We start from the raw sequence: 143,857 nt of genomic DNA on the forward strand, positions 1-143,857 counted from the left end.
AGAGTTCGGCTTACACATAGATTAGATCGTCGGTCCTTGTGAAATATAAGATATGGTTCATAGTCTTAGATGGAACTAGACACACCATCAGTAGGACTGTAGTACAATGTTTAGCAGGTCTGTTTTGACTACAGGGAATGGTCTAGTTCTAATTCATTGTGCTAGTACACTTTGTGTGTATTGAACGGGACCGCATTGAGGTAATTGTCTTTATACTAACTTTATAAGACAATTGGAACCTTATGGTTATTATGAATGCTTATGCTTTTAATCCAAAAATAATTATTAGAGGTGTATATTTAATGCTGTTGACTTTGATTCATTAAAGAGTGAGATCTTTATACGGTCAATAGTCTCGGTGAGTTGGGTAGCAACATTATGTATATGACAACTATTAATTATTGATGGAATCCACGTCCCAGTAGGGATTGACAATACCCCTTGAGTAAGCTTATAAGTTTCGATTATGTCAAATCCTGCAGGTGGATATTTGTATCTGACATATCGAATAAGTTAAGCGGATAGTCTCAAGATAAGATGTTGATTAAGTGGGAGATTGTTAGTAATTTATTTTAATCAACGGTTATCTGTAATCTTAACGTGGGGAGATTAATAAGTATTTAATATCGTGGAGCTCATAATATAATTGAGATAAGGACGAGAGTGCAAGTATAATTCTGTAATGGGGTGAATTATAATTAGTGAAATAAGAAATAAAATCCTGGTGGGATTAGGTTTTCTTATTTACACTAGGAGCCCAGACTTATTACTCTTTAGGTCTCTATCGTAGCTCTATATATGCATGTTATGCTCTCTAGGTCAGATTGACGTTTTACTATTATTCAGTAAATAGAGGCAGGCTTAGAGAGAGAAAACAGATCACGAAAGAGTCCACACTCGGTTCGTGTTCTAGACGCGTGGGGAATATAGTAGAAGATCATAAGATACAGTTGAGCAGTATTCATGGCATACAGCAAGGTGTGCTGTAACAAGTTCAACCAGCGTTCGTGACGCAGGAGTTGTGGTAAAACCCTAATTCCACCTTGAAGGGTTTTGCGATTTTTGTTGTCTAATTTGTATGCATTATTACTGGGTTCTGGGAATCGTTTCCCATCACAGCTAACCCTACGTTCAACGTACAATGTTGTGCCTTATACAATATCTATATCTATTTGCCATCAAAGACGACTTCATTTTATGTTTCTCGACACAATCATTATTAGATTCCATGTCGTTTTCTTATGAGAGACTTTATGATAATCTCCGGCATTAATTTGGGTTGTCGAGCGTTGTTAGCTTGAGGTGTATGCTTAAAGTTGTTCGTAACCAACAAAGATACCAAAAAACGTTTGTTGGGTAGATGGCGCGACTCCAGTTTTCACCGCAACGACTAACACAATTCAAGTTGGTAAAAAATCTAGCAGGATAGCTATTACAAAAATTTGGCATTGATACAAGACACGTTGAAGAACATCCTACATTCCTACTTGATTTTTGCGTCCTACGTTTGTGTTTCCCATTTGATCTGTTAAATATGAGAGAATATATTTTATTGACTTCAATAATAACATGTACATAGGCTCTTGTATTTATACAAGAGTGGAATCCTAAAGCATGAAATCAAAATCAAATCATATACTATGGAAAGATAATCAAATCCTTGATCCTAATCAATTACAATCGATTTTATCAACTATAATCAATCACAATATTTTCATTATTCTAACATCCTCCCTCAAACTCAAGTAGGTCTACTTGAGTTTGAAAAAAAACCCAGAGAAACCAAGAACAAGCCAAGCCAAGCCAAGAGAAGCCAGGAGAGAGAAACAATCAGGAGAGCTAGGAGCCGAGAGAACAGCTAGGAAGAAAACCAAGAGAAACCAAGAAAAGCCGAAAAACAAAGAAGCCAGTATTCGAAAAGCCATGAGCATTGGTGGGTGAAGGCAACTAGAAAACGTGAAGGAGATTGACAAAGTAACTAAGTGCCCAGCGGACGACAACGAGGCTTAGGCCGTCCGCCAAGAGATCTACTTTAGCTTGAAAAAAGTAGAAATCAAGAGCACCGAAGCCAAAAAGAAACCAGGAACAATCACGAACAACCAAGCCAAGCCAAGCCATGAGAACCAGGAGAGCCAAAAGGACAGCCATAAGTGAGGACCAGGAGCAGCCACGCCAAGCCAAATTCAAGTAGGTCTACCAACTTGAGTTTGAAAGAAAAGAAATGAAGAATCCATGAATCAGAAAGCCACGAGCGCTAGTGGTGAAGAGGCACGGTGGGCAGAGTAAACTATGAGTGCCCGGTGGATGGCAGCAAGGCTTAGGCTGCCCGCCAAGAGCGAAAATTCCACGGGCCTTAGATCTTGTAGCTCTGATACCATGTTAAATATGAGAGAAGATATTTTATTGACTTCGATAATAACATGTACATAGGCTCTTGTATTTATACAAGAGTGGAATCCTAAAAACATGAAAACAAAATCAAATCTTATACTATGAAAAGATAATCAAATCATTGATTCTAATCAATTAAAATTGATTCTATCAACTATAATCAATCACAATATTTTCATTATGCTAACATGATTGATATACGCAACAATGCTTCTACCATTATATTTGTACAAAATTTGGGCATTAGAACTTGTTTCCAAACAATCTGAACAACAACGCGGAAGACAAGATGAGAGTTGAATCACCTCGCCCTGAAACATTCTCAGTCTCGCTTATCCTCAAAACCTTGTTAAAAATAATCTCTTGTTAATTTGTATTTTTGGGCTCTAGTGTTAGTTTATGTACATGGGCCATGTATGTTTGTATGTGAGTCAAGTTTTATTTTCTTGTATTTAGTTTTATTTTCATAGCTTTGCCAAGGGGACTCTCGTCTATAAATACTAGTTTCGAAGATGAAAAAAAGGTTCAGTACCACATAAGTCCAGCGCTTCAAACAACCTTAAACTTTCTAGCAAAGTTTAAACTATCTTTTACTTTTCATTGTATCGAGTACCTCGTACTCATTGGTCCTCGCACCAACTTTACTTTCCTTATACCTCGACTTTATTATTCCGATATAATAAAGTTCTTTTCACATTTGTTCTTTTTCTCACACGGTTGGAAAATTTAAGTCCACTTCGTTATGGCAAACCACGAACCTCTTTGTGGCCTCACCCTTTGAATCACACGCAATCGCTCTCAGTTACAAAGTCAGAAAGGGCATTCAGTCCTTCATGTTGGAGGCCAACAAGTCTTGGCACGCCAGTGCTCACACCGCACACGCCATTGATTTTTCGCTCACGTCTACGAGACGGAAAAGTGGAAACAGTTCGAAGTTTTCACCGACCACAAGAGTCTCAAGTATCTTTTCACTCAGAAGGAGTTGAACTTGAGGCAGCGCCGATGGATGGAATACTTGGAGGACTACAAGTTTACGCTCCAGTATCACCCTGGCAAGGCCAACGTGGTAGCTGACGCTCTGAGTCGAAAGGACAGAGCACAGAAAGTCAAGACTGCCATCAAAGAATGGGAGATGGTGGACACCCTGAACGAGTTCAACCTGCGACCATCATCAGAGAGCGGAAACGCACGACTGTACGCTCTAGTTGCGGAGCCAGCACTCCATCAGGAAATTTTGCTAGCCCAAACCTTCGAGCAGAATTGTGAGTTCGTCCGACATCGAATCCGAGAAGGAAAGGCGGTGCCAGGATGGACTATCGAGGAGAATAACAGCCTGAGATTCAAAGGGAAGGTATTCGTGCCTAATGTTGGAACCCTTCGAGAAGATGTACTCCGAGAAACTCACCATTCAAACTTCGCAGTTCACCCCGGCGGTACAAAGATGTATCATGACTTGCGGAGAACGTACTGGTGGGAAGGAATGAAGAAAGATGTAGCACGGTTTGTGTCTACCTGTTTGGTGTGTCAACAAGTCAAGGCTGAGCATCAGAAACCTGGAGGAGATCTTCAACCCTTACCAATACCGACCTGGAAGTGGGAGCACATCTCGATGGATTTCGTGACGGGACTGCCAAAATCTGCCAAGACCAACACAGCCATCTAGGTGATCGTAGATCGACTCACCAAGTCTGCACACTTTCTGCCTGTCAAAATGACAGAAAACGTGGAGCAACTAAGCATGTTGTACATTCGAGAAATCGTACGCCTCCATGGAGTACCAATCTCGATAGTCTCCGACAGGGACCCACGTTTTGTATCACACTTTTGGAAAGGATTGCAAAAAGCATTGGGAACAGACGTAAGGCTTAGCACGGCCTTTCACCCCCAAACCGACGGACAAACAGAGAGGACTATTCAGACCTTGGAAGATATGCTGAGAGCCTGCGCCTTGGATTTCTCTGGAAACTGGGAGCAGCATTTACCGTTGGTGGAGTTCGCCTACAACAACAGCTATCAAGCAAGCATTGGGATGGCACCATACGAAGCTCTATACGGTCGACCCTGCCGATCTCCAGTCTGCTGGACCGACACTGGGGAAACAGGATTGATTGGGCCTGACATAGTACGAGATACCACGGAAAAAGTCAAGACTATCAGACAGAGGATCCAGACCGCTCAAAGCCGACAGAAGAGTTATGCGGATAAGAGGAGCCGACCATTGACTTTTGCTGTGGGAGATCATGTGTTCTTGAAAATCAGACCAAGGAAAGGAGTCATCAGATTTGGGAAGAAGGGGAAGTTGTCTCCGCGCTTCATCGGACCATTTGACATCGTGGAGAAAATCGGGAAGGTTGCATACCGCCTCGCACTACCACCCCAGCTGGACCGAGTGCATAACGTGTTTCACGTTTCCATGCTTCGCAAGTATCTAGCATTACCCACCCATGTTCTCAATTGGGAAGATATCACCGTCGAGGAAGATGCGACATACGAAGAGGAACCGATAGAAATTCAAGACCGAAGCGAGAAGACTATCCGAAACAAGACCATTAAGTTGGTACGAGTTTTGTGGAAGCACCGAGGAGCTGGAGAAACCACATGGGAGAGGGAAGAAACCATGAAGATGAAATACCCTCATTTATTCGAATCCTAACGTACACCTAATTTCGAGGACGAAATTGTTTAAGGGGGATAGGTTGTAACAACTCCGATTTTTCGTGCAATAAAAATCTCGTTGTTATTGAAATTTCTTAATTTCTCGTTGATGTTCTTATTTGATTTTCTTGTGGTTTGTATTTAAGCAATCGATCGCCTTATCATCGTAATTCTCAACTAGAAACCCTAATCGCACTTTGGACCCTCGAGAATCGTTTCTCGACTACTTAGTCCGACCTAGCAAGCCTAGTTAGCTTCTAACCGGCTCGATGGAGTAACCAAACTAGAAAGTCACCTAGTTACGTTTCCCTAACCGAAGATGGACCATTTTGCCCATCTTGAACCTTTTGAACCTTTTGAACCCTAGACTAGTAATTGTTTAATTATTTTCTTTTATTATTTTGGTTTTATTCTTTACCCATTGGACGATAGATGTTAGGGGAATTATTATCCATTGGATAAAAGAAACCCATTTCTTTATATTAAAAGGATTTTGAAGGATTTTAGCAAAGTACTATGATTGACATTTATAATTATTTTGAAAAGTACTTTTCAAATTACTTTACTAATAAAAGTACCCAAGTAACCTTGGACCTTTGGATAATAACCATTAGGGTAATCTTTACCCATTGGACAAAAGCCTTTTCTTTATTTAATTGGTTAAGTACATATATATATAAACACATGGGATTTTACAAAAGGACATGTAGTCTTTCCAAAAACTTATTTTAGTATATAAAGTACCCGTACCTTATTATCCATTGGATAATAACCATTAGGGATTCTATTAACCATTGGGTAATAGGCTCATCTTTCAACCAAAGTACTTAACCCATTAAACTAATGTTTGTTAAGATTCCCGGGAGTACAAAAGTACATTATTATATTAATTAAAGTACGGTACTTTTTTGTATTGGTTTAAAGAGTGAATCTTGACCCTTAAAGACTAAATTACCCTTTTGTACAAAAGTACCTATTATTTATTTGTATTCTTTCATGTTAGTACATACATATATATACATATATAGTTAGTACATGAGAGAGAGAGAGGGAGAGAGAGGAGAGAGAGGCCGAGAGAGAGGAGAGGAGAGAGAGGCCGAGAGAGAGAGAGAGAGAGAGAGAGAGAGAGAGGGAGAGAGAGAGGAGGAAAGAGGAAGGAAGAAGAAGATGGATTTGATGTGTGACATTAGTCTTTCAAAGTACTTCAAATCTTTGGTGATTCCTTTCCTAGCCAAATCTTAACCCCATTAACCTCCATTGTACAAAACTCAATTGTTTAAGCCATGAATCTTGTACCAATGTCTCCTCCATGGCAACAAATCTTCCAAGAATCCCATCCAAGGACCAAAGTAGCCATGCAAGCCTACCATTTAGCCATTGATCTTCCAACCAAGCCTTAACTTCACCCATCAAGCTTTCAATCAAGCTTGACAAGTGAAAGAAATCAAATTTGTAGAGAGAGAGAGAGAGATTCGGTTGAGAGAGGGAGAGGAGAAGCCCTTGCCTATAAATAGAAGCTCATTCCAAGCTTAAACTCACACCTTCTCACTTTGCTCCAACTTCTCTCTAGAATTTCTTAGTGTTCTTGCTTTCAAAGTTCTTCTTTTCTTGTGTTTTTGAGTGTTCTTGAAAGAAACCACCAAACCACCTCCCAAAACCACCGTTAGATCTTTTAAAGTAGCTTAGTTAGTTAGAAAGTTGTTTCTAGGAAGAGAAAAGATCAACTCTCTTCCTTTCGAAGCAAACCGACGCCGTTACGCCGCCGAAATCCAAAACCGACGACCGAATCTTCTTAGCCAACTACTACCGCCAAGAAGCAAGGTAGAATATTCTTATCGTCCACCCCAAATATAGTGTAGAAACTTCTTATCTCTATTCCTAAGTATAAATTAGTTTTGTATCATAACCCTAAAATAAGTTCATTTGAAAGTAACTTTGATCATTAAAGATAAGGTTATCTTTGTTTAAAGATGCATAAGATGCATGATGTTGTTATTGTGATTCAAGCATGTTGTGTGGTCAAGAGTTGAATAATATTGTTGTATTCATTTTGGAAATTTATAAATGCTTGTTATATGGAAAGTCCTACACCACGGAGTCTATGTATGTAACGTGACACGAAAACCAAGAGAATAGAGACATGGCACCTAGGGTGTGTTAACGAAGATAAAAATGTGTATCCGAGGGAAGAAATATTTTGAAACTACATAATGACCGGTTTTGGGTGCATTATGTGAGTGGTGTGTGTGTGTGCCAATGGGAACCCGGCGCGGCGGAACCATTGTGAGGATACTCGGGAAACCGGCGCGGCGGAACCGAGGTTGGGTGTGTGCTTGGTTATCCGCGGTACGGAGCCAATGCGGTTGTGTGCCAATGGGAACCCGGCGCGGCGGAACCATTGTGAGGATACTCGGGAACCCGGCGCGGCGGAACCGAGGTTGGGTGAGTTAAAAAGGAGTTTTTGGGTAAAAAGGAAAGTGAAGTAATAACATGGTCTACGATGAGTCTTAGTAATGAACACAACGTTAGACAAGTAAGGATTGTGGATCTGAATACTTGTATGGACTATATGCATCATCTAAGTGGAAATTGTTGTTATTATGTTCCTCGTTCATAAGTTAAGGGTTAGAGGGTTTGGATAGTTCTATTGAGCTTTTTGGCTCACGGTGTTGCCTTTTTGGTGACCCTGGCATATTATACCGGTGGCGACGCGGGTATAATATGTCAGATCTCATAGATGAGCAGGGCAAGCTTTACACCTTGGAAGCCTTCGGAGCCGAGGAGCTAGCTGTGATGGAAGAACAAGCGGAGCTGTAGTTAGGAGCCTTAGTTTCCTTCCGTTTGTAATAAAAGTACTCCTCTTTCATGTTTTGTTGTAATAAAAGAGCCAGACTCAGTTTTTATTTCAATAAAATGTTTTATTTAACGTACCCAAAATTCGGGGCGTTACACGTTACTACTTTTTCAATCTATTAATTTATGAAAAGCATAATTAAGTACGGAGTGTTGCTATTTTTAGTAATTTTTTGAGTTTTAATGTATTTACTTTGTTATGCATGGTAATTTTACTTTTTCTCTCACATATATGATCGCTCTTGTGTAGTAAAACTCCTGCCTCCTGTGCCTGTACATACTAAATTACTAATGCATGCTGGGGACTTCCTAGTTTTAACCATACCTTATCATGGACCTTTGGCAGGTAAGCATGTCCTGGTTTACCATTGTCTCTACATGGATGGAAGGATATATAAGAAGTACTCATGGTCTTTAGATGGTTATGATGATAAGTTTCTATCATCATGCTTCGCTTTGTATGTATATGGTGAATTTCCTGGTTGGTTTTGCTTAGTTGTCAGCTTAACTCTAAATGAATTAGTTTTGGTGTTCATGGAACTGAAAAACTTTGACCAGCATGCGTTAAGCTGAACCAATAAATCTTACTTACCCATTTTATGTTTTTAATAAACAATTACTAATTAGCTGATGACATCAACAAGACAAAAAGATTTTCTTATTGCAACAAGCAAATCAAACGAACTCTAAACTATAGATTTTCTCTCTTCTCAATGTGTATGATAGGTCTCAGCTAAGTATAGTATTCAAGAATGGAGTTTTATTGCTATTTCAGAGAGGAAATTACAGGAAGAGAAATTGAGAAAGGAAGAGGAGAATTACAGAAGAGAGAGAGAGAACAGAAGCAACTGATTTCGCACACCTTCTACTTACGTGATACAACAGATATAACCCCCCACCACTCCCATTCTCAGCCTAACAAACTTAGTTGGAAAACAGAATTATAAAAAAATTACACTTTGTCTCCCTACACTATCAGATCTTGCACTTATAACCTCCATGCTTATCATTACCCTCTCCTTCAAAGCAACCTTGTCCTCAAGGTTGAAAATTTGGAAATGTAACGCCCCTGAATTTTGGTCAGTAAAAATTTCGTTAAATATTTGAATTTTATTTAAATTACTTATTTTCTCTTTGAGTGGCTATATGATTTCTTGATTTTCGTCGTAGTTAGATTTTTGTCTCGACTAGAAACCCTACTTGACCAATCGAATTAGATTCCAACCGACTACTTGGAGGAACCGAGCAACCAACTCACCTAGTTACTAGATGAACCTTTCGAAACTTTTGAACCTTTTGCTTTTACCCATTGGTCCATAATGGTTAGGGTAATTTTTATCCATTGGACAATAGGCTTTCCTTTAAAATATTTTGATAAGTACAAGGATATAGTATTTTAATGGGTTTATAAACACATGTGCAAAGTACATTTATTCTTTGTTTATTGGGGATTCTCCCACCCCTCCATTATCCATTGGTTAATAACCACAAGGGTAATTTTTGTCCATTGGATAATAGAAACCCAATTCTTTATATTAAAAGGGTTTAATGAAAGATTTGAACAAAGTACCATTATAGGCTTTTATAAATTTCTTTAAAGTACTTTTTGATTATTTTATTATAAAAAGTACCCTAGTAACTATTGTCCATTGGACAATGATTGTTAGGGTAATCTTTACCCATTGGACAAAAGCTTTTCCTTTATTATATTTGGCTAAGTACATATATATAAACACATGGGTAAATTTCAAAAGGACATGTAGTCTTTTAAAAAGACTTAAATTATGATTTAAAGTACTCGTACCTTATTATCCATTGGACGATAACCGTTAAGGGAATTATTATCCATTGGGTAATAGAGTTATTCTTTCAACAAGTACATGGGTTCATTAAAATAATATTTTCTTAAACCCCATGTGATGAAAGTACACATTATTTTATTATTAAAGTACTTAGTAGCCTTAATAGCCTTTTAAGCCTAATATTCTCCTAAGTACTTTGTTATTATTTTATATTGGGGTTTTGTACCCAATTGGATTAATTTAATGGGGAGTGGATCTTTCTAGAGTACATTAGTACACATGTGCTTATTTATTTGGAAATCTTAGCCCTTAAGTTTCTTTGATCAAAAGTACCAAAAGTACCTTTTGTTTATTATTATCTTGTACTTTCTTATTCTTTCTTACTTGTGTGTGTGTGTATATATATATATATATATATATATATATATATATATATATATATATATATGTAGTACTAGGAGAGAGAGAGAGAGATGCCAAGAGAGAGAGAGAGAGAGGTGCCGAGAGAGAGGAGGGAGAAAGGAGAGAGAGAGAAAGGAGGAAAGTGAGAGGAAGATTGGTTGATCTTCCATTGTCCTTTCAAGTCCATGGGTGAATCTTTCTCCTAACCAAACATAACTCTCCATTGTACATCTTTCAATTGTTTAGTACCCAAATCTTGTACCATTGTCTCCTTGTTTCCAACAAATCTTCCAAAGATCAAATCCAAGGACTAACCTAGCCTTGTAAGCTACCTTATTAGGCCTAAGACTATTTTGCCTAATGACAACCTATGATGGGCCATTATCCTAGCCTTTATTAGCCTAAGATTTGACTACAAGCTAGACCTAAGTTATAATTACCTAGAAAGGCTAAAGATCTTAGTTGGTTTCATAGCCTTACACCTAAGATTTGGCCTAAGATTGGAGAAAGGGCTATGACTTGGTTGAAAAGTTGATTTGATGACTTAATGGAACAAATCCATGGGAGATATAGAGAGAGAGAGGGCCGGCCTTAGAGAGGGGGAGAGAGCCAAGAGTTTTGCCTATAAATAGCACCCCATGCTTCTCATTCAACTCACACCTTCACCTAGCAACTTCTCTCTCTAGAAAAATTGTGTTCTTTCTTTGTTCTTTCTTTTGTTTTTCATGTTCTTGAGTTCTTCAAGAAACTCAACCTAAGCCGCCACTAAACCACCACCCGACCACCCTTCGATCCATAAAGTAGAGTAGTGTTAGTCTAGAAGAAGTTTCGAGAGAAACCATTCTCTTTCGAAGCTCCCGAAGGCATACCGTAGGAAGTTACTCCGTCTGATAGCCGACGTACTTTCCGTAGCCGACTACCGCCAAGAAGTAAGGTAGGAATCCTAGTCCATCAACTCTATGTGTTGTATAAAAATCGTATGTTGGAGAATAGAACGTCATTTAGAAGTAACTTTGATCATCCTTTCTTAAGTATATAAGGTTATCTATTGACTGTCAGTATATAAGCTTATCTGTTGATTGTTAGTAATATAAGGTTATCTGTTGTCTGTCAGTATATAAGGTTATCTGTTGACTATTAAGATTATCTGTCATGAGTATATAAGGTTATCTGTCACCTATAATGTTAGAATTGCATGAAGTACTTGAAAGGTGTTTTCTTGAAATAATGAAAAGGATGGGGAGTATGTTGAACTCGTCAACTTATGATTTGAGCATGCTAGATAATATAAAGTTGGATGATCTTGTTAGTTTCAAGATTTCATTGGATGTTGTATGATTGTTTATGTGGAAAGTCCTACCGCGGAGTCTTGCATGAAAACGAAACACTAAAATCGAGAAAGGTAGAAACATGACACCTAGGGTGTGGTTTATGAAAAGACATATTTTGAAAAGGGTGAAATGTTTTGGAAACCGCAATGTGGCCGGGCGTGGTAGACCATTGTGTGGTGTGTGTTTTGTGTGTGTTCCAATGGGAATCCGAAAAAAGCAGAACCATTGTGAGGTTGTGTGTGTTCCAATGGGAATCCGGGAAAAGCGGAACCATTGTGAGGTTGTGTGTGTTCCAATGGAGATCCGGAATAGCGGAACCATTGTGAGGTTGTGTGCGTTCCCATGGGAACTCGGACCGGCAGAACCATGGTGAGGTATGGCTTGGTTATCCGCGGAGAGGAGCCAATGCAATTGTGTGCCAATGGGAACCCGGCGCGGCGGAACCATTGTGAGGATACTCGGGAGACCGGCGCGGCGGAACCGAGGTTGGGTGTGTTAAAAACAAATTTTGGTTTGAAAGGAAATGTTTTGGAAACCGCAATGTGGCCGGACGTGGTAGCCCATTGTGTGGAGTGTGTTTTGTGTGTGTTCCAATGGGATCCGGGAAAAACGGAACCATTGTGAGGTTGGGTGTGTAGCTTGGTTATCCGCGGTACGGAGCCAATGCAAAATTGTGTGAGTTAAACAAATGATTTTTGAAAGATGAATTGGTATGTGAAAATGTTGACACGGTCTACGATGAGTCGCGTAGGAGAAACCCGAAAATCTTGGACACCAACGATAGATGATTAATGAATGTGGATGTGTCAATGATTAACTGCGTATATATGTATCATGTGGAAATCGATGTGTTATTATTTCCTGTTGTTTTAAGTTATGGGTTAGTGGGTAAGGATTTATCTATTGAGCTTTCGTAGCTCACGGTGTTGCCTTTTTGGTGACCCTGACATATTATATCGGTGGCGACGCTGGTATAATGTGTCAGACTTTGTAGATGATCAGGGTAAGCAGATCACCTTGGAGGCTTTTGGAGCTAAGGAGCTGGCTAGGATGGAGGAGCAGGAGGAGCTGTAGTTAGGAACCCTAGAATTCCCTCCTTTTGTGTAAATATTGAACTCTTGTGAAAGTTTTGTTGTAATAAAAGCCAGACTCTAATTTGAGGTTTTCAATAAAATTGTCTTTTAACGTACCCAAAATTCGGGGCGTTACAGGAAACCTCTGATGCAACTCATACCAACTCTCCCAAGTGGCGTCTTCTGGAATAGAATTTGTCCACTGAACTAGAACCATGGTATAAGGTCTATTGTTGCGTTTAACAAGCTTCCTTTCCAAAATAGCCAGTGGTTCTAACTGCAACCGACCTTCGTCATCAGTTAGGGGTAACACCGTTTGTACCACAGCCCTAAAACCCAACTTCTTTTTAAGTAAAGACACATGGAACACTGGATGAATCCTTGAAGAAGGTGGAAGGTCTAGTCTGTAAGCCACTGCCCCAACTCTTTATATCACTTGGTAAGGACCAAAATACTTGGGAGCCAACTTGGCATTTTGTCGGAAAGCTACAGAGACCTGTCTGAAAGGCTGCAATCTGAGATACACCCAATCACCTACTTCAAACACCCGTTCAGTTCTGTGAGAATCAGCTATCTGTTTCATTCAGTGTTGAGATGAATTGAGATGTTCTTTAAGCAATTTCAGCACTGTTTCCTTATCCTTTAAGAGAACATCAGCCGCAGTTATTGTAGTACCACCAGGGGTGTAGTGTCTGTAATCTAGGGGTGACTGACCATATAAAGTCTCATAAGGGGTAATACCAGTTGATATGTGGAAAGTGGTGTTGTACCACCACTCAGCAAGGGGTAACCAAAGAGCCCAAACTTTTGGTCTATCCCCAGTCAAGCATCTCAAATAATTATCTAGACATCTGTTCACAACCTCAGTCTGGCCATCAGATTGGGGATGATATGAAGTACTTAGATTCAGAGAGGTTCCTTGTAAATGAAATAACTCTTGCCAAAAGGTGCTGGTGAATATTGTATCCCTGTCTGATACGATAGACCTTTGCATGCCATGCAGCTTGAAAACATTATCCAAGAAAGCTTGGGCAACTTTAGTCGCAGTATAAGGATGAGTCAAAGGGATAAAATGAGCATACTTACTTAATCTATCCACTACCACAAAGATGACACTTTTCTGAGTAGAAACTGGTAGGCCTTTAATGAAATCCATTGAAATGTCACTCCATAACCTGTCAGGAATAGGCAGGGGTTGAAGCAAGCCAGGTGATATGACTGTCTCATATTTGTTCCTTTGGCATGCGTCACATTCTGCAACGAATTTAAGTACTGCCCTCTTCATACCCTTCCAGTAGAAAGCTTGTTTAAGCCTGTAGTAAGATCTTTCTCCTCCGGAGTGGCCTCCAGTAGGACTAGCATGGTGCTCTTGGATCAACTTGAGCCTGAATTGGTCATCTTTGCCCACCACCAGCCATGGCTTATAATACAGCATCTGGTGTTGCCACACGAAATGGGGATGGCTGGATGGATCTTGTTGCAAATCTGTGATGATGGTTTGAAAGGCAGGATCATTTTCCCAGCTTAATTGTAATTCCTTTACCCAATTGCAAAGCACTACAGTTAAAGCTGTAAAACTGCCCTTGTTTTCTGAAATGGGATCAATGTTCTCCACCATTCTAGACAAGGCATCAGCCACAACATTGATTTGCCACTCCTGTAGACTATCTCATAGTCAAATCCCATCAACTTTGGAAGCCATTTTTGCTGCATTGGGGTACTAATCCTCTGATCCAATAAAAACTTCAAGCTTTGATGATCAGTTTTGATGCAAAAATGTCTTCCCAAGAGATAGTGCCTCCATTTATTAACAGCCAAGACTACTGCTAAAAATTCCTTCTCATAAGTTGATAACCTTAGAGTTTTTTGACATAAAGCAGTGCTGAAAAAGGCCACTGGTTTGCCCTATTGCATTAATACAGCCCCAACTCCCTTACCTGAAGCATCACTTTCAAGGACAAAAGGTTTAGTGTAGTCTAGTAAGGCCAGAACAGGGGTTGTGGTCATAACCCTTTTCAATTGCAAAAAAGCTTGTTCTGCTTCCTCACTCCATCTAAAAGCATCCTTCTTTAATAAAGCACTCAAGGGTTGGCATATCTTCCCATAATCCCTTATAAATCTCCTGTAATAACCTATGAGACCAATGAAACCTCTTAAGGCCTTAAGAGATTGAGGTCTAGGCCAGCTCACATGCTCTGAATCTTGGAAGGATCTGCTGCCACTCCATTTTCATCAATGACATGTCTCAAAATATTCCACCCTTTGTTGTCCAAAAGCACATTTGGACATCTTGGCATACAATTCATGTTCCCTTAGTTTAGCGAGGACTATGGAAATGTGTTGCAAGTGGTCTGCCCAATTCTTACTATAAATGAGTATATCATCAAAGAAAACTAGTACAAATTTCCTAAGGAATAGCCTGAACACATCATTCATCAAACTTTGAAATGTAGATGGTGCATTTGTCAAACCAAAGGGCATGACTAGAAACTCATAATGGCCTTCATGTGTCCTAAAAGCAGTTTTTTCTATGTCTTTGGGGTTCATCCTTATTTGATGGTAGCCAGACCTTAGGTCCAACTTAGAGAAAAACTTTGCCCCATGCAATTCATCCAACAACTCATCGATGATTGGAATGGGGTATTTGTCTTTTACAGTCTCTTTATTTAATGCCCTGTAGTCTATGCACATCCTCCAAGAATTATCTTTTTTTCGTACCAACAACAAAGGTGAAGAATATGGTGAAAAACTATGCCTTATCACTTCAGCCTCCATCATTTCCCTTACTATTTTCTCAATGTCATTCTTCTGAATGTAAGGATACCTGTAAGGCCTAATACTGGGTGGTTGTGTGCCAGGAAAGAGGGGTATTTGGTGATCATGAACTCTGACAGGTGGTAGGCTTTTAGGTTCACTAAAAACATCTTCATAATTTTGTAAAAGCATAGAAATTTCAGGATTTACTTGTAATTGTTCTGATGACTCAGCTTGAATGCTACACATTTATGCCATAACACCCTGTGGATTTCTTCTAAGTAACTGTTCCATGGCCTTAGCATCTACCAACTAAACTGCTGGTACTTCTCCCCCTTTTAACGTATGTTTTGCCCCCAAAACAGTGAAATCCATCTTCAAGTTGTGTGGACAACCATTGCACCCCTAATACCATATCACATCCTCCCAAAGGTAACAGCCTCATGTCAATAGTGAATTCCACTCCTTGCATAGTCCATTTGAAATCTTTCACCATTGCTTTACTAAAAATTTTAGTACGATCTGCCACAACTACAGTTAAAGGATTGGTGCTCTGTAATTCCACTCCTGTTGTTTTGGCTATTGTTGGGTCCAAGAAATTATGTCTGCTACCAGAATCAATCAGTATGTGCAGCAGTTTTTTCTTTATTTGACCAATAATCCTCATGGTCTTGTACGACTGAATACCAGATAAGGCATGTAGGGAAATCTGGAATTCTTCTTGATTATCCCCTTGGAGCAACTCTTGTTGTGTATCCTTAAAGATCTCTTCCTCCTCTTCTGCCTCCAACATGAATATTTTCTTTTTCTTGCACACATGCCCTCTGAAGTATTTCTCATCACAGCAAAAACATAACCCTTTAGCCCTTCTGTCATCGAAATCTCGCTGAGTCATTTTTCGAATTGATGTTCCTGTTTCTGGCATCTTGGGGCTTGTTTCAGTGATTCTTGGTGCTGGTGTGAAGGGTGGTATGTATGGCTTTGTTATAACCCTATTCTTCTTATTCAAAGCTTCAAAAGTATCCTCCTGTAATCTTGCTAGACCCATTGCTTCAGATATGGATTTTGGCCTAAACATTTGTTTGCCACCCCTAATTTCTTCTTTTAAACCACTTACAAAACAACTGATGAAAAATTCTTCTGATAGTCCAGAGGTCTTATTGGCTAGTTCTTCAAACTTTTCTTGAAACAGTTTCACAGATTCCCACTGCTTCAATTTGGTTAATTGCCCTACAGCATCTTCATAAACAGTTTCCCCAAATCTAAGTGACAAGGCCTTAGAAAATTCCCCCCAGGTCTGTAAGGTATGCGATTTTTCAAACCATCGGAACCAATGTATTGCTTTGTCATCCAAATGTAATGAGGCTAGTCGTATCTTCAGTGTTTCATCTATGGCGTTGAAGTCAAGAATTTCTCGCATTTATACAACCAAGCTTCAGGTTCATTACCAAAAAATTTTGGAAACTCTAATTTGGGTTGGAAGGGCCTAAAGATCCCATAGGTCTGATGGGGAAATTGATTCTAGACATGGGGGTTGGATAATAATGGAGGATTCTAGGGATGAACTAGTACCTTTTCCGCGATCTGAGTATACTTGAGGCTCAACATCGTAACCAATTCTTTGATCCCCTCCATTGTTTCCGCGGTTTTGTTGTTGGAGTCTATGAGATGATTCATAGTTGCTGCGTGTTTCTCGTTGGTTTCCGTGAGTAGACGAATGGAATCAGTAGTTGCGTCTAACAATTTCTTGATTGTCTCATCCAATCGTTTGAGTTCTTGAGATCTGGTATGGTCTGCCATTGGAAAGCCTACCCACAGTCGGAGGAGACGGGCTCTGATACCACTGATAGGTCTCGGCTAAGTATAGTATTCAAGAATGGAGTTTTATTGCTATTTCAGAGAGGAAATTACAGGAAAAGAAATTGAGAAAGGAATAGGAGAATTACAGAAGAGAGAGAGAGAGAACAGAAGCAACTGATTTCGCACACCTTCTACTTACGTGATACAGCAGATATAACCCCCCACCACTCCCATTCTCAGCCTAACAAACTTAGCTGGAAAACAGAATTACAAAAGAATTACACTTTGTCTCCCTACACTATCAGATCTTGCACTTATAACCTCCATGCTTATCAGTGTAGTTGTATAGCGTATCTCTTGATACCTTCTTAGAATGTCAACCATAGCTATATAGCATATCCTCTGATACCTTATTAGAAGGTCAACCTACTTTGAACGAATCTAAATATACATGTGCATCACGTCATCCCACGTCTAGTAATTAATAAGCAAGTTGCTATAGTTCGTTTTATAGTTTTATTTTTGGGAGAATTTTTGGGAGGTTCACTCTAACATGTTTCTAACCCTACTAGTCCACTTCTTTAGTTCCTAAGCCCTCTAGTCTACTAGCCTAATAAAATAATTCATATGACAAAAATACCCATCCTATAAAACCACTCATAAAAAGAGAAACCCTATAAATATTTCTAGATCTGGAGCGTTTCCCCCCCCCCCGCCTTCTCTCTCTCTCTCTCTCTCTCTCTCTCTCTCTCTCTCTCTCTCTCGTTCCCTTTCTTGCCGCCGTCCAATAAATTTGATCGAAAACTTTGGGGGGTTTTTTTAGGGGTCCTCGGAACTGCCCCGTATACACATACGGGGCGGTTCCGGGGACCCGTAAGAAAACCCCCCAAAGTTTCAAATCAAATTTTGATGATTTGAGCCCCCTAATGTAAATAGAACGTGACTTTAAGGGTATCCGCGAGAAATCAGCTAAAAAAAATGATCGGAAAGGGCTTCATCCGAACAGTTTTTTATTGAATTTTACTAAACGGTTCAATAAAAAACAGCTCAAATCAAGCCATTCCCAAATATTTTTTTTGCCAATTTTTCGCGGGCTCCCTTAAAATCATGTTCTGAACACATTGAGCGGCTCGAATCATCAAAATTTGATCAGAAACTATGAGATTAAGATTTGGGAGGGGGGCGGTTCAAAAGAACCTCTAAACCCCCCTCCCAAATCTTAATCTCATAGTTTCCAATCAAATTTTGATGTTCTGAGCTACTTAATGTGTTCAGAACGTAATTTTAAGGGTGCCCGCGAGAAATTAGCAAAAAATATGACAGGCAAATGCTTGTTTTGCATAGTTTTATATTGAACAATTCATCAAATCTGAGCTAAAAATTGCTCAGATTAAACCCTTCCCGGTCACACACACACACACACACACACACACACACATATATATATACATATGTGTGTGTATGTGTGTGTGTATATATATCCGGACGGTTCCGAGTATATATATCAGGACGGTTCTAGGGACTCCTATAAAAACACCACAAAGTTTTAGATCAAATTTTGATGATCTGAACCGTTCAATATGCTTAAAACGTGTTTTTAAGAGGATAAAGAGCATCATACAGCTTAGACTTTTCCGATCTGCTGATCTTCCCAAGGGGGAAGTGAAGAGAGCGACAAGATCTTTGTTGGTACGCTCTCAAGATAATAAAAGATGGAGAATAAAGGTAATAGTTCCGGTGGGGAAATAATCAATTTCTACGTATGCCCTTATTCGATAGGGGCGATACCAAGACTGCCCTAATTCCTCTTCCTGTTGGGTTCATGGCGCCGTCAAGGTAGAACATACACGGCTTCGGTTCTTTCTTATCCGCAATAAATCAATTCAAAATATGACCTGAAAGTACTTGATCCAAACAGTTTTTCATAAATGTCTATATATACTCATTGCATCTTTTCATATGAGGTTGAGATGTTTAGATTTTTTTTAGGTGTCCTCTAAACTGTTCCTATAATATATATATATATATATATATATATATATATATATATATATATATATATATATATATATATATAAGTTTACTAGTATGAATTACGTCAAACAAAAAGGACCAGATCAAATCGGTAAATGCTTTTTTTGAACAGGTCAAATAGGTGAAGGCAGCTTATCAGAGTCTAATTGGACCATCATATATATATATATATATATATATATATATATATATATATATATATATATATATATAAATCTTCAAGTAAGGACCTTAAAATGAGGACCTTATATGTGGATCTCCCTATTTCACACCTTTCCCGATAGGATTTCGATGTTCAAGCCGCTCAATATGTTCAGAACGTGATTTTAAGGATACCCGCGAGAAATCGGCAAAAAAAATGACCGGGAAGGGCTTGATTTGAGCAGTTTTTATTTGAACCGTTCAATAAAAAACAAACAAAAACTGTTTGGATGAAGCACTTTCTGGTCTTTTTTTTTGCTGATTCCTCGCAGGTACCCTTAAAATTACATTCTGAACACATTGAGCGGCTCAGATCATCGAAATTCGATCGGGAAAGGGAGGTCCGCATTTTATTAAAATGAGGTGGTCCTTATAAGAAGGGAACTAATATATATATATATATATATATATATATATATATATATGGGGCCGGATCCTCCCACACAAAATTTAACACAAAAGTTGACACTCCATCTCAGCCATTAAAATCGAGGGCTAAGATTAAAACTTAAACACCCCCTCTCTCTCCTCCCTCTAACGTCGTTCCTTTTCCTGGTTAAAGAAAATAACATCGTTCTCCCTTCTCCTCAACCTCTCACGCCTGTTCTCTCTCTCTCTCTCTCTCTCTCTCTCTCTCTCTCACACCTTTTCATCTTCGTCAAGCCGCACTGCCACTGCCGTACGACGACTCCCTCGCATAATCAACCCAAAAGCTCCACTCCAGTACATTCAACAGGTATTCTTAAACATCCGTGTACATAAATCTCTCTCTCTCTCTCTCTCTCTCTCTCTCTCTCTCTGTGTGTACATGTACAGTTTATGTGCATAGCACTGTAACAGAGATGAATAGTTCCAGCCGAGTAAAGATATTTGATTTATGCGTAGGGTTTAAATGATTGGGTCTTGGATTTTTGTTGGGGGTTTAAACAATTTTGGGTTTTGCATCAAACACATTGCCATGCATGCCGGTCTTCGTTCACATTGATTTTTTCGAACATTAGGACTACTTGACGTAGCTCCCCTGTTTCCAACTCTTATTTATCCTAAACCCCTAAAAAAAACACGAGTTCTGCACAGAAAGCATTGGTTTGATTAGCACTATTATATAATGAATTGGTTTGATTCGGTGTGATTTATGAGTTTTCATTGTTTTTTCAATCAATGATTCATTGCATAGAAATCAATAATCTAATTTATTGACATAAGCTATAGTTTATTGGGATTACATTGCATTGTTATCAATAATCTAGTTAGCGAATCAAAAAAAAATCTAGTTTATTGGGAGTACATTCAAAAAGTTAATTGGGATTACATAGAAAGCAATAATGTATACCTCTGGGGTGTCTTAGTTTGAATTATTTTTTTAAGTTTTTACCCTATATGTGTTGTATATTGAATAATTTGTTTTGGGCTGAAATTTCACTATAATAATTGTTTGTCCCTTGTCAAGGGTGAGCAATGGAAGAACATTTTGATTTAGATGATTTCGAAGTAGAAGATTTGCAGGCTCCAAATAACGATGTGGAAGTGTTAGAATTGCCATCAAGTGAGATGTCTTTTGCGACAATTGATGAAGCACGAAAGTATTATGAAGATTATGGTCGACAAAATGATTTTTGGATTTGTACTCGAACTTCATCCAAAGGACAAAATCGGTCAAATGAAGTGACTAGTATGCTATTTGTTTGCGCAAAAGAAGGCAAATATTGTGCCAGGCCAAAGAACGATGGTGTCGTGGAGGGGGATGATAAGAGAGAGGAAGATGAGGAAGTGAGAACGAAGAAAAGATTTAGAAATCGTTCAACTGTTAGATGTGATTGCAAGGCCCATTTGCGGATTAGATATGACAAATGGAGTAGCAAGTGGAAAGTAACAGTTTTCAATGACACTCACAATCACCAGTTAGTGACTCCATCTAAGAGGATGAAAATGAGGTCAAATCGATACATGCCCAAACCAATTAAGGATTTGACCAAAGTATTTCAAAAAGAAAATTTGGAAGTTTCTAAAGTTGCTTCAATTTTCTATGGCGAATACATGGGCTTTGATAATAGAGACTGCTACAATCACTTGAGGAATGTGAGGCATAAAGAGCTAGATGGCGGGGATGCACAATCAGTCCTCACCTACTTCAAGAACAAACAAGCACAGAATCCACAATTTTTCTATGCAATTCAATGTGATGAAAGTGGGAGAGCAGTGAATTTTTTTTGGGTGGACTCTCGATCTCGCATGGCGTACCAATATTTTGGGGATGTAGTCACATTTGACACAACATATCGAACCAACAAATATGATATGCCTTTCGCACCATTTACTGGAGTAAACCACCACATGCAGTCAATACAGTTTGGATGCGCACTTTTACAGGACGAGACTGAGGTAACATTTATATGGTTGTTTCAAACATGGCTTGAAGCTATGGGAGGACGTCCTCCAACTTCTATCATCACGGACCAAGACTTGGCAATGAAAGGAGCGATTGCCCAAGTCTTTTCTAATACCCGTCATCGTCTATGCCTTTGGCACATTAAGAAGAAATTTGTTGAGAAGTTGTCACAAGTGTACTATAAGAAATCAAAATTCAAGAAAGATGTGAAAAAATGTATTTGGTTGACATATAAGAAAGAGGATTTTGAAGAGAGATGGATGGCATTGATGAAGGAAAATGGGTTAGAACATAATGAATGGCTTCTTCATGGGTACCCGTTTACAATCGTGGGACATTCTTTGCCGGTATGAATACTACTGGACGTAGTGAGGGTGTCAATTCATTTTTTGATGTTTTTGTTACTTCCACAACAAATCTTAAAGAATTTGTTGTCAAGTATGACCAAGCCTTGAAAAGGATTGTGAAAAGGGAAAGTGATGAAGATTTAAAGTCTGAGCATAAGTTTCGAATTGTGAAGGACAATGAATTTTTGTTGAAGCATGCGGCAAAAGTTTATACTAGAAACATCTTCAACAAGTTCAAGGATGAAATTAGTGAAGCCTTTAATTACAAAGTTGAAGAGATGACAAATGCCGATGGATTTCAATCGTTCGTGGTGAAGTCCAAAGTTAATGAACTTCAAAAGTTCACCGTGACATTGGATTCGCAAACCTACGAAGGTATGTGTGAATGTCAATACTTTGAGTTTGTTGGTATATTGTGCAGACACATTTTGAAAGTGTTTGTCCGACTTGACATTGATGCAATACCGGATCATTTTATTCTTCCACGATGGAGGCAAAAGGCCAACAAATTTAGGATAATAGATTCTGAAGGTTTGGTGCATGACGATGGGAAAGAAGAATCCGAGGCGTTAAGACTTAGTCATATGTGTCAAGAATCTACCAAATTGGCTTGTTTGGCTGCCCCATCATATGAGAGTTACAAAATTTACATTGAAGCTATGAATGATCTATCCGAGAAGCTCCTAAAAATTTCATCTTATGTGCCTCCTCCAATCAATGTTTGCCATGAAAAGGATGATTTACATTCCACCGAGCGAACTCAAATATTGCTTTTGGATCCGAACATCTCGCAAACTAAGGGTAGGAAAAAAGATGTGAAGGGAAAAGATGCTACTATACACTCCGGAAGATTGAAAAGCGGTATAGAGTTGGGATTAAACAAGAAGAAAAGAAAGTGTAACTTGTGCGAAGGGATCGAACATGATAAGAGAACTTGTCCTGAGAATCCGATGAGTAAAGCTAACAAAGGTAAGTGAATTACAAATTTTTTTGTGTAAAATGTTCTTATTTACTTGTCATAAATATCCTTACTTATTCCTTACTCGTAATTTGCTTCCACAGCCTTAGAAACAGAAGCACAATCGTCTGATAGTGACCAAGAGATGATGTAATGAGAATATGGTAATCGAAAACTTGCTTAACCTTCTTGATGTTTTCGCTAATTATGTTCCATGCACAATCTTTACTTAATTAAAGTAACCTTGTGTTTTGTACAGGGCAAAGCATCTTGATGCCAAAGGATTGCTTTGAATGATCATGGAGTCTTTTTGGATATTTGCTCATGGAGTTTATGTACCTTTTTTTAATTTAATGATGGAAAACTCGATTTTTGGGAACTTTTGGATGTTATTTTTGTGTAGTAAGGGTGGACCAACGCTAGATCTATTTTGCCGAATCATGTTTTTGTTTGCATAGTTGACTTTGTTGTTAACGTACAGGATTGTTCAAGTTGAATTGTTTTTTTGAAGGGCTGTTATGCTTCCAAAAGTTGTGTATGTCCCTTGTTTGTAGTTGAATTGGAGTTTTTTTTTCAACTCATGGGATTATGTACTATGCTGTTGAATCATGAGTTTTTTTTTTTTGGCATATTTGAATTAGAGGTTACCTTTACAAAATCGTTTGCTATATATGTAACAGAATTGTTCAAGTTCAATTGTAGAATTGTTTGCCTAGGTTGGATCTCAACCATATGAAAAAATAGGGGAGGAGAGATGGTGTTCTTTGGAAAAAAGGTGGAGAGAGACAAGAATAATTCAACTCCAAAAGATGGGGAAGAGAGAAGCTGCAAATCTTGCAAATCTTCGCTTGGGAACACGAATAATGTTTGGATTCATTCACAATTCAAGTAGGCAATTGTCGAGCAAAAGTACAAATCATAAGAGACATACAAACTGTGCAAACTATAAATTGCGCGAATAAATGAAGCTACATAATTCAACTCCAAAAGCTCTATAACTCTCATTTTATTACATCATCAGTCAATCTAACAAAGCACACAATTGCAAAGTTAGATACAACACAAAAAAAAGATTTCAAAAGCTTGAACTAGCCTAGTTCAAGCTAGTTCAAGCACACAATTGCACTGATGATTGGTTCTTGCATGAGCTTTTATCACAATAGTATTGGTCAATCACAATGGGGAGTTGGACTTCAAAAACTTGAATGTATGAGAAAAGTACTCCTTGCACAGACCCTGACCCACCTTGCAAAAGTATATTAGAACTAGGTAAGAATATCGGGTTGAGTTAGTAAAAAAATGGCTTTTTTAGGCGAACTTCTATGATATAGTACAAACTCCATATCGTCTGAAAACTTAATTTTACTTGAGTCTTTTTAGCGATTTCTATTGGTGAACAATTGGTTGCTTAGATTTGAGACTTTTTTGGTACTATGAAATCTTATCTGTTATCTCAAATTCGTTTTCAATCAGATGAGTTCCAGATGGAATCTTTACCTACCATGTCTTTATCCTAACACCATTCATTGTGTTATGCATATTGATATCACGAACAGTAATGTTCGAGACACATGCCATACTCGCATCCTTTCCTAGCCCACCAATGTTGATTCCATGTCCGGATCCACAGTTCACATTGTGTATGTACATATTTGTGCATCCAGTTTGTATAAAAACACAGTCATCTCCTGCACAAAAGCATTAAAACTTGAGATCCTAGCATACCATTTACTTGATGCATTGACATTTTTTCTTTGCCTATGACTGTTATAAACTAGTTTTGTTGCGAGTTGTTAGCAGAAGAATACAAGGAGAAAAGGGAAGAAAGCATGTTCTTATTGTAGTGAAGACAAAAGAAAATTTTAATGACCGACAAAAAGAGAAATGTCTTCCTGTGAATCCTGTCTGTGGGGCACGTGGGTTCAAACCTAATCTCTCTCAAGGCTTGACGCGTGTCCGGCCGGCCACAACAAGCTTATACTGGACAAGGATTATATGACAGATGACTTGGTGTCATGTGTCTCAATATTAGTGGTTGAAAATTCAATTATGTGCTTGGTATATATGGTGGCTTTTAAAAGGATAAGTTTGGGGCATGATTTGGATGAATTTATCCCAGATGTCTTATCTCAATTTACCTAGGGCTCGTGTCAATTAAGCTAACAGTGACATTTATTGGACACTAGTTCATATCAGATAACCTTGATTTTGGACTCTAGAGATCTTTTCAAGAGGAGTAACAGAGATTAATGAAAAAACTAAATAGGGCTGGCTTAGTTGGCCAGAATTTTGGTGAGGCCAACGGTTCGAATTCTACCATAGGCAAGATTCCCTCCTCCATGCTACAGATAGCCTCCTGATGTACGAAAAAAGGGGTTTTTTACTAGTTCACTAATAGAGTACAATGCTTTCTATTCAAAACAGGACCCAAATTGGCATAAATTCCAAATTCTTTGCTTTGATCACAACATCCTTGCACACGATCTCATGCTGTATTGCTTTTAACTATTATGAGCATAGTGAATTTTGGTTATGAGGAATGCACAACATAGGAGAGCTGACGATAGTGGATATACAAACAGACGTGAATTCCCAGTCGGAATCCATCAAACTTATGTTTACCTAAATTAAGCTCCAGAAAGATAGATGGAACACATTCAGTTTCAAAAGAAAAAAATTAAGCAATGGTTCCATTTTTGCATCTGCATTTTCTGAAGACTAATTTTACTGTTGAACCAAAATAAGGAGACCTTAACACTTACAATGTCAAGAGCAAAATGGCAGAAAAAAGCGTAAGTACTCAAACACAAAAAGGCCAAAACCACAAAAGCATACTTCTTGTATGCAATAAGTTTGGCCAATGCAATATTTTCCTGGTTCATAAATCCAAAACATGACACATCAGTAAAGCTAATATGACCATTACAAGAAAACCCACCACATGAAATTTGGAAAAGACCCAAATAAGATTATACCTTGACAAGATGATTAATGTGTTCCTTCGCCGAGGAATCGGTCCGTGAGAGCTTTTTATCGGGAAAGGGGACTTGGGTTGTGGAATTAAGTTGGTTATATCTGATAGCCTATTCCTTACTACACTCCCAATCTCAAAAGAAGACCTCTTCGCCATTCTTTCCCCTTTCAGCATTATACCCAGTAGCCCAATAAAACCCTAAGTAAAACCCACAACCCAAACTGGGAAAATTGGCAAAAGAGGTTCAGATAGAAACCCTAGAAATATGGGGGAAAGAAAGCAATGTCTACAAAAGATATGGGGGTAGATACTTGTTTAGATTTAAAAGAAATTAAAAGGGTTACTCGGCTGGAACTATTCATCTCTGTTATAGTGCTATGCACATAAACTGTACATGTACAGAGAGAGAGAGAGAGAGAGAGAGAGTTATGTACACGGATGTTTAAGAATACTTGTTGAATGTACTGGAGTGGAGCTTTTGGGCTGATTATGTGAGGGAGTCGTCGTACGGCGGTGGCAGTGTGGCTTGACGAAGATGAAAAGGCGTGAGGGAGAGAGAGAGAGAAAGAACAGGCGTGAGGGGTTGAGGAGAAGGGAGAACGATGTTATTTTCTTTAACCAGGAGAAGGAACGACGTTAGAGAGAGGAGAGAGAGGGGGTGTTTAATTTTTAATCTCAGCCCTCGATTTTAATGGCTGAGATGGAGTGTCAACTTTTGTGTTAAATTTTGTGTGGGAGGATCCGGCCCCTAAATTTTCTCGATATCAGATCGAGAAAGGCGAGAAATGGGAGGTCCGCATATAAGGTCCTTATTTTAAGGTCCTTACTTGAAGATTTCTGTATATGAGTCCCCTTCTTATAAGGACTACCTTATTTTAATAAAATGCGGACCTCCCTTTTCCGATCGAATTTCGATGATCCAAGCCGCTCAATGTGTTCAAAATGTGATTTTAAGGGTACCCGCGAGAAATTAGCAAAAAAAAAGACAATGAAGGGCTTTATCCGAGCAGTTTTTGTTTGTTTTTTATCTAACGGTTCAAATAAAAACTGCTCAAATCAAGCCCTTCCCGGTCATTTGTTTTGCCAATTTCTCGCGAGTACCCTTAAAATCACGTTCTGATCACACTGAGCGGCTCGGATCATCGATATTAGATCGGGAAAGGCGAGAAATGGGAGGTCCGCATATAAGGTCCTTATTTTAAGGTCCTTACTTGAAGATATATATATATATATATATATATATATATATATATATATATATATATATATATTTCTTACCGTGCGGGACCCCTCATTGAATCCCGAGTGTATGTGTGTGTACACATATACACACACACTCGGGATTCAATGAGGGATCCCGCACAGCCTTACCGTGCGGGATCCCTTAGGAGATCCGGACTCTGTGTGTGTGTGTGTGTGTGTATATATATATATATATATATATATATATATATATATATATATATATATATATATATATATATATACAGAGGTTTTCTCCTAAGGACTACCGTAAGTTAAGCAAAAATGCGGACCTCCCTCCTAGCCGTTGGATCTAATCCAACGGCTGAGCTCTAAAAACCAAATTCGCGGGTTAAACAAGGGCACTGTTCACGGGTTATTTCAAAACGGGTTAAAGCACAAAACGGGTCCTCATTACTCATCACGCGAACAGAAAAAAAAGAGCGAGAAAGAGGGAGGCGATTGGCGATTCAGAACAACGAAGAACATAGAAGAAGAAGATCGATCAGATTCAGGGTCTCTCTCTCTCTCTCTCTCTCTCTCTCTCTCTCTCTCTCTCTCTCTCTCTCTCCCTTCTGTAGGGTTTCGGACTGAAGTTTGGGTTTCAAACCAACTGGGAACTAGAGTTAGGGATTTGAAATTGAACCCTTAATTCGAAATTAATTCGAACCAGTTGGGGTTTGTTGAGTTTTGGGATCAAATCTATGGTTTGGATTTGTATGTGCCCTTGTTTAGGCATTTTTTCCTCCTGATACAGAGCATCAAAACGAAACACCATGCCAATGGGATGGGATTGTAGCCGATAAAAAAGAAACAAATAGGGATGGGATTTTTTTATCCTTGGGAGACTTATACGGGTAATGTCCATACTATTATTTGATATTATTTAATCCATATATTCATCCTTTCTCTTTTCATTTTCGTTAATCCATATATTATCATCAAGTTTATCCCACAAATTTAAGCTTTTCTTCCTCCTTTTTTTTTTCCCTTACAGTAAATCTATTTAGGGATCACAGTTCCGAACACAAAACTAGTGACTTGACAAGAAGTCAACAGTTTTAAGCTGAATTTCATTCCATTTTTTGGACTAATCATATTCGTAAGTACTGTTGATTCGTTTTTTCTATTTTATTTATTGTTCTCTATCGTTTTGTAGGATGCAATCGTTGGATGATATACAACTATTGTCACCGTCACCATCTTTACTGGCTCAATCATCTATGAATCCGGTTCAATCATCTGCGAATTCTTCTGAGGTACTTATCAATCCTCAAGTTAAAGACGAATTCATACCGAAAATTAAACAGCAGTTTGCCAACATAGAGGAATTTGAGACGTTTTACAACGGTTATGCTAAACAAGCAGGATTTAGTATGCGAATCCATTGTACCAAGACTAATAAGAATGGTCAAATTACTAGGAGGGAGCTTGTTTGTTTCAAACAAGGGCGGAAACACCCAAGTATTGGGCCCGTAAAACGCAAACGGGGTATAATTAGAGAGGATTGTCACGCAAAAGTGACCGTTGTGAGAAGAGGTGAAGGATTTGAAGTCTCCCAATTTGTCGAGGGTCATAACCACCCTCTAACGACCCCAAGGAAGGTGCATTTGTTGCACTCTCATCGTAAAGTGACACATGCACAAAAGTCTTTAATGCAACAACTTGGAGATGCCAATGTACCACCCTCTCAACAGATGAGTATTTTGGAGTTGCAATGTGGAGGTCTTGAAAATGTTGGATTTACAAAACAAGATCTTTACAATGATAAAAGGAATAGGAGGAAATCAATAGATCGACATGACGGGAATATGATGTATGAGTATTTGCAAAGGGAAAAAGAAAAGAATCCTGGGTTTGCGTTTACATTCGAGACGGATGATGAGCAGAGGATGACCCATTGTTTTTGGGCCGATGCGAACTGTAGAAAGTCATACAAGTATTTTGGGGACGTGGTGGTGTTTGATAGTACCTACGACACAAATAAATATTCTTTGATCTTCGCACCTATAGTAGGGGTTAATCACCACGGGCAGACAACGCTTTTCGGGTGTGCATTCTTAAGTGATGAAACTTGTGAGTCGTTTGAGTGGTTTTTTAAAGAATGGTTGAAAGCGATGCCAGGAGGCCCGCCCAAAGTGATCATAACCGATCAGGATCCGGCAATGGCAAAAGCAATTGCTTCTACACTTCCAAATACGCATCACAAGTTATGCATTTGGCACATTCTTAATAAATTTTCTCAAAAACTAGGTGCACTATCATATATGCAACATTATGAGGAGTTCAAAAAATGTATATGGAATTCCGAGAACCCAGATGAGTTTGAAACAAGATGGTTAGACATCGTGCAAAAAGCAAACTTGTCTAGCAATGAATGGTTAAATGACATGTACGCAATCCGTGAGAGATGGATTCCTGCATATAGGAGACACATTTTCTCTGCCCACATGACTAGTAGTCAAAGAAGTGAAAGTGATCATGCATTCTTTAAGAGGTACGTGTCTAAGAATAATTCATTGTTGGAGTTTGTGACACGGTTTGATAGGGCACTTTCACATATACGGCATAATGAATTGGATTTAGATCATAAAGATGTCAATGAGAAGCCTGTGTTGAAAACCTCGTGGTTGATGGAAAAGAGAATGAGTGAATTGTATACGCGATCTATTTTTTATAAGTTCCAAGAGGAAATCCATCAGAAGGATGCTTATGTGTTTACGAAGACGGATGAGGATGAACATCGTTATTTGTGGAATGTTCAGAGGGCAGAAATGGAAGGTTCAAGATGTCGTGAGATTTCGGTAAATAAGTCATCAAACCATGTCAGCTGTAGTTGTAAGATGTTTGAATTCGATGGAATTCCATGTCGGCACATGCTAGCGTATTTTGCTAGAATGCAGATTATGGCACTGCCAGATCAGTACATCTTGCGAAGGTGGACTGTAGCAGCAAAAGCTAGCAGGGTTCTGGATGACTTGGGCGGGGAAAGGGGGAAAGAAATTTGTGGCAATTCAATGTTAATGAGGCGACAGCGTGTGTTCCAACTATTTTCGAATGTAGTTGATGACGCCGTATTAACTGAAGATGGAACACAAATGTTGGAAGAAGCTTTGGAATCAGTTACAAAAAGGGTTGCACTCATGAAAATTTCTCGCGAAGATGGCGAAGGGAGTGGTTTCCTTGTTCCTATCTCTCTTGGAAGCCAACTTAGGTATAAAGAACCACTTCCCGTCAGGGCAAAGGGTTGTGGTAAACGACTCAAGGGAGGAAAAGAGAAGGCTGTCAAGGCATTAAGGAAATGTCATGGTTGTGGGTTAACTGGCCAATCACATGACAAAAGAAACTGTCCAAAACTTCTCAACATGTACGTATATGCATCTAAGTATGTTCATGTATAATTTAAATCCTATTGCTACACAAAGTTTAAATTCTCAACATGATGTCTTTTTTCTTAGGTCTTCGCAAGATGTGAGGTTGAATGATGAGGACGACGATGAGGACGACGATGAGGACGACACTGATAATGAGTGAAAATTGTAAGTGTTTGTACTTGTTATTATTAATTGTTTAAATTTTTATTGTTACAAGTGTTTGCAATATTTTTTCTTTCCTTAATTCATCTTATGATCTATTCGTGCTTCAAGGATGGAAAAATGACTCGTGAGAAGATGAGGTCGTGCGGAAATGACTGGATCAAGTGTTGAAAGTGCTCAATAAAAATAGAATGTGTTTTTTTTTTTTTTGTATTTTTCTGTTAGATATGGCTACTCATAGAGAGATTGTTTTGTCATCAAGTTGCTAATGTTGGTTGATATTGTATATTCTAAGTTGGAGCTCGTGTTTTTTTCCCCTGTTTAACTTGTTCTAAACCTGATGGCGGTAGGTGTTCTTTTTTCCTTCAGAAAATTGGATTGCAATATTATCCTCTTGTTACCAGATGGTTTGGACCATGTTGCTATTTGGAGTTATGTAATGTAAGGACTATGCTCTTTATCCTGCGCTTTCTTGTACTGATGTATCAGTATGTCCCTAGGTCAAAAAGAAATCTCCTGTTCTTCTCCCTTTGTTTTAGATGTAGTAGTATTTCCCAGAGAGAGTAGACTCATTTGTGATGATATTCTTTTTCTGGTGAACATGGAAGAATTTCAACAGCTTGTTCGTGACTTAACTTTATGATGATATTCTTTTTCTGCTCTTGGAATATCAATCCTTGGAAAGAAATGACATTTGCAGTAGAAAAAGTAAAAGAATTCATATACCAAATTGATAATTTGTCCATCAACCATAACATTAGCAATGAGAAATAACCAAGTTTTGCTCATTACAAGGTCACAAGGTCCATAGCATTAGAAATAACCAAGTTTTACTCATTACAAGGTTACAAGGTCCATCATCCTAAAGCTTAAAAAAAAAAATTGCTTGGAGATCATCCAGCTCCTCTTGAACCATATCTCTCTGCTCAAGTGCTATTTTCAATTGATGCGCAAGTGGTTGTTGGTCATGGGAACCATCGGACTCCTCGCTAGATGAACCTATTCAAATATCATACACAAAATGAAGACAAAAATGACATAATCAACAAAATGGTACTCATCAGTTAGATCTTATAATAGTCAAAGAACCTTACAAGAAAACAACAGCCATGACATTCTAATTTGCATTTGGGAGCCCAAAGCATCCACATTCTCTTTCCAACCTGACATTGCAAGATACTCATTGGAGATCCACATTCAACATTACAATGCACAAGTGCATTTGGATCGAAATGTGAGACAGCCACTTCACTAATGCTAATCTAACACCACCACTAAACACAAAAGATGCATCATTTTCCATAAACAAAAACCAGTTCAAAACGATAATTACCAAACCAAACAAAAAAAAAGACATTACTTTTTTTCTGGTTGGAAGTGATTTCTGACATTAGAAATACATTTCGAATCTCTGATTCCTGAGATTCCAGGCCTCCTCCACAAGGAAAGATAAAATTTTAGTTTTTTCCGGAAATGAAAAGTTCACTTTGCAGATTCCTAAATTATAGTACTGTAGTTGAATGAACGGGAATAACTAGGAAATTAAACTACTCCTACTACTATATTTGACTGGACGTAGTTGAATTCTCCGACTGATACGGCCATTCTCACATATTTTCATTCCCAAACATTTTTCCTTTGCCCAAAAAATATACTAACCGAAATTAGTAAGTAGAGATACCCAACCCAACCAGTCTGATTTTCATCATCAAATACAAAATAAATAAAACGATAAAATTGGAACTGCACAGCGGTTCAGTTTCTTACATCAATTGAGAATTCAATTACAAAAAAAACACCTTTTCAAAAAAAATTACAAAAAAAAAACCTAAACATGAAACGAAAATCAATAAGGACCAAATCAGCGCAGTTATTGAAACGGAAATCAATAAGAACAAAAAAACCTAAACATTACCCGTATAAGTCTCCCAAGGATAAAAAAATCCCATCCCAATTTTTTTCTTTTTTATCGGCAACAATCCCATCCCATTGGCATGGTGTTTCGTTTTGATGCGAGCAAAAAATGCCTAAACAAGGGCACATACAAATCCAAACCATAGATTTGATCCCAAAACTCAACAAACCCCAACTGGTTCGAATTAATTTCGAATTAAGGGTTCAATTTCAAATCCCTAACTCTAGTTCCCAGTTGGTTCGAAACCCTAACTTCAGTCCGAAACCCTACAGAAGGGAGGGAGAGAGAGAGAGAGAGAGAGAGAGAGAGAGAGAGAGAGAGAGACCTTGAATCTGATCGATCTTCTTCTTCTATGTTCTTCGTTGTTCTGAATCGCCAATCGCCTCCCTCTTTCTCGCTCTTTTTTTTCTGTCGCGTGATGAGTAATGAGGACCCGTTTTGTGTTTTAACCCGTTTTGAATAACCCGTGAACAGTGCCTTTTTTTAACCCGCGAATTTGGTTTTTAGAGCTCAGCCGTTGGATTAGATCCAACGGCTAGGAGGGAGGTCCGCATTTTTGCTTAACTTACGGTAGTCCTTAGGAGAAAACCTCCGTATATATATATATATAGAGGTTCAAGGGACACCTAAAAAAACACCTCAAATTTCAATCTCATAGTTTCCGATCAAATTTTTATGATCCGAACCGTTTAATGTGTGCAGAATGTGATTTTAAGGGTGCCCGGGAGAAATTAACAAAAAAAAATGACCGGAAAAGGCTTGATTTGAGCAGTTTTTATTTGAATCGTTCAATAAAAAACTGTTCAAAACTGTTCGGATCAAGCCCTTCCCGGTCATTTTTTTTGCTGATTTTTCACGGGTACTCTTAAAATCATGTTCTGATCACATTGAGCGGCTCGGATCATCAAAATTTGATCAGAAACTATGAGGTGTTTTTTTAGGTGTTTTTTTGGGTGTCCCCGGAACCGCCCCGATATATATATATGTATGTATATGTATGTATGTATGTATATCATAAGTTTAATAGTATGAATTACGTCAAACAAAAAGTACCAGATCAAATCGGTAAATGCTTTTTTTGAGCAGATCAAATAGGTTAAGGCAGCTTATCAGAGTCTAATTGGACCATCATATATAAATATCATAAGTTTACTAGTATGAATTACGTCAAACAAAAAGGACCAGATCAAATCGGTAAATGCTTTGTTTTAACAGATCAAATAGGTGAAGGCAGCTTATCAGAGTCTAATTGGACCATCATACTCCTATCTGTCATCTTGCTAGCTGCCAGCTCCATAGAGGCACGGATATAGGAACTTTCTAATTTCCGGGGGGAAAAAAAGGTCATATGTGAGGTCCATGCGTATAAGATGATAATATGCACATATTTTTGTGCATGGAATTACGTACGCTATTGGGTAACTATTTTTATGGATTCCCAACCATCAAGAGTCTATTATTTTATGGGACCGACAATAAGATATTTTAAATGGTTAAATGTTCGTTCATTGGATATATGTACTGACAACACGGAGATGGAAAGAAATTTTAGTTGGAATAAAAGCACTTCAGAGTTAATTGCAGTGTATCTTGAGTCTATAAAATACTAGATGGGGATTGGACTAGCGAATTAAGCTCACAATCTAAGATCATAGCCAATTTTTACGTTGCAATATTTTATTATCGATCGACACATAATTAATTACCTAGTATATATAATGCATGACACCCATCTAAAAGAAATGACACTGCTACATAATACTTTCTCCGTCCCAATTTGTTTGTCCATTTTAGGGAACTCAACTTTTTTAGGGAACATAATGATTACACCTACAAACATTTAACTTTTCAACATTTACCCTTTTAATTTTTTTTAAAAAGTAACTTTATTTGAAAAAAGCAAGGGCAAAAAGGACATTTAGTTCATTAAAAAGTCAAATGGACAAACATTTTGAAATATGAAAAAGTCAAAAAGTGGACAAACAAATCGGGACGGAAGGTGTACTATTTACTTGCAATCAAAAGATACTGGCACTGTCATGTGATAGCATTATTGTACGTAATAGTATCTGGACCAAATTTGCTTCAACAAATATTCGTAGAATATCCAGGAAATTTCGCCAACATTAGAAAACCTTATACATTGTTTATACGTTCGTATATTTTGCATGCATTGCCGCTTGTTTACTAGTTGGTATGGATATTAGAAAATAGCGGCCTCCCCTGGTACTAGACGGGTTAGAGTTTGACTTTTAAGCATATAAATGAAGCATGCATGCACCAAATGAGTGAGACTCAACCTTTAGACAGATCATATATATGATCTGGAGTAGTACTGGTGGGGCGGTTGCTGCTGTATTTGATCGATCCTATATAGAAAGAACAAATTAAGATGGAAAATGAAAAAGAGAATGAGCAGGAGACGATTAAAGAGAGAAAAGGGTCGTGGGCAAAGTTGCGATATGTGGACTCCCTCAACATGGAGGCTGGCAGAATTACTGTTTCTCAACCCCACAGGCACACCTCCCATGTTAGTTTCTATATATATATATATATATATATATATATATATATATATATATATATATATATATATATATATATATCGTCACACCGCACCACACCCAGACACCCTTTGTAGTTTTCGGTCAAAATTGTTTACTTTGACGATTTTTTTAAGGGAAATTTTTAAAAATGGTCCCTCTAGTTTGCACGAGTTCTCATTTTTGTCCCTCTACTATTAATTGTATCAATTTTGTCCCTGTAGTTTTCATTCCATCTCAATTTCGTCCTTCTCCCTGACGCTGTCCATGAAACAAACGGAATTGAAGGGCAAAATTATCATTTTCTCTCACAGAGGGACCAAATTGAAATTTTATGCAAACCAGAGGGATTATTTTTAAATTTTACATTTTACTTTCGTTTTTTGCAAATAAAATAAAAAAAGACCATAAGTAATGTATTTGACAACTGAATTATTTTTTATTGGGTAATCAAACTATATTGAAAATTTTATATTTCATTACACATTACAAAAATATTAGAAAATGCACAAATCAACCCCTTAGCTAATGTCTTTGTATCATGTTCTTATAATCTTCTTATTTTTTCACCCAATAAAAAAAATGTTTAAAATCCGTGTTTATTTATTATATAAGTGATCTTATGAGTAAGTCCCAAAATAAATACACTTATACCCATATTTTAATGTATTTGATCTCTTAATATTTAATGGTGTTTCATTGCTTAATTAAACACAAGATTTCTAAATACTACTTAACAACTTTTTCTTTTTAATCATGTGACAAAAAAAATAAAGATAGTGAAAATTCAATTGAAAAAAAAAATACAAGACCAAGACAATTATCATAAGGGTTGTTTTTCGAATTTTCTCATATTTTTTGTGATGTATATAATAAAAACTTTACAAAATTTCAACATATTTTTTATTATTCAATATAAAATGAGATGAGAAATATATTATATATGATGTATTTTAAATTTATTTACAAAAACAAAAGTAAAAAACAAAATTATAGAAATAGTCCCTCTAGTTTACATGAAATCTCAATTTAGTCCCTCTGTGAGGAGAAATGATAATTTTGTCCTCCAATTTCGTTTGTTTCATTAACGCCGTAAGCGAGAGGGACGAAATTGAGACAGAATGCAAATTATAGGACTAAAAGTAACACAATTGATACTAGAGGGACGAAAATGAAAATTCATGCAAACTAGAGAAACCATTTATAAAAATTTCCCTTTTTTTAAAGTATAAGATTCATCAGAAAAGTTAAGAAGTTTTCAAATGATGAAAATATAGCTTATGGTTATGTTGCTTATTTTAATTGAACTTCTACAAAAAAATATTAATTTTTTTACTTTTCAAATTTCTCTGCCCAAAGGAATAAAAAGGAAAACAATTTTGAAAAAATAAAAATATAACATTCGTTACGTTTCAGCTAAATTTGTGTTCTCCTCTCTCTCGCCCCTCTTTTTTGTAAAGTGATTTACCTTTCCTTCTTAATTGATTATTACAACTTCTAGCAAGAGCAGATGGGCTTGGTACAAATGGAGTCACTCCACCCGTTATTTTTTATTTCTAAACAACCAATTTTATATATTAGAGTCAAATTTTGTTATATGAACCCGACAAAAAATTCTTAAATTGCCTCAACTTATTTCAATATGAGTCAAAATAAAAAATTTCAAATGTTCTCCTCGCGAGTCGATAGTATTACAATAGAGACTATCAAACATCATTCTTAGTGTACGTATGAAAGGTCATCGGAGTCATGAATTATAAACCAATGTTAAATTTATCCATAGAGATCTACTTAAGGGTAGTGATTTTGCCACTCTCCTTTTTGTTAATACCACTCTCTTTTGTGTCTTAATTAGATGATTTGTTTTGTGAGAAAATGGGAGTGACATTAACAAAAAAGGGAGTGGCAAAATCAATTTTCCTACTTAATTGTTTGATTAACTTCTTAATTCAATCATTGTTTCCGATTAGCAAATAGGAAAAGTAAGTCATATGGCTCTAAATTGTTGAACCCATTAATGTCCATGTAAGTTAGAAGTTAGAAGGATCATGAATGAAAGATCGATGGAATAACTAATTAAATAATATTTTTAAATCGGAGAATAATTAATTAAAGATGAATCGAGGGGACTTAATTAACTACGTAAGTGGTGCAGGTACATTGGAAGGTAACATTGCGTTTAGCATTTCAGAGCCTAGGGATGATATATGGTGATGTAGGTACCTCCCCATTGTACGTGTTCTCCAGCACTTTTCCGGATGGGATTGACCACACCGACGACGTTTTGGGAGTGTTATCTCTCGTTATCTACACCATTATCCTTTTGCCCATGATCAAATATGTCTTTATAGTCCTTTCGGCTAATGATCACGGTGACGGTACGTGATCAATACCACCTAACTGCTCCCTCGTTACTAAATTAGTTATAGTGTGTGTATATATCATTTTTGTACACATGTTTATCCACTAACTTTATAAAATGGACATTTATTAAAGGATATCTCAAAACGGAATATCGAATTCTAAAATAAGGATGGACGGAGTAATTTTTTGAGGTTAACTATTAGTAGTAATGAATGTCAAAGTATAGTACCAACTCACTGTACGTAGTTGATTTTGAAAATAATAAATTCACGTTCTCTGATCGGTGGTAGTATATACGTCACTGATTTGTTTTTTATACCGATAAATATTAAGCAGTAATTGTATTCGTAGGGGGGACATTTGCGCTGTATTCGTTGATATGCCGGTATGCAAAGGTAAGCTTCATACCAAATCACCAGCCAGAGGATAGACAACTATCAAACTACAACCTAGACATACCATTCAACCATTTGAAAAGGGCTCAAAAGATCAAACACAAGCTCGAAAACAGCAGATCCGCACAACTCTCGCTCTTCCTTCTCGCCATTCTGGGAACTTCCATGGTCATTGGGGATGGGGTTCTTACTCCCTGCATCTCAGGTAATTAACTATTACTCTGACTTTAGACTAATTTTTTTTGGGATTGGTCAAGTGAAAGCATGACAATAAATGAGAAATTTTCTCTCAATCTCATAGGTTTTGATTCCACTGCCAGCCATTAATTTGTCCAACTGTTAGATTCATGGCACCGAGATTAATCAAGGCGTGTATACACAAGAAGAGACCCCATTAATTTGTCCAACTGTTAGATTCATGGCACCGAGATTAATCAAGGCGTGTATACACAAGAAGAGACCCCATTAATTTGTCCAACTGTTAGATTCATGGCACCAAGATTAATCGAGGCGTGTATACACAAGAACTGACCCGATTATCCAAGGAAAAAAAAAAGTCTTTTTCATGATGTTTATTTTCATTTTTATCTATTAAATTTGTTTTTTATTAAATAAATTTATGATCTGATTGGTTTCAACTAGAGAAGGACAGGTATAATATATATACACACACACACACACACAGAGTTCAGTTCACTAGAAAGGGTTTGATTTGAGTAGTTTTTTATTGAACATTAAACTGTTCAATAAAAAACTGTCCGAATGAAGCCATTCCCAGTCTTTCTTTTTTTTTTGCTGATTTCTCACAAGTACCATTAAAATCACGTTTTAATCACATTGAGCGGCTCGGATCATCGAAAATTGATCGGGAACAATGAGGTGCAAACCGTAACAAAATCCCTGACTGGTTATGTATATACGGTCAGGATCTATTCAGGGATCCCTGACCTAAGCTTAGGTCCGCACCTCTCCTTTCTTGATCAAATTTCGATGATTCGAGCCGCTCAATGTGTTCAAAAGTGATTTTAATGTAAAAAAATGCTCAAATCAAGCCATTTTCGGTCATTTTTTTTGCTAATTTCTCGTGGGTACCCTTTAAATCACGTTTTGAACATATTGAGTGACTCGAATCATCGAAATTCAATCAGGAACTGGGACATGCGAACGGTTTGGACGGTAAAAGGGTGTGGACTTGAACCATTGGGGGGGGGGGGGGGGGGGTGGCGGCGGTTCGCGGACAACCAATTAAACACTTAGAAAAACACCCAAAATCTCAATCGCATAGTTCCCAATCAAATTTTCACGATCCGAACCATTCAATATGTGCAGAATGTGATTTTAAGGATGCTCGCGAAAAATTAACAAAAAAAATGACAGGAAAGTGCTTGTTTTGAGCAGTTTTTAATTAAACTATTCATCAAATCTAAGCTAAAAACTGCTCAAATCAAGCCTTTTCCGGTCTTTTTTTTTTTGCTAATTTATCATGTGTACTCTTAAAATCACGTTCTAATCATATTGAGCGGCTCGGATTATTAAAATTTGATCGAAAACTATGAGGTATTTTTTTAGGTGTCTAATTAGTTGTCTCCAGATATATATATATATATACACACAGTCAGTCTTAAATGAGAGAGTCCTTATTTTAGTTAAAATGCGGACCTCCTAATTTCTCCCATTTTCCAATTGAATTTCGATGATCCGAGCCGCTCAATGTGTTCAGAACGGTCATTTTTTTTGCTGATATCTCGCGGGTACCCTTAAAATCACGTTTTGAACACATTGAGCGGCTCGGATCATCGAAATTCAATCAGAAAAGGGAGGTCTGCATTTTATTAAAATAAGGTGGTCCTTACGGGAGACGGACTCTGTATATATATATATATATATACAGTCCGGATCTCCTAAGGGATCCCGGACGGGCTTACCGTGTGGGACTCCCCTTTCCCGATCGAATTACGACGATCCGATCAGCTCAAAGTGATCAGAACGTGATTTTAACGGTACTTGCGAGAAATCAGCAAAAAAAATGATCGGAAAAGGCTTCATCCGAACAGTTGTTTATTGAACGGTTTAGTAAAAAACTGTTCGGATCAAGCCCTTCCCGATCACTTTTTCTGCCGATTTCTCGCGGGTACCCTTAAAATCATGTTCTGAACACTTTGAGCGGCTTGGATCGTTGCAATTCGATTGGGAAAGGGGAGTCCCGCACGGTAAGCCCGTGCGGGATCCCTCATTGGATCCCGAGTATGTGTGTGTGTGTATATATATATATATATATATATATATATATATATATATATATATATATATATATGAGCTTTCATTTGTGTACATCCACCACATGAGCTTTCTTTTGTGTGTGTGTGTGTGTGGCTACATTTCCTTGATCACCGTCCCCCTCATACAGTAACTCATCTTCAATATGAGCTTTCATTTGTGTACATCTACCGCATCCATGCTTTTGTGCAATGAAATCACCAACTTACCGTACCTCCTCTGAATCAAGATATCTTCGTAGTATCTCACAATACACACCCTCCAGTCGTGCAACTATCCATCTTAGGATGTTAAAAAACTTTCACACTATACTCTAAACTAGCTTGATTGAAGACCATTTACAAGGAATCTCCAAGCTGTCCCAAGTAGTCCTTACCCTCTTTTGGTAACTTTGAAGCTTATTTGAGCTCCACCATAACACAATTTTGAACATCTTGCAATATAGACAAACCGAGAGGCAAGTTTTGAGGGCAATGATCGAGTATCGGCTCTATAAAGTCCTTTAAAACCAGTGAGACATCGGAACCAATATCATTAATCCTTGGTAACACACACAATGCAACATAAATTCCATTCCATTCTTGTACTTGTTGGGATATCTTCCCAATGCAATAATCAAGGCTCATTCACAAGAATATCAAAACCCAACTTTTTTTTTTTTTTTTTGCGATTTTCACGTATGTCAATCATGTATCAAATAAAATAAGTCCGATGAACACGATTTTTGGTATGAATAAGGTTTCACCGAACTCTATAAAATGAATGGAGTCGATCATCAAAATGTGATCGGAAAATGACCAAAAAATGCGAAACAGACCGGATGGGATGCCAACCCCCTTTATATTCCCGGTAGACCTTTCTTGTTCTTCATTATTGCCATTAATGTGCTCAAGCTCTTCATTACCCTACTCTTCTTCAAACTTGTCCCATATATATTGGAACATCTTCAAAATCACTACAAGTCTCAAAGACAGAATCATCCTCCAAATCTTCGTGTGAGTGCTCATCAAAGATAGGAACATCATCATCATCATCACTATCCTCCTTTGAAAACTCATCAAACTCGAGAACGCTTTCCAAAAATTCTCCAAAATCTTCATTTGGAGACTCATCAAAGATGGGTAAATCTTCATACTCATCTTCAATCTCAAACACACAATCATCTCCAAGAACACCCTAAAGTTCTTCACTTGGATGGTCATCAAAGATTGGAACATTAGAATACTCATAATCATCATCACAACTTGGTTCTTTCATCTCATTGACAAAGAGAGCATCAAGAACAGGCTCACAAGCCTTTTCACCAACTTTCAATTCGATAAATGGTTCTCCAAGCTTGAAGCATTTGAATATTCCACTAGGTGACAAATTTCTAGCCTCCAAGGTGCCAATTAAAGATTGATTTTCAGTTAGGACAACCCCTAAAGACTTACTCTTGCCAAAACTAGTCAATGAATCGGCTTTGGGATGTTGATGGAATGGTAAGAATTCCTCTCCTTGAGCTTCTTCTTCATCTTACCCCATTCTCTAATCTTTTCTTTGCCTATCCTTTGTTGACTAACTTTGAGTTGTGTCCACCAATCCAAAGCTCTCCCTTTAAGGCAAGTAGATGCCAACTTAACCTTCTTTTCTTCGGTAACATAACAATATTCGAAAACACTCTCAATGGTGTTCAACCAACCAATAAACTGTAGTGGGATTCTGAAAAACTTGGGAAGTTCAGTGTCAACATTGTTCACCAATGTGTATTCAAATATAACCAAATTTTCTCCATGCCAATTGGAGCACCATAACAATTTTTCAATGGAATGGAATCGATTCTTTTGGTCAGATGTTGCAAACGTCGAACCCTTTCATACAAGATATCAACTTGTTCACTTAACTCTTTAATCTCATTTTGACATTTTCATACTCAAGGCCATCACCATTGTTCACCTCAAATCCTCTACCTGTACTTCCTCCACTACCTCCACTACCTCCATGGGCCATTACAACACAAACAATCACTCCAAAACAAGCAAATCAATCCCAAAGAACCTGAACCTAGTCAACTCAGTCACAAACTTAGTCAACTCAGTGATTTTAGACCCAAACTCAATCAACTCAGTACAATAACTGAGCCAACCCAACCAAAATATATTGATCAAATCCCAAATAACTTAGTACCAAACAGTCTAAAAACCGCAAGCAAACAACAAAAATGGACACTAAGTGTAAGAAACGAGACTAACCCTGACTTAATTCAACCCTAAACTCAATTTTGAGTGCCGAAAGAATATATTAAGGCCCTTACCATTGTTTCGAGTACAATCAAAGGCTGTACAAGCCTCAATCGAGTGACTCGAGCACTAAAGAGTGGCTAATCAACTATTACGAGTCCAATCGATGTCTATACGATCCTCAATCGAGTGATAGGAACACCGAAGAGGCACTTTATAGGTATGGGTCATTGTTCTGCTCTGAAATGGTAGAATCAAGTTCAAAAAATTCAGATTGAGTGTGAATATGGCTGGGTCTGAATTGAGCAGATCGAGCCTTGTTGAGTGCCATAATGGCTAGAAAAAGTATGTGTGAAGCTTCGAAAATGGAAAACGAGGGCAGATCTGGGTCGAAAAAGGGGATTCGAACACTATGTCGAGTGTGAGCAGTGCCGAAATGGGCAGATCTGTAGCCGAGATGGGCTTAGATGTCTGAAATAGCACGAATCAGCTTCGAAAATTATCGATTTATGAGTTTTAAGGGTCGAAATCAAGTTCTAGGGGGTTGAGCAGATCTGGAGAAAACGAGTGCATAAGGGCTCCGATGAGGTTTTCCGGTGCCGTTTCAAAGTTACGGCAAGATTTTTCGGCACGTTTAGGTTTTCAACAAGATTTTCGGAGAGATGAAGGGTTGAGATCAAGCCTAGAAGCTCTGATACCAAATGATGCAAACAAAATATCAAAAGAAATCAAATATTCAAAGAAAAGAGAAAAATCTCAATCAAGGAAATAAACCCCAATGGGTAGAAAGAGAAAATATTTCTTAATTAATATATTCAATATTTTAATAATCAAAAACTACCAAAATGAAAGACAATTTGTTGGGAATCAAGAGAGACAATTCACTCACAAACAAACTCTACTCTTTATTCATCTTAACACAAAATACAAATTACATTTAACTCTCACTCTCACTCACTCACAACTCACACACAAACACTTAATCTGGTGGGGAGAGACCCCCCTCAGAGGCTCCCTACATCTCTCTCTCTGCTCTCAGCTTTCTCTCTTTTCTCACTCTTTCCCACACATTATACATTCACACACATACAATACTTATACATAATTCACTCAATACTCAGCCACACACTCTTAACCATCACAATTAAACTCACCGAATAATGCAGCTAGACTTGGCCCATGTCCATTTCCTCTCTTGTCCCCTAACTCATAAGCACACCAACACGTCACACATACAAACAAACCTAAGCAAAGATTATCCTCTACAACATTCTCATCACAAATAGCCCGCTTCATATAATTAAGTTTATTTCCAACACAATTTACCTATTTATAGGCTTAAGATCCTAACAACACTAAGGACGCTAAAATAACACAACTACCCTTAATTCTACTGCGTCAGTAAGTACTTAAAAAAATAATATGTGAAATGAACTACTGAATTAAAATTTTTTACTTGTGCCTTCAGTGATTTGTTTTAGTTTGCGATAACTGGTAAATTTGTTTTCCCTTTTAGACTAGGGAAACACAATCATTTATACAACATGCATATATAGGTGACATTCTATCATTGGTGAGTAAATGATTTGCACAAGAAGGCATCCCTTGGGCTACGCACTATGATATTAAGAATCAAAGATTGTTAACCAGGTATGCATCGCCATGCGGGAATGCCAATGCATCATTGGGGACGGTGCCGTAGCCGATGGGTTCTTTTAATTAATGTCACATAGATAGTGACGCAACGGAGTTAACAAAGAGATTAGTTGCATACTAATCCGAATGAAATAAACAACTCGAATCCATTAGCAAACCTTGCGCACAAGGGAAAGAGAGAGAAACTCTGAATAGTATTGATAAAAATTGCATAATTGAATAGGTTACAGCCCTTTTTATAAGACCCTAACCTTAGAAATCCTACTAAAAAAGAAATTCTAAATCATGCCAAAACAAGCGGCATTAAATAAAAGATTTTTCTTATTTAATTCAAATAAAATCCTAATTCTTGTAGACTTAGAATCCTAATAACGGTAGAAAACAAAATCAAACCAAATACGGAAAGTTAATAATTCTAACCTAAACAAAAATATTCCTAGTCAAAATCTTATTCTAAAACAATAAAAATAAAATACAAAAACTCTCCATTTTTGTCCTACATCAATCTCCTTTTCTTCAAAAGAACTCATCCTCGAGTTCTCATTAGAAACTTTCCAGCTTCCATTCCAAAGAAATAGGTATTTGGAATACTTCAACCTCTCATTCGTCTTCTAAAAATCATTCAAAGGAAAGTGTTTATGCAATAATTTTTTTTTTCATGCTTCAACTTGTTGATAGTATCCACGAGATGGGAATTGAAAATCAAATCAAGCTTCTCAACACTAAGAAAATCAGCAATGCAAATTTTACGCTGTCTTTGTGGATTCTCTCGATATTTTCCATTTTAAAATTGGTTGGCACTCCTTTGTTAGAAAATCGATTTTTCACAACAAATATATTTTCTTGTAGTGTTACAGTCAACTACGTTGTGGGTGACTCATCAAGCCCAAATACACAAACCTCCGATGCAATAGTATTTTGTTCCTTCGCAGCCTCATCTGAAATAATTTCAATATTCTCTTGCACACAAGTATTGATGCCAATTTCATCTTGATCACAAACTTCAATTTTGCATTCCTCTTTTTCGCTAATATCAAGATCAACTTTCTCTTTATCGTCAGCTTCAATGTACCCATAATGACTGCATTTTACATCGACCTCCACTGTTTCTTCGATGTTAGGCACAACAAATATCACATTCTCTAGTTCAACTTGATCTCCTTCCTCTTTTGCGATCTCATATCCATCATAGCAATTAAGAAGTGTCGAACTTGAAGTTGGAAGAGCATGGCTAGTTTGTTGACTTTAAAAAATTGCTTGGTATTTACTCAAATAACTTGTAATTCTCTGTGAAAATATTGCAAATCAAAAGTTTATTGAAAGGAATGTTTTGACTCAAGCTTCCTTTGATACTCTTGATACAGCATTTGTCTATGATTTGATTGAAGAAATCTATCACTCATCAATCGTCTCATCCCGGGCCATGTCCTAATGGGTTGTTTATAGACTGCAATCGTTCCCACCACATAGAAGCATAGCCATGTTATTTACAAGCCACATATTTGACTTCCTTTTCTTTTGAAAATTTCCATATACTCAAGAAACTTGTAAACTTTACGAAACCAATAAATTAAATTCTCAGGATGGCAATACCGATTCAAACTAGGAATTATTGGTTGTACCTGAAAAGTTGAAAAGTCGTCATCTATGCTATAAACCCTTTAAACCTTGAATGTTGCTTCTTCGACTGATATCCATAATATTCCTTAAATAACTCGTCTTCAGATTCATCCTCACTATCAAGTTGGTAATATGAATATCCTCCAGAGATGTTTTGCTTAATAGGTTGGTTGTGGGCAAATCCCTCAACGCGGTTCCTATCAACTTTGTGTTTATAGGGGGTATTTATAGGGAAAACACCTCCATTAATGTTTTCCATTAATTGAAACCTTCCAGAAATGGAAAATAAGAGGTTGGCTGCAACTTTGACCAACGCACGCAGGTCGTGGAATCGTGCACGCAGGTCTAAATGATCACGCATGGGTCAACGGTCAAACTTTGACTATTGACCAACACCTGGCACTTTGACCTGCGTGCGCTGGTTCTCAACCAGCTCGTGCCAGTAGGGTTCTGGGAAGTTTATTGAGGTTTCAAAAACGCTCAAAGCTCAACACTTGACATTCTCGGGGTGTTCTTGATCCATTTCATCATCGGGAAATCAAATACAGAAAGTAAACTAATCTGGAAAGTCCAGATTGAGGTGTCTACAGTAGCCCCTCTTGACGGAACTTGGAGCACCATTGACTTGGTACAAGTAACGTCAAAGATTCTAGACACCCTGCGAAGGCTATCCAGAATAGAAGATACTAGCAAAGCAAACATATAAACTCAAGGAACCTGATTGATGGATTGAATTGGACGGGTGGGTCGTTGTTAAGGATGAAGGTGGACTTGGAAGAGTGAATCGTCGCTTGTTAACAGAGTTGGACAGAACAGGTTGTCGTTGTAGATTTAGACGAGACAGGCCGTCGGTTAATTGGACGGGACAGGCCATCGCTGCTGGGGATCAAACTATCCTCGGCACAAACAATTTCCAACAATCACGAGTAGGTCGTGTCAGGTAGGTTAAATTCCATCTGTTGGGAATAAAAGCCAATCTCCTAATCAAAAACCATCCAAAACAGAGCAATAAGGCTGCTGGAAGATGCGATAATGGTTTATATCGATGTGGAGCAGGACAGGCAGATGGTTTGTTGTGGACTGGTTGGACGGGCGGACCATCGTTGAATTGGACAGGACAGGCTGTCGTTGTAAATTGAATGGACGGAAGGACCGTCATTGAGTTTGGACAGGACAGGGTGTCGTTGTGGATTGAATGGACGGGTGGGCCATCATTGAGTTGGACAAGACAGACTGTTGTTGTGGATTAAATGGATGAGCGGCCTATCATTGAGTTGGATAGGACAAGCTATCGTTGTGGATTGACTGGACGGGTGAACCTTCATTGAGTTGGACAGGACAGGCTGTCGTTGTGGATTGAATGGACGGGCCGACCATCATTGAGTTGGACAGGACATGCTGACGTTGTGGATTGACTGGACGGGTGGACCATCATTGAGTTGGACAGGACAGACTGTCATTGTGGATTGACTGGACGGGCGGACCATCATTGAGTTGGATAGGACAGGTTGTCTCTGTGGATTGAATAGACGAGCAGACCATCATTGAGTTGGACAGGACAAGTTGTCATTGTGGATTGACTGGATGGGCAGACCATCATTGAGTTGGATAGGACAGGCTGTCGTTGTGGATTGAATGGACGGGCGGACTATCATTGAGTTGGACCGGACAGGTTGTCGTTGTGGATCATTGAGTTGGACAGGACAAGCTATCGTTATGGATTGAATGGACGAATGGACCGTCACTAAGTTGGGATGGACAGATCATCATTGAGGATGACACAAACCATCGTTGAATTAGGATGGACAGATCATTATTGAGGATGACACAGACCATCATTGAATTGGGATTGACAAACTATCGTTGTGGATTTGGATAGGACAGGTCGTCGTTGACGTAGACGGATGGATCATTCTTCTGGATGAACATGCCATCGTGGATTGGACAAGACCGGTTGTCATTGATTTAGACGGGTAGATAATTCTTCAGGATGAACTTGCCGTCATGGATTGGATTGTATTCTAATTCCCTAAAGTGTATTCCAGGTGCCAGCAAAGTAGAACAAAGAGGCTGTGTGCTTGACGCTTGCCATGGAGAAAGACATAAGGAAAGTGGGAGAGGCGTGCTTTGGCACTTGATAGACATTTCCTGCTTTCAACATTTTTTTTGGGTAATTCAGCTTAAAATAAAAAAGAGGATAACCGAATGTATAGCCTACAAGGGGCATTCCCCAGGAGGAAAAGAAAAATAAAAGAAAGAGAATGAGAAAGTGAAGATACCAGAGCCAAGTGGCTACAAAGAGCTAGGGTAAAATAAAGTGACCAATCCATGGTTTCTAATCCATCTACAAGATGAAGAAAAAACCAAGGGCAAAAGGAGCGTGAACTACAAAACCAACATGCCATAGGTCTTTACAAATCTTGGCTCTACAAAAAAACCAAAAAACCAACATGATGAGGCACTGGATACCACCCAGAACTTGGCTTCTCCAAATCCTTGTAACTGATGAGGTACTATATTGGGACTATATTTTGGACTGATCTAACAACCTCACAATGCAGTAATAAAACAACAGATGATAGTGATTGTAACGCCCCGAATTTTGGGTACGTTAAATAAAACATTTTTATTGAAAAATAAACTGAGTCAGGCTCTTTATTACAAACAAGCTTAAAAAGAAGTACTTTTATTACAAACGGAAGGGAACTAAGGTTCCTAACTACAGCTCCGCTTGTTCTTCCATCACAGCTAGCTCCTCAGCTCCGAAGGCCTCCAAGGTGTAAAGTTCACCATGTTCATCTATGAAGTCTGACATATTATACCGGTGTCGCCACCAATATAATAGGCCAGGGTCACCAAAAAGGCAACACCGTGAGCTTAAACGCTCAATAGAGTAATCCAAACCCTCTAACCCTTAACTTATGGACGAAAGATCATAATAATAACAATTCTACTAAGATCATGCATATAATCTCAACAAGTAAATCACATTCCTTACTCAACTAACGTTTTGTTCATTAGTTAGACTCATCGTAGACCATGTTTTTACTTCACTTTCCTTTTTACCAAAAACTCCTTTTTAACTCACTCAACCTCGGTTCCGCCGCGCCGGTCTCCCGAGTATCCTCACAATGGTTCCGCCGCGCCGGGTTCCCATTGGCATACAACCGCATTGGCTCCGTACCGCGGATCACCAAGCACACACCCAACCTCGGTTCCGCCGCGCCGGTCTCCCAAGTATCCTCACAATGGTTCCGCCGCGCCGGGTTCCCATTAGCATACACACACATAACTCACATAATGCACCCAAAACCGGTCATTATGTAGTTTCAAAAATATTTCCTCCCTCGGATACACACATTTTCATCTTCGTTAACACACCCTAGGTGCCATGTCTCTACTTTCTTGATTCTCGTGTCACGTTATCATGCAGAGACTTCGTGGTGTAGGACTTTTCCACATAACAAACATTTATAAATCTCAAAATGAATCCAACAAGATTATCCAACTTTAGACTACATAACATGCTTGAATCACAACAACGAACATCATGCATTTCATATGCTCTCAACAAAAGATAACCTTATCTACTTTAAACATAATGATCAAAGTTACTTTCTATTGAACTTATTTTAGAGTTATGATACAAAACTACTTTATATTTGGGATAGTAGGTAAGGATAACTACTGTTCTTCTTGGCGGTGGTCAGCTACAAAGATTCGGTCGTCGGTTTTGGATTTCGGCGGCGTAACGGCGTCGGTTTGCTTCGAAAGGAAAAGAGATGCACTTTCTTTTCCTAGAAACAACTTTCTAACTTAACTAAGCTACTTTAAAAGATCTAAAAGTGGTTTTGGAAGGTGGTTTAGTGGTTTCTCTCAAGAACACTCAAGAACATAAGAAAACAAGAACTTTGGAAGCAAGAACTCTTGAAATTTCTAGAGAGAAGTGAGAGCAATGGTTGAAGGTGTGAGTTTAAGCTTGGAATGGCTTGCTATTTATAGGCCAAGGCTCCTCCTCTCCCTCTCTCAACCGAATCTCTCTCTTTCTCTCTCTCTCTCTCTCTACATCTTTGATTTCTTTCACTTGTCAAGCTTGATTGAAAGCTTGATGGGTTAGGCCATGGGGCTATCTAGGCTTGCATGGCTAGTCTTAATACCTTGGATGGGATTTTTGGAAGATATGTTGGAAAGGAGGAGACATTGGTACAAGATTCTTGGTTTAAACAATTGAAAGTGGTACAAAGGAGGACAATGGTGGTAGATATGGAAGATATTCATCTTCCAAGTTTGAAAAGATGAAGAATATCAAAGTACAAGTCCCATCTTTCTTCTCCTTCCTTCTTCCTTCCTTCTCTCTCTCTCCCTCTCCCTCTTTCTCTCTCTCGGCCTCTCTCCTCTCTCTCTCCCTCACGGCTCTCTCTCTCTCCTCTCTCTCTCTCATGTACTAGCTATATACATATATATATGTATGCACTAATATGTAAGAACACAAATAAATAAAAGGGTACTTTTGTACTTTAAAAACTAAAAGGATTTAAGGTCAAGATTTACCCTTTAAACTAATATAAAGGTACGAGTACTTTAATTAATATAATAATGTACTTTTGTACTCTTGGGAATCTTAACAAAATATTAGTTTAATGGGTTAAGTACTTAGTTGAAAGATGAGCTTATTACCCAATGGATAATAAAATCCCTAACGGTTAATAACCAAAGGATAATAAGGTACGAGTACTTTAAATACTAAACTAAGTCTTTTAAAAGACTACATGTCCTTTTGAAATTTATACATGTGTTTATATATATGTACTTAGCCAAATATAATAAAGGAAAAGCTTTTGTCCAATGGGTAAAGATTACCCTAACGGTTATCGTCCAATGGACCATAGCTACTAGGGTACTTTTATTAGTAAAATAATCAAAAAGTACCTTTAAAGTAATTATAAAAGTTTATTTTTAAAAGATCATAGTACTTTGTTCAAATCTTTCAAAAATCCTTTTATTATAAAGAATTTGGTTTCTATTATCCAATGGATAATAGTTCCCCTAACATTTATCGTCCAAAGGATAAAGAATAAAACCAAAACAATAAAAGAAAAATAATTAAACAATTACTAGTCTAGGGTTTGAAAGGGTTCAAAAGGTTCAAGATGGGCAAAAAGGTCCATCTATGGTTAGGGAAAAGTAACTAGGTGACTTTCTAGTTTGGTTACTCCATCAAGCCGGTTAGAAGCTAACTAGGCTTGCTAAGTAGGGCTTGAAAGTCAAGAAACGATTCTTGAGGGCTAAAGTGTAATTAGGGTTTCTAGTCGAGGAGTAAGATGATAAGGCGATCGATTGCTTAAAGACCAATCGCTAATAATTAATATGAAAGCCATCGAGCAGTTAAGAGAAATTACGAAATTTCGAATAACAACGAGATTTTTATTGAATGAAAAATCGGAATTGTTACAAGTAACCTTGGGTGATTGCTCGATGGGCTATGGACCTGCCCCCAGCATGGCTTCCACATGTCCCCTCGTGAATCTAGTGGAGGAACTTTTGCACCATCTCAGGGTGCACGCAAAGCAAATAGGGACCTGTAAAAGACTTTCTATACAATTTTCCTTCTGGAGACAACCAAAACCTAGCAGATTTGATGAACTCTTCAGGGTGCAAAGCAATTTTCTTTATCTCAGGATCAATGCCAGGCATGTTTTTATGAGACCATACCAAGACATTGATGAACTCTTCGAGCCTGTCTGATCAGGCATAATGCTCCTCTGGGTACAACGTTGAACCAATTTGAACCATTCGGGGGTCTACCTCATTTTTCAAGTTTATTGAAACTACTTCTTCTTTTAATAGGCTGAGCATGACTTTTGTCATCCCTTTTGGCGAGGGAACACATTTCCTTGGGGATATTCCTATCGAAATCTATTCCCTTGTCGTCAGGCTCAACATAATTTATATAAAACCCAGCAAATTACTTAGAAGCAGGATAATACATATCATCAAAAAAAAAAAAAACCCTTAGGGTTGCCAAGTACAGCAGACTCAAATTCGACATGAAAGTTATGATGTGGAGGGCGAAGAGGCACAAACTCCGACTCAGAGCTAGACTTAGATGACTTGACAGACACTGTGTCAGACTTAGACTCAAAAGTGTCAATGCAAAATAGACGCGACTTGAAAATGCAACTTTTATAGTTACCCTTGGCTTTCTCATAGAGAGATGGGATCTAGAGGACGTCAGGCCCAAGCAACAGCACATCGTCTTCCTCAGTTTCTTCGACCAAACCTACTTGAGAGAACTCCTTGAACAGTAGCCCCAAGTTCTCATGATTTAAGGACCTCAGCCAGTCCATTTTCTCCTTTGATTGATTAAGCTTCCTCTTGAATTCCTCCTTTGCAAGCTCCTCTTCACTGTCAATCCAGGTGTCGGCAGTGAAGATCTTGATTGCCGACCCTACGACCATCATGTTAATCTCGGGTTCGGACGGGATGGATACGATTGGTTTTGGTTGATTTTCTAGGATAATATAATGCCTAGGATTGAATATGGTAGAGCTAGGGTGGCTTTGAGTAGAGGTAGGGTTAATTTGAGTGGAGCTTGGGTTGATTTAAGCGGCGATAAAAGATATCTGACCAACCAAAGGGTCAAACTTGTGTTGAGGCATGGAGTTGGAGATGACATTGGGTTTTGATGGGAGTGGGGCTGAAATGGTGCCATTGTCGATGAGATCTTGAACGGCATACTGAAGGCAATAGCAGGCATTGGTGGAATGGCCAGGCATTTGATGGTAGGTGCAGAAGTGGTTAGGGTTATGGCTGAAAGGGAGAACCTTTGGCAATGGAGTTAAGGTTAGAGGCCTGATGGAACCAACATCGAGAAGCTTCTCGTAAACTGAGGCCAAAGGTGCCAAGAACCTTGAGAAAGTCCTTGGCTGGCTCCAACGTCTGGATTGAGGGTTCAAGATGGAACCTTTGCTTGCGTTGCACTGCACAACACTGTGCCATCAATTGGATGCACTTTTTTGCCTTTGAGGCTGATTTCATTGCCATGCATGTCTTCCCTTTTGGGATTGCCTTTGGATAGGTAATCAGCATCCTCCTTTGGGTGGACTCTGGCCTTATGGAATTCGGCCAGGCTGTTGAACATGTCTTTCGTGCATAGCTTGATTCTGACCGCAGGAGTGTGGTAGGCTTATGGAGGTTCTTTGATTAGGCCCATATCCGGCTTTGACATGGCGGAGGTAAAAAGGTCAACCAACCCCTGAATCATAATTATTTGTTTGTCCATTTTCTGGTTCATTTCTAGTACAACCCTCTTTAACTTATCCAGCTCTGTTTGTACGCCATTTTGGATTGATGACCGAGGAGGGTGATATGATGGTGAAATAGCCCCGACAGACGGTCCCAAGTAGGATTGGTTCTGTCCTTTTGCACTTTCCTTCTCGATGAAATGACCTCAAACTAGACAGCAAAGTAATTGAAAGCTCAGCGGCACTACTGCAACAAGCTTTTGAAAGAATTTGAAGGAATGCAACGTTCACGTCGTCGTCGATGTCCTCCTAAACTCTACAACTAAAGATGAGTCTGTCAAATGATGTTCAAATGCTGCCAGAATCCTCAGAATTCTTTTCGAGGGTGTATCCTTGTTTGAGTCGACTAACACAAAGAGATGTCAAAATAGTCTAAGCCTTTGACTATTCCTTTTTCGAAGTTTCAACTTTGGATTTGGAACAACTCAATGTAGATGATGTGACACCTTAACCGGGGTGGCGTTAGCGACTTCGCGCTTAGCCGGGGTGGTGTAAGTATCACGGCATTCTCTCAGTTGTTCCTTGTTTTCTGTTTGAAACCTCGATCGGGCATTTAGACAAGGACTTAGAAAGTCTTGATTTCCCAAAGTCTCGTTGATCTAAGGACTTTTGAAATTTGATAACATGCACCATTGAGATGCACGACTCTTCATCAGGTCATGGCAGCGTCCTAATAAGCATAAGACAGACTCAAAAAAGAGACAACCTAGAAGCCACCCTAAACATGCTCCTACGCAAAAAAGAATGTATGTACAGTGCATGCGATAGGAAAAATAGTAACACGTAGACAGTATATGGGGGTTAGATGCAACTAATCTTACCCTGCGGGTACCTGTCTTAGTTTGGAGAGTTCTAGTGCTTCGTATATGCAAAGACCAGTTTTGGTTTAAGGGAGTTCCTCGGACTAAAGCCAAGATATACCTCCCGCTGCAACGCGTATTGCAGAGCAACAGTCGAACGGTAGAATGACTTATTATCGTCCAAGATTGTTAGGCATTCGAGGACCCCGAGTTCCAGTAAATTGTCCCGGTTACCCAAAACACCTCAATGCGGCTAGCCAACATCGATGCACATGAAAATGCTAAAAGATTGATTAATGGGATAGAATCGCAGTTTTTGCAAAGTGCCTTTTAAAATGTGACTCACTTTTATTAATCGATACTTGGAGAAAACTACTCAAGCGAGCAATCAGAAAAGTCCCAGTCCAGATTGGTCGGATACGAAGATCCTGCTAAATCACCATTCCGTTTTTCAGCAGTGCGAAGCTTACTGTTTTGACAAACTTTTGAAGGATTGTTCTCAAGTGTATTAGTTTCCAAGTATAGACTAATGAAATAAGTCCCCAATAGAGTCGCTACTGTAGGCACATGCCCCAAAAAATTGTATTCCGATGATGCAGGTGAGCCCTATTTTTTTAAAGCACAGGGAAATGCTCAATTCAGAGTTGCCACTTGGGTTTGAAGGTCCGCCACCCAAGAAACCAAACTTGAAACGTTTGCTATGTTGTTTGATTTTTGAAAAGGCGTAAACTGGTCCGTCGTCACCTTGATATCTGAGGTTAGAGAGCTAGATTACTAGAGGGGAAAGGTTTTAAGGCACCTCTCTCGACCAATCCAGAGATCGGTCTCTACTCAGACAATTTTGTAAATCATTTGCGCTTCTCTTTTCATTAATCAATTTGTAGCCAGTTAGGGCGGGGGAACAGTTTAAGGGGACTAAAATTGTAACACGATTTGTAGGATGTGATAGATGGCATGCTCGCTTATTGACCAGTTAGCACAGGATGAAAACAGACTTATGTGGGAATTTGAACAGAATGGAAGGCCGCTGTTTTGGAGTGACGTGCGCAAGAAGAAACCAATATGCATTGATCCAGTCACTGCATGCTGATCAAACATGCGCACGCTACTCCAAGACACATGCGTGCCAGTAAGTTCAAACCCACAGTTTTTATTCCTAACCCTCTGGGCTCTAGAAGGACCAGTGCACACCCAGGACAAACCATACAGTTTATAGATAGTTAATATACAGTTATAGGCAGTTTAAATGAGTTACAAAGCGACCAAATGAATAAAACACCCCATAAATAGTGTGGGGGTAAAAACAGAGGCCAAGGCCTAATTACCCATGCAAAGGCCAGCCACTAGTCAGAGATAGACCTGCGTGCGCGGGTCACCCACTGCGTCGCGCAAGTTTGATCCATCTAACCATTGCTTAGTTTTACATGATCTGGGCTCTGGGACATGACTAGAAAGACCCCCAGGGTATTCCATATGAACAGAAATGAGTATTGAAAAGGCAACTAGCAGTTTTAACATGGAAAAGCAATATATTGGTTTTTAAGCATGCTCACAATGATGAATAGACAAGAAATAAAACATAAAACATGGATCCTGACCCCACGTTGGATCTACGCGCTAGTCCAAAAATGGAACGCATGGGGTTTGAACCTGCATGTGTAGGTTCCAGACAGGTCCCAGTGCCCACGCAAGATCTGCGCACGCATCCACAACGCTGCGCGCGTGTACAAACGACCGGTGCACGCTAGTCTCTTATCCACACGGTTTTTGAAACCTGCCAGCCCCCCCACCACAAGGATCAAAACAGATAGCAGTACAAAGGTGTTATACCTTTGGTTGAGTTTGAATGGATGTTTGAGCTTTGATGTGTGAGGTTGAATGAGGTGTGTTGGATGGTTGTAACCTTTCTTTCTTTCTTTTTCTAACCCTTTGGAAGAAAGAGTGAGGGGAGTATTTATAGGGAAAACACCCTCCATTCACTACAAGAAAAATTGCATTGGGTGACGAATGAAAATTGTCACAAATTGCATGTTTTTCGTCACAAATAATATAGGTGACGAAAAAAAATTTGTCGACTAAAGGTTGTCGAGGATTCCTACCTGGTGACGAAATCTATTTTTCGTCACCTATAGTGCCTTTTGATGACGAAATAATTCGTCACCAAAAAGTGAATAATTGGTGACGAATTTTTTTCCCTCGCTTATTGTGCTGTTTAACGATGAAAAAATTCGTCACCGATGGTTTACATCGGTGACGAAAATTTTCGTCACCAATATAAGAAATCGGTGACGAAATTTTTCGTTGCAAAAGACGTTTTCATATGCGAAAAATATCCTTCTTTCTTGCTCCTAATGGGTTTCGAACCCGAGTCCCTTGAGTTTTTTGCATAAGCCCTGACCAACTGCACTACACACACTTTTCAATAAATGTTTGAAATATCTAATATATAACATATATGTTTAACATGAAAATATATTTCGAATGTAATTTTGAACCTTTAAACATTAAAATTAGTAATTTTGATAAACATGAAAGTTGTAGGCAATTGAGTTATTGTTCAAACCCAATTTGAATTATCTCAATCAGAGTTTTTAGTAAAGAGTAATGTCCAAAATATATTTATTGACAAAGCGCAATTCATAAATTTCGTCACGAAAGGTACCCATTTAACGACGAAATATATTTTTCGTCACTGAAAGCGTTAAAATGGTGACGAAATTATTTTTCATTACCAAATTTAAGCATTTGGTGACCAAAAAAATATTTCGTTACTAAATTAGTCTCATTTGGCGACAAAATATATATTTTGTCACCAAATGATTATTATTGGTGACGAAAAATAATTTCATCACCTTTTTTGAGCTTTCGGTGACGAAAAATGTATTTCGTCACCAAATGGGTACCCTTTGGTGACGAAAATATTTTTTTCGTTGCTAAACAAGTATAATTGGTGACGAAATTATTTTGTCATGGAAGTTGTTAAAATAGTGACGAATTTATTTTTTCGTCGCCAAATATACTCATTTAGTGATGAAATTAAATTTCGTTGTCACTTTTTCGTCACAAATTTTCATTTTTCTTGTAGTGATTAATGGAAGGTATTAATGGAAAGCATTCCATTAATGGAAACCTTCTAGAAACCTTCCATTAATGGAAACCCTCCAAAAATGGAAACCTTCTAGAAATGGAAAGTAAGAGGTCGGTTGCAACTTTGAGCAGCGCGCGCAGGTCGTGGAATCTCGCACGTAGGTCTAAATAGTCACGCGTGGGTCAACGGTCAAACTTTGACTATTGACCAACACCTGGCACTTTGACCCGTGCGCGCCAGTTCTCAACCAGCGCGTGCCAGTAGGGTTTTGAGAAGTTTATTGGGGTTTCAAAACACTCAAAGCTCAAACCCTCGACATTCTCGGGGTGTTCTTGATCCATTTTATCATCGGAGAATCAAATACTGAAAGTAAACTAATCTGGAAAGTCCAGATTGGGGTGTCTACAAGTATTACAAATTAAATTATTGCAATTAAAAAATAGGGAGAGTTTATGAAAGAAAAGATATACGGTGTCGAATCCACTCGACCCGTTATAACAATTTCTATGCAATGATAAAGGTTAATTATTCGAATCAATTTAGATATTGTTAGGATTCGCGGGCCCACACGATATTGCCAAAAGCTTTTTATGAATCACCAAATAGCATCAGGTATTGTCTTCTAGCACAAATCGTCTTATTATTACAACCCGTCTCTATGGCACAAATCGATCGTTTAATAGCACGACGCTTATTATAGCGTATAACTCATCGTACCCAAATCTCACAAAAAAATTAAGAACCATTGTTAAATGTGCATAAAACCTAGGAATTCATACACAAGACGTGATGGAAAGAATTAATATTGTAAATAAATCCTTGAAAGTCATACAACCACGATTTGAATAAAAACCTAAATCAGAAGATAAATAATGTCACTAGGAATTCGAGCTTCATATTTTCACCCTAGAAGAGGATCTAGCCAGCCATCGGGGTGGAAGGCATCGAAGTTCTCTACTTCAAATGAATGTGATTTTGTCCACGGCAAGGTCTGCAGCCGAAGTCAGTAGGTTAACGTTTCATTTTATGGGTATTGACGGCACTAATCACATAAAGGCCCCTTGGACTTCATGAAATAATGGACCGACCACTTAATTTTGAATCATTTTGCATTTTAACCCTAACTTCTTTAATTTTTTATTTTTATCCAATTCTCAGACAACAAGCTTGAGCAACCTAGCTTTAAACACAAAATAATAAAATAAATATCAATTAACAAGAATAAATGACTAATAAATGTAGTTTGGAGGGCCAAAATCTGTATATGTTGACACTTATCAGGTACATTGGCAAATCTGGCGCGTGTTATTGACTGCCCTCGTTACATACATTACCAATAAAATTGATAACTGATGCTAGCTACATCCTTTATTTTGCAGTCCTTTCTGCTGTTGGTGGGATCACGTCTTTGAGCACAGGTATACATAATAGAAAATAAAAATCAAGTCCTTTCTATTTGTTTCATTTCCTTTCTCGTTTCTTCACTACTACAAAATGGCATAAAGATCATGGTTCAAAAACTAAGAAGATCTTATTTTTTGTAAAAACCAAGGGAACTACGATGTAGTGAAGGCATAACAAGTTACACAAAAAAGAAACAAGAATGCTAGAAAATTATGGGAAACGAAACAATATCAACATTTTCGTGTTTGATTAGAAAGATGAGAAAAAAAAAAGAAATTAAAAATAATGTACAACTCATTTAATGCATATACGAAGTCCTTTTTTCGTTGCATTTTTTTTTTTTTTTGTGACTTTTATTGTTGCGACTTTATAACGGGAAAAAAAATTTAAACTTTTCCTACAATAGGTTTATAGTAAGCAAACACATGCAGGGAAACAAATGTTCTCTTCATTTTCTTTTCTTTCAATTTACTTTTTATCATTTTCATTATCTATTATCTTTTCTTTCTGATCAAATGAACCCTCAAGAATGTTTGTTACACTTTTATTTTGCGCAAAAAATCATCCAAATATGTTGAAACGAGAAAATTTACAACTAAAGCAACAGAAGAAAATACAAAATACAAAATAAAAAATAACCTGCATGAAATCGGCACTGGTATCAAACCCATCAGTCGCACTCCTGTGTCCTATTACATGCATTTAATTACTTCTTTCGTCTTATTTTTTCACCTTCTTCTTGTTATATAAAAGATGTGTATTACGAAACAGACAGAAAGAGAACAAAAGTCGGTAGTGTTTTTTCACCTTCTTGTCCTATTGTAGTGTTTCATTTTTTTCCCTTCTCTTTGAAAGTATTTGACAACTCCATAGATAGACCAAAGAGTGGAGAACCCCGTTTGCTCTAAATTTCAAAATGAGTGACACTTTAGAAATTTCAACATTTTAAGTTACTTTATCTCCTTAAAAAGATGAATTTCTCATAAATTAACGAACGAACAAACCAAGGGGCGGAGGGAGTAATTTTTCTCGATGATTATTAATCTTCCAAGTTCTTTATTTGCAGATGCCATTGTGGGAATTTCAGTCGCGATCCTGATCGGTCTATTTTGTGCTCAACGATTTGGTACAAACAAAGTGAGCTACTTGTTCGCTCCGATTATCGTCTTGTGGTTTTTAGTCATTGCTGTGATCGGAGTCTATGACCTTTTGAAGCACGATGTGGGTGTGCTACGTGCTTTTAATCCGAAGTACATAGTAGATTACTTCAAAAGAGATGGCAAGAAAGCATGGACATCTCTTGGTGGAGTTTTTCTGTGTATTACAGGTGAGGTGATCGGCCGTGAGTGGGTAGAACCCACTCATCCCTTCCGATAATTATCGGACATCCCTTCCGATAATTATGTTGACATTCACTTCGGTTTGTGGAACCCACACATCCAAGTAGCTAGGGCTGGTAAACAAACAAACAGCTTGAGTTCCAACTCGTATTAATTTGCTCGTTTAAAGTTTGTTTGAGGTTGGTTTGTGATCGACATATAATCAAACCAAGCTTGAACATATTTTTGAAGCACGTTTGAACCAAGCTCAAACAAACTACTGCTCGGCTCGTTCAACTTATGATGTTTAAAAATTCAAGCTACTCGAAATTGGTCGGTGATCTGCTCGATTACAGTTCGATTGAGATCGGTTTGTATAAACAAGATAAACTCAAACATATTTTTAAAGTTTGTCAAGTTTTCAGATCACCAAGTTACGACAATCCACTTGTTGGGTTTGTCGTGAATCTCGACTGTCAATTTCAATTCAGACTTTGAGCATTTTGTTGAAAGACTTAATGGGACCAAAGACTTGCTAATTTTCTTGCTTGTCTTTCAGCACGAAAAGGGTAATCGATCATGAGGGACTAATTTGCTTCTTCCTGAAACAGGGACAGAAGCCATGTTTGCCGATCTTGGGCACTTTAGTGTCCGTGCAATTCAAGTAAGTGTACGAGAGACCTGCGAACAAGTGTGTTTAGGCTCGATAAGCTGCTTCAAAGATTAATATTTTTTTTTGTCGTTCAAAAAAAAAAAATATAAGCTGCAATTATTAAACCTTAACTCTCTTAATACTGTATTTTTTTAATCAGCGACTTGAAGGATATTCAGTAGAGACACAATTAATTTTACAGCATTAGTTTCTTGTGTCATTACTTGTGTTTTATTAACTACTAATAATAGGTATTAAAGTCAAGTACCTAGTAACCAGAAAAAAATGGAGTAACAATAATTTCAAAGGGATGAATTTCCCAACTCTTGAGAATAATTTTTGTTTCCTTTTGAGTCCAGAGAAAAATAGGATTTGAAGACAATAATAAATTACAGTATATAGGATGCAGTTAACCCATTTTCGAATTCGGTTCTTTGCAAGAAATTGAGTATGAATAACCTCTTCATTCCGTATATGCACATATATAATTTATAAACATGTAAATAATTCATATGAGAACAAACCAATACGACCTAGGACTCTAGCCAGCAATGGACCAAGAAATTTATATGTGGCAGAAATTAGTTATAACAGTAAAATCTTTTTAACTAAACTTAACATGTATATTTGTAATTCATTACGACAATACATATTGATGACTATATGTATAACTTCACCTTATGATTAACAGAAATGAATATATTTGCACAAAACATGGGTGTGAAAGATCTAGATCTCTGAGAAATAGCCTGAGAAATATCAAAATAAAGAGAATTTAGAGTAATATGAATGGAATATTTATGTAGATTTTATGGTACAAATAAAATATATACAAATACTGAAGTAATTATACAATATCAAGTTGACAAAAGCAACATCGGCATGGTATTGTAACTTACCAACTACTATAAAAAATTAATACAACAATTAGTAAAGAGGGATGGTGCAGAACATAACCCAAGCGTTAAATTATGTTTCTAACGGGGGAACTGGATGCAGATTAGCTTCTCTGGAGTAGTGTTTCCAGCATTACTAGCTTCGTATTGCGGACAAGCTGCCTACCTTGTCAAATTCCCAGAAAATGTGGGTAATTCTTTCTACGCCTCCATCCCAGGCAAGTCAACTCTCAACACTAGTGAAGCAGTGCATGTATTATGCATTGTTGCTCATCCATTTTTCAGTTATACTAGCAAAAGGTTCTGGATGTCGTACTGGCAATCGATCGTACTATTTTTCTTTTTGGTACAATACATATCTATACTGGTGTAACTTCAGGTACTGTTCTGAATTTTGCGCTATAAATATTATGTTATCAAGTATGTGATTATACCTAAAAAGCTCAAAACATACTACGAACATGAAAATAAGTATATGTGAATATGAATCATGTCAATAAGAGACAAGGAAAATTATAGTAATATTTTTAGCCCAAATAATTATTAGGGCAAAGTCCGCTTTGACCCTTTGTTGTTATTGCCATGTGCGGATACCCCCCTCATGGTTCAAAACTGATCACATAACCTACCTGTGGTTTTGAAAATGTGCAGATAGACCCCCTGCCATTAGGCCTGTCAATGGACCGGATGTAATCCAGATCCGATCCGAAAAATCCGATCCGGATCCGGATCCGATAACGTCGATCCGATAATCCGATAATCCGAATCCGGTAATTCAATACAGATCCGGATCGGATCGGATTAAATCCGTTATCAATCCGAATCCGAACTTTATTTTTTAAAATTTTTTTAATTTTTTTTAAAAAAATAGTAATTTTTTTTTTGAAAAAAAAAATGTTTAAGAAGTTGTATTTTTATTTTTTTTAATTTTTTTCGGAAATTTTTTTTTTTTTGAAAAAAAAAAATTGTATATTTTTGAAAAATATATTTTTTTTTGGCTAAAATTTTTGAAGTAAAAAAAGTTTCCGGAGCGGATTCGGATTTTCGGATCGGATCCGGATTTTTCGAATTTTCGGATCCGGATTACCACTATCGGATTTGAGTCTTATCGGATCCGGATCGGATTTGGTCTTATCGGATCCAGATCTGTCGGATTCGGATCGGATCCGGTCCATTGACAGGCCTACCTGCCATCATGTTTTCCATCCATATTAACGGACACAACATTAAAAGACCGATATACCATCATCATGTTCATTGATTCTTCTTTTTTAAATCTAACCACACCATCCCCTATACCAAAAATTGAATCCAAACCGTTGATATTATAAATTTTAACGAGTAATAAATCTATGCCAAAATTCAAGTCAATCAAAAAATGAAAAGCTCATGGTTGAATCGATTTTGTTATGAAATTAAAATTTCAAATTTGAATTTACTAAAAATTAGATAATTGGGTTATTGATGCCTGATCGAGATATTTTTTTACAGAGATACTCTATTCTTTATTTAATACATTATGAACGCTCAGATTACATTCTAAAATCGTGTGAGATACACCTCTGTTAATATGGAATGAAAACATGACGACAGGAGGTCTATCCGCATATTTTCAAAATCATAGGTAGGTTATGTGGTCAGTTTTGAACCATGAGGGGAGTATCCACACACGGCGATAACCACAAGGGGTGAAAGTGGACTTTGCCCAAATTATTATGGAATCGCCTCCTATAAAAGCAAAAAAAAAAAGAAGACAAAACATATGGTACAACTGGTATGTACCATCTGATACTCTCCCAGTCCCGACTAATAGTAGTCGATTGTTCATAGTATGATCGGTATGGGCCGGTACTTGAACCGGAACGAAATTATTGAGTAAAGATACTAGTTTTGTGAACAAACGGTATGTACTGCCCGATCACTATGAAACTGTATCAAAACCTTGATACTAGCTAGCTACTATTGGTAGAAGGCAGCCCGGGCACAATGGTAAGGTTGTCCCCTATGTGACCTGGTGATGGTAACGTGTATGAGTCACTAAAACAGGCTATCCGCTTGTGAGGATATGGTTGCATACATCTCACCATTGCAGTAGCGAGAGTCCCGTGCACTTAGTGGCGGAGCCAGGATTGTTAATCCGGGTGGGCCGGCTTAGTAGACATATATTTTTTTCGGAACGTATACTTATTATATCATAAAGTTTTTATTTTTCAATATATTATATTTGTACATTGAATGATTCTAGCATAATGCAGTTAAAGTATACTAATCATTTTGTATTTTTTTTCCTTAGGTTACTTTAACTGTTATGTGCTTATTTTTTATTTATAAAAAAAATTGAGAAATGAGAATGTAAAAGAACCAATTTTTTATCAAATCAAACTAAAATAATTAAAATAATAAGTAGTTATCCACGAATAATTATCAATAATATTATATATAAATAAAAATTTTAAAACTTGGAAGCCTGGGGTACCGGGCCCCCGGGCCCCAACATAGCTCCACCACTGCTTGCACTAGGTCTACCTTTTTCCTAACTACAAGTTGTTACTCTTCGCAGGTCGAGTGTATTGGCCAACATTTGTTGTAGCCGTTGCTGCTGCCATTATCGCGAGCCAAGCATTGATATCGGGAGCGTTTTCAACTATCTCCCAGTCCTTGATTCTAGGTTGCTTCCCCAAGGTCAAAGTTATCCATACTTCAACAAAGCATGAGGGTCAAGTTTATATACCAGAGATCAACTACTTTCTTATGTTGGCATGTGTTATTATCACTGTTAGCTTCAAGACCACTGAAAAGCTTGGAAATGCCTATGGTATGATAGGAAACTTAATTTCAAAATTTGAATGTATTTTGTTTTTCTGTCCCGGCCCTTAGCATGTTCGTTTCGACAAAAAAACTAAGGCACCTTCATTACAGGGATTGCTGTGGTTGCTGTGATGCTCATAACAACATGCATGGTGACTCTCATCATGCTAGTTATATGGGAAACGCGAATACTGTGGATTGCTCTCTTCTTTGTGGTGTTTATTTCCATAGAGGGCCTTTATCTGTCAGCTGTCGTTTCGAAATTCATTGAAGGTGGTTATCTTCCGTTGGCCATTGCAACTGTTCTAATGATGATAATGGGGATATGGCAGTACGTACACAAACAAAGGTATATATTTGAGCTCAAGAACAAGGTTTCCAATGAATTCATTAGAGACTTGTCCCTCAACTCGGATATCAACCGAATTCCAGGAATCGGACTACTCTACTCTGAGCTTGTTCAAGGAGTTCCTCCGATATTCCCTCACTTCATTGCCAACATACCCTCTATCCATTCAGTTCTAGTGTTCGTCTCTTTGAAGCCCATTCCCATCAATAAAGTGGCAATGGAGGAGAGATTTTTGTTTCGGCATGTTGAACCAAGGGACTACCGCATGTTCCGTTGTGTGGTCAGGTATGGTTATAACGATGTAACCGAGGAACCCAAGGAGTTTGAGCAACATTTGGTCGATAACTTGAAAGAGTTTATCAGGCATGAACAATTCATTCAGGAAGTAGGACGGGTACCTGAACAGATAATTGAGCCTACAAACATCTCCCATTCAACTCTGTTGGGGAATGATGAAAAAGTAACTCGGTCCAGTTCATCCAAGGTTCATATTGAGGAACCAATACAACAACAGCAACACTCATCCCGCAGGTCATCAAGAGACATCCAGTCCTTCAACGTCGTCGCAACAAGGTCACCGAATTCTTCAAGCCGAATCATATCAGGACCCATCCAGGGAGCTGAAGAGGAGATGCAATTTGTGCAAAATGCGATGGACAAAGGTGTTGTTTATCTACTTGGAGAAATAGAAGTGATAGCAGAACCGAAATCATCCTTCTTCAAGAGGATTGTTGTCAACTACGCCTATAGTTTTTTGAGGAAGAACTTTAGACAAGGAGAGCATGTAATGGCAATACCACGGAGCAAACTTCTAAGGGTTGGGATGACATACGAGATATGACTTGACGTTTAACTCTTTGTTTTAAACTTTTAACAGTGTTATGACTCGTACTTAAATAAATATTTGCAATCAAATTAAGAAGACACTTTATGTTTTTCTGCGCGGAAATTTGTAACCTCCATTTTGTTTTGTTTCAAGAATCTCTATGACAAACTCCAGCATTGATTTGGGTGCTCCAGCTTTATTGCTTAGTGTGGAATGTTTGAATTTGTTCACAAATTAACGTGAAGAAGGAATAAGAAAACGTTTATTGGGCTGCTTATATATACGACTCTGATTTTCACCAAAACAAACTACTAAACACACTTGAAGTTGGTACAGAATATAGCCAGAAAGCTAGCTGTCATAAATAACTTGCATTACACAGAGACATTATGTTAAGAACTTTGTACTGGATTTTTGCATCCTTGTTCGGTATATCCCACGTGCTTTCTAATCACGACGGTGCTTGCATCACTATAGTTGTACTTGTACATGATTTAGGCATTAGAACCTGTTTCAAACAATTAGAACTTCTCAAAAAAAAAAATCATTTTGAAGAACAATGTCCAACCTATATAAAAAGAACCAGTTTTGGGTTGCCATTTTTTGCTCGATTTTTCCAATTGTACCCCTTGATTGTAGGAGCCGCAGTGTTGTCCAGTGTCTAATATGGTAATTTCGCGCGTTGTTGTGTTAGTGGGCCACGTGCCGTGATCCTGGTGCCTCCCGTGCGTTGTACGCAAAGATAGGACCAGTGGGGTCTAGTGGCGGCGGCCGCCACGACAAGAATTTTAGAAAACGCAGTTATTATATATATGTGAAAAAAAAAATTATCCCCAACTTATATAGTCTCACCACTACTAGATTTTTTTCCTTTTTTTTTATTATATACTAGTCATAAATCTTCTTCTTTTTTTCAAGAAAGGAGACCCAAAAAAGTATTCTAAAACTAAATTCAATGGGCCAAAGTGAAATAATATAAATGATGATGTGTAATTAAGAAAAAAAACTCCACATTAATTCTAACCCTAAAATAACTTAACCTAAAAAATTAAGGAAATTTAATTATAATGCCACTCCCAAAAGGGAGTGCGGTTATCAATTTGGGAAATCCATATAGGAATCTAGGGAGTAACATTATAATTTTGAGGTGTGGTATTATCTTTGTGCATATCGATGCTTTGGACTATCAATGAAGGAAGCATGATAATGTGCACATAAATTGAATTGGGTCTTTAGGTTTGCCTTCTCTGATGCCATTTGGCTTTGATTTGGGGGTATGGTTCCGTAGCAAAACACGTATAGTGGGCTACTGTTTAAGTGGTATTCTGAAATCAGCCACTTTGTACATATTGCCAAAAGTTAGGTCTGTCTCCAATCCTCCCCCGCTCATACCCCCAATGATTTGGGACTACATAGGTTCTGCTGTTGTTGTTGTTGGAGTGACATTATCGATGCCCAAAATTAAAATTAGTCTTTTTTCATACTCCATGTGCAAATAAAAAATATCATTTACTATAGTTTTTATTATGTTATTTTAATTTTTTCTAGAGCCAATGACTATAATATTGTAATGCATCTTTTTATTTTTTTTTAGTATACATTTCGCCACTGCTAAGGTAAAATCCTGGTTCCATCTCTAGTTGTACGTACAGGAATTTGGGCAATTGATTTGGGTGGCATCGTGTGCCTATTCACAGCGATGTACGTGGGTCATCCTCCAAGTACCGTTGATGAGTGTTAGGTGCTTGTGTTAGAGGAGAAGCATGTGAGCATCTAAGGCCATGGATGTGTATATCTCCTTGATAATTGTGTTTTCTAGCTTCTTCTGCATTTGCTTTCTCTCTCTGGGAGTTCTTCGTTTGCATATTCTAGGACCTTATTATGTATGCTTGGGTTTTGGACGCTTTTCTTTACCAGTAGCTATCGTCGTCTTTGTTTCTTCCCTATAGTCCGAAATAAACCCTCCGTTTTGTTTCTCTCTTCCTCATTCAATTGTGGTACTCTCTCTCTCTCTCTCTCTCTCTCTCTCTCTCTCTCTCTCTCTCTCTCTCTCTCTCTCTCTCTCTCTCTCTCTCTCTCTCTCTCAATGATAATACTATGTAGTTTGATGTGCTTTGGTTTGAATTTAGGGATAGTCGTCGAAAGGGACTCAGACATGTTGTCTCTCAGCAAAGAACTTGTGTGTTCCTGACAGGGACGGAGGTAGTTAGTGTGGGAGGTGGCACGTGCCACCCCCGTTTCAAAAAACCCCAAAAAAATTGCACATAATAAGGTGAAACAAAAAGACTTGAAGAACTCTGCTTAAAACTATTCGTGGTTAAGTTGGCAGTGTAGCTTATATTGAGACCCTGAATACCAGGGTTTGAATCCCCCAGTGACTTGTGGGTTTTTTTTCCTTCTCTCTCTCTCTCTCTCTCTCCTCTCTCTCTCTCTCTCTCTCTCTCTCTCTCTCCATTCTTACAAGCTTTGTAATTCTTTCGCATTAACGTGACCCATTTGGAAATAAAATTTTCCCAAAATCCATTTGAACACATTATCTTTTTAAAAACTAATGCGGTTCGACTAGGTATTTATAAGTATGAAAAACACAAATATTCTATACAAATACTATAAAAAAATGCAATTTAGAGAATGGTAGGTTTCGGATTAAGAAAAATTTATATCGTAATGTGCATTTGCATACCACAAGAGTTGAATCAAGCCTTTATTTATTTTTCAAAGAAGAAAAATCCATGACAAAACCTAATTATATGACTTCACACTTAATTTTTTTCTCCATATTTTTCTGCATAACATATAAATACATTTTCGTTGAACGGTGCCACCCCCACATGCGAATCTTGGTTTTGCCCCTGGTTCCCGATGTGTGGGTATTCATCATTCGTGATGTGCCTTGGTTAGATTGTGATAGGAACTTAACCCTTGTGTACCCAGAAATAGTTCTTGTACGATCTGGTTTACTGGGTTATATGTTTGGCGTCGCCGACTTGTGCGTTTTCTACATACCAAGTTCTTGACGTGTGCATTTTCTGCATTTATTTTTGTTTGGTGTTTAAATTGCACCTGTATGATTTGTAATATTGTTAGTGCTTTGTTATTTACGCTTTGATTGCAGTCAAAACATATTTGACTTTCATTTGCGATGTGCGTTGGTTAGATTGTGATAGCCACTCAATCCTTGTGTGGTGAAAAATAGTTCCTGTGGAATCTAGTTTACTGAACATATTTGGTATTGTTTTGCGGCTGGGTAGTTTACTCAAGCTTGGTTTTCATGGCCAGATTGCATGTTTGGGTGTTTGGATGTATAGTTTATGTCGTGAGCTTGATAAAATTAATGTCTTGTTGTAATTTTTGTATTTGGGCTAAAATATTATGTTTAGTTTTGGGCCATAAAATGTTAGTATGTAATTTGGTCATGTTTAAGTTGTTTTGTAGTTGGGTTAATTTGTGAAATGTGTAGGCCCAAGTAAGGTCCAATAGTCTTATAAGAGCTTGTAAAGAAGTCTCTAGACAAGTGAATGAAAAAAATCTCAGTGCTCCCATTCCCCTGCTTCCAGTTTCTACGTGTGTTCTTCCCGACCAAGTTACGGCAATTGTGTTCTTCCGTGGTTCACTAATTCTCTCCTAATCAAACAAAGATCTAAGCTAGTCTAAGCCAACATAGCTTGTGTGTACACACAAGTCCTGTAAGAATTTCCTTCCCTTTTTAGTTTATTTATGTCTATTGATGTGGAAATTATTGAAATTTTATGACTTGTTAATTCTGCATTTTCTTCACACAGTGCCATGGTTATTCATGTTCCATTTATCTGCTGGATTCATGTCAACCATGATTACCATTATAGCCCACATGGAGGGTTTTATTGCCTTGTCCCCGTTTGAGGTCGAAGGGTGATTGCAACTGTGATTACCATGATAGCCCACACGGAGGGTTTTATTACCTTGTCCCCGTTTGAGGTCGAAGGGTAATTGCAACTGTGGCAGAGCATCGTGCCACTAGTGACCTGAAATATAAAGATTATAGCAACTTTGGACATGATTATAAAGATATATTAGACCTTGGTGATAATTTGAGATGATCTTCGACAAGTAATTTGATTAGGTGGTTAGAAGCCCTTGTGCACAATTCGTTCATGCGCTATAATACTGTAGGTAAATGTTTCTAGCCAAATCCTCGACTATAATCAGATAGACCCATTATTCCACCCTTCCTGTAATTTATTTTTCCTCTACAATCTAATGTTTCTTGTCTTTTACTTTCTACAAAATGCTAACATATCAAACAATTAACGGCTAAATGAATCCCTGCCAATTTGCAAGCAAAACCGATGCCTAAAGTCATGAGAGAAGCAGGTAATCGCAATACCTTTGTCTCTTATCTGAAATCTACCCGTTCCTTTTCTAAGAAGGAAGTAAATTGGACACAATTCTTCATTTGTAGCATCTACTTCAATTTCCAGAACATGCGATTACGTTTCTGTCAAAATCGAAATTATAACCTATCCCCTCTCAGATTCGTAGCCTTCAAGAACAAATTCAATGGCCTCCATGAATCAGCTCTGTCCCTCCTGCCTTATGTTCCTCTCCAAACTCAGCAACAAGCATGTGCACGTCACGGGTGATCTCCCAGTGGCTTCTGTCATCCCAGCTGGGTTGTCTTGTTTGAGTCCCACGTTTTTCTAATTGTCCAACACTCTCAATTTGGCTCTCTATATCTTCAAGCTCTTCTGCATCGACGACTTGCGGTTTCAATCTCTCCATATCAAAGCTCGTCTTGGGCATCTCTGGGCTCATGGGTCGGCCCAGAGACATTGAAGCACTGACAATAAAAGATGAGTCACCCTTCACCTTTGCACGGAAGTTATTCTTGGATCTGGGTATCTTAGAGCAAAAGACCTCCTTAAAATTTTGGGCACATCCAATGTTATAAGGATTCCTCTTCCCATCATAGTGATAACGGAAATTTTCGTATGTTGTCTGCACTAACAATTGACAATGTAAAGGTGCAAAGGAACGAAGATTCAATTAAGCGCCATAATGGACAAAGAGATAATAGCAACCTGGTTAGTGAAAATTAAATGAAGGTGAAATGCAGTGAGACCTCCAACAAACCAAGAAGCTATGAATGTATACAGTATGAGAATTCCTGAAACCGGTGACTTCGCAAATGCCTTTCCGAGGCTGCAATGGTATGCTTCCATTATAATGCCGATATTGACCCAACAGAAGGCAAAAACATATAGGCAGAGGACAGTTGTTGAGAATACAAATGTGAAAAAGAACCGATAATTCCTCTGCAAATGGAAACAATTAACCTCTTAGCTTGAGGATAACAGGGAAAGAAAAGTAGTGGAAAAAGAATAAAGGTCCTCGACAGGCTTTAGGTCAAAGCAATGATTTTCGTAAGGCCACAAAATAGGATGACCAATTAATATTTTCCAATGGAAGAAACTTACTGGGATCGCGCGTCCGGCACCAAGTGTATAGATGTCTATAAATGGTGGGCAGGAACCCCACCTAATCATGATCAAGAAACCAAATTTCGTACTTTTCCACCAACAGAAAAAAAAAATTATTTTAAGAAACCAAAGCGAAACAACTATGATGCAGAAATTTCATTGTTTCCAACAAAACACACAGAAACAAACCAAAGCAGTGATTGTTTCGGGTTTTTCAGCAGTATTTGGAACATTCAACAGTGGTCAATTCTATTGTCCTTTTCGGCAGTATTTGGAACATTCAACAGTGGTCAGTTCTATTGTCCTTGATACTTTTATGTTTTTTTATTGGAAGATAGCAACCACAACTTTTTTTTCACTAAAGCATACTACTATAACTTTGTAAGTTAAAATGTTTTTTTTTTCTTGCAATGGAAAACCCCCTTCCCGTACTAGTCCTCCAAACTTTTTGTCAATGAGCTTCGTATATTCCGAAAATTCCTGTTCAATTATCTATTTAATCGTCAATATTGTATTAACAGTTGTCTTGATTTTAGAATTTTATCTCAAGCATTCTAATATTTTAAAAAGATCTTCAGAGAAAAATACAAAACCAAAAAAAAAAAAGATGTTCAAAACGGAAAGATAATTCTGACTTGTTATTACCTTCCCAATACATTGTCCCACCCACGGGCAATGATGATCAAAGCGCTCAACACAATTATTGCATATTGAGCAGTGGGAGCAACGTGGTGGCCGATATAGCATGCATGTTTGGCAATATTTAACCCTAACAACCATCCCATTTACAGTAACTTCTTTGGTAGGGGGTACAGCAGGACCACCACTCTGACTTCCAGCCCAGTCCGTGGAGATGCTAGACACATCATCATCTGCTTCTGGAGGATGTGGATTTCGAGGAAGAATGCCAGGATCTCGTCCAGAGATGAGGAAGAGAAGAATAATAATCTGCAATAAATAACAACTAATAGAGTCAACTGCATGTTTTGTCAGAACCGAGGTGTAGAGAAAATTGCAATCATATATTTCAAATGACCATTACTAGGATGGGTGCCTAAGTTGTAAAAAGGGCCACCCAATGCATGAGGCTCCCGCTACCCGTGACCATCAGGTCAGATCGGGGCAATTGTACCATTCCCCTAGGCCGCCCTTCATGCGTGTGTAAGGTATGAATTATGAATTGCTTCTGCAAGCTTAAAAAGATTAAAAACCTGCTTTTGATCCGAAAATCATATTTCCAAATCAACTTAAATTAAAAACTTAAGAAAGACAGGACATCATCAAACACTCAAACAACTAACCATCTTACTACAAGAATTTAGCAACGGGAGGTCCTGTAGAACGAGTTTATGGTAACTAGTCCACACACGCAACAACTAACCATCTTATTACAAGAATTGCCTTAATGTTTAGTTTTGGTTTTCAATTCTTAAGTTATGACAACTTTTGACTTGATGTATGTTCTTAAAATAAATATCTTCTATAATCCCTGCATTAAGATCTATCAAACAATTTTCCATTAACAAAATTTTTGCTTCGCCGTTCTAAAAAAAAATGATCTATCAAACAAGACCCATGTCGAAGAGAAACCCAAAAATTGGTTTAGTAGAGCCAAGTTTTGTGTGTCAAAGATGTCAAATCATCCAAAACAAAACTAACCAAAAATGAGTGAAAAGGAAAGGTCATTTGCTAGTTTCAGAGGTAATAATTAATTGATGTGTGACAAGCTTCAAGTCTCTAGCACTCCCGCACATGAGATCCTCAACTCCCACGTCTAGAGATAAACAATAGCCCATTCTATTGGGATGATAGTACAGGGCCCATCAGCTCAGAAAGAACCATTGTATTCTTTCATCACATTCGATGTAAACGCTATACCTTGACTTAGATTATATCATTTCATGGATTTATACGTAGAATTAAGAAAAGGGAGAAAAATAATCTAAACTGGCTATACCTAATAATCAGCCAACCAATTAGTCAAGATGGAATATACAAGAAACATTAAAAAGAGGAATCTTACACAAGTCATGAATACAGCAGATAAAACTACAATAAGACGGCCCAGGTGGTGTGGGAATTCATTAACAAGCCCTTGAGAAACAAAAGCACAAAACAATATTACTGGAGCCACAATTAAACCCATTGTAAGGAATAGTGATCTGAAATCCGGCCCAAATATAAGCCGGCCTCCAATGAAGAATCTCTGCAGGAAATACAGAACAGTGATGAGTGGTTTGGTCTTCATTTAGGAAAATATAAATTCACATTACAGTGAATACACAGGCCAAAACAATACAGAAAACGGTGTAATTGTAAGGTCTTTTACATACTAAAAGAGCAATTGGAGCTTAAACTTTCTAGGTAGCCAAACGGTGGTGGTCGTTGCTTCCACCCTTTACTGGCCTAACAACTTGTTGGACCCTAACAACATGGCTCAAAAGGCTTAAACCCAAGTTATTTGGTTTTAAGGAGTGGTCCTTGTATTTCGTTGAAACTTATTCCAACCCCCACTAACGTGGGACAAACATTGAGGTGCTACTTTCTCTCCTACTTCAATGCGCAACATCCTCATTGCGGCCACGGCCTGTCACCCTTCTCCCTATGGCCATGGTGTAGCACCTAGCTCACACAACTTAGAACGGGATTGTGCTCTGATGCCATTTGCAACGACTCACCCTTTACTGATTCAATAACTTCTTGAAGCCTAAGAACATAGCCCAAAATGCCGAAACCTAAGTTAGCTGGCAGAAAAGGATGGTCATCTTATTCTGTTGAAACTTCTTCTAACCCAACAACATGGGACCAACATTAAATATCAGATTGGTAATGGAGAAAGGACCTTCTTGTGGGGGGATAATTGGCACCCTTTTGGTCCCTTATATGATCGATTCAGGAATAGAGTGGTGCATAATGTTGGCAGATCTTTAAAGGCTAAGGTGGCTTCAATAGTTGAAAATGGGGCTTGGAGATGGCCCAGATTAAGAAACCCCCTTATTCACACCATCATCTCTCACATTCCTCAAAATTTGGTTCCACACCCTAAGATGGTGGATTCAGTAATTTGGGTGCCTCATCCTAAGGGTATTTTCACTATTAAGTTTGCTTTGGAAGCTATTCGGGAGAAATTCCCTATTCAGCCTCGGTTCAAGGTTATTTGGGGTAGTCATAATGTCCCTAGATGGTCTTTTGTACTTTGGTTGGCAGCTCTTCACAGACTGAGTACTAAGGATAGATTGAGAAACTGGGGTATGGCTGTGGATATGCCCTTTGCTGCCTCTACCAGGATGAGGAGGAATCACATCATCACTTGTTCTTTGATTGTTTGTATTCTACATGTGTTTGGCAGTACTTGGTGTCCAAGAATAGAGTGACTGGCATTCCTAATAATATGGGAGATGTCCTTGATTGGTTGCAGGGCAATGTATCTTGGGTTAGTTTCAGATTTGTTAGTTTGAAGTGTACATTGGCATCTACTGTTTATGGTCTTTGGTAGGAAAGAAACTCTCGTATTTTTTGTGCAAAGATGAAGGATCATACTCAGGTGGCAACAGATATAACCAATGGGATTCGTGCTTTCCTTAGCTCCAGAAGGAATGTAAAACAATCCTCGCAAAATCGGAGTATTTGTGAGATATGGGGCCTGCCTCACAGGATCATGCAATCTGTATAGTTTTGAAAAGTGTGTTCTTTGATTTTGTTTTCTTGTTTAGAGCTGCTTTGTATGGCTGCTTGTATTGTTGTTTCTTGTAAGGGGATTCTATCCCTCTTGGTTTGAGCCTAATAAAATTTTGTGCACTTATCAAAAAAACAAAAAAAAAAACATGGGACCAACATTGGGGTATTACAGAGCGAAAGAACAAAATGACGAGCAAAATAACAAAATGGCAATAAGATGTAGTAGGTTGGTGAAGAAGTTACATCTAACAAAACAGGCAAACAGAGTTAGTATAATCTAAACACGGAGAAGATTAAGAAAGGGGGAAAGAGGGGGTGGCATACATTGCTTCCTTTCCAGACTTGATAGAGTCGGGGAGAGGGGCCATAGGTGGTTTCGATGAAGATTCGGCTATTGGATTTGGAGAAGTGAGGAGGCGGGGGACCACCCTCGCACATCCTTTCCCTTCAAACCCAATTCAACAAATAAGATGGGTTTATTTTGATGCCCAGATTGATTAATGCGGTTTGGTACCCTCCCCTACACCACCCGTTTGATAAAGTGATCTGTTGAGGCAAAACATGAACATAGCACATAAAAATTCAGATCAGCGATCGAATACAAATGTTTCGTTAAGGAATTGACAGAGGTTTATTATCCAATTACTATGCTGATAATAATAAGAATAACAAAAAGTTGGTCCAAAAGGACAATTTGAACAATGCGGATTCTCAAACATCTGCATTGAGATAAAGCATACGTCCTCTTATACAATAGGGGCTTTGCATATAAAGGTTTTTTATTTTTTATTAAATAAGATGCAAATGCAAATGCTCATGTGAATTGAAAGCAAGGATTTCGAATTGGATTGATTCAAGCAGCAGAAACATATGGAGAAAGAGAAGAGAGAAAACCCTAATGTTTTCTTGGCGTATTTCTTTCTATGGGGGAAGAGAGAGGAGGATCTATCTCTCTTTCCCTGGTGCTGGGTGCTGATGCTGATACGTAAATCTTTCCCTTTCGTGTGATTTCTGAAATAGTCAAAATGGGTCACAGGGTTTCAGCCCCCGTTCGACGTCGGCAGGGGGGAACCGAATTTCGTTGAAAAAGTGCATGAGAGAGAGAGAGAGAGAGAGAGAGAGAGAGAGAGAGAGAGTTCCTCCACACAGCCAGAAGAACCTCTCTGCCTCGTTGCCAAATTCTCCGCTCGGATAGCCGCAATTTTTTCGAATCATCCTTAAAAATAGATTCCGGTCAAAAAAATAAAAAAATCCTTGAAAATAGCTTCCTTCCCCTCCAGGCCAGGCGGCACTACCCAGTTTCTTTGAAAGGTTTCAATTTCGAAAAGGTTCAAATAACTTCCCACGACTTGGTAAACTACCCATCAAAGGATAATTTCTCATTTGTTTTTTGGGTAAACTATAGTTAACCCCCTCTAACTCAGCCTCGCGTGCACTTTGCCCCTCTAACTTTTTTTTTGGCACTCAACCCCCTCTAACTAACTGAAATTCAAACGGTCATAACTTTAAACGGTCATAACTTCTTTTTCCGAAATCGAAAACATGCAACTTATATATCGATTTCGAGGTCTTGAAGTCATCTTTCTAATGACACCAAAATCACATCACGATTCAAAGCACACAGAAAGTTATGATCAAAAGAGTAAGGACTGGTAGACAGAAAGACCGTATTGATCATAACTTTCTGTGTGCTTTGAATCGTGATGTGATTTTGGTGTCATTATAAAGCTGACTTCAAGACCTCGAAATCGGTATATAATTTGCATGTTTTTGATTTCGGAAAAAGAAGTTATGACCGTTTGAAGTTATGACCGTTTGAATTTCAGTTAGTTAGAGGGGGTTGAGTGCCAAAAAAAAAAGTTAGAGGAGGCAAAGTGCACGCGATGCTTAGTTAGAAGGGGTTAACTATAGTTTACCCTTGTTTTTTTTCAGAGTTTGCGTTTTTGGTTTTTTTTCTCTCAGTAGGAGTCCAATAAAGTTTTCTTGCTTTTCACTTCAGACAATTAAGGCTCCGTTCGAAACATGTGGAAAATAAAATAAAATAAAATAAAATGGGAAAAAAATAAGAGGAAAAAAGAAGAGAAAATTTACTTTTCTCAAAACTTAAAATTGACTTCTTCTCTCTTTTTTTTCCAATCAAACAATATGAGAGAAATTTTTTTAATTTTCCTTTCTTTTTCTTTTCATTCATTAGAACAAGTTTACCAGCTCATGTAAACACCCAAAATTAGTTATTTTACCTATGCAAAGTGAAAAAAATCCTCATACAGCAGATTAGGTAAACAAAGGGGAAAATGCATCCAACTACAATAGATAGGTATATTTAACTAACAATTGTTCATGAGCAAAACCATTTAATACTATTATCTCTCAAACTTTCCCCCTCTCTCCTCTGTTCTTTTCTTGAAAAAGAAAAAGGCAAAAGAAAAAGAAATAGTATTTTTATTAGAGAATAGATAAAATAGATAATATTTGTGTAGTGTTAAAAGAGATGTGAGTAGATAAAATAAAAAAAATATATTGTTCACCAACATTTTTGGCTATGTACTGGTGTACATGCTCTTAAGTTCCAAATAGAGACCGATGGTCAAATTCCTACTCTTTAAATGTGGGAAAAACTATTCTCTGACCTAAATAGAAACTACTATGAGTAAAAAACTATAACTAATATTTAAACTACTGTAATGATCCACAAAGTGGAATGAATTTGTCCAACCAAAAGAGTGGTTTATAATCCTTTGGACAAAAATCCCCCCAAAGAAAGAACTCTACGTGGATAAAGATATCGAGACCAAAGTCCCTCACCTCCTGTCTAATATCGGTTTAATACAAAAAAGGGAAGAATTAAACCGGACTTTTCTCTCTTTCAAAGTGGACTGTACAAAGAAAATATAGAAAACAAAAACAAAACCCTCTAGAATTGACCGTGGGACAAATAACTTTGGGCAAATAGCCTCCGGAGTTGACTAGTATTCAAATGGAGAGAGAGAGAGAGAGAGAGAGGCAAGTACCCTTTTTTTTTTTTATACCAAAAAGTAGTTTTGCAATTGAACAACCGAAACAGATCTCAGAAGCTTTTCCAATTGAACAACCGAAACAGCACTGGACGGGACAAAAACAGAGTGAAGAAGTGCAAGTACAAAGGGCTTCGGCAGGCTTGGACGACGTACAGAACACTGGTTTGGAGTATGGGAACTGATCCAGAGTGTTTTTTTATTTTTGCCACAGCGATATACATCAGCGGGGGTTAGTGGAGGTGTTAGAATTAGCACGGAGAAACCAAAAGCTATTCATAGCCATAACCCCCTACAGGACCTGCCCCTGTGGGGCTCAAACCCAAAACCTTCTACAAAAGGGAGGTAATGATTGACCAACTGCACTAAGTAGTGGTTGTCAACTGATCCAGAGTTTGATAACTGAAAAAGTATGTACGTGGGTACGTGGCCATTGTATTTTATTGTCAACCAGCCGTTCCAGTTTCAAAAAAAAGAATTTTAGGAAAAAGAAGGTAATTTCAAGCTTAAAAATTATGTATTTACGCAAATAATTTTTCTACCAATATGGATCTTGTTTGATAGATTTCATTGAGATCTTTTATACGGTGCAAAAAAAATTAAAAAATTATTTTTTATTATTGTGGGGCTCCGATGAACGTGGCTCGCTTCCTCTGGAACTGCTGTTCGTCTGGATCTAACCTCATTCCCTTGAACCTAACCTGCACCACAAAGCACGACTAAAGACCACACCAGAGGAGCCCCGGAATGGGCCTCCGGCGTAAGGATGAGAATAGTGCAGAGAGAGGAAAGCAAAGGACTAGGGTTTTGAGGGTAGAAGACGATCTACCTTTAAGGGTGACTATCCCTTGGTATTTATAGAGGATTCTTGGCTTACTCTCGAAGTACATCTATGCGTCTGACACGCGTCGGCTAACGTCACCCGTGACATAGTGGATAAGGCGGTTAGTGTGAGCTGTCATTGGAGACATGGGCGAGCCCAGTTGCCTAGCTTCGGACCGAGCCTGAGCTTCAAGGGAGCATCGTGGGAGACATGGCGGAGCCTAGTTGCTTAGCTCTTGGCCGAGCCTGAGCTTCGAGGGAGCATCGTGGGAGATATGGCCGAGCCCAGTTGCTTAGCTCTGGGCCGAGCCTGAGCTTCGAGGGAGCATCGTGGGAGACATGGCCGAGCCTAGTTGCCTAGCTCTGGGCCGAGCCGAGATGGATCGTGGAGGGTAGCATCGTGGCCTTCCATCGAACGTAGTGACTGTGGCTGAACCAGAATATTCGGACCACTCCAATTTTCATTATATTTGAGTTTAAAAATTAAAGAAAAAAAACTTTTGAAAAAGGAATCCAAACTGGAATGGCTAATTAAGAGGAGTACACTGTAATTCCTTGTTCGTGTGTGGTGGAAGACAAAAATGAGAGTCAACTTCAAGGGGAAGTCCTCACCAAAAGAGCTCTTCCTTTATATACTTCTATTAGAATGGACGCTGGGGGGTTGCTGTCCCCGAATTCGGGCCCATTCCGGTCTCGCTCCGATGATCGGAAGCGTTCACTTCGTAGAGCTCGTCGAGTAGAATAACTATGCAAAAAATCAGCTTAATTGGATATCATTAAGTACCTGATCAGAACCCATATAACTCTCGGTCCATGGGTTACAGTGGATTTGATCCAGTATTTCGGATCTATTCTTTTCAAGATAAAAAGGTTTTGATCAGACACTTAATGACATCCAATTAAGCTGATTTTTTAGCATAATTGTTCTACTCGACGAGCTCTACGAAGTGAACGCTTCCGATCATCGGAGCGAGACTGAAATGGGCCCTGAATTCGGGGACAGCAGTGCCCTACTGTCCCCTTAGGGGCAGCAGCCCCCCAGCGTCCTATTAGAATAGATAAATCTATTTACAATGCCTTTTGTTGTTTGTTGTATTGGGGCTTGAGAGGACCGGGGGAGTGTGTTGGACCGGGGAGTGTGCTGCACAGCTACGTGTTGTGCGGCTGCTGATGCCGCCTTGCCGACATCGGCCCGACAATCGGAGATGTCCATTGCGTAGAGCTCGTCGAGTACTACAAGTGTAACTACGGAATCCATTCTTTTCGAATTTTATGTGTTCCGATGAGGCACTTAACGATATTTGATCGGGTTGATTTTTGGTACACTAGTAGTATTCGATGAGCTCTACGCAGTGGACGTCTCCGATCGTCGGACCGATGCCGGCAAGGTGGCGTCGGCAGCTGCACAGCACGTAGCTGTGCAACACACTCCCCGGTCCGGGCTTGAGAACCCAAGTGATCAATTGGGGCATCTAGTTCACTATGGGAGTTGACGAAACTGGAAAAAAGAAAGTTCATATCACTTGAGAACAAAGGACATAAGCACTTGAATTTGAAATTAATGTATGATGGGGCTGGAAAAGAAACCTACTATAGTGAAGTAATTAAAGACCTGCTATAAGCTTAAGCGAGTGAGTGAGGCTATCATTATAAGCGTAGGGCTTGTTTGGATGCGAAATAAGAATTAGAGATATTATTTATGCAAGATGGATAAAATAGTATGAGGTATTGATTAATAATGGATGACTCACATTGATGTGATATTTATAGAGGGAGGATTAAATAATAATCGGTTTGGATGAGGTATTAAAAATGACGGATAAAATGGAGGGATAAAGTTGTTTTATAATTGAAATGAAAGAGGAGGGGATATTATTTCGGCCTTATCCGGATAATACCCCAAAATCCACCCATAAATAATCCCCTTGCATGGGGGATTAGCGGGTATAAGAGAAGATGGGAGAAACCTAATACCCCTGTATTTTTTGGTTACCAAATAAGATGATAAACCTGGGCCCATGATTTTAGATGGGGGAAAACTAATACCTCTTCGCAATACCCCATCCAAACAAGCTCTTAGATATATCATGGGTGTATGATTTAGGTGTACGTGCTACCATTTATGTAATGTACATATATTGAACATGTATGTTACATGCTGTTCCAATTTTGTTAAAATGGAAGTTTTAGAAAAAGAAAATAATTTTAAACTCAAAAATTATGTGTTTACGCAAATAATTTTTCTCGCAATATGAATTTTGTTTGATAGATTTCATTAAAATATTTTAAACGGTACAAATAAATTAAAAATATTATTTTTATTTTTATTATATTTTAACTTGAAATTACCTTCGGAAAAATAAGATTTATAAAAAGAAAAGCGGAACGGCAGCGCTAATTGAGTTTTCTTATGTTAAATACTGAGTATTTAGTTTTGCCCGTGCATCTGCTAGTAATATATGTGCATTTAAAAGTACCAGACGTGAAGGAAGGAAGGACCTTTGCTTTTGGCTTTTTGGTCTGAAAATCGTACGAAAGTGGTCGTCTTTCTCTAGATATTCCTGGTGGTTTCAGGGCAAGGAAAATGGAGGGGTTGAATCAGACGCATCCTCATCCATACGTTCCTGTGGATTTGGATCTACCAGGTTTCGTACCAGGTTTCCTTCCACAGTCAACCATTCTCGGCGTTTTTGTCCTCGCTTCCCTCCTCGTCGTCTCCCTCGTCTGGTTCCTCTCTGGTACCTTTTCAATTTTCTGATTTTCCTAGAATTGATACTACAAATCAGTAATTTAGGATTTACAATTTGCTTCTCTTCTACCTCTACTACTATCGAGTGACTTAAAGCATGTTTTGTGGTCTTGTTATGTTTTGGTCTGCTAAAATCCGTACTGATTTTCTGTTAAATTATCACCTTACAAAAACAAGTCAAGTATTGAGTGCTGCCTAAACCGAATATTTGAAAGATCTTACAGCCCCACTTTGGATGCTGTGGATGGTGATAAAGTGTGAAAAAAGAAAAAAGAATCCTTTGTGAAATTGTGAGAAAATATGACAAACAATGACTTTGGTGTGTGAGAACCATCTTTATTGGTCCATTTTGTTTCTCAGCAAATCTCATCACTTTGCACAACCCTTTCTTTTCTCTCACTTTCTCACGATTCGAAGGGCCTCACGATTCAAAGGGCCTGTTGTTAGCAAGCATATTCCAAACGTGGGAAATAGCATGGTCAAGTACTTATAAGATCAAAAACCATGGAGGACGCACAAACCCACTTGTAAAGATAAAGCACTCACGAGATCGAGAAGGGAAGATCCTACCCATGAGCATTATGTATGGGATTTTCAACCAACTCTCTGACAATCTTCAAACACTTTACCATCTTCACTAGCCACGCTCAATCCAACACGAACACAACTAGGCGATTGCACCAAAACAATTACTATAACGTCATTTTTTGTTACATTCCATCTTGAGGTTTCTGGGCACAACCCTTATCTTGGCCTGGTTTGGTTTTCGCCTGAAGGTTGTCTAGCACCCATGGACTTCCTGTAATCCTCTTGAAATTAAAACCTTTTGAGCACTTCGTAAATTGAAAACAAAATCCTCTAATAAAGCATTTTTGTGTGTGAGCAAGCAGATGTTTAGCCATGTACTTTTTTAAGTGTGTAGTGGCCTTATCTTTATGATCTGAACAGCTGCATCATAGGATTTGAAATTAAAACGTAAGAAGCGTCGTGGAAATCAACCATATGCCATGAATTGCAAATGTCCTTATAATATTTAGCTTAAATTATTTCATTGGTTTCTTTGCGTTTGTTTTTTGGCTTGGTTTTCACTTGTATTAGGTCAATGCCGTTATCAAGCTGCTTAGTTTTTCTCTCTCTGTTTTTAGGAGCTTAAGATGAAAGTTAAGTCTGTTTGTTGAGGCCACCATGTAAGACACAATGTTATAAGGATATTGTTCGGACGCAAGCTGATCAATTTTCAGGGTATAAGAGTTCATTTTCGCTCATTTGGAACACCAAGCTTTTGTTTGTGGGGTAGTTTTCCCAACTGTTTAACCATCTGTGCAATCCCAAATAATTTATTGCAGTTTATGTCAACTGTCAAGTTTTTGATGTGTTTACGTCGGTGAAATCTTTCTTTTTAAGTTTATATTCTTATTTTTGTGGTTGCTTAAATTGGAGATTTAGGAATATGCGAAAAGGAATTTCTACGAGATTCTAATGAGAGGATCTTGTCTAGAACTTGCTATTTTGGTTTCTTCAAAATTTGAAGACCAATGGAATATCAAATCCCACTAAAGATGTGTCTCTATGTAATATTAGACTGGACGCTGTTTTTTGGTAATATTAGACTGGAAGCTGTTTTTTGGTAATATTAGACTGGAAGCTGTTTTTTGGTATTTTCTTTATAAATAGAACTTGGACCTTAAGCAATTCTACGTTTTTTATTGAGACTTAAGGCACTAAACCTGGGATGATAAGATAGCTGGCGAGCCTTGTGAGCTTCCCTGCACATGCAGAATGAGCTGCAGTTGCTGGCATTGTGGATATCCTTTTGACCCCTATGGTTACCAGTTCGGAGGTGACAAGGTCTTGTCTTTTCCACAAGGCAGTGGCCCTTGTACTACTTGTATGGACGGCCATAAAATTAGCAAGCAACTTGCCCTTGCCCATGATCCATGCCATCATTTATCAGAAGCTTCAGGTTGCAGGTTGCTTTACTGCATTTACCCTGCTTGTGGTAAGTGTTGGAACTGCGCAGAAGTGTGGTAATAGAGAAAGACATATTGTCCTTCTCCCATATGGTGGATTGTCACTCTTTCTTGGAACTTTTGACAAGTGATGATAATTTCTCTCTTAATACGGGGAAAATCCATGGTATCCCCCTTTCAGGTGTGACCCAAACATAACATGTTATGCCTTTTCATGGCGGACGCTATACCATTTTTGTGGTGAATGTTATGATGGGGACACCATAAAAATGTGATTTAGAAAATGTTGTGCCATTTTGGAAAATGTTATGCATGATATGGTGAAAATATCTTGTCTTCTTTTGGTAAATGTTTTTCCATTTTATAGCATTATTTTGTTACACTAGTTTGTGGTTTTTGTTACGCCATTCATGGTTTTTGTTACGCATTCTTATGGTTAATGTTATGCCTTCTTTCCGTGAAATCAAGGGCTGATTCGGTATCCCCCAGACAAGAGGGGGGATACCTTAGCATTCCCCCTTAATATGGTCTCCCTCTGTCCCAATTTAAATGTTCCCTATGGATTTCCGTGCATTTTCAAACCCAAAAAAAAAAAAATTTTCTATATATTATTTATTTTAATTTTCAAGAAAATAATGAGCACTTTAATTTGTTGTAAGAAAAAAAAAATAATATGTTGGAATATATATTTTTTGGGTTTGAAAATGCACAGAAATTCGTAGGGGACCTTTAAATTGGGATGGAGGGAGGGAGTCCTTTTTTTTATTGTTTCTCTCGGTGCTCATCTTTTCTTCAGTATGATGTATGATATTCTTGACATTTTTTTGATTTCATTATGTTTAGTTATTTTTATTTGAAATCTAATTTGTCTGCTAGCAACTAAGAAACTTATTGGACTTCGTTGAATGAAGTTAATACATTTTTCTTAACAAGGTCGGTTGCCAAAATTGCAAAAGATTGATAGATTGCTGATGTGCTGGTGGCTTTTCACGAGCCTGACCCACATGGTCCTTGAGGGTTATTTTGTTTTCTCTCCGGAATTTTACAAGGAAAAGACTCCCAACTACCTCGCAGAAGTTTGTAAGTTCTCACTGTTTTATCTGAACTTTTGGTCTACGCAGTCACTCTTTATAGTAATTGGGAGGACTTCAATTAGAACATTAAGGAAAGTTGATAGCGTTTCTGTTTCAAATTAAAATTGGTAGGGAAAGAATATAGCAAAGGTGATTCAAGATATGCGGCAAGGGAATCTGGAGTTGTTGCGATTGAAGGAATAACTGCTGTTCTAGAGGGTCCAGCTTCACTTCTGGCAGTGTAAGTTATAAATTTAGTACAGTTCTTATGAAGTTAGTACAGTTCTACAATCATGCCACGAGAATGAGATTCGTTCAGCTCTTGGTCACTCTGATTCTCCAATGTATAATCTTACTTGACCAGATTGTTCACTCCTTGCAGATATGCTATTGCCACAAAACAGCCATACAGCTACATTCTTCAAGTCGTCATTTCTCTGGGGCAGCTTTATGGAACTGCTGTGTATTTCATAACTTCTCTTCTTGATGGAGATCACTTTGCTGCAAGCATGGATTACTATTATGCCTATTACATCTTTGCAAACGGCTGGTGGGTTGTAATACCAACACTGATAGTTATAAGGTGCTGGAGGAAGATATGTGCAGCGTTCCCGATCCAAGAAAAGAGGAAGACCAAAACTCGCTGAGGAATCCGAAAAGCCCTTCGAATATGCTAATTTCATTTTCTTATTTCATAAGAAAAACAAATTGGGAAGATTTGGACGAACTCAGTTGCTTATCTAGTGTTGCTACATTAAGTTGTGGACTTCGTGTGATTTTTCCTGGTGTTACAATCCAGTGACATCAACTTTTGTTTGCAAGAACCTTTTTTCTCAGTTGATATTTATGTGTGAAATTGGTACGTGATTAATTCACCTATGCTGTTAAATAACAAATCTCTGATCTGCTACAACTTGTATGCTGTCCCACCCTGCAAAGAAAGCGGGTATATCCATTGCTCCTTTTTCAGTAGCTTTCTAGATTGTATTTCTTGCTAGAGCTAAGTTAGAACTTAGCCGCATCCCTTTGTGGAGTTGATCTTTGTAATAAAATGGCTAACATCACCCCATTATTGTCAAAGATGCGTAGAAAACCAATGCTCCTTGTTTACAGAATTTAGGAACAATTTTCTTCTTTGTCGCGTTAAGTCCGATGTTCAAACCATTGAACCAGATGCCTATCTTCCGTATCACACTGGTGTTTCTTCGTTTTAGGTTTTTGGTGGGTGAGGGTTATTGCAGTAGTTGCACGCTGTAATGATAGGAGATTGAAGAAATTGCCCATTGTGTGCGATAAAATATGCAAACAATTTTTTGTAATGCTTGCATGGGAAAGCCGATATTTGTGGTTGGACAGTGTTTCAGCTGTGTTAAATTTTGTGGGGTTCTTGATCTTTGGTTAGGTCACCTCTCGAGCGTTTGGTTAGGTAGGGTTAGAGCCTAGCATCTTCACCTAGCTTGCACAGGAAAGCATGGCCACACCGAAGGACTCCGGAATTGTCCTCCGCTCGTGGATGAGAAAAGTGTAGAGCAAGAAGGAATGTGCTAGGGTTTTGAGGTAGGAGATGACACATACCTCCTAGGGTTGGCCTCGCTTCCCTTTTATAGAGCATCCTTTCTTGCCCTTTAAGTTCGGTCATGTGCCCAGCAAGTGTCAGTGTAGACACCCCAATTTGAGCTTACCAAATTAGTTTACTTACGGTATTTGATTCCCCGATGATGAAATGGATCAAGAACACCCCGAGAATATTAGTGTGTTTGAGCTTCGAGCGTTTGAACCCCTTTTAAACCCTTAACCGAAAAAGCCTCAGCCAAAACCCTACCTGCATACACCGGTCCAAAACCAGCTTGCGCCGGTCCATTTGCCATGTTTTTGTCATCGGTTAGCTTTGATCGTTGACAGGGTAGGGCAAACTGACAGTTTGGACCTGAGTACGCAGATCAACTACCTACGTACGCTGGTCAAACTTGCTTTATTCAACATGCAGAAGCCATGATTAGGGGTCTACAGCACATGAAAACCTTCCAATCTGTCGGAAAAGCAGTCTTCGCCAGGGGGATGTCCCCCCACTCTCACACATCTCCCATCACCTAATGAGAGGGAAGCCTTTGGAGGGAAGCAAGGCCAGCCATTCTTGGCTTATTTACTTCCTCTCCCTCACTCCATTTCCTCCCATAAATACCCCTTCCATCCCTCTTCTAAAGGGTTACCCCCAAGTTTTAAGATTTGCACACTTGATCATCCTCCATTCAAACCCTCAACAAGCCACCTTGCCCTCTTGCTACAACCACTAAACAAGCTTCCAATCAAACACCATCAAACAACCCGCAAGTTCAAAGCTCAAACATCTCTCAAACCCAAAACCCAAAAACCAAAAACCAAAGTACAACACCTTTGTATTACATTCTGTTTTGATCCCTGAGGGAGGCTCTCTCTAGTTTTATTCAATCTAATCAATAAATCTGCGAGTTTATCTGCGGAGATGAAAGTTACCGAAATTCATGGTGATGCTCTGTTTAATGCGTGACAAAAAAGTTACGAAAAAAGCAGAGCCCACCTGATTTCTCTCTCTAGTTTTTATGCCAGTGTCCTACCATTCTGGCGGTGTTCCTTTCAAGATTCACTACTGCACTCTCAGTTTTGTTTCCCTGTCTTTGTACTGTTTCCATCGGTGTATTAATAATAGATTTTAAATTTAGTTGTTGTTCTTCACAGCTTTTTTGGGACCTTTTGGGGCTTTTTGAGTTTTTTTTTTTAATTTAAATTTTTTTCGCGTTTGTTAGTTTTGTGTTAAATTTCAGTCACATGCCATTTCCGATCGTTACCTGAACTTTTTGCATAAACTTGAGTAAAAGCTTCGCTGATATGAACACTTAAAAGAGCAAACTTAAATCTCTTGATTTTCATGGTTGACCCCAAGTTTGAGTTTGATGAATGCATTGAGAGTTTCAAGTGAACTTAACTCAAATACAGAAGTTGAGTATGGAAAAATAGGGTAAGGGCTAGAGATGCTATTCTGCTGATGTGTTCACAATTTTCCCAAGTTAAATTAGGAGGCGTTTTCACTAAAAAAAATTTGGACTACAAGTTATTGCATTTTGTTCACACTAACCGACAACTTCTTCCTCTATTTTTTCCCTCTATTTGTGCCTTCAACCCACTCATATACCATCTACAACTTATAGGTTATTGGAAATAAATTAACATTTTTGGACAGCAAAAAGTTGTCCATAACTTATTCATTAGCGGAAACGCTTTGTTCTTGAAATAACTGCATTTCGCACTTTGTATTTGGATCATAGTTTTGTGATTCCAAGATGTAAGTGTTCACAATTAATGAGTAATATTAGAAGATGAGAGAGTTTATAGATTCCAAGATGTAAGTGTTCACAATTAATGAGTAATATTAGAAGATGAGAGAGTTTATACATAAGCAAATCTTAGAGATTGCGCCCCTAAATTAGCCCGTAAACCTATCTTGAGATCAGCGGTACGTAAACGTGGAGTTACACAGTTACAGTTACGAGAATCTGGGTCTTGAGCTTTTTTTTGATCCGCTATTTGGGTCTTAACTTGGTCCTTAGCTTTGGGGCTCAATTGGTTTTTGGTTGGTCACATCAGTTATCTGCCAATTCTATAATGGATGGATGTTATGCTTTGGTCCTTCGTTTCTGCAGGAGGTGGATGATTTGATGATACAGAGATTTCTACGGGCTCGTGAGCTAGATATTGAAAAGGGCTCTAGCCTACTTCTGAAGTACCTAAACTGGAGGCGGGAATTCGTTCCAAACGGCTCCATATCTGCATCAGAAATTCCTAATAACCTCGCCCAAAACAAGCTGTTTGCGCAGGGGTAGATAAGATGGGGCGCCCCATAGTAGTGGCCTTTGGTGGCAGACATAAACCGTCACAGGGAAGTCTTGAAGAGCTCAAACGTATGTTGGTACTTTCCAATTACGTGTGATAGTTTTGAATCCTTTTAATCGCTTGTAATCCTTTTAATCACTTGTTATGTCTCAGTAAAAGCACGTTCATGGTTCCTTTTGATTCATTTACATTCGTGGCATTAGACAAAGGAATTGATATCCTTTGTTGTTCGAATGATGTCTACATAAAGCTAACTTGTTCTCTCGTTTTCTACAGGTTTTATGGTTTTTTGTCTTGATATGATATGTGCTAGGTAAAATCTCTAACAAGGAAATCTGATTTCTGAGGCTCATTTTCTCTTACATAGAGTATGAAAATTGTAAATGAAGGGCATCAACTTCTAGGCAAAAGCTTGTTATTGCATGTGATGTGGCAATATAATGGCTTGAGAATAGATGAAATGAAGATTTGTTACCTTGATACTCTTAATGTGTTTTGTCTTGAAAGTTTGCTACTTCAATTGAAGCTACTTTATTTCCCTAATTGCAAACCAGAAGTAAGTAATTCGTCATCATTTCCCATGTAACATGCTAAAGACATTCCATCTATGGCGAAATTTGGGACATTTGATCCGGTTATTAATCTTACTTGCCGTCCCCTTGATCTCTTTCAAAATGCCAAGAGGACAGGAAAAGTTCCTTTGCATTGGAGACTTTGAGGGATGGGGATACACTAGCAGTGACATTCGAGGATACTTGGCAGCTCTATCAATCTTACAGGTGAGGTTTACTTCTCAGGAAAGTGCTATTGTGTTTCAACCTAAGAAATTTACGAACTTCTCTTACTCACGAATGTGGCATGCCATAATGAAACATTAGTATCTGGTACGGGATCCCAAACGACAATATGACGGGGACAACAAAAGTTTCGAAGATTCGTCAAGCTTGACACAATTTCTTAGGAATACATGCCAGATTAACATACTAGTTCTGTGGCTTAGCCAAGTGAACAATCAGAAACTCTTTACTTGACTGCGCATGCCCACTCTTTTTCCTTTGAACTTTCTTCTTGCCGAGAATATTGCATCCAAGTATCTAGCTAGTGGAGAGTTAATGCAATGTCGTATCCATATATAGTTTTGCTCTAGAAATGGGTCAATTGGCAAAATAATCCAAATGGCTTTTTTTTTTTTTTTGTCCTTATTCAATTGGGGAATTTAATTAGCCATCTTTTTACTCTACTTATTTAGGTGCTCATCCTAATATGTTTAAATACTTATCTTTACATCCTCAAATTCAATTAAATCCTAAACTACCCTTTCTTTCTCCTAATTTTTCAAATCTCTCTCCCTCTTTTTTTTTTCCAGCAAATTGGTCTACAGTCCAGTTTGGACCAGCCCATTTGGATTCTAGCCCAGCTTCTTTTACCGTGCTGGACTTGGTCCATTATATTGTTTAATTTGAAGTCTAAGGTCTTTGAATTTACTATTTTAGCCTTTTGTATTTAAAACTGGGGCCAATTTACATTCCAATCGTGCGCTGTTTTTCAAATGGCGCGTTGAACGCTAGGGCTGGCGATCGTCTCTCTCTCTCTCTCTCTCTCTCGATCTCTCTGGATCTCTCTCTGGATCTCTCTCTCTTGATCTCTATCAGGTACGTCTCTCTCTCTCTCTCTCTCTCTCTCTCTCTCTCTCTCTCTCTCGTTGTTGATTTTTTTGCAAGTTATGGATTAGTTTCGAGTTTGTGCAATTTTGACTCTGTTTTGAGTTTGTGCGATTTGTAATTGTACTATTTTTTGGAGTTTTGCAAGCTATCATTGTTTGGTAATGCTGTTTGTTGATTTACTAGCACAATGATCATTTGTGTATTGGCATATTTGTATCTGTTAGTCTTTCTGTGTATCTGTCATGTTGTTTTTGTTCGTATGCTGTATTTGTATATGTATCTGTATCTATCAGCGTGATTTTGTTGGCATGTTTGTATCTGTTAGTCTCTCTGTGTTTCTACATGTTTTTGTTCTGTATCTGTCAGCATGTTCGTGTATCTGTGTCCCTTTGTCTCTCTGTTTTGTTTGGTATATGCGTTTATATTTGTCCTGTTATACCTTTGTTTTCTATTTGTTTTTGCAGAGTAGGATTACTCTATTTCAATGGCTTCTTCTGTTATATTGATGTGCAAATATGATGAAGTTATTCTAATTGTCATGGCTACAAGAGGTTTTGGTTTCAATGATCTGGTGGAAAGCATTCATAAAAAGTGGCAGAATTTGGGTAGTTTTGAGCTTTTTTATGCTGTCGCTGACCATCATAATTGCATTCTGGACAATGATGAAGACTTTTGTAACATGATTGCATTAGCTGCTGCGTTTGGTGTGACTTGTGTTGATGTATCTGTTGGGGTTATTTCTTCTTCTACCATTGAATGCGATAAAAGTTTGGGTGAATGTGTTAGGAGTTTTGAATATGGTGAGTGTAGTACTTTTCAAGGAGAGGAAGAAGATCCGCTTGATAAATTTTGTCCTCATCATGAGACAGTGCGTCTTTCAGCCGATTGGGTTAATTTGCTTAAGTGTGTTGGTCAAGAGTTCAGAGATGGTGTAGATGATTTTAAGGCTTGTTTGTCTAAATATGCCGTTGAAGTTGGTTTCAAGTATAAATATCTGAAAAATGACAGATTAAGAGTAACGGCCGAGTGCTGTAAGAAGCTAGATGGTTGTACATGATTTATTCACGCAACTTTAGAAAGATTGAATAATTTTTTTGTTATTAGGGAGTTTCACAAAGAGCACAATTGTCTTGGTACGTTTTTTAGTTCAAAAAATCCTCGGATGACCTCAAAAATTATTGCCAAAGAAATTGTTGATGAGGTTCGTTCGAAGCCATCTTACACACCGATAGAGTGTTTGAAACATTTTGAGGGACGATATGGTTGTTTGATTGGTTATTACCATGCATGGTTAGCAGTTGAGAAAGCAAATAAGGAGCTATTTGGTGATTTTCAATTATCTTTTGACAAACTCCGCTGGTATGCTGAGGAATTAAAGGAGAAAAACCCGGGGACTGTTATGGATGTGGAATATTGCAATGAAACTAATCGGTTTATAAGGTTTTTCCCGGCGTTTGATGCATGCATTAAAGGCTTCAACTATTGTCGTCCTATTTTGGCTGTTGATGGTACCTTTTTGAAGGGGAGATACAAAGGAACGCTTCTCTCAGCTATAGGAAAGGATGCCGATCAAGGTTAGTTACTATTTTTTGTTGCTTGTTGTATCTGTTAGTCTCTTGGTATCTCTGTCAGCATGTTCGTGTATCTGTTGACATGTTGGTTTTATTGGTATATCTGTGTATCTGTCTATTTGTTTTGGTATATCTGTTGTTGATGTTGTTGATAATGTATTTTGTTGTTTGCTTTTGTTGAAGGATTAGGTTTGGTTGGTATATCTGTCTCTTTGTTTTGGTATATCTGTTGTTCAAACAGTTGATAATCTTTTTTTTTTGTTGTTGCTGCTTGTTTTATCTCTTAGTCTCTTGGTATCTCTGTCAGCATGTTCGTGTATCTTTTGTTGATTTTGTTGTATCTCTTAGTCTTTTGACATATTGGTTTTGTTGATATATCTGTGTATCTGTCTTTTTGTTTGATATATCTGTTGTTGATACAGTTGATATTGTTTTTTGTTGTTGCCTTTTGTTGGAGTATGATTATTTCCTCTTGCTATCGGCGTTGTTGACTCTGAGACAGAGGCAAATTGGCAATGGTTTTTGGAAAAGCTGTCGACAGTTATTACGTGTTCTCGGCCTCTTACGTTCTTTACGGATCGTCACTCTGGTCTTGTAAAGTATGTGCCTACAGTTTTCCCAACTGGTTATCACTCTTACTGCTTACAGCATTTGAAGGGAAACCTTAGGGATAAGCTTTCAGGTCGACTCTCAAATGGGTTTAGGGAGAAAGTAGTCAATCTTTTCAATGATTGTGCACATGCTCCTACTGTGATAACTTTTGACAAGGCTCTTGAAGAGCTATGTACTGTTGGTGGAGCGAGTGCAAAGAATTTTGTTGAGTCATTTCCGCTTGAGAGATGGGCAAACGTGTACTTGAAGGTAGACGATATGGTGAAATGACTTCAAATGCAGCTGAGTCATTTAACAACCAGATTCTTAAATTCCGTCATTTGCCAATATGTGAGTTGGTTGATAAGGTAAGGGTGCTAATCATGGAGCAGATGTGTAACAGGAGACTACTATCAAACAAGTAGAGCAGCTATGTTTGTCCTGTAATGGAGAAAAAGTTGATTGACCGTTTCAATAAAGGTCGAACTTGGCATGTGGCAGCAGCAAACGATGATATTTTTGAGATTTTTTCTCAGCCAACTGTTGTGGTTGATCTTAAGAAGAGGACATGCACGTGCTGTCGTTGGCAACTTCATCTTTTTCCATGTGTGCATGCTGTTACAGTTATTCAAAAGACAGAAAAGCAAATGTACGATTATATTGATCCCTATTATACCATCGAGGCTTTCCAATTGTCGTATGAAGGTACTATAAACCCGGTCCCCACTCTTGGAGCTCCGGTGATCACGAAAGAATCTGCCATCATTCTTCCTCCTAAAACGAGGAGGCCACATGGGAGGCCAAAAGTTGGGAGAATCCGATCAAGGGGTGAGAAAGTAAGGCAAATGTTGTGCGGGAGGTGTGGGAAGTTAGGCAAACACAACAGAAGGACTTGCAAAGAGGCCGTTGATTGATGATTCTTTAATTGCTATTCTTACGTTTTCTAGATATACTTTGTAATTGACTTTCATTTGGATATAAATCGAGGTGGTTCATTTACTGCAGTCATTTTGTGTATCTAATTGAATGTTGGTATAACCGTATCTGTTTTAAAAAGATATATTGGTATATGTGTATCTTTTTTATGTTGGTGTATCTGTTTGTCTTTATGTTGGTATATTGGTGTATCTATATGTGTATGTCGGTATATCTGTTGGTGGTATGTCTGTATCTGTTGCTGCGTTAGTGTATCTGAAAGATTTCCCTCAAACCATACATATGATTTTCATCATTGTCCATAATGCACTTTGTAATTGACTTTCATTTGGGTATATCTGTTGGTGGTATGTCTTGTATAGGGGCAAGACATTCCAGATATGGTCAGGTGGATGCCTAGTGAGAATAATTTTACAAATGAAAAACGAGAGATATAAAGATTAATTCTACTTCAGTAAAGATCATAACCATTGTGGTCGAATTGTTTGGACAACAAAAAATATGTACAACCATTGGTATGGAAAATTCCAATTGTTTGGAGCCGAGTATATGCCTAAATTGCCAATCCATGCATTAGCTGCTTGCTTTTCCATTTTTCTGTTGACCATGTTCTGGGCTTGTCATTACATGTACAGACTAATTTTACTTCATAACCCTTGTCGTCCGGTTTGAGGATAACAGTTTACCACCGGACACCAAAAAAATATGTACAACCCTTGGTATGGACAAAAAAACTTTAATTCTTGAGCAAAAGTATATGCCTAAGCTGTCATTCCTTGCATTAGCTGGTTGCTTTTCCATTCTTCTATTAACCATGTTCTGGGCTTGTCATTCAAGAATATATGGACCAATTCAGCTCTGAATTTTTTCAGATTTTCCACAGTGAGATACGTTGGGACGGGCTTCTGTTCTTCAAGTTGTTTAATGATATAGCACACAATTATTCCACAATCAACCTTGTAGAATTCATAGAAAGCAGGTCGAAGAAGAGAAGAGTTTAAGAACACGACGACGGTGATAGATACAGGGACAGATACACCAACATAAAAATAACAGAAGCTTACGATCCATGTTGTTGCTGAGGCGCATCATCAATGGAGCTTATTGGAGCACTGAGTGTGTTGGTTGGAAACAGTGTTGGTTTAGGTGTAGAAATGAGTTCAAAGCTTGGTGGTTTACTAAGAGTCAACTTCCTCATTTGCTCTTCCACGTACTCTTTCTACAATTTGTAAAAAACAGCAAATTTTTTTAACTGTTATGATTAAGGGATGGACTACCAAATTAAAGGTAAAGTTATGTACCACAATGGAGGCATCTGTCAAGTAAGGATCCTTCTTTTTCTTGGGCATCGTCAAAGAATTGTAGTGCATCCATTGTTGCTTGGAAGTATCGTAGACCAGAAGAGTCCAATGATCAGGAGCTTTCACTTTTCTGCCTCCCATTGAATTCATCGGGAATATGAGATATTTGTAGAATGCAACACCATTTATGTCGATAACTTTGTCTAGTTCTTTCAGCTTTTCGTTGATTAAGTTTGTTCTTGCATCAGCTTTTTCTTTGATTAGTGTCTGTCAAAAAAGAATGTATTTCACATATTATCAGATATTGGGATAACATATATCTGTTCTCAGTTGACAAAGATGGAATACTGAACAGTTTGCATACCCAACAGGTGGATGTAATGTAGAAGCAGTTCCCCTGTGTTTTTGCTGTCTTTTCTTCCTGTCTTTCCAAAATGTGAGTGAGCCCATCAATGCACTGCAATAGTTATGTTTTGATGTTAGAATTGAAGTTGATAAAAAACAGATGTACCCATAGACCTACATGGTTCCAAAGTACTAAACAGATGTACCAAATATGCTTAAAACAGATATACCAAGTGTACAAACAGATACGTTGTTCCAAACAGACCTGTATTGTTCCAAACTACAAAAACTACCAAATAGATGTACCAAACATGCTTAAAAACAGATATACCAAGTGTACTAACAGATACAAACCTATATTGTTCCAAACTACAAAAACTACCAAACAGATGTACCAAACATGCTTAAAAGAGATATACCAAGTGTACTAAAAGATACAGATATACTAACAGACCAGCATTGCTTCAAACTACAACAATCGAACTGATTTACCAACACGTAGATATACATAACCAACTTAGAAACCAGCCGATATACAAACGTATTAACAGATACACTCACATAAAATCAGATACAAGTAAAAATAGTTTCTTTGGTGTTACCGTGTTTCCAATATCACCCTCGTTCAACAGATTCAGGACGTCTTCGATTGTAACTGTATCATTGTTGACTGGGTTGTGCCAGATGAAAGCTCTGCGATTGCCAGAAGAAAAGATGTATTAAATGGAATGAAATTTGTGAATTTTACTCTATACAAATCTAGCTTTGCTGATTTCACTTACTTTTTGTCTTCTTTCTCAAATTCATAAATCGTATCTAGTAGATCCATATCTTCCTCCGAAATGTAATTGAACAGCTTTGTCATTTCAAATGTAGAATTGCTTTTCTTTCTTTCCTTCTGGTTTCTATTATAGTAGATGAACCCTTCCTCCATCTTCACTGTTCTGTCATCTTTGCCCTTCAGATCTTTTACCATTGACGACGGGTCAATATCATCTTGTTCTCTCTTCCTTTTCTTTTGTTCTTTCCTTTCTCCTTCCTGTGTGTCTTTGAAGATTTGGGAGATTGTTTTGTCAATGACTTCGTCAGACAAAATTTCATCATGCAATCCAGTTGCTATCTCAACTCTTTCACTGATAGTTTGTTCAACTTCTCCTTCCTTGCTCTGCTCCTCTTCTTGCATTTTCTCTTTGTCTTCTTCTTTGTCCTGACAAAGTGAATTAGGCAATTATGATTATGATTTATGTGTGTAACTAATGTACAGATACATATATGACGAGGCATACAGATATACCAAAACACTAACAGATACAGATAAAACTAAACAAATACCAACAGATATACAAACAGATATAGCAACATACTTATGAAGAGATGTTTTTCTTACGTGGTATTCTTGTGTAACCATATGGGTTACCATGTCATCTAGGCCATCTTCGAAACTTGCTTTGTCTTTTTCAGATTTTTCAAGTTTTTCCTCTAATAAGTCGTTGCTGACGTACAAACCTTCTAGTTCAACCTCCTTTTGCACAATTTCTTCCTGCAGGATACCCTTTTCATCATGTACCGTCCTGACTTCTGTTTCATAGTCAAACATTTGCTCAGCGGCGTCTTCATACAGTACATGGTCCCTTTCAAGTTCAGCTATTTTTTGTTGCAAAGTTTGAATTACTCTGTCCTTTTCCTTCGATTCTTCCTTCAACCTGTCAATTTCTTTGAGTAGGTCGGAAATTAGGTTGTTGGTATCATTGTTAGTCTCCTCAACCCCCTCGTCCTTCTCAAATTTCGATCCATCGTCGTCCAAGCTGCACTCCCGAGCATCATCATCCTTCACATCACTCTTATTTTCAATTTGTTCAAGAAAATGCAACAACTTTTTCTCTTTCTCGTTGATGGGCTCCAATTCTGCATCCTTTACCATTTCTGGATTAAGGGATTCCAATGGTGTTCGTGCCAACGCTTCTGGTAAATCACTCATATCCCACTTCATAATCCTTGGACAATTGTCTTTTGATTATTGCATATTCATTATGCTTGTATGCTCGCAGAGCCAATACTGCATTCAAGCAAAGTAGCAATCACCGTAGAATTCTAATATAAAGCAGATACAGGTATAGAAAACAGATACACATATAAAACAGATACAAATACAGATACCAATATAAAACAGATACAGATACAAATACAGATACACAGATAAAACGGATACACATATACGGATATACCAATATAAAATAGATACAGATATAGCAACAAACATGACATTAAACTACAAATAGAAGAGATATTCACCAGTAGTCCAAGTACACATCCACCAACAGTTGTTGGATTTGTATGCTTTGTATCAAGCTCTTTGACCAAGTGCTCTATAATGAATGTTGACCATGCATACGTTATGGATGTGTTGAGATCCTCAATGAATGGACAGTAAGCCCAGCTTAATTTTGGTTGTGAGAGTGGGACAAAGATTGTCGCAAGAACCAACATCATTAGCACACGTGCGATGTCCTGCGCACTTTGAGTAGAATCTTTTGTAAAAGCTTTTTCTCAAGAATATCTTCATCCTTGAAACTAACATTTCCTTTTGGTTTTTGAAGACTCTGTCGAGAAAATCTGAATTTGGCCTTCTCGGGTTCCCCTGGAGGTGTATTTTGATTGGTCCAGATTTGATTCCAAAGATAAGTGTCAAATCCTTGACACTTATCTTAACTAATTTGCCACCAAGATCAAAGTGTCCCTCCCCTTTGTACTTTTTGACCAACTTCAATGTAATTTCATCGCTTTTCTTCACGAAAAGTTCATTAATTTCCGGTTTGGTCATTGCAAACAAGAGATTTGCAAAAGGGGTTTTTTTGATCTCACGAACATGGAGAGGAGTGAATTTTCTGCGTTTCAGAAGCCGTACAAGGCTGACGAGATTAGACCTGCAGGAGATTTGTACAGATGAGATAATGTTATACAGATAAATCAACATAAAACAGATACACCAGTAATGTAACAGAGAAACCAACATAAAACAGATGCATCAATATAAAAACAGATACACCAATAATGGAATAGATACAGAGAAACCAATATAAAACAGATGCACCAATATAAAAACAGATACACCAGTAATATAACAGATACATATAAACTGACATAAAACAGATGCACCAATATAAAAACAGATACCTGTATTGGCAGCTCTCTTTTTTGATCTCAACAACATCTTCGTTCTCCTGTTTCTCCTTTTTTCCTTCTTGTTTTTTTACCCTTTTTTTAGGAAGACGTGGGCTAGACTTCTTCCTTTTTCCCTTGACCTTGACGAACTTGTCATCCTCCTCGTCTTCCTCCTCGTCTTCCTCATTTTCTTTCTCATCTTCCTCCTTGTCTTCCTCAACATCTTCCTGCTCGTCTTCTTCATCATCTTCCTCTAAGACTACCACATCATCTTCTTCCTCGTTTCTAGTCTTCTTGTTTCTGTTTGATTTTCGAACATGCTTCTTTTTTATTTCAATCGTCGTTTCAATTTTTTTTGACATCCTTGTTGTTCTTATTTCTCTTTTGGTAAGAGATCTTGTTATTCTCCTCGATTGAGTACCTTTAACAGGTGATTTCTGTGAAGCCCTCCTTTTTTGTGGCGATTCAATGTCATTCTTCTCCTGTTCAGTTTCCTTTGTTTGTGTTTCATCATCATCATCATCTTCCTTTTGATCTGTTGTTTTCTTTACAGCAATTGAAGGTGAGTTCTTTCTTGCTCGCATCTTAAATCTTACCTTTTTTACCTCTAACAGTCTAATCTTGTAACGCCCCGAATTTTGGGTACGTTAAAAGGGACATTTTATTGATAACATCAAATGGAGTCTGGCTCTTATTACAACAAAACTCCTACAAGAGTTCAATATTTACAAAAATGAAGAGGGCTCTACGGTTCCTAACTACAGCTCCTCAGCTCCTCCATTCTTGCCAGCTCCTCAGCTCCAAAAGCCTCCACAGTGATCTGCTTACCCTGATCATCTACAAAATCTAACACATTATACCGGCGTCGCCACCCATATAATATGTCAGGGTCACCAAAAGGTAACACCGTGAGCTACAAAGCTCAGCAGAGTAATCCCATACCCGCTAACCCATAACTTATAAACAACAAGAAATGACACATCGATTTCCACATGATACATATATACGCAGCTAACAATGACACATCCACATTCGTTAATCAACTATCGTTGGTGTCCAAGAGTTTCGTGTTTCTCCTACGCGACTCATCGTAGACTGTGTCAACATTTTCATTTACAAAATAATCTTTCGAAAACCATTTGTTTAACACAAAACATTTGCATTGGCTCCGTACCGCGGATAACCAAGCTACACACCCAACCTTTTTAAAATCATTTGCATTGGCTCCGTACCGTGGATAACCAAGCTACACATCCAACCTTGGTTCCGCCGCGCCGGGTTCCCAAGTATCCTCACAATGGTTCCGCCGCGCCGGGTTCCCATTGGCACACAAAATTATTTGCATTGACTCCGTACCGCGGATAACCAAGCTACACACCCAACCTTGGTTCCGCCGCGCCGGGTTCCCAAGTATCCTCACAATGGTTCCGCCACGCCGGGTTCCCATTGGCACACAAAAATATTTGCATTGGCTCCGTACCGCGGATAACCAAGCTACACACCCAACCTTGGTTCCGCCGCGCCGGGTTCCCATTGGCACACAAAAATATTTGCATTGGCTCCGTACCGCGGATAACCAAGCTACACACCCAACCTTGGTTCCGCCGCGCCGGGTTCCCAAGTATCCTCACAATGGTTCCGCCGCGCCGGGTTCCCATTGGCACACAAAAATATTTGCATTGGCTGCGTACCGCGGATAACCAAGCTACACACCCAACCTTGGTTCCGCCGCGCCGGGTTCCCAAGTATCCTCACAATGGTTCCGCCGCGCCGGGTTCCCATTGGCACACAAAAATATTTGCATTGGCTCCGTACCGCGGATAACCAAGCTACACACCCAACCTTGGTTCCGCCGCGCCGGGTTCCCAAATATCCTCACAATGGTTCCGCCGCGCAGGGTTCCCATTGGCACACACACAACCTCACAATGGTTCCGTTTTTCCCGGATCCCATTGGAACACACACAAAACACACACCACACAATGGGCTACCACGTCCGACCACATTGCGGTTTTCAAAACATTTCACCTTTTTCAAACATTTCTTTTACACACGCACACAACTCACATAATGCCACCCAAAACTGGTCATTATGTTGTTTCAAAAATATTTCCTTCCTCGAAAAACATTTCTTTAAATTAACCACACCCTAGGTGTCATGTTTCTACTTTCTCGGTTCTCGTGTCTCGTTTACATGCAAAGACTCAGCGATAAGCATGAAACATACTATCAAGATCATCCAATTCTATACTACTTATCATGTTAAATCATCACTTATAGCATAACGCCACATGTACGGACGCCCTTGGAGTGTATCACTTATGCTTTATTCAAAGCACAACGCCACATGTACGGACGTCTTTGGAGTGAAATCACCTATGCTTTATCACACCACAAGTAATACAAGCAATTCATATATGCATACTTATAACTATCTTAAATATCAAAAATACAAATACTTCGAGATAAGTACGTAAATAAAGATAACCTACTTTATACTTGAGTAAGTAAATAAATAGGGAGTAAGTAAGGATTTCCTTACTTTCTAACATACGGTTCTATACGTAGAGTTAGGGGCAAGGGGTTCTACCTTACTTCTTGGCGGTAGTCGGCTACGGAAGGTTAGTCGGCTACGGAAAGTACGTCGGTGGTCGAGCGGAGTAACTTCCTATGGTAGGCCTCCGGTAGCTTCGAAAGAGAAAGGTTTCTCTCGAAACTTCTACTTGACTAACACTACTCTACTTTATGGATCGAAGGGGTGGTCGAGTGGCGGTTTAGTGGCGGCTTAGGTTGAGTTTCTTGAAGAACTCAAGAACAAAGAAGAACTAAAGAAAGAACAAAGAAAGAACAAAGAATTTCTAGAGAGAGAAGTTGCTAGGTGAAGGTGTGTGTTGAATGGCAAACATGGGGTTCTATTTATAGGCAAAACCTTGGCTCCCTCTCCCTCTCTAATGGCCGGCCCTCTCTCTCTCTAAATCCTCCATGGATTTGCTCCATTAAGTCATCAAATCACCTCACATGTCAAGCCATGCCTTGTCCAATCCAAATCTTAGGTGTAAGGCTATGTAATCAACTAAGATCTTAGGCTTAAAAGGCTATTAAGGCTACTAAGTACTTTAATAATAATAAAATGTGTACTTTCATCACATGGGGTTTAAGAAAATATTATTTTAATGAACACATGTACTTGTTAAAAGAATAACTCTATTACCCAATAGACAATAAATCTCCTAACTTTTATTGTCCAATGGACAAAGGTTAAAAGGAAACTTTTATAGTAAAATAATTAAAGAGTACTTTTAAGCATGTGACAAAAGCCCTATATTTAAATATAGGTGTGGTACCAAGTACCCCAATTAAATAAAAAGGCTAGGATTCTCCCCATTAGTTTATAAAAGAGTACAAGTACAAGAAAATCTAGGGTTTAGATATATCCCAATAGTTTAATGCATAAAATCTCATGGGAAATCCATACTTGATTATTTAAAATGAAACTTTGTACTTGGTAGGAAGATTTGGGTTATTATCCAATGGATAATAATTTTCCTTGTGGTTAATAACCATTGGACAAAAGAGTACAAGTACCATTTATTTTAAAATAAGATTTTGAAAGACTACATGTACTTTTATAATAAAAAGTTTATTATCCAATGGACAAAAATTACCCTTGTGGTTATTAACCAATGGATAATGGAGGGGTGGGGGAATCCCCAATAAACAAAGAATAAATGTACTTTGCACATGTGTTTATAAACTCATTAAAATACTATATCCTTGTACTTATCAAAATATTTTAAAGGAAAGCCTATTGTCCAATGGATAAAAATTATCCTAACCATTATGGACCAATGGGTAAAAGCAAAAGGTTCAAAAGGTTCATCTAGTAACTAGGTAAGTCGGTTGCTCGGTTCCTCCAAGTAGTCGGTTGGAATCTAATTCGATTGGGCAAGTAGGGTTTCTGGTCGAGAGTTTAACCAACGACCGAAATCTAACTACGACGAGAAATAAACAAGAAATCATATAGCCACTTAAGAGAAAATAAGTAATTCAAATAAAATTCAAATACTTAACGAAATTTTTATTGACCAAAATTCAGGGTCGTTACAAATCTGTTCTACTACATCTTCCTGTTCAGAATAAAAAACACAAATCCAAAATAAATATAAAAACAGATATACGATCTATATTAACATATACACAGATACCAACATTGGTATATAATTCCAATAGACCAACTAGATGTACTAACTTGCTTGCAAAAACCAAACAAATATACCAACACAAAACAACAGATATACAAAGTGTACTAACAGATACAGAGATACCAACAGACCTACATGGATCCAAACTACCAAACAGATATACCAAATATGCTTAAAAAGAGATATACCAACTGTACTTACAGATATAGACCTAAAACAGACCTACATTGTTCCAAACTACAAAAACTACAGAACAGATGTACAAAACATGCTTAACACAGATATACCAAGTGTACAAACAGATACAGACCTACAAACAGACCTACATTGTTCCAAACTACAGGCAGTAATGATTACCAAAAGGGTAATAAGTAGGATATCGAAGACATATTAGTTTGCACTTCGTTCTTTAGTATCCATGACTTGGTGAACATAAACTCTGAAAGAAGGTTCTCAAAAGAAACTAAAAACTTACAAAATACGCTAATACAGGCACAACGATATACATAGAAGACAGTTAGTATACCAAACAACAACAACAGATGTACCAAGTGTACAAACAGATACAGACTTACAAACAGACCTACATTGTTCCAAACTACAAAATAGATGTACCAAAATAATGTCAAAAAGCAAACAGATACCAGCACAAAACAAACAGATGTACCAACTCGTTCATAATGAACTCAACAATAACGATGATGAACTCAACAAACAGATGTACCAAATCGAACAGATTTACCAATATGCATTCAGATACAGACATGAAACCCTAAGTTAGAAGGCGATGGAGAAGACAATAATGAACTTAACAACAACGATGATGAACTCAACCATGACGATGAGAAATGAAAACGAGAACATGCATTCAGATACAGACATGAAACCCTAAGATGAAGAAGACAATGATGAACTCGATCAAGAGGATGAGAAGTAAAAACAAGGTCGATTAACTCACCGGACGTTCCATTAGTGATCGATCGATCGAAATGAAAACGATCTGCTGATTCTTTGTCGATTCTCTCTCTCCCTTCTCGTTTCCACAGACGTTTGGTGTACGGCGAAGTTTGGAGTACAGTGAGCTCACGTGTTTGTTTTTGTAATTTTTGGGCTCGCATGAGGGCTCACGTGATGTAGGGGGTTTTTTTGTAAATTCTGGACATAATGTCCTTTATACTTTAAGAGAAAATATTTATGTCCTTATTATAGTAAAAAACCTTATAGTATGTCCTCCTACTCAATTTACCCTTTTTTTTTTTTTATCTTTTCTAATTATCTCAATTCTCTCTCCTCTTTCAAACATTTCTCTCACCTAATCTTTTGAATTTTTTCTCTCTCCTAATCTTCTCTCTCATATTTTCATTCCCCTAAAATCTAAAAAGAAAACACGATTCTTACAAAAACGAATGTGTAAGCCGGAAAACATGGCAAAACATGATCAATTCACAAAACATGACAAAATCTGATCAAGGTAGATGAACAAAACAAGATTAATTAAAAAAACATGACAAAATCGGAAAACATGACAAGTTTCGAGACGTGTAGGTTTCGATCGAGGTAGATGAACAAAACATGATCTAAATAAAAAACATGACAAGTTTTGAGAAATGTAGGTTTCGATCGAGGTAAATGAACAAAACATGATCAAATAAAAAACATGACAAGAATCATAAAATGTGACAAGTTTTGAGAAGTGTAGGTTTCAATCGAGGTAGATGAACAAAACATTATCAATTCACAAACATGACAAAACTCCCTTTCCGATTTTAGCACTGGAGTGTATGTCAACTGTGAACACGTCGGCAATATGTGGACCCACAGCCTCTTGTTGTTCATCTAAAACTTTGTAGTACACACCTTTACAATATCCACTCTCTTGCTTGCCTCACATTCAGCCGTATCTGTAACCAACGGCTTCATGTTCTGGGTCCACAAGTTGTGCGCCACGCGATGGGCCAGGATGGACAAGAACCCCTTGTAGTTCAAGAGTCAGTGGGAAAAGGAGGTGCAGGTGGGGTCGCGCTCGCACTCGCGGGCAGCGGGGAGGTCGGCAATGGTGGAGGAGGAGAGGGTGTCGAGGAAGAGGTTGTAGAGGAGGGTGGAGCAGCAGAGAGCTTGAGCGGGAGATGATGGTTGAGTAGAGGTAGCTCTGGCCAGGGTCGGCTCCGACTCGGCATCACGGCGGGCCTCGGCCTTGATCTGGGCCCATACCCAGGTCTCGTCTCCGGCTTCGCTGCTCTTGACGGCGCCGTTTTGTGCGGCGGCGGGCGGAGGTGTGAGGTCTTGGACGGGCATTTTTGCGGCGGCTGTGGGGGGTGAGATTGGGGTAAATTGGGTAGGGCTTTTTTCTAGAGAGGATTTTAATAGGCTGCGGTATTTACATTGGGTATGGAATCCCTGATTTTGGGGAGAATGGAAACCTTAAATCCCCTATTTTGTGGAGGACTAAAAACATTCCTAAAATTATGGGAAAATCAAAAATCAATACATAATATCTATATCTATATTAATATATAACTAAGGGTGTAATGGGAAATAATGCATTTTCAGGATGAGAACATAAGTATTTAAAATCTCTAGAATGGACACCTAAATAAGTCTAGTGAATAGGATGCCTATTTAATTTTCTCTTCAATTTTTTTTTTTTTTGCGTTTGTTAGTTTCTTGTCGATTTTTTGAAGATTATTGCTTCTTCATGACGAGACGAATCTAAAAAGTAAAAAATTACGATTAAAATTATTTTTTTAATAAAGACAAAAATAAGCCGATAAGCCAATTTTTCAGTCTTTATTAAAAAAATTGGTAAATTGAGTAAGAGGACTTACTATAAGGGATTTTGCTATAATAAGGACATAAATATTTTTCCCTAAAGTCTAAAGGACATTCTGTTTAGGATTTACAAAAACTCCCTCCCAAGATTGACCGGCGTTGACCAAGGTGACCGGTGTTGACCGGCATTGAACGTGCCTAAAACCCTAGGGTACCCTATGAAAGCGCGTAAAACCTTAGGGTACCCTATATATGAAAGTGCCTAAAACCTTAGGATATCCTATGAAAGTACCTCAACCGCTAAAACCCTATAATAGAAAAATACACCATAAAACTCTATGAAAGTGCCTAAAATCCTAGGGTACCCTATGAAAGTGCCTAAAAGCCTAGGGTACCCAAAAAAAAACATTTTTTGTGTTAGTCAAACAAAGCACTTGTCTCATTAAAGGCAATTTTGTCTTTTCACGGACTCTAGACTCTAAAATATTTTTATTAATGGACTATACACATCACAGAAACTTAGACAAGACTAAAGCTCCTGTGGGGTTGTTTCATTTAGACTTTAGACTAATATGCTGTAAAAAAAATTGTGTTTTGATCGTAATTACTTTTTGGATTCATCTCATCATGAAGAAGCAATAATTTTCAAAAAATCGACGAAAAACTAGCAAATGCGAATTTTTTTTGAATAAGGACAAAATAAGCCATTTGGCTTATTTTGCCAAACAAACCCTAATGAATGCTTAAGGTTGTAAATTTGTAATTTGGTTTTTTTTTTTTTTTTTGATCCTCAATTTGGTTGTTTCAATGACAGGACTTTTAACCGGAGAGGCTAGGCAAGTTATTTATGGTCCATGTACCTTACATATTTATACACAAAAAGAAGGAAATTGGATGAGTACTCCGTAGGCGAGACCAGATAATAGAGAGAGCAAACATGCCTGATCTCAAAGTTAGTGACTTGTGCGCACATTTTATGTCTTGTAAATTCAAGCGACTAACTGACTAAGGTTTCTTGCATATATGTGCAGATTATATTTGTTGAGGACAAAAATTTGAAGTCAACTGTACTTGCTGACATTGATGATAGCTCAGTGAATATTCGAAGCACCAATAAGAGTAGAAAGTGCCAAACCAAACAAGCCAGTTGAATTATTCATAGTAGTCCTGTCTAGAGCTGGCAATATACAAGATCCAATACAAAAGATTACCAAAGGGTCGGAAACAGACCATAACCTTTCTGGTGAATACTGATTTCACACATATTTAGAGGAAAAACCAAAATTTAACATAACAGATGCCCACTGTTGCAGCACTGCCCTAAGTAAACTCCATCACAAACTCTCACCCAATCATCAACTTGTTTTCCTCCAAGAAGCTGTAAGTAGGTACCTCCAGATTGTAAGGTGCTGGTCCCTTGCGGATCCTGCCAGATATGTCATAATGCGATCCATGGCATGGGCAAAACCATCCACCAAAGTCACCAGCATTTGGTAAGGGGATGCACCCCAAATGGGTGCACACCCCAACTACCACAAGCCATTCTGGGTTCTTAACTCTGGAAGAGTCGTCCTGTGGGTCTCGGAGTGAGGCAACATCAACACTGTTAGCCAACTTGATGTCGTCCTCAGTTCGGCGCCTGATGAAAACTGGCTTACCACGCCACTTGACCGTAACAGTGGATCCAGGTTCAATGCTGGAGAGGTCTACCTCAAGGGAGGCAAGGGCAAGAACATCCTTACTGGCAGACATGCTCAAGACAAACTTGAGTACCAGAAGACGGATCAAGGAAGCATACACAAACCTGCCACCAGTCAGCACAAAGTATGCAAATGCACGTTTGCTTGGGTCCCCTGGTGAATAACGCTCATGATTGTGCTCATCATAAACTATTTTCGAGGTAGGATTCTTGACAGCTGCCACAGTAGCTGGGAGGTCTGAGATCATACCAATGTCATGTGTGGGAGCCAGAGATTCAGAAGCAAATCCTGGACCATAGTTCAATTATCGTCAAAAAGAAGAGCAAGTCACTAGTAAATATTTTGTGGTTCTTTCCAAAGGAACACAACACATAACCATCAAGGATAACTGAATGTAGTCGTGGAAGCATTCCCCTGCTGTAACACTATAACGCAAAACTATTGAACCAAACATTAAATCCGGCCATACTGCTAATAGGAGAGAGGGAACCACATATTTGCTAGCACAGAAAATGGCATGATTACGTCAAAAGCAAAACAAACAATTGGCTGAGATAATGGCTTTATGAACTCCATCAAATTTGGACCCTACTTAACAATGCCTTCCACCTCTATTTGAAGTTTCCAGACCTGCAGTCATGAAGACTACCCAAAAAGAGAGCAAACAGTAGAGAAAATTGCAAGTCCACACCCATGCATATGCTACCAATTACCAACTATCACTAAACCCGAACACCAAATGGACCAACCAGTTTTGGAGTTCATCTTGATTAAGCATTATTTCTTTTGGGGAGTGACAGATAATATAATGAGATTGACCTTATTTAACAATGCCTTCCACCTTCGGTTGAAGTTTCCAGACCTGCGGACTGCAATTGTGGAGACTAACCAAAAGAGAGTTAAAAATAGACAAAAGCATGAAGTCAGCAACCTCTCTGCATATGCAAAGACCCACCAGTTGTGGAGTTCATCTTGACTCAACCAACTTTTTTTTCTTGGAAAAAAGCATGATGACTAACAGAAATGGACGACTACCCTCGTTACATTGGTGATATGACCAACGAGCGTATTGTTATGACATTCCTTTTTACAAGTGTCCAAACCAAATCAATTTTCAACTATCAAGTCTTAACTACAGGTATCCTTCCAAGGACCCAAACAACTGCTTAAGAAGGAATTTCTTCTTCCCAAAATAAAACCTTCCGGGTTTTCAAATAACCAGAACTAACTATAGGCACATCGGCGCCCTAACTTCCTAACAAGTGTATGTAGGATATATAGAATCCTTCAAGGTGATTGAACACATCTTAGTCATCAAAAGGAAGATGAAAAGGTCAAGGAAAAAGAAGAAAAATAAGTACCCCCAACCATCCAAGTGGCAGAAACACTGTAAACGAAGATAGGCAACGCTCTTAAAACCCTAGCGATTAGAACGTACATTCTCAGGGGGGGAAAAGGAAGATAAGCATCAAAGAGAGAGCCAGGCCCATATCTATGAAGTAACAAAATTCTAAGATTATCTGGGTTCCATTGAGGAAAAAAGTCTCTGTAACATAAGCTCAATGGGCAATATCTATGAAGAAAAAAAGAATAATTAATATAACAATGATAAAGCAGGCAATGCTATACAGAGCAAAAAGAAAGGCAAGTGGAAAAAGCATCCTATTCGTAGAATGAAAGAGATTCAAATGCAGATGTGACGATAGATGTGTAGTGTATCAGTAATGTTGGAAGGAAAATAACACTGCTAGATGGAGCTAGGAGCAAACATTGGAACTACAATGGGACAAAATGACTATTATGGCTTGGGCATCCAACATAGACTATGCCCTCACTATATAACATGTACAAAATTCCGGTAAGAGGAATATTGAGGTACAAGAAAATTGATTATCATGGATTTTTAGCAGTAAGTGAAGTCATAGAAGAGTGTCATCTATTTCAACTCCTGACCCGTGACAAAAATAGTTGGTGAGTGTTGTCCAGTTCAAAAGTTTATGATATTGCATGATTCCATGTTAATGTTTTCAGATTGTACTTGTTGAGCTCTCAGTACCCTAGAACGACGAACATACTATGCATGGATCATGATCTTGGGTTTGTATGTTTATAAGATCTTGTACATTCATGTCAGAAACTTGGATAATCCTTGGGATTGACAACGTGGGCCGTAGCCGCTTCAGTGATTTAAAAAGTGCACTTAGGCGAGAAATTAAGGACGCTTTGAAGCAAGGCACGTGTATGGGGCTTCAATCTGTTGAAGTGAGGCGCGGGTGGCAAAGCATGGGTGAGGCACAAAAAGCGCGAGCCTCAGGACTAAGCCCAAGGCACGTGAAGCCCACTTAACCATTAAAACTAAGAAATCTTTGTCTGCCATCCATCTTTTGAAATCTATCTAATGAGAATAAGATCCAACGCACCATATTAAAGCTTTTAATAAGATCAAAGCACCAGATCACGACTCATGTAAAATGCCCTAAATCCTAATATGTTTTCCACTGGCGCTTCTTCTACAAGACTACGACTCTTTATATAAGACTGCTATTAGCTTACAATCACTTCATCACATTTTTAATTTCTAAAGATAAACATTCAAAGATTAGTTTTTGATGGATGCGTAGTACGTTCTTTTGTCACCATTTCATCTATGGTCATTTGAATGTCATGTATGATTATTGACATTCTACCTTTTGGACTTCTAAATATGGTACTTGGCAAGTTATATATGTCGCTTTCTATAATAGATGTCGTAGTTGATGATATGGGGGTCATTTTGTCATAGTTGATAATGTAGAATGTACATTCTACTCTCGTCGCTTATCCAAGCACCAAGGGCCCGCGTCGCTTAGGATCCAAGGGCTCTTGGTGCTTGGATAAGCCACAAGCTTTTTAAAACATTGGACGCTTGAACCAAAGTGCATTAACATGAATGAGATTGAGAATGTGCATGATTGGAATTTAAGAACAGAATGATGGGATTGATATTGTGGTATTTGAGATGAGATAACACAACGGTGCCATTCAACCATTTCCTAATCCTAATAGTATGACTAGCCTTGTGGCAAGGGTGATGTTGGCTCTAATGAGTAACAGATAATGAAGTTCCTCTTTTACTGTTCCATTTTTAAATTAGCAGTACGAAAAAGTAAGAAAATGAAGTGATTGCAGGGTAAAATGAGAAGAACAAATTTTCAAAAGTGCAATAATTGTGCTCCCTTATTTGGTTGGAATCCCCAAAAGGGACTAATAAATTGGGACGGAGGGAATAGTCTAGAAGAATGATACAAAGAACTCAAAGAAAAAAGATGATTTACTTAACCCACTTTTATCATATGAAACTCAAATGCATACCTCACCAGAGGACAAGTGAAAATGAATTAAATTTTCATAAAGGCCTCCTTAAAGAAAGGGAGAAAATGCAATGATCGGAAATTCGGAATGCCATCTGAATTTAATTCCTTAAAACGAAATGATCTTTGACCACGCCATCAACCATACAGCATGAAAGCATTGCCTCAAGATCAAATGCCAATGATAAGCCCCAGAATCAAATTCATTTTCTTGCCATTCCAAATTCGAATTCGAAGGTGCACAATTTACTAAATCATTTGGAGAAACTAGTAGCTAGCAAGTATATTAAACAGAAGATTAAATATGTAAGCCCTAGACATATAGAAACTGCTATATCCGTTTGGTTATTGACCAAATTGAGGAAGTTGATTTTCCCCGCTTGTGTCAGCTTAGTTTCCATAACATGAGAATGGAGAATCTGAATAAACCTAATCTAGAGTTTTATTTTATTTTTCCGGTACCAATTCTCAAATGAAAAACTAGTGCGAATTCAAAATACTCTACATCTCTATCCTAACATCCATACATAACCACTTTCGATGTAGATAAAAAGATTCAACAAGCAAAGAAACAACGAATTAGCCACGTCAATAGATGAAAACAATTAGACAGAAGGTCAAACGAAACACGTGAATCTGCAACCACGAGCACGAGGGTTAAAAATCGGAAAAAAGAAAGAAAGAAAGAAATCGGACCTCTAATTGGATGGAGGAATTCGGAGGCGAGTGAAAATGTGTAGTCAGGTGAGGAGATGGATTGGGGGCCATTTCCATCGGAGGATGAATCGCGACCGTTGAGCGGGTTCCCGGCGATGAAGGCCGAAGATGATGAAGCGGGAGAAGATCTCCATGGAATAGAAGAAGATAGCCTCCTCCCTGCAACTCTCAACATCTTCTCTTTCTCTTTGTTGCCGAAGGCGATTTGGTTTATTAGGGTTTCAGCGGGGTTGGGTTTGCTTCTAGGGGAGGGAGAAGATGATGGACAGGGATCGAGAAAGAGAAAATAATAAAGGAAAAACGAAAGTGGACGATTCGAGCGTCCGACTATTTGCAAATTTGAGCTCTGCTATCTGGAGAGACAATTTACAGAGAATCACGTAAAGAAAAAATGCGTTTGGTTCTATTTTGAGTTTCGAAAAAATTTAGAAAAATATTCATAAATTTTTGAATATTATTTTATGAGGCCCTGTAAAAAATCAGCTCCAGTGGATATCAGTAAGTATTACTTTTGGATTTATAAGAGTAAACCGAACGCATTTTTCTCTGCGTGATTCTCTAAAAATTATCTCTGCTACAATTTTTGTATTTGCAAAAGTAAATTTACTGTATGTAATCTGTTTTAAAATAAATTATTTTTGAACAAAAATGTTCTTAAAAAATGGAAAAAAATACCTCTATTTTTATTATATACAACCACACATTAAAACACAACCCACCCCTCCTCCCTCCAATTACCAGTCATCAACTTCCTCATCTACCTTCCTCCTTCCCACCACCCACCATAGCCGAAAACACCAGCTTCCACCTCCACTTCCACCTCCACCTCCACCTCCCACCATAAATTCAATCCACCTTCCACCTCTTCACTTTCACCTCCCACCTCCCAACTCTCAATGGAAACCTCAATTTCTTTAGCTCCCTCCATTTCTCACACTTTGAGAATTGGGATACGAATTCAACCCTAACATAACTTTTTCTTTCGGTAAGACCTATGGTACACATACTCTTAATAAGTGTGTACCATACGCACCATCTATATACTAGTGCTAGCCTGTGCCTACGGCACTACGCATCCCGGTTGGAAGGGGATAACAGTTGTGTGATTTAGGTGAAAACCATGGGCACTTAACCGGGAAGTGGGAGGATGCACTACAGCCTTTAGATCAAATGAATCTAAGCCGTTTCAACAACTTGTCCCCACACCATTCTGTTTTATAATAGAGATTCATTTGGATTTGAGATAATCTAATCTTAACCGTTCAATTTTTTAATTAAAAAAAGGGCAACATGTCTAACCAGTCATCCCTCACTCTATTGTTGAGTTTCTCTCTCTTCTATATTTAATGGGTTTTCACATGCGATCCAATATCAATTTGGGTGGACTAAAAATTGGGTTTTTTAGTAATTTTTTTCTTTCGAAACTATTAAATTTAAAATTATGAAAACAATAAAGTAATTTAAAACTAATTTAATTAACCAATAAAGTTCGACCGTTCGATATGATCAATTTCTTAGTCCAATTTGAACAACATGACATTATTAAACTTAAAGGGGTTTTGATACGTACTTGTCAATATCCGATAATCTCTTATTTTAGTAATATTATTGAATATTGTAAGACTTGATATCCCAATGGTTTAGATCGATCATTCTATCAAAAAATCAAAAAACAAAACTTAAGTTAAAATTGGTCATATTTTTTACGGTAATACTCAACCTATTTCACCAGAAAAGTCGAACCCAAATCCTCGTCTTAAGATAGTCGAATAGTTTTTTTTTTTTTTTTTTTTTAGCGAACTCTCCTTTTTCCATGAAAAATTGGAGGGATTTTGATTTTTTGGATTAAATTTTTTAGAGAGAGAATTTGATTTGGAGAAATATTTTGAGAGGAAATTGTAGTTTCATTCGAAAATTTGGGTATAATACTTACTTTTTAGTGGATTTCTTGAATGAAAATTTTGAACGAGAATTTCATTTTTAGTTTAAATTCTTGAGGTATTGTATAGGAAAAAATTAAAATTTCAATAATATGGATGGAATTGAAAATTTAGATAATATGGTGAAAATTTTAAAATTTGAAAAAATAATGTGGCGGGAATTAAAAATAATTAATTTAAATTCCGTACAACATATTGTGCTAAGGTAACGACAATCTATGGTATTGTTATTGAATTTGTGATTGTTTAGACATGTATTTTTGTAACGCCCCGAATTTTGGGTACATTAAAAAGACATTTTATTGATAAAATCAAGTGGAGTCTAGCTCGTTATTACAATAAAACTCTCATGAGAGTACTTTTTTTACACAAGGGAAGGGAACTAAGGTTTCTAACTACAGCTCCGTCTGCTCCTCCATCTGAGCCAGCTCTTCAGCTCCAAAGGCCTCCAAGGTGTACTGTTCATCTTGATCATCTACAAGGTCTGACACATTATACCGGCGTCGCCACCAATATAATATGTCAGGGTCACCAAAAAGGCAACACCGTGAGCTACAAAAGCTCAGCAGAACAATCACATACCCACTAACCCATAACTTACAAACAACAGGTTATAATAAAACATCGATTTCCACATGATACGTATATACACAGTTAACAATGACACATCCACATTCGTTAATCATCTGTCGTTGGTGTCCAAGATTTTCGGGTTTCTTCTACGCGACTCATCGTAGACCGTGTCTCCATTTTCATATACAAATCACCATTTTCCAAAATCATTTGTTTAACACACCCAACCTTTCAAAATCATTTGCATTGGCTCCGTACCGCGGATAACCAAGCTACACACCCAACCTCGGTTCCGCCGCGCCGGTCTCCCCAGTATCCTCACAATGGTTCCGCCGCGCCGGGTTCCCATTGGCACACAATTGCATTGGCTCCGTACCGCGGATAACCAAGCCACACACCCAACCTCGGTTCCGCCGCGCCGGTCTCCCGAGTATTCTCACAATGGTTCCGCCGCGCCAGGTTCCCATTGGCATACAATTCAAAACCCTCGGTTCCGCCGCTTCGGGTTCTCATTGGGTTTTTCACAAAAACTCTAAACCCTCGGTTCCGCCGCTCTGGGTTCCCGAGTATTCCCACAATGATTCCGCCGCTCCGGGTTCTCATTGGGTTTTTCGCAAATCTTACTTTTACACACACACACAACTCACATATTGCCACCCAAAACCGGTCATTATGTAGTTTCAAAAATATTTTCTTCTTCGGAAAACATTTCATTTCATTAATCACACCTTAGGTGTCATGCTTCTACTTTCTCGGTTCTCGTGTCTCGTTTACATGTAAAGACTCCGCGGAAGGACAAAAATAAGCATGAATCATTCTAACAAGATCCTCCAATTCTATATTACTTATCACGCTCAATCACTACTTATAGCATAACGCCACATGTACGGACGCCCTTGGAGTGTATCACTTATGCTTTATTCAAAGCACAATGCCACATGTACGGACGTCTTTGGAGTGAAATCACTTATGCTTTATCACACCACAAGTAATACAAGCAATTCATATATGCATACTCATAATCATCTTAAAGATCAAAAATACAAATACTTCGAGATAAGTAAGTAAGGATGCACTATATATAATTAGGAGAATCTACCGTTTAACAATTCAAAACAACAACGTTATACTTGAGTAAGTAAATAGGAAGAAAGTAAGGATTTCCTTACAGTTCTTCTAGGCGGTAGTAATGGCTTACGGACGGTAATCGGCGGTCGGACAGAGTAACTTCCTACGGTGGTCTCCGGTAGCTTCGAAAGAGAAAGGTTTCTCTCGAAACTTCTTCTTGACTATTACTACTACTACTTTTGGATCGAGAGGGTGGTCGAGTGGGGGTTTAGTGGCGGCTTAGGTTGAGTTCTTTGAAGAACACAAGAACAACTCAAGAACATGAAGAACAAAGAAAGAACAAAGGAAATTCTAGAGAGAAGTTGGAGCAATGAGAAGGTGTAAGTTCAATGCTTGGAATGGGGTCCTATTTATAGGAAAAATCTTGGCTCCCTCTCCTCTCACAAGGCCGGCCCCCCTCTCTCTCACCATATCTCAAATTTTGACACTTGTCAAGCACTTATAGAAGATCAAAGGCTAGATTCTAGGCTTGCATGGCTAGATTGTCCTTGGATTTGATCTTTGGAAGATTTGTTGGAAAGAAATGAGACAATGGTACAAGATTTGGGTATTAATCAATTTGATACTTGTACAAAAGAGGACAATGGTGGTTATACCTTGGCTAGGAAGAGACTAGAATGGGTTAGCATTAGGCAAGATAGACTTAGGCCTAATAAGGTAGCTTGTACAACTACACAACACATCACACATCACTCTCTCTCTCTCTCCCTCTCCAACCGGCCAACTCTCTCTCTCTCTCTCTCTCTCTCTCTTAGTACACTACATACATACATATATATATATATATATATATATATATATATATATTTACAAAGTACAAGAAAATAATAAACAAAAGGTACTTTTGTACTTGAGTTAAGGAAACTTAAAGGCTAAGTTTTCCTATTAAACAAATAAATAAGCACATGTTGGAGTAAACTAATAAACTAGTGTACTAATGTACTCTAGGAAGATAAACTCCCCAATAAACTAATCCAATAGGGTACAAAATTTCAATATAAAATAATAAAAGAGTACTTAGGAGAATCTTAGGCCTTAAAGGCTATTAAGGCTAATAAGTACTTTTATAATAAAATATTATGTACTTTATCACATGGGGTTTAAGAAAAAGACTAGTTTAATACACCCATGTACTATTTGAAAGAATAGTTTTTCAAATAGTTTATTTAAAATTATTTAAAGAATAGTCTTTCAAATAGTCTTTTATAAATTATTCAAATAGTCTTTCAAATAGTCTTTTATAAATTATTTAAAATAGTCTTTTATAATAAACTTTTATAATAATTCCCCTAACAGTTATTCTTTCAAATAGTACATGGGTGTATTAAACTAGTCTTTTTCTTAAACCCCATGTGATAAAGTACATAATATTTTATTATAAATGTACTTATTAGCCTTAATAGCCTTTAAGGCCTAAGATTCTCCTAAGTACTCTTTTATTATTTTATATTGAGATTTTGTACCCAATTGGATTAGTTTATTAGAGAGTTTATCTTCCTAGAGTACATTAGTACACTAGTTTATTAGTTTACTCCACATGTGCTTATTTATTTGTTTAATAGGAAAACTTAGCCTTTAAGTTTCCTTGACTCAAGTACAAAAGTACCTTTTTTTTTATTGTTTTCTTGTACTTTGTAAATATATATATATATGTATGTAGTGTACTAGGAGAGAGAGAGAGAGAGAGAGAGAGAGAGAGAGTTGGCCGGTTGGAGAGGGAGAGAGAGAGAGAGTGATGTGTGATGTGTTGTGTAGTTGTACAAGCTACCTTATTAGGCCTAAGTCTATTTTGCCTAATGCCAACCCATTCTAGTCTCTTCCTAGCCAAGGTATAACCACCATTGTCCTCTTTTGTACAAGTATCAAATTGATTAATACCCAAATCTTGTACCATTGTCTCCTTTCTTTCCAACAAATCTTCCAAAGGTCAAATCCAAGGACAATCTAGCCATGCAAGCCTAGAATCTAGCCTTTGATCTTCCATAAGTGCTTGACAAGTGTCAAAATTTGAGATATGGTGAGAGAGAGGGGGGCCGGCCTTGTGAGAGGAGAGGGAGCCAAGATTTTTCCTATAAATAGGACCCCATTCCAAGCATTGAACTCACACCTTCTCATTGCTCCAACTTCTCTCTAGAATTTCCTTTGTTCTTTCTTTGTTCTTCATGTTCTTGAGTTGTTCTTGTGTTCTTCAAAGAACTCAACCTAAGCCGCCACTAAACCCCCACTCGACCACCCTCTCGATCCAAAAGTAGTAGTAGTAATAGTCAAGAAGAAGTTTCGAGAGAAACCTTTCTCTTTCGAAGCTACCGGAGACCACCGTAGGAAGTTACTCCATCCGACCGCCGATTGCCGTCCGTAAGCCATTACTACCGCCTAGAAGAACTGTAAGGAAATCCTTACTTACTTCCTATTTACTTACTCAAGTATAACGTTGTTGTTTTGAATTGCTAAACGGTAGATTCTCCTAATTATATGTAGTGCATCCTTACTTACTTATCTCGAAGTATTTGTATTTTTGATCTTTAAGATGATTATGAGTATGCATATATGAATTGCTTGTATTACTTGTGGTGTGATAAAGCATAAGTGATTTCACTCCAAAGACGTCCGTACATGTGGCGTTGTGCTTTGAATAAAGCATAAGTGATACACTCCAAGGGCGTCCGTACATGTGGCGTTATGCTATAAGTAGTGATTGAGCGTGATAAGTAATATAGAATTGGAGGATCTTGTTAGAATGATTCATGCTTATTTTTGTCCTTCCGCAGAGTCTTTACATGTAAACGAGACACGAGAACCGAGAAAGTAGAAGCATGACACCTAGGGTGTGATTAATGAAATGAAATGTTTTCCGAAGAAGAAAATATTTTTGAAACTACATAATGACTGGTTTTGGGTGGCAATATGTGAGTTGTGTGTGTGTGTAAAAGTAAGATTTGCGAAAAACCCAATGAGAACCCGGAGCGGCGGAACCGAGGGTTTAGTGTTTTTGTGAAAAACCCAATGAGAACCCGGAGCGGCGGAATCATTGTGGGATTACTCGGGAACCCAGAGCGGCGGAACCGAGGGTTTTGAATTGTGTGCCAATGGGAACCTGGCGCGGCGGAACCATTGTGAGGATACTCGGGAGACCGGCGCGGCGGAACTGAGGTTGGGTGTGTGGCTTGGTTTTCCGTGGTACGGAGCCAATGCAAATGATTTTGAAAGGTTGGGTGTGTTAAACAAATGATTTTGGAAAATGGTGATTTGTATATGAAAATGGAGACACGGTCTACGATGAGTCGCGTAGAAGAAACCCGAAAATCTTGGACACCAACGACAGATGATTAACGAATGTGGATGTGTCATTGTTAACTGTGTATATACGTATCATGTGGAAATCGATGTTTTATTATAACCTGTTGTTTGTAAGTTATGGGTTAGTGGGTATGTGATTGTTCTGCTGAGCTTTGGTAGCTCACGGTGTTGCCTTTTTGGTGACCCTGACATATTATATTGGTGGCGACGCCGGTATAATGTGTCAGACCTTGTAGATGATCAAGATAAACAGTACACTTTGGAGGCCTTTGGAGCTGAAGAGCTGGCTCAGATGGAGGAGCAGAAGGAGCTGTAGTTAGAAACCTTAGTTCCCTTCCCTTGTGTAAAAAAAGTACTCTCATGAGAGTTTTATTGTAATAACGAGCCAGACTCCACTTGATTTTATCAATAAAATGTCTTTTTAACGTACCCAAAATTCGGGGCGTTACAATTTTTGATTGAGTATAATTATTGTTGATTGTGGTACGACATATTTTTGTTTTGTTACGATATATTTTAATCGATTTTCTTTGGTACGACACGTTGTGGGAAGAAAATCCCATTTTTTGGTACTGTCATAACAATTGTGATTTGTCATATAATTTGTGCTATTTGACATGTTTTCTTTTGATACGGCACGTTGTGATAACAAAATGAAAAACTTTGGTGTTGTCATAATAACAATTGTGATAATTTTACATCATTTGTGATATTTTGCACATGTATTTTGCTTGGAGATAACAATTGTTAATTCTTGTACGACATAATTTGATTTTATTACGAAATATCATACCTATCAAAGAATTTTTTGTACGACCCATTGTGCTAAGCTAACGCCAATTTATGATGTTGTTATAACATTTGTGGGTAGCATTATTTAATTTGTGCTCTTGTACGCATATATTTGCTTGGGGTATAAGTATTATGGATTCTGGTACAAATAATTGTGGTTACATAATAACAATATTTTTTAATTATGGGTAACCTGCTAATGACCTGTTCAACATGTTAATTTTAAAGTACAAGTCGTAACTAGCATCATAAATATACATTAGAAAATCAAAAATTGGCATAATGAAAATCACAAATTGTCATAATATAAACATATGATATACCCTATGTACGGTAACTTTCTCCTTTTCTTTTTCCGGTACAAAGCCGTAACATAACTGATGGTTATGTTGAAGCCTTGAAGGCTTTCCTCTTGCTCTGGTTTGGGTTCATTCCTTATAAAAGAAATAGTTCCCAAAAGCAAAACCATCAGCAGTACCAAACGAGCAAAAATTCCACCGGTGATTCACTGTTCACCACCAAAGTACGGCAGTTGGTCATTTCCATGACCGGAACAGTATAGGATACAGTACACAACTAGAGTAAATCTTTTTTATTATATCCCCTCCCTCCATTAGTAACCTCCAATTTCAATCTGTTTCTGTGATTCTGTCCCAACATCATCAAATACAAAAACTCAATTATATCCTAACATTTCAAACTCCAGAATCCGAATATTATAGTGTATATTGGATTCTAGAATCCAAAAAATATATCACATGTACATAAAACATCTGAACTAATATACGTCCCACAAAGTTAAAATATGAGTTGTATAAATAGTTTATCGCATATTACCAAAATGCGTGATATTAATTGCGCGCGCACGGAATGCATTTTACGGAGCTTGCGTGACGTTTTTATAAAATTAAAAAAAAAACACATCACGTATTTTCAAGATGCGCTATAATGATAGCTAGAAAACTAACCTCCCCTGTGTTGCGCCTATTTGGTTCGAATAATTGGGCATGATTTTGTGGGGTCCATTTTGGATTTAACATAAATGATTTAAATAGCAAGTTATTTTTAAAATATTATTTTATGGGTTCCCGAAAAAAAATTAACTCAATCTGATATCGATAACAGGTGTTTCAGAATTTGTAGGGTGTTTCAAGATCAATTCGTAGGGCCTCTACGAATGTTGAAAAAGTCCTTACAATATCGGATTGAGCTTTTTTTTTTTACAATAACTCATAAAAAATATTTTAAGAATAACTTGCGGTTTGAATAATTTCTGTAGGACTTGAAATAGATCCTAAAAAATCATGCCAATTTATTCGGCACCAAATAGGGGCAACACAGAGGTTAAAATTTTTTCCTAACTTTATAACGCATTTTGAAGATGCATGTTTTTAAAAAATCTATATATATAAAAACACATTTTTTAGACTACGTTACTTGTTTGCATGGATTTTGTTGCCACACAAGCTACGTAAAATGCATTTTGTGAGTTTGCAATTAACATTATGCATTTGGTTAATGCGCGAAGAACTATTTTTACAAAACGTTACAAAAGGTGGACAAATCAACAAAAATTCTTTAAAATGTTCAATACTTTCGGGTTCAGAAGTTCGAAAACGTTATGAATAATCGGATTCATATATCCGAAAATTATAACCTGAATCAGATTCAAAAATCCGAAGGGATCCAAACAGTTAAATCCAATCATGGGATTCTGGAGCGAGGAAGGCATGAAGGAGAGGTTAGTGTTGTAAAGAGAAACCCTGGGGGGTTTAAGAACAGTATAGTAATCGCCATTTGACGGTCGATGCAATTGGCGGCGTTGGGGAAAACTTGAAAGTTGAAACAGTAAGGCCCCATTCAGTTGTCAGGAAAGTACAGGAAATGATGGGAAAATCAACTTTCCCATAACTTTTGTAGTGTTTAGTTGCCAGGAAAGTAATGGGAAACATTTTCTTAAATTTTCCTGCAAGATTTACTTTCTTGCAAAAGTGATCCGGCCAAAAGCATAGGATTTTGCGGGAAAGTTTTCTCCATTGTGGGGCCAAAATAATTGGCGGGTAAGAAAAAAAGTAAATGACGCCAATACCAAAAAAATACGAATTAGATTTTTAGAAAGGCAATTTGAGATTTACGTGAGTAACAACAATTTCGACTACTGTGGTGCTTTCTGAGATAATTGTTGTGGAAAAAATTAGTAATTGATTTTTTTTTGAAAGTATTTATTTATCTTGTCATTAGTCTTCAGTTTTGTTTTGTAATTACTAATCATCAGTTTATCAATGAGTTTTTGTATCGGGCAACTAATCAAGCATAGTTGTTTAAAATTTGTTTATTTAGCTATCATCTACTTATTTTTTAAGTTTCATGTTAAGGCTTTGCATTAGATAAAATACATTTTCTGATATGTGTTAGCTCAAAGTTACTTTTAGCCATGAAAAATAAAGAAGTTTCTCATAAGTGTCTTTTCCTGACAAATGAACCACTAAACTTGAGTTTTCCTGTAAAAAAATTTTGTCAAATGAACACCCACAGGAAAATAGATTTCTTTTTCCTTTACTTCACTTTACTTGACTTTTCCTAAGAATAACTTTCCCGTACAACATTCCTGGCAACTGAACGGAGCCTTAAGAGTAATCAAAAATCAATTTTTTTTTCCAGTGAAACGATGCTAGTGGTGGTGGTGGTGCGGTGGTTATGGAGGTGGTGGCGGTCGCGGTGGTGTTCGGCTGCTGCTGTGAAGAAGGGGAGAAGAGTAGGTATAGTGAAGGGTAATTTGGAGAATTCATGGATATTTGTTAGATTGTATATAGTAAATTGTTATAAGATCTTATAGATTTGGTTTAGCACATGCTACATAAAGTAAATTCGCAGTTGCAAATAGTCGAACCCCAATTAAATCGCCGGATGAATTACTGGCCGAAACGCGGTCGCATCGTGGTGTCTGGGCCGAAATGCCTCGCCTGTATATAACCTTTGCTAAATAAAATCACAACTTCTATAAATTCTTATAAAAAAATATCCCTAAACTTTCCATTTTGCCCTCTCATTCTCTCTGGTTTCTTCTCCCTTATCTTTTCAGTTTTCTCTCTTCTCTCTCCATTCAACACCCACCACCACTGCACAGCACAACCAGCACCACAACACCCCAAAAAACGCAAAGAGAGATGAACGAAATTATAGAGACTGACGAGGGACGGCTACATGATCGACAAAAACTCCGATCAATGAGGTACAGCTTCTAAATTCTCATTTTTAATAATTTATACTCTCCGTTGAAAAAGGAAATTACATGGTCGACGAAAACTCCAGCCTTGGCAAATAGAGGTCGACGATTTTTTCTTCAGTCTCGAAAATATCTACCAAAATCGAAAGTTAACTTCCAAAATTATGCATAAAATTTAGAAGTTTGAGTTCATCACGCATTATGATGATACGCGATGTCAATCGCACATTCACGAAATGGGTTTTAGCACAATCCGATATCCCTAAATGCATTTCGAGCATGCGCGATTGACATCACACATTACCATAATGTGCGATGAACTCTAACTTCCGAATTCTTTGAATAATTTGGTAGTTAATGGCCGAATTAGTGGGTGATTTTCGAAAATTAATATCTGAAATTTTTTGAATAACAACAATATTCTACAATCAAATAGGTACGCATTTTGCTCTTGTTGATGGCGATGGAAGAAGTCAAATTTGTATACTGGTTTCAGATCTTCGAACTCGACATGTGTTAAATATTTCAAACTATAGAATCTGAAATTTTATAGTTATGTTAAATCTTTGAATCTGATTGAGGTAAATTTTTTGATTGCTATTAATTAGATAATGTAACACTTTGTCCCACATTGAAAGTCTATATAGATGATCTTGGGCATCAAACCTTGTGGGCTCCTACTAATACCTTGAAAATAAGCTTTTGGGACATGTGGTGTGACTAATGGATCAAAATCAAGGTACTAAGCCAGTGGTCCGCTTGGGGCGTTACAGGTGGAATCAGAGCAATCTATGTACACAACCATGTGGGCCTTGGAGTTTGGTTTGATTTGGTTGCTAGTTTGATTTGTATTGGTGATTATAGTGCACAACCCATCGCGAGGGCGCGAGGCTATAAAGTTAGGGAGATTGTAACACCCCGTCCCACATCAAAAGTCTACATGGATGATCTGGGGCATAAAAACGGTACAATACCATACCAAAACATCCACACAGTAAAATAACACACCAAAATAGTACTATACCATACCAAAACACCCATACGGTACCAAAATCCATCAAAATGGAACAGTACCTTATCAAAATATCCATATGGTTCAAAAACACACCAAATAATATAACATCATTTCAAAACACCCATACGGTACCACACCACAGTAAAACGATACAATATCATACCAAAACATCCATACGGTAGAAAAAAAATACAAAACGGTACAATACCGTACCAAAACACACATACGGTACCACTCATATCAAAATGGTACAATACCGCACCAAAACATCCACACGGTACAAAAAAAACTCCAAAACGGTACAATTCCGTACCAAAAAGTTCCGACGGTACCAAAACACACCAAAACGATACAATACCGTATGAAAACACTCACATTGTATCATACCACACTAAAACGGTACGATACTGTACCAAAACACAATACAATACAATACCATACCACACCAACACGGTACATCGCCATACCAAACATTCATACGGTACCAAAACAAACAAAATGGAATCATACCGTACCAAAACACTCATACGGTTTCATACTACACCAAAACGGTACAAAATCGTACCAAAACATCAATATAATACCATACCAAAAAACCCATAGAGTACCAAAATATAAAAAAATGGTACAATACTGCACACAAAAATTCGTACGGTACCGAAAGACACCAAAATGGTATAATACCAAACCAAAACACCCAAACGGTACCATTCCATACCAAAATGGTACAATACCGAAACCAAATATACATATGGTACCAAAACGGTACCATACCACATCAAAACAGTACAATACCGAACCAAAACATCCACACAATGCAAAAAACATACCAAAACAATACCATACCGTACCAAAACACCCATACCTAACCAAAATCAACCAAAATGGTACAAAATCAACCAAAATGGTACAATACCGTATCAAAAAATCCATATGGTACCAAAACACACCAAACAGTATAATATCGTTCCAAAATGGATACTATACCACAACAAAACGATACAATATCGTACCAAAACATCCATATGGTAAAAAAATAGAACAAAATGGTACAATACCGTACAAAAACACCCATATGGTACAATACCGCACCGAAACGATTACAATACCGAACCAAAACATTCATACGGTACCAAAACACACCAAAATGGTAAAATATCGTACCAAAACATCCTTACAGTACCAAAACGGAACAATACCGTACCAAAAAATCCATATGGTACCATAACACACCAAAACAGTACAATACAATACCTAAAAATTCATACATTACCATACCACGCAAAAATGGTACAATACTGTACCAAAAAAATCCAACGGTACCAAAAAATAAAAAATGGTATAATATCATACAAAAACAGTCATACGGTACCAAAATTGTCTAATACCTTACCAAAACAACCATATCGTATCATACCATACAAAAATGGTACAATACCGTACCAAAAAATACATACGGTTCTAAAACACACTAACATGGTACAGTACAGAACCAAAACATCCCTACGGTATCCTACCACACCAAAATGGTTCAGTACCATACCAAAATAGCAATACAGTACAAAAACTCACCAAAATAGTATCATACCGTACGAAAACACTCATACGGTATCAAAACATACCAGCGGTATAAAAACACAACAAATGGTACAATATTGTTCCAAAAGTCCCATATGATACCATACCACAATAAAACGATACAATACTGTAACAAAAATTTCGTACGGGACCTAAACGATACAATACTGTACCAAAACATTCCTACGATACCAAAACTTACGAAAATGGTACAATACTGTACCAAACCATTCATACGGTTCCAAAACACACCAAAACGGTACAATACCATTCCATAACACCCATACGGTACCAAACCACACAAAAGCGGTGCAAATACCGTATAAAAACATCCTTTTGGTACCAATACACATCAAAACGGTACCATACCGTACCAAAACTTCCAAACGGTATCATACCTCATAAAAACGGTACAATACCGTGCCAAAACATCCATAGGGTGCCAAAACACACCAAACAGTATCATATCGTACCAAAATCCTCAAAAACGGTACAATACCATATCAAAATATCCATACGATACCAAAAGACTCCAAACGGTACAATGTCTTTCCAAAACATCCATATTGTACCATATAAAAATAAAACCATACATTAACGTAACAAAACATCCATAAGGTACCAAAACGAATAAAAATGGTACAATAGCGCACCAAAACTCCCATACGGTACCAAAACAGTTCCATACCGTATCAAAACACCTATACGGTATCACACCACACAAAAATGGTACAATACTGTACCAAAAATACAAATGGTACCAAACCACACGAAAATTGTACAGTACCGTACCAAAACTCAATAAAACGATACCATACCGTACCAAAACATCCATACCGTACCATGCTGCACCAAAACGGTACAATACCGTATCAAAAATTCCACACGTTAAGAAAACACACCAAAACAGTAAAATGCCCTACCAAAATAGACATACGGTACCATACCAAACTTAAATGGTACAATACCGCACAAAACACCCATACGATACCATACCATACCAAAACGGTATAATACCATACCAAAACATTCATATGGTACCAAACCAAGCTAAAAAGGTACCATTTCGTACCAAAAGATATCCATGCGGTAGTATGACACCAAAACGGTACAACATTGTCCCAATCATTCATAATGTACCAAAACAAACCAAAACGGTACCCTACCATATCCAAACACCCATACAACACCAAAACAATACAATACGTTACAAAAATATTTATTCGGTTCCAAAATACACCATAACATGCATTCGGTACCATGCCACAGCAAAACGGTACAATATCTAACCAAAACATCCATACAGTACCAAAACAGATTAAAACCGTACCAAAACACCCATACGGTACCACCCACATCAAAATGGTATAATACCGTCCCAAAACATCCATTCGGTAAAAAAACACTCCAAAATGGTACAATTATGTACCAAAAAGTCCCGACGGAACCAAGGCACATCAAAACGATACAATACCTTACCAAAACACCCATACGGTACCATACCACAAAAAAACGGTACAATACCGTACCAAAACGTTCATACGCTACCAAAACACATCAAAACGGTACAACACCAAACCAATACATACATACGATACCAAAATACACCAAAGGGAACAATATCATACTCAAACACCCATATGGTACCATACCAGACTAAAATGGTACGATACTGTACTAAAACACAACGAAAAGTACAATATCATTCCAAAACTCCCATATGGTACCATACCACAATAAAATGATACAATACTATAACAAAACTTTCAAACGGTACAAAAACACACCTAAACGGTACAATATCATAACAAAATATTCATACAGTACAAAAACTTACCAAAACGGTACAATACTGTACCAAAATTACCAATGTTGTCGTACAGTTTTGTATCGTTTTGGTGTGGTATGGTACCGTATAGACTTTCTCGTACAATATTGTACCATTTTGGTGTGGTATGGTACCGTATCGATGAATTCATACGGGATTGTACAATTTTTTATTGCATGGTATCGTATCCATATACGCGTATGATATTGTACCGTTTTGGTGTAGTTTGATACCGTATGGATGTACTTGTATGGTATTGTACCATTTTGTTGTGGTAAGGTACCGTATGGATATACTTGTACGAGATTATACCATTTTTTTGTCGTATGATACCGTTTGGATGTTTTCTTACGGTATTCTACCGTTTTGGTGTGGTATGGTTTCGTATCGATGTACTCGTGCGGGATTGAACCATTTTTTTATCATATGGTATCGTATCTATATACGCGTACGGTATTGTACCGTTTTGGTGTGGTTTTGTACCATATGGATATACTTGTACGGTATTGTACCGTTTTGTTGTGGTTTATATCATATGGATATACTTGTATGGTATTGTACCGTTTTGTTGTGGTAAGGTACCGTATAGATGTATTCGTACGGGATTGTACAGTTTTTTTGTCGTATGATACCGTATCGATACACTCATACGGTATTGTATCGTTTTGTTGGGGTATGGTACCGTATGGATATACTCGTACGGTATTGTACCGTTTTGGTGTGTGGTCTGGTACCATTTGTATGTTGTCGTACCGTTTTGTACCGTTTTGGTGTAGTATGGTACCGTATGGATGTTGTCGTATGGTATTGTACCATATCGGTATGGTATGGTACCGTATCGATGTACTCGTATGGAATTGTACCATTTTTTTGTCGTATGGTACCGTATCGATATACACGTACGGTATTGTACCGTTTTGGTGTGGTTTGGCACCGAATGGATATACTTGTACGGTATTGTACCATTTTTTTGTGATACGGTACCGTATGGATGTACTCGTAAAGGATTGTACCATTTTTTTTTGCATGGTACCGTATCGATATGCTCGTACGGTATTGTACCGTTTTGTTGTGGTATGATACCGTATAGATATACTCGTACGGTATTGTACCGTTTTGGTGTGGTGTGGTATAGTATGAATGTTGTCGTACAGTTTTGTACCGTTTTTGTGTGGTATGGTACCGTATGGATGTTGTCGTACAGTATTGTACCGTTTTGATTTGGTATGGTACCGTAAGGATGTACTCGTACGAGATTGAACTATTTTTTTGTCGTATGGTACCGTATCGATATACTCGTATGGTATTGTAACATTTTGTTGTGGTATGGTACCGTATGGATGTTCTGGTACGGTAATTTACCATTTTGGCGTGGTAGGGTACTGTATAGATGTCCTCGTACAGTATTCTACCATTTTGTTATGGTATGCTACCGCATTGAAGTACTCGTACGGTATTGTACCATTTTGGTGTAGTATGGTACAGTATGAATGTTGTCGTACAGTTTTTTATCGTTTTGGTGTGGTATGGTACCGTATCGATGAACTCGTACAGAATTGTACAATTTTTTATTGCATGGGACCATATCCACTTACGCGTACGATATTGTACCGTTTTGCTAAGGATTGATACCGTATGAATGTACTTATATGGTATTGTACCATTTTGTTGTGGTAATGTACCGTATAAATGTACTTGTACGGGATTGTTCCGTTTTTTTGTCGTATGGTACCGTTTGGATGTTTTCGTACGATATTGTCCCGTTTTTGTGTGGTATGGTACCGTATCGATTTACTCGTGCGGGATTATACCCTTTTTTTGTCGTACGACACCGCATCTATAAACGCGTACGGTATTGTACCGTTTTGGTGTGGTTTTGTACCGTATGAATATACTTGTACGGTATTGTATCGTTTTGTTGTGGTAAGGTACCGTATGGATGTTCTCGTACGGGATTGTACCGTTTTTTTGTCGTATGGTACCGTATCGATATACTCGTACGGTATTGTACCATTTTGTTGTGGTACGCTACCGTATGGATATACTGGTACGGTATTGTACCGTTTTGGGGTGGTGTCGTACAGTATGGATGTTGTCATACGGTATTGTACCGTTTTAGTATGGTATGGTGCCGTATGGATGTACTCGTATGGGATTGTACTGTCTTTTTGTCGTATGGTACCGTATCGATATACTCGTACGGTATTGTACCGTTTTGATCTGGTATGGTACTGTATGGATGTTCTGATACGCTAATGTACCTTTTTAGTGTGGTACGGTACCATATAGATGTACTCGTATGGTATTGTACCATTTTGTTGTGGTAACGGCATGGACTTGCTCGTACTGTATTGCACCGTTTGGACTTTCTCTTACGATATTGTACTATTTCGGTGTGGTATGGTACCGTATCGATAAACTTGTACGGGATTGTACAATTTTTTATTGCATGGTACCGTATCCAAATATGCGTTCGATATTGTACCGTTTTGATGTGGTTTGGTACCTTATGGATACACTTGTATGGTATTGTATCGTTTTGTTGTGGTAATATACCGTATGAATGTACTTGTACGGGATTACACCCTTTTTTTATCGTATGGTACCGTTTGAATGTTCTTGAACGGTATTGTACCGTTTTGGTGTGGTATGGTACCGTATCGATGTACTGTACGGGATTGTGACATTTTGTTGTTGTATGGTATCGTATCTATATACGCGTACGGTATTGTACCATTTTGGTGTGGTTTTGTACCGTATGGATATACTTGTACGGTATTGTATCGTTTTGTTGTGGTAAGGTACCGTATGGATGTCCTCGTACGGGGATTGTACCGTTTTTTTATCGTATGGTACCGTATCAATATACTCGTACGGTATTGTACCGTTTTGTAGTGGTATGGTACCATATGGATGTTGTTGTGCGATATTGTACTATTTTGGTATGTTATGGTACCGTATCGATGTACTCGTACGGGATTGTACCATTTTTTGTCGTATGGTACCGTATCGATATACACGTACGGTATTGTACCATTTTGGTATGGTTTGGTGCCGTATGGATATACTCCTACTGTATTGTGTAGGTGGATAAATTCAAGTAGTGCTTTGAACAGCACTGGAATGCAGCGGCTCCACGTGCCTCTTGAACGTAACCCTAATTCGTCAGAGAAACCCTTATCCTGCAAAACAGACAAGGAGTGAGCGCACCTTTGCCTCTCGTGGCAAAGGCCCTCCGATGCCTTTGTTAGTATTTCGTACTAATGATCAAACCCTAATTATCAGTAGGAAAGCAATAAGAATGCAGTGTATTGCGTACCTTTCACCTCTAGGTTTACCTCATATTTATAGATTTATGGATGCTTGCTGTCCAAGCATCCATGTTGCCATAGGATTCCTAACTCGTATAGGAAACCCAGGATATCAAGGAGTCTCGTTTCCTTTATCAGTTTATGGAAAAGAGTCCTTTTAGGAATCTTTTCCTTTAAGAGCCGAACATCCCATATTCGTTGGGTATCTTTCTCAGATCCTATATTCTCGGGATCTTTATCCCTTTATGGGATATGACTACTCTGGAACCTTCCAGAATGTTCCCTCAAATAGTACTTCTCTCTCTGTTCGGCCATCTCATGGCCGAACAGATGGCCTGGACCAATTACCTCACGTGTTACTGGTCCTGAGGAAATAATTTGAACCATATCCTTTGTAAGGAGCTTTCCTCCTGTTCGGCTCTCTCTTGCCGAACAAGTTTCTATGAACAGTGGCATCTCATGTCACTTTTCTTGTATTTGGTCCTAATAACATCTCATGTTATTGTACCGAGAATCGTACAACCTCTCTGGACTATTGACTTCTCATATCAGTGGTCCACAGTGCGTTGACCCTCAGTTGACCATGCTCGGGCTCATTTTGTACCTGTTCGGGAATACCTCCCTACAATTGCTCCCCAGCTTTGCTCGTTTATATTTTACTCAGATGACGAGTAAAGCTTTTAAGCGAACAAATTCACTTTGTTTCTGCACCTTATTTCACATATTGGTGCAATATTTCACCACTTTGCTTAAGAAAAAATCATCTTTTCTTGTGGCCGTCACAGGCTTTTAGCCATAACCTTTACACGCGTCGATCATCGTATTGCGTTCCATTAAATACGAGCTGACGTGTTTATGGGAAAACGGAACGCTCAAACGGCGTCTGGTATGACGTTTCACGTACGCCACCCACTTTTGGGGTATTTTTGGGTTTTCGTCCCATTTTTCAAAACACCCCAATCTTCCCCTTAGACTCCCTCTGCAGAAGAAAAAAACTGTTCAAGCGTTCGCCCGCCATTGAAGCTCTGTTCATCGTCTCAAGACCTCTCCTTTTAAGGATTCCATCGACTATTCTCGTAAGTCATCATTTCTTCTTCTTACAACTCCATTTCTCTAGTGGATTGTTTTCAACCGCAGTTTAGGGTTTCATTGTCCCCATTGTTTTACACTTCGTAGAATTCCAAAATCCTATCTGGTAATGGGTAGATTTCGTAGGCACTGTAGTACTCCTCAAGCCATGGCTAGTTTCAGATCTCGATATGGGATTCCTGACAACGTAGCTACTGTTTTGGCTCCTGAGGATGCCATTCGTGAAAGCTTCGATTTTGACACCCTTCATATTCCAGTAGTAGCCGTCGTTGAAGGCGGAGTTAGGTTTCCCCTAGCCCCTCTGCTCCGCCAAGTCTTAGCGTATTACAGGCTTTCGCCAATGCAGGTTTCTGCTAATTTCTTCAGGGTAGTTATGGGCATAAATACCTTAAACCAAATGTTAGGGACTTCGCTAGGCCTGTATGATATTCACCATCTATACAGTATTTCCAGAACTGGGGATGCCCTTACTTATTATCTAAAAAGTAGGGATTCTAGAAAAAAGCTAGTCCTTGAACTCCCTGACTCTGCTCGAGGGGATGACGACGACTTCCTGATTGTCACGGGCAACTTCGAACCCAGAGATGAGGACGGCCAAGTGATTGGTTTTCATGCCCCTCACATATTCGGGAGCCCACGTTAGTGCTTTTCCCTAATTTCATATGTGTTGTCCTTTTTCATAGGAAGAGCTTTTTCGTGCTTCTAATTTCTTTGTGCCTTTTTTTTTCAGCATCAAATATCAACCGTGGTTATAACATTATAACCCCTCAAGTTCACGTAGCTGATATCAGACGAGCACTTGCATTCAACGGCGAAGGGACATACCTTGCAGGCCGAGCAAGAGCAGCCCAAGTACTTCTCAGCTACAAAGCTTCATATGGTGGGTTTATTGATCGGCGAACCCGAGCAGCTGATAATCCTGCAGTAGCTGGTCCTTCAAGACCAGTTCCCGAACAAGAAGAGAGGCGTTCCCAGACTCCTCCAATCTCTGACGAGCCTATCCCTCTTGCTGAGGAAGCTTCCAGTTCCACATCCAACTCGTCTTCCAGCGGCCGTACCTTCTCAACTTCAGAGATGAACCGGCCAATTGACTTGGGCAGCCTCCTCACCATTCCTGGTAGAGGTCGTGGTCGGGGCCAAAATGTTCAAGGTCGTGGTCGTCGCCTCCAAACTCAAACAGATGCTCCCCCTGGATTTTCCCTTGAAGAGATTGAAACCCTTCACCGTGAAAAACGTCAACGAGTGGAGGAAACTCAAGAAAGACCCCCTACATCCTCCTCATCTCCTGCTCCCCTCTGGGCTCCTCCATTCTCACACGGGAGCCGAGCTATCACTGTTCGGGACAGTGTTGAGTCAGAAGGCACTGCCCTTGCCTTGTCTCAAGCTTTTCTGCTGCCAGGAGATATGCAGAAGGAGGTGGCAAGCTCGCCTGACAACCTTCTAAGCTCATTCATGTCTCACAATGCCAAGGTAAAAAGTTCGCTTTTGTAAATCATAGCATACCATAGCATTTGGTTTCCATGTTTAACTATTTTGATCGTTCCAGGTGATGCAAAAAATGGTGGCTATGGCTCAAAAGCTTAGCCAGTCTGAGCCTCAACGTGTCAAGCTTGCAAGTGAGAATACCAAGCTTCAACGTACCATCATTAGGCTCGAGAAAGAAAGGAACCAAGCCTTGGCAGTGGCAGATGGGTTAAAGGGACAACTGAAGGGGGCGGAGGACAGTCTTGCTCAAACTTTGAAGGAGCTTGAGACGACCCAGACTGAAGCCAAAGCTGCTTTTGAGAAAGGATATAATGAAGGAATCAAGATTGCCACGGAGAGCTATACTAGCCAAATGCCTGGGATACAAGACCAAGTCTGGGTGGCCTCTTGGACAGCTTGCCTTGCCAAGGCTGAGATTCCTGAATCATCTCCTCTATGGACCAACATTGAACTACCCAGTGCTGCTAGTCAAGAGGAGGATGTTGCTGAGGAGACAAATGATGAGCAGGAGGTGACCGTGTCTGCTGAGCAACCTGTGTCTGAAGTGGAGCCTCAAGTTAATATGACCAATCCTGGCCAAAAGGAAGTCAGTGATGGTCAACTTGGAGATGAAAATCCCATAGAAGAGCTGGCTGCTCCAGTAGCTCCTATAATTACTCCTGCAGCTGTCCAAGATCTCACAGAAGATGAATGAGCTCTGCCTTTCTTCACATCTGTTTTTGAATTATTCCTGTCAAGATACCTTGTCCACATGTTGCTGATATGGATGTTTTAAGATGTTTTAAGTATTTCGAACTTAATTCGTTTCACGTATTTAAAATTTTCACGTACTTTTATGCATATATGCGTATGCTTCCAAGTTTTACGTACTTCTCGTAGAGTTTAAGTTTCACGTACTTTAAACGTTTAAGTTTCACGTACTTATATGTTTGAAATTTACACAAGTATTTCGAACTTGTGTTGCAACTTTTAAGTGTCACGTACTTAGAACAATCTCTCAAGTATTTCGTACTTGTTCGTACTTGCGTTCTTTCAAGTGTCACGTACTTTAAAGTATCACGTACTTAGAACAATCTCTCAAGTATTTCGTACTTGTTTGAAGTTCACACAAGTGTTTCGAACTTGTGTTCAAGTATCACGTACTTAAAAGGATATCCTATACCCTGCTCCCCAATACGAATGAGGGAAACCAATGTCGTGATTTCGTATTCAAAACAAATACCAAGAAAACAGCAGTCTAGACAAAAAAAAACGTAACTTCATTTATAAACTGTAAAACCCAAGAGGGCGTTACTCGTATCCCTTGTAAAAATAACAAAACTAGAACACAAGAGAGTTTTATTCGTAACTCCCACACAATCACGATGTGCATAAAGAAAAATTATATAAAAAACTTTCTTAGATTATGGACATTCCAACGTCTTGGCACTGGGTTCCCATCCAAGTCTGCCAATCGATAAGCCCCAATGCCTGCGATTTCTGTAACTCGATATGGGCCTTCCCAATTTGCCCCCAGCTTTCCCTCATTAGCCACTTTAGTATTGCCGAGCACTTTTCGTAGCACAAGGTCTCCAACACCAAACTCTCGTGGGTGTACATTCTTGTTATAACCTTTGATGAGCTGCTCTTGGTATGAGGCCAAGTGCACCAAGGCCCGTTCTCGTCGTTCCTCGGCAAAGTCTAGCTCAATCTCCAAGGCTTTGTCATTTCCTCCACTTTCAACCAAAGTGGTCCTGTTGGTCGGCAGACCTATTTCTAATGGAATAACAGCCTCTGTTCCATATGCTAATGAATAGGGGGTCTCTCCCGTAGACCGCCTAGGCGTTGTTCGGTATGCCCATAGGACCAATGGCAATTCATCGGGCCATTTCCCCTTTGCTTTATCCAAACGTTTCTTAATCCCATCAAGGATTGTTTTGTTCGAAGCCTCTGCTTGTCCGTTGCTCTGAGGGTAAGCTGGAGTTGAATAATAATTTCTTATCCCATACTGGGCACAGAAAGTTTTGAATTTCCTCTGAAATTGCGATCCATTGTCTGTAATCAACGAATAGGGTACCCCAAAGCGAGTTATGATGCTTTTCCACACAAACCTTTCTATCATAGGTTCAGTAATCTTGGCCAACGGCTCAGCCTCAATCCATTTAGTGAAGTAATCTGTTGCAACTAATAGGAATTTTCGATTCCCAGTTGCTTTGTGTAGTGGACCCACTATGTCCATTCCCCATTGAGCAAACGGCCAAGGACTTGTCAGTGGCACCAGGTCCTCGGCTGGTGTTCGAATCATTGGTGAAAATTTCTGACACTTCTCACAAATTTTTACGTACACCTTAGCATCTTCTTGCATGTACGGCCACCAATACCCTTGGGTGATTGCTCGGTGGGCTATGGACCGACCACCAGCATGGCTTCCACAAGTCCCCTCGTGAATTTCGTGGAGGAACTTTTGCACCATCTCAGGATGCACACAAAGCAAGTAGGGTCCTGTAAAAGACTTCCTATATAGTTTTCCCTCTGGGGATAACCAGAACCGAGCAGATTTGGTCCTGATTTTATGTGCCTCCTTTTTGTCCAAAGGAAGTACTTCATCTCGTAAAAACTCCACTATTGGGTCCATCCAACTTGGTCCTTGGCTCACGTCCAAGACCATCTCTACACTTCTGCCAATGCTCGGCTCAGCCAAATATTCTACGGCTATTTTTCTTCTAAACTCAGATGGCACAGCTGCAGCTAACCATGCCAATGAATCTGCATGAGCATTCTTTCCAGAACTTATCTGTTCAATATACACTCTTTCGAAGGTATCGAGCAGATCTCTGGTCACCTGTACATATGCCGCCATCTTCTCGCTCCGGGTTTCATATTGCCCGGACAGTTGATGGACCACGAGCTGTGAGTCAGAATACACCCTAACTCGTTTAGCTTTTAGGATTTTTGCACTTCTCAAACCAGCTAAGAGTGCCTCATACTCTGCCACATTATTTGACGCACTGAACCCTAGCCGAACAGATAATTCTAACATTGACCCTTCAGGGGGCAAAAGCACAACTCCAATTCCTGAACCGGTGTTGCAAGCTGATCCATCAACAAACAGCTTCCATTCCAGGGGATCTTGTTCAGCTAATGCCTGTTTCTTCGTTACAGGAGACTTTGCTTCACACTCCTTTCTCGTAGGAGGCAGAGGTGCAACCGCAGGTGAGAACTCTGCCACAAAATCTGCCAACACCTGGCCTTTGATTGCTGTGCGCAGCTGATAGTCGATGTCATACTGGCTCAACTCAACGGACCAAGTTGAGATCCTTCCCGAGAAATCTGCCTTTCGGAGCAGTGATTTTAATGGGAACTCAGTGTAGACCACAACTTTATGGCTCTGGAAATAATGTGGCAATTTTCTAGTTGCTGTCTTTAGTGCTAGGACCAGTTTCTCGAGGGGCAAATACCTTGTTTCGGCATCTAACAAAGTTTTGCTCACATAATAAACTGGGATTTGCTCGGATCCCTTATCTCTTAAAAGTACTGCACTTACAGCATGCTCAGAAACAGCTAAGTATAAAATCAGAGACTCACCTGTTTCTGGAGTCGAAAGAAGGGGAGGAGAGGCCAAATATCCCTTTAGATCCTGAAAGGCTTGTTCACATTCTGCTCCCCATTCGAACCCTTCCCTTTTCTTCAATAACTGAAAGAAAGGTCTGCACTTGTCACTTGATCGGCTAATAAATCGATTAAGAGCTGCTGCCATCCCTGTTAATCGTTGGACTTCTTTCGTTGTCCGAGGGCTTTCCAGATTCTGTAAGGCTTTTATCTGGTCGGGATTTGCCTCTATTCCCCTTAGAGTTACAAGATGGCCCAAAAACTTTCCAGAGCCGACTCCAAACGCACACTTCGAGGCGTTGAGTTTCAACTTGTATTTCCTCAAAATCTCGAAAGCTTCTCTCAAATCTGCTATATGGCCTTGCCCAGATTTACTCTTTACCACCATGTCATCTATGTAAACCTCCATAGTTTTGCCGAGCAATTTTCTAAACATGATGGTCGCCAGTCTCTGATACGTTGCCCCTGCATTCTTCAATCCAAAAGGCATGACATTATAACAGTACAACCCTCGTGGTGTAATGAAAGACGTCTTCTCCTGATCTGGCCCAAACATTGCAATTTGATGGTATCCTCGATATGCATCGAGAAAACTCATCCGTCCATATCCCGCCGTTGCATCAACCAACTGGTCAATCCTTGGAAGAGGAAAACTGTCTTTAGGACACGCCTTGTTTAAATCTGTGAAGTCGACACATACGCGCCATTTTCCGTTCTTTTTCTTGACGACAACAGTATTCGATAGCCATTCTGGATAATAAACTTCCCTTATTGCCTTGGCTTCCAACAAGTGATCCACTTCTTCGATTACAGCGTCAACGTGCTGTACGGCTGCCCTTCGTTTCTTTTGAATGACCGGTTTGTGCTGTGGATCTATATTCAAGTGATGGCAAATAACATCTGCATTTACCCCAGGCATCTCCTCTGGTGTCCAAGCAAATACATCGACATAAGTTTTCAAGAAACTTATTAATTCATTTTCTTCCCTTTCTGGCAACGATTCCCCAATTAGAAAATACTTATCTGGATCAGTCTCGTTGATCAGTGTTTTCTTCAAATCCTCAACTACCCTCTCGGTTGGGTCTTTTCCAATATCCTCAATGGTCGGCAGATCCGGAATTTCCACGGTATTAACATGGTGGGCATTATGGACTCTTTTAATGATGGAAACCAAACATTGTTGAGCTATCTTTTGGTTACCTTTGATGTGCTCAATCCCATTAGACCCTGGGAACTTTACCATCTGATGGAAAGTTGAAGAGACTGCCCTCATCTTGTGCAACCATGTCCTTCCTATAATCACGTTATAGGAAGACGGTACATCCACCACTAAGAAGTCGGTTCGCAGCACCACCGTCCCAGCCCGAACAGGCAGAGTTACTTTGCCTAACGGCCAAACTGCTCCTGCTCCAAATCCGACCAATGGAGTTACTGATTGTACCAAATCTTCTTGTGTGAGCCCCAGTTTCTTGAACGCATCGTAGTATAGCACTTCGGTGCAACTTCCTGAATCCACCAGGATTCTCTCCATATCATATTCCCCAACTCGTAGGGTTATGACCAAAGCATCATTGTGAGGTACCTGGACTCCTCCCAGATCTTCATCAGTAAAAACTATGCCTTCGTTGCTTGCCCCTTCGTTGCGACCTCTTTTCTTCCCCAACTGCATCACATGTTGGTTATGTTTTACTTGCCTCTGAAGCAATCTCACCTCATTTCTCGTATAAGGTTCGGCTAATCCATGTATCATATGGATTACCCCTTTTGGATTTTGTTCGTAATCCAATTCCATTGCTTTGTCTTTATCCTTGGAATCCTCTTGGATAAATTCTTTGAGGTAACCTCGTGAGACCAAATCATCAAGATGTCGTTTAAACATCTCACAGTCCTCTGTCATGTGACCCCAATCCTTATGGTAACTGCAGTGCTGATTCGTAGCACGTTTTGCATCTTTATTCCCACCAAGAGTTGGGGGCCATTTGAAGTATGGTTGATTCTTTATTCGATAAAGAATCCTGTAAATGGGTTCTTTCCAAACCGTGTTTATTGAAAAGAATGACTTGGGATCCGGAGCTTGTTTATCCTTGTACTGCTCTTTCTTCGCCTGCCCATAGTCTTTCCTTTCACGATAAGTTTTGGGCTCTGGCTTGTCAACTTTCTTTATAGGCCCCTTCGCTTGCTCGGCGGCCAACTTTCCATCCTCTCGTAGGATGTCATCCTCGTTCCTGGCGTGCTGCTCAATCCTTTCCATTAATTTTGCCAATGTCTGCACGGGACTCATGTTTAGAGATTTACGCAGTTCCCCCCGAACAGGTAAGCCCGTTTTGAACGTGGCTATAGCGTATTCTTCACTACATCCTTCAATTTCGTTGAAGGTTTCCCAGTACTTCTTTGCATAAGTTCTGATCGGCTCGTCCTCTCCTTGTTTCATAAAAGAAAGACTCTCAAAGGTTTTGGGAGCTTTCCTGCTCGTCAAGAACCGTGCAGTGAATTCCTCGGCCAATTGCACCCATGTCCGGATGGAGCGCGAGCCCAGTTTGTGGAACCAGGACAGAGCAACCTTCCCCAAACTCGACGGGAACATTTTGCACATGATTGCATCATCCCCTTCATGCATAAACATCGCTTGCTGGTAATGCTGTATATGGGCCACGGGATCAGCGTCTGTCTCGTAGAGGATGAATGTCCCGTGCTTTACCCTGGTCGGCAATCTAGCCTCCTGTAACTTTCTTGCAAAAGGGGAGGATGCTATATTCTGCAGTGCTTTCCGTGCTGCTTCCCGTGCAGTCACGGCTTCATCCTCTGGTCCTTTCTTGGATCTAGTTCGTTCCCAATCGGAATCAGGCCTCTCGTACCTGTCCCTATGATGTTTTCTACTCCCTTCTTCTTCGGGGGTAGAACTCCGACCTCTGCTTCTCCTCTTTCTTGGAGATATCCTCCTTCGCCCGGGTGTTCGGATCCTGCTCCTCCCTTTTCGTGGAGAAGTTTTACGTCGCCTCGGGGTCAGACTTCTGCTTCTGCTCCTCCTTCCTCGTGAAGGAGCCTTTTGGTACTGTACCAAAGCGTATTCACTGTCTTTAGAATTTCTTCGAGATAGTCCAGAGTCTTCCGGATGTTCTCTGATTCTCTCTAATTCTCTGATCTCATGTTCTCGTTTTTTGATCAAACGAGCATATTCCTCGATTTCTTGTCTCTTCTTATCAAGAACGTCTTCGCTACGGTATATACTCCTAGAGTGTGCAATCGATTCATCCCCTCGATGGGATTTAGTCCTTCTCGTGGACTTCGATGCCGTCTCTCCATCTCTATTTCTGGAGTTGCCATGGATAGTAAGAGGGTGGCCCTTACTCGTGGTCTTTTTGTGTCCTCCTTCGGGCTTTCTCGGAGCCCCGGGTGGAGACTTATCCCCTCCTCCAATTAGCACATCCTTCGGGTCGTGTGGCGTTGCTGGCTCTACTTCCACCATGGTCGTATTTCAAAGGGAACTCTTTCGTTTCCCACAGACGGCGCCAATTGTAGGTGGATAAATTCAAGTAGTGCTTTGAACAGCACTGGAATGCAGCGGCTCCACGTGCCTCTTGAACGTAACCCTAATTCGTCAGAGAAACCCTTATCCTGCAAAACAGACAAGGAGTGAGCGCACCTTTGCCTCTCGTGGCAAAGGCCCTCCGATGCCTTTGTTAGTATTTCGTACTAATGATCAAACCCTAATTATCAGTAGGAAAGCAATAAGAATGCAGTGTATTGCGTACCTTTCACCTCTAGGTTTACCTCATATTTATAGATTTATGGATGCTTGCTGTCCAAGCATCCATGTTGCCATAGGATTCCTAACTCGTATAGGAAACCCAGGATATCAAGGAGTCTCGTTTCCTTTATCAGTTTATGGAAAAGAGTCCTTTTAGGAATCTTTTCCTTTAAGAGCCGAACATCCCATATTCGTTGGGTATCTTTCTCAGATCCTATATTCTCGGGATCTTTATCCCTTTATGGGATATGACTACTCTGGAACCTTCCAGAATGTTCCCTCAAATAGTACTTCTCTCTCTGTTCGGCCATCTCATGGCCGAACAGATGGCCTGGACCAATTACCTCACGTGTTACTGGTCCTGAGGAAATAATTTGAACCATATCCTTTGTAAGGAGCTTTCCTCCTGTTCGGCTCTCTCTTGCCGAACAAGTTTCTATGAACAGTGGCATCTCATGTCACTTTTCTTGTATTTGGTCCTAATAACATCTCATGTTATTGTACCGAGAATCGTACAACCTCTCTGGACTATTGACTTCTCATATCAGTGGTCCACAGTGCGTTGACCCTCAGTTGACCATGCTCGGGCTCATTTTGTACCTGTTCGGGAATACCTCCCTACATATTGTACCATTTTGCTGTGGTGTGGTACATTATGAATGTTGTCGTACGGTATTATACCATTTTTGTATGGTATGGTACCGTATGGTTGTTGTCATACGGTATTGAACCGTTTTGGTGTGGTATGGTATCGTATCGATGTACTCGTACAAGATTGTACCATTTTTTTGTCGTATGGTACCGTATCGGTATACGCTTACGGTATTGTACTCTTTTTGTGTGATTTGGTACCGTATGGATATACTTGTATGTTATTGTACCGTTTTGTTGTGGTATGGTACCGTATGGATATACTCGTACGGGATTGTATCATTTTAGTGTGTGGTCTGGTACCATATGTATGTTGTCGTACCGTTTCGTACAGTTTTGGTGTGGTATGGTACCGTATGGATGTTGTCGTACGGTATTGTACCGTTTTGGTATGGTATGGTACCGTATCGATGTACTCGTATGGGATTGCATGATTTTTTTGTCGTATGGTACCGTATCAATATACGCGTACGGTATTATACCGTTTTGGTGTGGTTTGGTACCGTATGGATATGTACTTGTTCGGTATTGTACCATTTTGTTATGGTACGGTACCGTATGGATGTACTCGTATATGATTGTACCATTTTTTTTTTGTATGATACTGTATCGATATACTCGTACGGTATTGTACCGTTTTGTTGTGGTATGGTACCGTATGGATATACTCGTACGGTATTGTACCGTTTTGATGTGGTGTGGTACAGTATGAATGTTATCGTACGATTTTGTACTATTTTGGTGTGGTATGATACCGTACGAATGTTGTTGTACGGTATTGTACCGTTTTGATATGTTATGTTACCGTATAGATGTACTTGTACGGGATAGTACTAATTTTTTATCGTATGGTACCGTATCGATATACTCGTACGGTATTGTACCGTTTTGTTGTGGTATGGTACCGTATGGATGTTCTGGTACGATAATGTACCATTTTGGTGTTGTACGGTACCGTATAGATGTACTCGTACGATATTGCACAGTTTTGTTGTGGTATGGTACTGCATGGACGTACTCGTACGGTATTGTACCTTTTTGGTGTGGTGTGGTATGGTACAGTATAAATGTTATCGTACGGTTTTGTATCGTTTTGGTGTGGTATGGTATCGTTTGGACTTTCTCTTACAATATTGTACCGTTTTGGTGTGGTATGGTACCGTATCGATGAACTCGTACGGAATTGTACAATTTTATATTGCATGGAACCGTATTCAAATACGCGTATGATATTGTACCGTTTTGGTGTGGTTTGATACCGTATGGATGCACTTGAAGGTTATTGTACCGTTTTTTTGTGGTAACGTACCGTATGGATGTACTTGTACTGGATTGTACCATTTTTTTTGTCGTACGGTACCATTTGGATGTTCTCGTACGGTATTGTAATTTTTTGGTGTGGTATGGTAGCGTATTGATGTACTCGTACGGGATTGTTACCATTTTTTTGTCGTATGGTACCGTATCGATATACGCGTACGGTATTGTACCGTTTTGGTTTAGTTTGGTACGGTATGTATATACTTGTACGGTATTGTACCGTTTTGTTGTGATAAGATACCGTATGGATGTACTCGTATGAGATTGTACCATTTTTTTGTCGTATGGTACCGTATCGATTTACTTGTACGGTATTGTACCGTTTTGTTGTGGTATGGTACCGTATGGATATACTTGTACGATATTATACCGTTTTGGTGTGGTTTGGTACCGTATGAATGTTGTCGTACAATATTGTACCGTTTTGGTGTGAAATGGTACCGTATCGATGTACTCGTACAGGATTGTATTATTTTTTTGTCGTATGGGACCGTATCGATATACTCGTACGGTATTATACCGTTTTGGTGTGGTTTTGTACCGTATGGATATATTTGTACGGTATTGTACCGTTTTGTTGTCGTAAGGTACCGAATCGATATACTCGTACGGGTTTGTACGTTTTTTTTGTCGTATGGTACCGTATCGATATATACTCGTACGGTATTGTACCATTTTGTTGTGGTATGATATCGTATGCATGTTCTAGTCAGGTACGGTACCTTATAGATGTACTTTTACGGTATTGTACTATTTTGTTGTGGTATGGTACCGTATGGATGCACTCGTACGATATTTTACCATTTTGGTGTTGTCTAGTACAGTATCAATTTTGTCGTACGGTTTTGTACTGTCTTGGTGTGATATGGTAACGTATGAATGTTGTCGTACGGTATTGTACCGTTTTGGTGTGGTATTTTACCATATGAATGTTGTCGTAGGATATTATACCGTTTTGATGTGGTTTGATACCGTATGTATGTACTGGTACGGTATTGTACCGTTTTCTTATGGTAAGGTACTGTATGGATGTACTTGTACGGTATTGTACTATTTTTGTAACGTCCCGAATTTTGGGTACGTTAAGAAGACAATTTATTGATAAAATCTGTAACGTCCTGAATTTTGGGTACGTTAAAAGGACATTTTATTCATAAAATCAAATGGAGTCTGGCTCGTTATTACAACAAAACTCTCTCAGGAGTTCAATATTTACATAAACGGAGGGGGATTCTAGGGTTCCTAACTACAGCTCCTCAGCTCCTCCATTCTTGCCAGCTCCTGAGCTCCAAAGCCTCCACGGTGATCTGCTTACCCTGATCATCTACAAAGTCTGACACATTATACCAGCGTCGCCACCGATATAATATGTCAGGGTCACCAAAAGGCAACACCGTGAGCTACAAAGCTCAGCAGAGTAATCTCATACCCCCTAACCCATAACTTAAAACAACAGGAAATAATAACACATCGATTTCCACATGATACATATATACGCAGCTTAACAATGACACATCCACATTCGTTAATCAACTATCGTTGGTGTCCAAGATTTCAGAGTTTTTCCTACGCGACTCCTCGTAGACCGTGTCAACATTTTCACTTACAAAACAATCTTTCAAAAATCATTTGTTTAACTCACACAATATTGCATTGGCTCCGTACCGCGGATAACCAAGCTACACACCCAACCTCACAATGGTTCCGTTTTTCCCGGATCCCATTGGAACACACACAAAACACACTCCACATAATGGGCTACCACGTCTGGCCACATTGCGGTTTCCAAAACATTTCCTTTCAAACCAAAATTTGTTTTTAACACACCCAACCTCGGTTCCGCCTCGCCGGTCTCCCGAGTATCCTCACAATGGTTCCGCCGCGCCGGGTTCCCATTGGCACACAATTGCATTGGCTCCTCTCCGCGGATAACCAAGCCATACCTCACCATGGTTCTGCCGGTCCGGGTTCCCATGGGAACGCACACAACCTCACAATAGTTCCGCTATTCCCGGATTCCCATTGGAACACACACAACCCCACAATGGTTCCGCTATTCCGGATCTCCATTGGAATACACACAACCTCACAATGGTTCCGCTTTTCCCGGATTCCCATTGGAACACACACAACCTCACAATGGTTCCGCTATTCCGGATCTCCATTGGAATACACACAACCTCATAATGGTTCCGCTTTTTCCGGATTCCCATTGGAACACACACAACCTCACAATGGTTCCGCTATTCCGGATCTCCATTGGAACACACACAACCTCACAATGGTTTCGCTTTTTTCGGATACCCATTGGAACACACACAACCTCACAATGGTTCCGCTTTTTCCGGATTCCCATTGGAACACACACACACCTCACACAATGGGCAAGTCCGGCCACATTGCGGATTCCAAAACTTTTCACTCTTTTCAAATATTTCTTTTATACACGCACATACACAACTCACATAATGCCACTCAAAACCGGTCATTATGTTGTTTCAAAATATTTTCTCCTCGAAAAACATTTCCTTTCATTAACCACACCCTAGGTGTCATGTTTCTACTTTCTCGATTTTCGTGTCTCGTTTACATGTAAAGACTCCGCGGTAGGACAAACATAAGCAAGAATCATCCTAACAAGATCATCCAATTCTATATTACTCATCACACTCAATTACTACTTATAGCATAACGCCACATGTACGGACGCCTTTGGAGTGTATCACTTATGCTTTATTCAAAGCACAACGCCACATGTACGGACGTCTTTGGAGTGAAATCACTTATGCTTAATCACACCACAAGTAATACAAGCAACTTATATATACATACTCATAATCATCTTAAAGATCAAAATACGAATATTGCTAAACAAACGATAAGTACATAAATAAAGATAACCTACTTTATACTTGGGTTGGAAGACAAAGAGATCCTACTTATACTTAGGGAAGTGAGTAGAGGTATTCTACCTTACTTCTTGGCGGTAGTCGGCTACGGAAGGTACGTCGGCTATCGGAAAGTACGTCGGTGGTCGGGCGGAGTAACTTCCTACGGTGGTTTCCGGTAGCTTCGAACGATAAAGGTTTCTCTCGAAACTTCTACTTGACTATTACTGCTACTACTTTTGGATCAAGGGGGTGGTCGAGTGGCGGTCTAGTGGCGGCTTAG

At 38.7% G+C, this 143,857-nt stretch overlaps 12 protein-coding genes, 1 long non-coding RNA gene, 1 other non-coding gene and 1 pseudogene across 17 annotated transcripts; 8 read left to right on the forward strand and 7 right to left on the reverse strand.

Moving 5' to 3' along the window:
• Nucleotides 1-15,559: 15,559 nt before the first annotated feature.
• Nucleotides 15,560-17,215, reverse strand: LOC131309484 (uncharacterized). Its single transcript, XM_058336111.1, has one exon. It carries the CDS (start codon nucleotides 16,679-16,681, stop codon nucleotides 15,560-15,562), a length of 1,122 nt encoding a protein of 373 aa, XP_058192094.1. The 5' UTR covers nucleotides 16,682-17,215.
• A 4,792-nt stretch (nucleotides 17,216-22,007) lies between these two features.
• Nucleotides 22,008-23,481, forward strand: LOC131311204 (protein FAR1-RELATED SEQUENCE 7-like). The gene is made up of 2 exons (XM_058338548.1): nucleotides 22,008-23,001; nucleotides 23,095-23,481. Exons 1-2 carry the CDS (start codon nucleotides 22,035-22,037, stop codon nucleotides 23,142-23,144), a joined length of 1,017 nt encoding a protein of 338 aa, XP_058194531.1. The 5' UTR covers nucleotides 22,008-22,034; the 3' UTR covers nucleotides 23,145-23,481.
• Nucleotides 23,482-28,366: 4,885 nt separating this feature from the next.
• Nucleotides 28,367-30,740, forward strand: LOC131309485 (protein FAR1-RELATED SEQUENCE 5-like). The gene is made up of 2 exons (XM_058336112.1): nucleotides 28,367-30,573; nucleotides 30,665-30,740. The coding sequence occupies exons 1-2, from the start codon at nucleotides 28,367-28,369 to the stop codon at nucleotides 30,738-30,740; spliced, it is 2,283 nt and encodes a 760-aa protein (XP_058192095.1).
• Nucleotides 30,741-31,463: 723 nt separating this feature from the next.
• On the reverse strand, nucleotides 31,464-33,041 carry LOC131311555 (uncharacterized). The gene is made up of 2 exons (XR_009195507.1): nucleotides 32,983-33,041; nucleotides 31,464-31,741 (listed from the first exon to the last, which is right to left on the reverse strand). It is a non-coding gene; the product is annotated as an uncharacterized LOC131311555 (long non-coding RNA).
• A 1,961-nt stretch (nucleotides 33,042-35,002) lies between these two features.
• Nucleotides 35,003-38,482, forward strand: LOC131310993 (potassium transporter 5-like). The gene is made up of 3 exons (XM_058338295.1): nucleotides 35,003-35,187; nucleotides 37,356-37,578; nucleotides 37,916-38,482. The coding sequence occupies exons 1-3, from the start codon at nucleotides 35,050-35,052 to the stop codon at nucleotides 38,170-38,172; spliced, it is 618 nt and encodes a 205-aa protein (XP_058194278.1). The 5' UTR covers nucleotides 35,003-35,049; the 3' UTR covers nucleotides 38,173-38,482.
• Nucleotides 38,483-57,019: 18,537 nt separating this feature from the next.
• Nucleotides 57,020-65,300, forward strand: LOC131309486 (potassium transporter 5-like). Its single transcript, XM_058336113.1, has 7 exons — nucleotides 57,020-57,026; nucleotides 58,303-58,341; nucleotides 59,394-59,654; nucleotides 60,258-60,310; nucleotides 61,298-61,412; nucleotides 63,755-64,009; nucleotides 64,114-65,300. Exons 1-7 carry the CDS (start codon nucleotides 57,020-57,022, stop codon nucleotides 65,190-65,192), a joined length of 1,809 nt encoding a protein of 602 aa, XP_058192096.1. The 3' UTR covers nucleotides 65,193-65,300.
• A 1,064-nt stretch (nucleotides 65,301-66,364) lies between these two features.
• LOC131312256 (small nucleolar RNA snoR100) lies at nucleotides 66,365-66,472 on the forward strand. Its single transcript, XR_009195823.1, has one exon. It is a non-coding gene; the product is annotated as a small nucleolar RNA snoR100 (small nucleolar RNA).
• A 2,886-nt stretch (nucleotides 66,473-69,358) lies between these two features.
• Nucleotides 69,359-75,700, reverse strand: LOC131311693 (probable protein S-acyltransferase 7). 4 transcript variants are annotated; one of them, XM_058339236.1, is made up of 6 exons: nucleotides 75,209-75,700; nucleotides 74,639-74,860; nucleotides 72,660-72,842; nucleotides 71,282-71,584; nucleotides 70,238-70,471; nucleotides 69,359-70,154 (listed from the first exon to the last, which is right to left on the reverse strand). In XM_058339236.1, the coding sequence occupies exons 2-6, from the start codon at nucleotides 74,750-74,752 to the stop codon at nucleotides 69,714-69,716; spliced, it is 1,275 nt and encodes a 424-aa protein (XP_058195219.1). In that variant the 5' UTR covers nucleotides 74,753-74,860; nucleotides 75,209-75,700; the 3' UTR covers nucleotides 69,359-69,713. The 4 variants fall into 4 exon arrangements, with proteins under 4 accessions (XP_058195219.1, XP_058195220.1, XP_058195221.1 ...); XM_058339237.1 differs by having other exon boundaries at nucleotides 74,639-74,858; nucleotides 75,185-75,700; XM_058339238.1 differs by lacking the exon at nucleotides 74,639-74,860.
• A 4,892-nt stretch (nucleotides 75,701-80,592) lies between these two features.
• Nucleotides 80,593-84,855, forward strand: LOC131310642 (probable 3-beta-hydroxysteroid-Delta(8),Delta(7)-isomerase). The gene is made up of 4 exons (XM_058337784.1): nucleotides 80,593-80,888; nucleotides 83,803-83,949; nucleotides 84,075-84,183; nucleotides 84,325-84,855. The coding sequence occupies exons 1-4, from the start codon at nucleotides 80,735-80,737 to the stop codon at nucleotides 84,587-84,589; spliced, it is 675 nt and encodes a 224-aa protein (XP_058193767.1). The 5' UTR covers nucleotides 80,593-80,734; the 3' UTR covers nucleotides 84,590-84,855.
• Nucleotides 84,856-87,316: 2,461 nt separating this feature from the next.
• Nucleotides 87,317-105,214, forward strand: LOC131310207 (uncharacterized; annotated as a pseudogene).
• LOC131309487 (uncharacterized) lies at nucleotides 90,636-91,926 on the forward strand. Its single transcript, XM_058336114.1, has 3 exons — nucleotides 90,636-91,047; nucleotides 91,467-91,633; nucleotides 91,693-91,926. The coding sequence occupies exons 1-3, from the start codon at nucleotides 90,636-90,638 to the stop codon at nucleotides 91,924-91,926; spliced, it is 813 nt and encodes a 270-aa protein (XP_058192097.1).
• LOC131309488 (stress response protein NST1-like) lies at nucleotides 93,632-96,259 on the reverse strand. The gene is made up of 6 exons (XM_058336115.1): nucleotides 95,605-96,259; nucleotides 95,000-95,424; nucleotides 94,820-94,910; nucleotides 94,237-94,329; nucleotides 93,873-94,139; nucleotides 93,632-93,790 (listed from the first exon to the last, which is right to left on the reverse strand). The coding sequence occupies exons 1-6, from the start codon at nucleotides 96,205-96,207 to the stop codon at nucleotides 93,632-93,634; spliced, it is 1,638 nt and encodes a 545-aa protein (XP_058192098.1). The 5' UTR covers nucleotides 96,208-96,259.
• LOC131309490 (DEK domain-containing chromatin-associated protein 4-like) lies at nucleotides 96,585-97,963 on the reverse strand. Its single transcript, XM_058336116.1, has 3 exons — nucleotides 97,801-97,963; nucleotides 97,392-97,638; nucleotides 96,585-97,141 (listed from the first exon to the last, which is right to left on the reverse strand). The coding sequence occupies exons 1-3, from the start codon at nucleotides 97,961-97,963 to the stop codon at nucleotides 96,631-96,633; spliced, it is 921 nt and encodes a 306-aa protein (XP_058192099.1). The 3' UTR covers nucleotides 96,585-96,630.
• On the reverse strand, nucleotides 103,571-103,876 carry LOC131309491 (probable serine acetyltransferase 1). The gene has a single exon (XM_058336117.1). The coding sequence runs from the start codon at nucleotides 103,874-103,876 to the stop codon at nucleotides 103,571-103,573; it is 306 nt and encodes a 101-aa protein (XP_058192100.1).
• A 263-nt stretch (nucleotides 105,215-105,477) lies between the features above and the next one.
• On the reverse strand, nucleotides 105,478-110,513 carry LOC131310206 (cytochrome b-c1 complex subunit Rieske-4, mitochondrial-like). Its single transcript, XM_058337114.1, has 2 exons — nucleotides 110,097-110,513; nucleotides 105,478-106,338 (listed from the first exon to the last, which is right to left on the reverse strand). Exons 1-2 carry the CDS (start codon nucleotides 110,290-110,292, stop codon nucleotides 105,695-105,697), a joined length of 840 nt encoding a protein of 279 aa, XP_058193097.1. The 5' UTR covers nucleotides 110,293-110,513; the 3' UTR covers nucleotides 105,478-105,694.
• Nucleotides 110,514-143,857: the final 33,344 nt, after the last annotated feature.

The sequence above is a fragment of the Rhododendron vialii genome, chromosome 12a (genome assembly GCF_030253575.1).
Source record: "Rhododendron vialii isolate Sample 1 chromosome 12a, ASM3025357v1".
Classification (NCBI taxonomy): Eukaryota; Viridiplantae; Streptophyta; class Magnoliopsida; order Ericales; family Ericaceae; genus Rhododendron; species Rhododendron vialii.

Bases quoted from the DNA above. Each gene is read 5' to 3' on its own strand.
- LOC131309491 (XM_058336117.1), bottom strand. From the start codon at position 103,876: ATGCCCGTCCAAGACCTCACACCTCCGCCCGCCGCCGCACAAAACGGC.
- LOC131311693 (XM_058339236.1), bottom strand. From the start codon at position 74,752: ATGTGCGAGGGTGGTCCCCCGCCTCCTCACTTCTCCAAATCCAATAGC. The intron at 72,843-74,638 runs GTATGCCACCCC...TATTTCCTGCAG, and splicing joins AAGTCTGGAAAGGAAGCAAT to AGATTCTTCATTGGAGGCCG. The intron at 70,155-70,237 runs GTTGCTATTATC...TTGTTAGTGCAG, and splicing joins ATTTAATTTTCACTAACCAG to ACAACATACGAAAATTTCCG.
- LOC131311204 (XM_058338548.1), top strand. From the start codon at position 22,035: ATGAATACTACTGGACGTAGTGAGGGTGTCAATTCATTTTTTGATGTT. The intron at 23,002-23,094 runs GTAAGTGAATTA...TTGCTTCCACAG, and splicing joins GATGAGTAAAGCTAACAAAG to CCTTAGAAACAGAAGCACAA.
- LOC131309486 (XM_058336113.1), top strand. The intron at 58,342-59,393 runs GTATACATAATA...CTTTATTTGCAG, and splicing joins GATCACGTCTTTGAGCACAG to ATGCCATTGTGGGAATTTCA. The intron at 61,413-63,754 runs GCAAGTCAACTC...TACTCTTCGCAG, and splicing joins TTTCTACGCCTCCATCCCAG to GTCGAGTGTATTGGCCAACA.
- LOC131309484 (XM_058336111.1), bottom strand. From the start codon at position 16,681: ATGCGAGAAATTCTTGACTTCAACGCCATAGATGAAACACTGAAGATA.
- LOC131309488 (XM_058336115.1), bottom strand. From the start codon at position 96,207: ATGAAGTGGGATATGAGTGATTTACCAGAAGCGTTGGCACGAACACCA. The intron at 94,911-94,999 runs GTAAGTGAAATC...TGGCAATCGCAG, and splicing joins TTTGAGAAAGAAGACAAAAA to AGCTTTCATCTGGCACAACC. The intron at 94,330-94,819 runs GTAACACCAAAG...TAACTATTGCAG, and splicing joins AGGGTGATATTGGAAACACG to TGCATTGATGGGCTCACTCA.
- LOC131310206 (XM_058337114.1), bottom strand. From the start codon at position 110,292: ATGTTGAGAGTTGCAGGGAGGAGGCTATCTTCTTCTATTCCATGGAGA. The intron at 106,339-110,096 runs GTCCGATTTCTT...ACTATGGTCCAG, and splicing joins ATTCCTCCATCCAATTAGAG to GATTTGCTTCTGAATCTCTG.
- LOC131310993 (XM_058338295.1), top strand. From the start codon at position 35,050: ATGGAAAATGAAAAAGAGAATGAGCAGGAGACGATTAAAGAGAGAAAA. The intron at 35,188-37,355 runs GTTAGTTTCTAT...TAAGTGGTGCAG, and splicing joins CCCACAGGCACACCTCCCAT to GTACATTGGAAGGTAACATT. The intron at 37,579-37,915 runs GTACGTGATCAA...TTGTATTCGTAG, and splicing joins GGCTAATGATCACGGTGACG to GGGGGACATTTGCGCTGTAT.
- LOC131310642 (XM_058337784.1), top strand. From the start codon at position 80,735: ATGGAGGGGTTGAATCAGACGCATCCTCATCCATACGTTCCTGTGGAT. The intron at 83,950-84,074 runs GTAAGTTCTCAC...TAAAATTGGTAG, and splicing joins CAACTACCTCGCAGAAGTTT to GGAAAGAATATAGCAAAGGT. The intron at 84,184-84,324 runs GTAAGTTATAAA...CACTCCTTGCAG, and splicing joins CCAGCTTCACTTCTGGCAGT to ATATGCTATTGCCACAAAAC.
- LOC131309485 (XM_058336112.1), top strand. From the start codon at position 28,367: ATGCAATCGTTGGATGATATACAACTATTGTCACCGTCACCATCTTTA. The intron at 30,574-30,664 runs GTACGTATATGC...CTTTTTTCTTAG, and splicing joins TGTCCAAAACTTCTCAACAT to GTCTTCGCAAGATGTGAGGT.
- LOC131309490 (XM_058336116.1), bottom strand. From the start codon at position 97,963: ATGCGAGCAAGAAAGAACTCACCTTCAATTGCTGTAAAGAAAACAACA. The intron at 97,639-97,800 runs GTACTCAATCGA...ATGATGTGGTAG, and splicing joins ACAGAAATCACCTGTTAAAG to TCTTAGAGGAAGATGATGAA. The intron at 97,142-97,391 runs GTATCTGTTTTT...AATCTCCTGCAG, and splicing joins AAAGAGAGCTGCCAATACAG to GTCTAATCTCGTCAGCCTTG.
- LOC131309487 (XM_058336114.1), top strand. From the start codon at position 90,636: ATGACCTCAAAAATTATTGCCAAAGAAATTGTTGATGAGGTTCGTTCG. The intron at 91,048-91,466 runs GTTAGTTACTAT...TTGTTGATACAG, and splicing joins AGGAAAGGATGCCGATCAAG to TTGATATTGTTTTTTGTTGT. The intron at 91,634-91,692 runs GTCTTGTAAAGT...TACTGCTTACAG, and splicing joins CTTTACGGATCGTCACTCTG to CATTTGAAGGGAAACCTTAG.